Source organism: Bubalus kerabau, chromosome 6 (genome assembly GCF_029407905.1).
Source record: "Bubalus kerabau isolate K-KA32 ecotype Philippines breed swamp buffalo chromosome 6, PCC_UOA_SB_1v2, whole genome shotgun sequence".
NCBI lineage: Eukaryota > Metazoa > Chordata > Mammalia > Artiodactyla > Bovidae > Bubalus > Bubalus kerabau.
Window position 1 is genome coordinate 119,511,755 of NC_073629.1, and position 112,910 is coordinate 119,624,664.

At 49.0% G+C, this 112,910-nt stretch overlaps 3 protein-coding genes, 1 long non-coding RNA gene and 1 pseudogene across 6 annotated transcripts; 2 read left to right on the top strand and 3 right to left on the bottom strand.

Moving 5' to 3' along the window:
- Positions 1-12,392: 12,392 nt before the first annotated feature.
- Positions 12,393-53,218, bottom strand: NDUFA10 (NADH:ubiquinone oxidoreductase subunit A10). Of its 2 annotated transcripts, XM_055586615.1 has the most exons (10): positions 53,038-53,214; positions 47,131-47,299; positions 46,207-46,422; positions 45,604-45,690; positions 43,887-44,008; positions 41,949-42,028; positions 40,075-40,129; positions 37,796-37,881; positions 32,679-32,787; positions 12,393-12,772 (listed from the first exon to the last, which is right to left on the bottom strand). In XM_055586615.1, exons 1-10 carry the CDS (start codon positions 53,110-53,112, stop codon positions 12,704-12,706), a joined length of 1,068 nt encoding a protein of 355 aa, XP_055442590.1. In that variant the 5' UTR covers positions 53,113-53,214; the 3' UTR covers positions 12,393-12,703. The 2 variants fall into 2 exon arrangements, with proteins under 2 accessions (XP_055442590.1, XP_055442591.1); XM_055586616.1 differs by lacking the exon at positions 32,679-32,787 and having other exon boundaries at positions 53,038-53,218.
- A 9-nt stretch (positions 53,219-53,227) lies between these two features.
- On the top strand, positions 53,228-53,956 carry LOC129655775 (uncharacterized). 2 transcript variants are annotated; one of them, XR_008716120.1, is made up of 3 exons: positions 53,228-53,354; positions 53,582-53,773; positions 53,913-53,956. It is a non-coding gene; the product is annotated as an uncharacterized LOC129655775 (long non-coding RNA). The 2 variants fall into 2 exon arrangements; XR_008716119.1 differs by having other exon boundaries at positions 53,288-53,773.
- A 3,867-nt stretch (positions 53,957-57,823) lies between these two features.
- Positions 57,824-58,840, bottom strand: LOC129655774 (olfactory receptor 6B2). Its single transcript, XM_055586617.1, has one exon. The coding sequence runs from the start codon at positions 58,742-58,744 to the stop codon at positions 57,824-57,826; it is 921 nt and encodes a 306-aa protein (XP_055442592.1). The 5' UTR covers positions 58,745-58,840.
- An 11,208-nt stretch (positions 58,841-70,048) lies between these two features.
- On the bottom strand, positions 70,049-70,987 carry LOC129656347 (olfactory receptor 6B2-like). The gene has a single exon (XM_055587043.1). It carries the CDS (start codon positions 70,985-70,987, stop codon positions 70,049-70,051), a length of 939 nt encoding a protein of 312 aa, XP_055443018.1.
- Positions 70,988-110,710: 39,723 nt separating this feature from the next.
- LOC129656348 (olfactory receptor 12-like) lies at positions 110,711-112,029 on the top strand (annotated as a pseudogene).
- Positions 112,030-112,910: the final 881 nt, after the last annotated feature.

Consider the following 112,910-nt stretch of genomic DNA (forward strand, 5'->3'; position numbering starts at 1 on the left):
CTCCACTCAGCTGACATTGACAAAGGCCTCGGTAATATGCAGACTGGAACCCATTAACTTGATCTTTTTCCACTTTGTTTTTTTTTAACAGCTTTATAGAGGCATAACTCACATACCATAAAATTCACCTATTTTAAGAATGCAACTTAATGACTTTTCACCAGTTGACAGAGTCATGCAGCAATCCAATGCTAGAACATTCCCCCTACCCCAAGGGACCCCTCCTGCCCTCTGGCCATCACCCCACCCCCACCACCCACTCAGCCCCTGGCAACCACTAACTGCCTTCTGCCTCTCTGGCTTTGAAACTGAATGTTTCAAATAAAGGCGTCCCTGCAAAGCATGCTCTTTCTCCGAGTGGCTTTGTCCATGCAGCGTCACGTTTCAAGCCTCACCCGTGCCGTGTCGAGTTATCAGGGCGTCAGGGACTCCAGGGAGCCCCCCTTTGGCTGCTTGAACACCTCTGTACAGGGGTTTGTGTGCATATGTGTTTCCATTTCACTCGAGTGTAAACCTAGGGGTAGAACTCCCGGGCCATGGGTGACTCGCTGTCTACGGAACAGCTGCCCGTTTCCATTGCCATCATCTGCACACCAGGAGTCCAGCTTCTCCACATCCATGCCAACACTTGTTACTGTCTGAGTCTGTTTTCAACCACTCCAGTGGGAGCCCACTAACCTTCATTGTAGCAGATTGTGACATGCCTCACAGCTGCTCCCAGCACCCCGATTCAGCACACTGTCACCATGGGGTCCCCGGCTCACAGTCCCTGCCCTGGAGAGCAGCGTCTAGCTCCCAGCCTTCTCACGCCAGGTCCCCAGTACCTGTTCACGTTGTTGGGACGTTTGTGTTGCTGCTGCTGAAACACACCTGACCAGGCCGGCCACCCAAGATCTTCAGCTGTCAGCCATGCTGGCAGATAATGACCCAGTGCCCAGACCTAGTATCACTGCCAAAGAGTTCACGGGGCACAAGCTGTCATGTGTGTCCTGTGGCTCATCTAACGGGGGGCTCGCTCCCCATTTGGCCAGAGGCTGTACAGGTAGTGCAGGAAGGGACCTCATGTCTGTACGGAGGACACATCCCCTCCCTGCCCCCTGGGCTCCAGGCAGTTGCTGCCTTGGGTCCCGCCAAGCTGCAGGGCCATGCTGCTAGACAGGGACACAGGGGCATTGGCCAGGTCAAGTTCCAGCTTGCAAGTCCTGCGAGGTTGTACCCCTAGACTGGGGTGGCCAGGGGACATGGCTGCCTGGGGCTTCTGGGCAGGGGTGCAGGAGTGTCCACTGGCAAGCTTGTGCCCATAAACACCCGATGGTGATGCAGGCCAGCAGGGCCTCCCGTCCACCATCTGGTTCCCGTTCAGTCATAAAGCTGGGAGAAACATCACTCGGTGGAGGGACCGTCACACAGGCGGCCCTGAGCATCCAGACAGGGCAGGACTGGGGCCTGCGTCCAGCCAGGGTCCCGGCAGATGGCACCCATCCTTCCTGGGGGTCGCCGAGGAGGGAGTGAGGCCATGCCTCAGGGTCCACAGGGCCTCAGCTGGGCAGGCCCCACCCTCCCGGCACCTTCCAACAATTCTCCCAGGATTAGACTTGGGCAGCCCTCCTCCCTGCACAGAGCGGCTGCTGAAATGACTGTGGGTTTGGGGGGAGCAGGCGGGCAGGGCTCCGTGGAAGGAGAGAGGCAGAAACACCCGTCAGCGAAGCTCACATGTCCAGGAAGTGATGCTGCCAAACCCAGAGTGGCTGCCCAGCGTTCGCTCATCCCAAGGCTTCTGTTGTTGCACAAAGCAATTCTGTGCTTGCCACACTCTTGTGTGTACCTTTAAGAAAATTCTCATTCGGGGGGTAAAGATTATGCAGGTTCATTAAAAAGGGTTCCAGACCTGCAGAAACACTTAAGAAATAGCAGGAGGTATTTGTAATGTGCACAATTGCTAGAATAGAAAAGGATTTTCTCTACATCAGCAAGAAAGGGGCAGCTTTGCCAGCCAGAAAGGGACTGAGAACACAGTGGGCAACTCGGGAGAAATCCGAGGTCAGTGTGAAGCAGAGTCCTGAAGGAGAAGCCCATTGGAAACTGGCCTCAAGAGCAGGGCTCTGCAGGGAGCAGCGGTCAGGGAGGGGATGGGCCCAACTCGTAGGGTGAGCTGCACTGGGGAGCAGCCCAGATCGCCACAGGCAGACCGAGCAGGCAGATCCAAGCGGCTGCCTGGCAGAGGGCTGGATCCCAGACAGGCCGCGAGCTTGGGTGGCAAGTGGGTCTGCTTCATGTGATGGATGCTCCCCCACCCCAGACGGGTGAGCAAGACTCCTGTCTGCTGTAAAGATCCATCACTGCCTGGCAGAAGTGCCAGGCTGCGTTCCAATAAAGCTTTATTTACAAACACAGGTGGCGAGTCATCCCGCGGGCCACAGTCAGCTGACCCCTGATCTAGAGCATCACCCATCCCCAGGACCAGGGAAGCCATTCTCTCAGCAGGGGGGCCCTTCTGCCTTGGAGACGCTGTGTCTCCTCTTCTCCCGGCCCGGTGGGGTTGGGTGCCCAGCGGAGGGGTGCCTCTGCCGTGAGGCACAGGAGGGTGGGGAGAGCAGACCTTGGTGATGTTGGCATCGACCAGCGATGCCTGGCCCGTCAGCCAGCTCTTCCTCTGACATGCTTCCCACAGAGCTTCACACAGCTTCATGAGGAGACAGGCCCCCTCTGGGGACAAGAGGACCTGCAGAAAGAAAGTCAGGTCAGGTCTCCCCTGGGAGACATAGAAAATGGAACACACTGGAGACTTTATTCTACTCACTCTAAGAATCAGACTGGTTCAAAGAGAACCCAGGGAACTGACGCTGATGGACCCGGGTTGATGGGCTGAGGACGCTGTGCGTGGAGGCGGCAGTGAGCGGTCCTGAGCAGCCATGGATGGCAGGGAGCGGGACGTGCCTGGAAAACAGCCCAAAGCTGTGGCAGGCGAGAATCAGGGGACCTGGGCCGTGTTCTCCGGACAACATACCCTTGAGTATTGAAGCGGGAACACCCTGCTCAGCTGCGGGCTGTCCTCGCAGCCGTGCCTGAGTGTCCATCCCCACAGAAGGAATGGCACCACCGGTTCCCCCAGGGCAGGTGCACACAGCGAGGACGGATCTTAAATACACAGCGGGGGTGAAACATCCAGGAAGCAGAAGAGGCCAAGGATCCCGTAGCCACGTGTGTGCATCAAAATGCACGGACACAACACACACAGCACAGACGTGCACACGACACACGCAGCACAGATGTGCTCAGCACAGGAGCGTGGCCCCTTCTGCTGGGGTGACTCAGGACATAAAAACATCAGCAAACGACTGAGGAGGGCTGTGGTACAGCCATGAGTGCAGGCCCGGAATGAGAGCCTGGTCACCTCGATCCCTGGTGTCAGACGTCCCTCCACACCATCCACACCACAGAACCACGTGGGGAAGAAGGGAAACCGGCCAAGTTCTTCTCTTCAGCAAGACCGCCATTCACATAAGTGAGCCTGAAACGCTGAAGTGTGTACCAATAGGAGGGCAGCTGCAGTCTTGTAAAATGGAATCTTACTATGGATGCTCTCAGCACTTTAAAATATATTTCATTTCACTTAACATCAGTTTTAACATAACAAGCAGAACTACTGCATTTTCTAAACCTGAAATACTTCTGTATCACAACAGTCTGTCCCTTTTTACTGATTCATGTATGTATTTATGGCTGTGCCAGCCCTTTGTTGCTGTGTGCGGGCTTTCTCTAGCTGCAACGAGCAGGGGCCGCTCTAGTTGTGAGCAGGCTCTAGGGTGTGCAGGCTCAGTTGTTGTGGAACGCACTCTTAGTTGCCCTGGGGCACGTGCCCATCTACCAGACCAGGCATCGAACACGTGTCCCCTGCTTTGGCAGGCTGTCTCCCAACCACTGTACTACCAGGGAAGTCTGGCAGTCTGTACTTCTGATTTAAAGAAAAAATCCCTTGAAATGGGAAAAAAACCCTAAACTGGCTTTGTATTTTGAAAGATCACATCATGTATGCGCACACACACACATACACCCTGTATGTGTACACACATGCATGCAGATGTACACACATGCATACAGGTGCATGCATGTATACTCACACGTGTACACCCCACAAGTGTACACACAGCCACGACTCATGTGCACACGCATGCATGTACACGCACCCCCCACAGGTACACTTTTTCTGCTCTATTTGCTGGGTGCATTACTTCAAGAGCACCAGTTATCCTTATGTTGGGTTGTCTTGTTTATTCTTAATGTGATTTAGGTTTACAAAACTCGTAATAAACAGCTCGTTTTACTTCATTTACTGGGTCATCTGAAACCTTTCTGAGGCCAGTGGCTCCCACACAGTGGCCTCGGCGTCACCTTGAAGGCCTGTCGGTCCACAGGCTGCTGGCCCCGCCCTTCTGAGAATCTGAGTTTGTGACAGGATGCTGACACCGTGGGCCCAGGGACCATGCTCTGAGAACACAGCTCTGTGTCAATGGCTCGATTTCCACCTGTCCCTTTTGCTCTTTGCTGTCTGTAATTCATTTGCTGGTTCTTTATTGACACTGTTTGGTTTCAGTTTGTTTTCTGACGTCTGGAGTCCAATTTTCATTTCTTAGCCTTTTGTATATTTTTGATATTTATCTCCCGAGTCCCTGTTCTTATCAAACCCCTCGGGCAGAGGGTGGGAGGAGACTTGGTTCTGTTCGCTGGCTGTTTATCCCAAGTCGGCCTTGTAGTCATCTTGCTATGACCCTATCCTGTGCACTGAGTCACTTATTTTCCTGTGGCTATTTGCACACCCCTGGCCTCCCCACCCCTTCCCATCTTGTTCAAGCCTGAGCGACTGTCCACGTGTCCATGTGTTTGTAACCTGGCAATGGTTTGCTTTCCCATCGGAGGCACGAATACTTGTGTTCTGGATGCCATGGGAAGCTCGGGGAGGGGGGTGCTGGTGGCAGAAGGGAGGTCTAGGAGGAGGGGTGTTGTTAGAAGCAGCCTAGCCTTGCTTCCTCCTGCAATCCGTGAGATGTCCTGGACTCACAGGGGGAGGGCGGTGTGTACAGTCCTGGATCCTGGGCCCACGGCTGGTGTGCCTGGAGCCACCATGCCTCCTGGGAGGGTCAGCCCACAGCCGCCCCATTTCTGCTGTTCCACGACTTCCCAGGGTCAGTATGTGCAGATGAATCAGGGCTCCTGGCCCCCAGTCACTGGCTGGCATGGCTCTGGGGCAGGGGGCGGCCCAGGGACCATGCGGTCTGCGCCTCTGATACGCAGGGGAGCTGTCCCCTTCTTGCTCAGCACCCAGTGTCTGAAGCTCGTGTTCTTGCTTGTTTTTTGCTGGGATTCTTCTCGATTTTTCCTAGTTATTTCCTTTCTATTCATCCTGGGGGCAGGAGATTCTGCCTCACCACTGTCTCTGACATTCTCTTGGAATATCCACAAGCAGGGACGACTCTTGGTCCCATAAGAACATACCTGACTTGGGGGACGCTAGGAACGTCCATGAGAAGGAGCACCTTGGTGCTTTCGGAGCCAGAGCGCCTGAAATCCAGGTCAGAAAAACAGGAACATCAAGACCAAGAAGGGAGACGTCCCCCTGGCAGGTTCCGGGTCTGCCAGCGCCCTTCCGGGCGGGACACACACTCTGTGGCAAGCAAGGTGCTTCTCGGGTGCCCTCTGGCTCTCGAAGCCCAGGCGGGTGGGCTAAATGACGATGCTAGCGGAACCTGGAACACCCCGGGCACATAGCTGCCCCGGCACAGCCCTCACCTGCCCGTCCTCCTCCACGCCCGTCCCTTCGGACCTCACACCCGCTCTGCAGCCGCACCGACCTTCCAAACACACCACGGGTCCGGTCCTTCCTGGGAACGGGCTCCTGGGCGCCCAGCACGTCCGCCCTCCCTGCCGTGGACCCCTTCCTGGATGCCAGCCCATCTGGGGGCCACCCACGCCCCACGTTGTTGCTTCAGCTTCTCACGAGTGACAGCTGGGTTCCTGTGCATCCTCCAGTCGGGCCCTGGGGCCTCGGGCCTCTGTGGGACAGGGAGCCGCCAGCCTGTGGTGGCCCTTCCTCCCCGTCACCTCTCTGTGACACCTTCCTGCCTCCTCTGCTCCTCGCTTCAGGGCTGGGGTCCCTACTCGCCTTCCCAGGGATGGACCTTGGCACACGGGTGCTTGGGGCTGGAAGCTGAGGGCGCCTGGCAACCACAGCCAGGCGACCTCGGGCTCCAGGTCCCGGCTCCTTCCTTCCCGTGAGTCACAGGCCCCCCAGCAGCCTGAGGGTGCAAGGTGGCCTTGGCTGGTCCTCCCAAGGATGCAGGGCACAGATCTAGACCCAGGCTGCTGGCAGGCTGGCCACTCCCTGCCCGGGCACCGTGGCCCTCCTCCTGGGTATCCTGAGGCCAGGCATGAAGGGACCCACAGACGCTGAAGCCTTTCCCATCAAGGACGTAACAGGAAAGCAGCCCACGGGGTAGGGGGGGCCTCTGCAGTCCCTCAGGGGTGCCCTGAGCCCTGAGGCCCAGGCTGGAGACTTGCTGTCAAGGAGCCCACAGAGTCGCACAGAGTTGGACACGACTGAAGCGACTTAGCAGCCCACGGGGTAGGGGGGGCCTCTGCAGTCCCTCAGGGGTGCCCTGAGCCCTGAGGCCCAGGCTGGAGACTTGCTGTCAAGGAGCCCACAGAGTCGCACAGAGTTGGACACGACTGAAGCGACTTAGCAGCAGCAGCAGCGGCAGCAGCCCACAGAGCTGGGGCTTCTCTCCTACAGTAGTTCAGCCCGGGCCTGGACCAGCCAGGGAAGCGGGGCGCTCCCACCACACCAGCCTGGGAGTGTTTTTCTTCACCAGGACTGGCAGCCTGCAATCAGACGGAAGCCAGGGCTTCCCAAGAAATGGGATCAAACTCGGGGAACACGGCTCCACCGCCCCCTGGCGGCCCTGGGGCCGCTGTCCACTCGAAGTGGAGTCCTGGGTCTGGGCCCTGACCAGGCCCGAGGGCCGCACTGGCCGTGGAGGGAAACGCGCTTCCCCCATCCACGGTGCGGTGCAGTGGTGTCAGGGGGCGGGGGAGGAAGGTGGTAAACAGAGCGTACGCTGACGCTCCAGGTGGGCTGCGGCAAGTCCCCATGCCCGGCCCTGCCCTCGGCGCTCTGCCTGGCTGTCACCCGGGGAAGCAGCGGGTGTGGGGAGGGCGTGCCCCTGCAGCCCGCGGGCAGTGCCGGGCGGGCCCTGCCCAGCTGGGGGTTGCGGTGCTGCCAGCACTCAGGCGGGGGCTCCGGGGCCCGGCGCGCCCCACCGAGCCTCCACTCAGGCCCGCGGTCCTCACGGGGTCTGCACACGGGGCACCCCGCGGGCCTGGCCCACGCCGTCACGCCATGTGGCCCGAGGCTGTCAGAGGAGCTGGTCTGCAGGTGGACAGGGGTATGGGCCCTGGGACAGACAGGCTGCAGGCGGAGCGGGCGGGGGAGCACAGAGTGGGGGCCCCCGAGGGGACAGGGCTCTGGCCTCGGCGACACCGGGTTCTTTTTCTGGCTTTTCTTCAACTTCCATGCTGAGTTGAGGCATCACTGCCTCCTGGAGGACCCCTGCCCCCTGAGCAGCCTCCGCACCAGGCGAGCCCCTGGAGACCCTCCTTCAAGTCACAGGGTGACTGCTCAGACTCGCCCCCAAGGATATGAGCTGCACAGGGGCAGCTGGCCTGGGTCAGGGCAGGGTCCCGGGGAGGGGAGGGCAGGGAGCCCCGGGAGGGGACACTGGGGAGGGGAGGAGCCCCGGGGAGGGGGGGGGCGCAGGTCGGGCCCAGCAGCAGCATCCCCAAGCCGCCCGCTGTCCTTAGACAGCCTTCCTGTTGTTGCATAGTGGGGCTTGTGCAGGAGTGTCGGGCTCCAGACGGCCACATCCTGCCCCTGGAACCCGTGGCCGTGACAGCACGTGGTGGGTGGGGTGAGGGCCCTGCAGGTGTGACCGTGGGCCTGGAGTTGGCCACTCCGCATTTTCTGGAGCCGCGTTCTCACGGGGCCCTTGGACAGAGGCTCTGGAGGGCCAGGCTCATGGAAGGAGGCCAGGGACCCACGGAGCGGCTGTGAGCCCTGGGACCTGGGCGGTGTCCCGAAGCTGGAAACGTCAGGGAAACGGATCCCCTGTGGACAGCTGGCCCGAGGCCTCCTGTGAGAGGACACGGGCATGGTTCAAGCCACTGAGTCCCAGTCACTTGTGACGGCACCACAGGCCACTGCAGGCTCAGTGGTGGCCCCATCGAGACCAGGCAGGATCACCCCCGGGGGGCTGGGTCCTGGCAAAGACACGCTGCTGAGCACCCCACCCTGAGGCCCTCGCCGTGACCTCATCGGGGCTGCAGCTCTGGACACTGCCCTTCTCGGGGCGTCAGCTCACCACCCCTTCCACAGGCTGGAGGCCGCTGGAGGCTGCTGCAGGCCGCGTGGACAACCTCCAGGCAGGGCTGGGGTGTGCCCAGACCCCGGGGAAGGCTCTGTCTTCGTGGTCACAGACTGCAGTCACACGCCCGCCTCCTGACACTTCCAGGAAGATCTCATGGAGGACACGCTGCCTCCCCAGGGATCCCGGGCCTGGGCCTGCGGTGTCCCCACGGCACCCGCAGTGGCGTCCTCTGGGGGCCATCTCAGCCCTGAGGGGCTCCTGCCAGCCAGCTTGAGGAGCAGAGGGCGCCGAGAAGCGAAAGCGGCTTTTAAGGAGGGTGTGGTGACTGAGCACAGGCCGGCCCTGCACCTTCCAGGGAAGCGGCAGAGACAGGCCTGGGCTCACCAGACAAGCAAACCTGATGACACTTGCCGGAGTGGAGACGGGGGCTGTTTCATTCTAAAGCCAAGAAAAAAGCCTGGAGTCTTTCCAGTCACTTCTGACCAGGTAAAAAATTTATTGTTACATTTTTTTTTTTGTACTCTCAAATGTAAATTGGTTAACTGTCAGAAAAGGCCAGAGCCAGACCAGAGATGATGCTTTTGAACTGTGGGGCTGGAGAAGATTCTTGAGAGTCCCTTGGCCTGCGAGGAGATCCAACCAGTCCATCCTAAAGGAGATCAGTCCTGGGTGTTCACTGGAAGGACTGATGCTGATGCTGAAGCTCCAATACTTTGGCCACTTCACACGACGAGTTGACTCATTGGAAAACACCCTGACGCTGGGAGGGATTGGGGGCAGGAGGAGAAGGGGACGACAAAGGATAAGATGGTTGGATGGCATCACCGACTCGATGGAGATGAGTTTGAGTAAAGTCCAGGGGATGGTGAAAGACAGGGAGGCCTGGCGTGCCGCAGCCCACGGGATCAGAAATAACTGGACATGACCGAGTAACTGAACAGGAGACTGGAGATGCCCAAGTGCACAGCATGCTGGCAGGCAGTGAGTCACAGACGGGAAACCAGGGTCCTGAGTCCAGGGCGTCACGCCACCAGCGCCTCCCAGCCACAGACGGCCACGCGCTGCAGCTAAGTGGCTCCCTTGCTGGCTTCATGCAGTGGGGACCTCTAGCCACCGGAGTTCCTTCTTCATCTACATCACATTCTCTCAGCAAGATTTTCCCTCTTTACAGAAGGGATCCATTTTCATTTTGGCTCGGCTGGTGCGTTGCAGAGTCTTCTTGCTTTTTATTTCAACAGAAATGAGTTTATTAAATTCATCTCTTGCGAAAGCAAGCTTCATGTTAAGTACGCAAATACTATAGACCTAAGTATGTGGAAAACTGCACTGGGAGCAGGGCCGCTCGGCAACCGCAGTGTTCGCGGGGCTGGGGGAGCAAGGCCCTCTGAGAGCGTGGAGGGGCCAGAGCAGGGTGGAGGGCATCGCTGTGCGAGGTCCAAGCCAGTGGAGACGTGCAGGCCTCCGACGGCAGAGGCCTTACGACAGCGGGACTGCGACACGGAACCCGGTGCTGGGCGCCAGCCCTCCTGGTGTGGGTCCAGCCCGCAAGGTGGACTCTGAGGGGCTGCACTGGGACTGCCTGGCCAGCTCCAGGCCCACTGCCTCCTCTGAAGCAGCACAGCGCTGCGTCTGTGCTGGGATGCCCCGGGGCCTGCCTGGACCTCCACTTGCCCCTCTTCTCCCCACGAGGGACCCCGCATCTGCAGCTGCAGCCGGGGTCTGTGTCCTTTCTGCTCCCTGTCCAGGGCTGCAAACGGCGGCTGGGACCCAGGAGGCTAAACACACACACACACACACACACACATATTGAAGAGCCCGCCGCCGACCAACACATGCTCCCTGCTTGCTTCTTGGTGTTGACATGTGCACCACTAAAAACGACCAGCCCAGAAAGGGTCACTGGTAAGGGAACAGGACACAGAGACCCTGGGCCAAACTGGTGGCCGACGGGCTTTTGACAAACAAAATGGGCTTCAGTGGGCAAGGCAAGGGCACATCTCCTTCTTGTTGTATCACAGATCCCGGCCCGAGCCGAGACGAGGACAGGTAAGCAGCGTCCTTGGGTCACCTGCCCCACGTTGGGCCACACGCCTGGTCAGCGCTGGGCTGAGGGCTGCAGGGACAGTGAGGCCCGCAGGGACAGTGAGGCCCAGTGACCCGCCAGTTGGGGTGGACGTAAGGACCTGTCTGCCACCCCCTCTAAGCAGCTGGGGGCCTCACCCACCTGGTGACAAAACCTGATAGAAAAGGTGCGTTAGGGAAAACTGACGTCTTCTTGGAGCCTCCCTCCTGGGGACACGCATACACGCGCGGTTGTGACAACAGGCTTCCTCCCCAAGCCTGGGGCAGGAGGGGCTGGCAGCGCGCTGGGACCTCCCCCTGGGGTTTCTTGCAGCTGTGGGCCTTCCTGTGAGACGCAGCTGCGGTAGCTCCTTGGGCCTTCCGTGCGTGCAGAGGCTCGGACACGCGCTCTTCTGCCCAACCTCCCAGGAAAAGAAACCCCGAGCATGACGTGATCCCCTCCTCAGCCCACAGATCACACCTGCGGCCTGGAGGGAGCAGGGTCACCGGGTTAGCACTGGCCGTCCTGCCCGAGGCCCGTCACCGCCTGCCCGCTGACCTCAGGCCCGCGGCTGTGACAGTGAGCGCTGGCTCCTTATGGAGCAGGGTCACCAGGTCAGCACTGACCGTCCTGCCCGAAGCCCGTCACCGGCCTGCCCGCTGACCTCAGGCCCGCGGCTGTGACAGTGAGCGCTGGCTCCTTATGGAGCAGGGTCACCAGGTCAGCACTGGCCGTCCTGCCCGAGGCCCGTCACCGCCTGCCCGCTGACCTCAGGCCCGCGGCTGTGACAGTGAGCGCTGGCTCCTTATGGAGCAGGGTCACCAGGTCAGCACTGGCCGTCCTGCCCGAGGCCCGTCACCGCCTGCCCGCTGACCTCAGGCCCGCGGCCTTGACAGTAGGCGCAGTGAGCGCTGGCTCTTTAGGCCAAGATGCTGGCAGATAATCAGACGAGTTTCCTTCCCTTCCTCTCCTCCCCTTGCCTTCCTCTCCTCCAAGGGGTCTGTGAGGGGCTCCAGGACTGGACCCCTGCCTGGCGCGCTCACTTTTAATGACAAAAGCAGTTTTGAGAAATGCCTCTGGATTCCAACCCAGAAACTGCTGGGAAACTTTTTAACCCTTAAAACCTGACCAGAGCGAGGCCAGCGAGGGCGGGAGGGCGGGGAGAGAGGGGAAGGAGGGGGCGGGTGGGCGGGCGGGCAGGCGGTGGGGCTCCTGCAGCAACCCCTGTCCAGGACTGGAGCCACCGGCCACACGGCGAGGAAGCACCTGAACTGAGCCCGACACTGACGGGATCTCACCTCACTTACGTTTCAGCAGTCACCTGTGGCTTGGAGCTGTGTGCTGAACACGCGGAGCCCTGGGGCAGAAAACCTGACTGAGCGGTTCTGCAGCTTAAGAGCTCAACTCCTGAGGAGCACAATGGGGACAATTAGTCTGCAGGAAATCTCGCTTCTGTTTTTCAAGTTTCAATGGAAGTGAATAAAGAAGCGTGACTTGCTCTCGCGTGACTCGTTTCTGACAACTGGACTTTCAGGTGATGAAGGCGTAGGTACACTGATTTACTTTTGCGGTTTACCCCACCGCCATCCTCTGCGTGAACCTCCCCTGAAAGGAAGGAGTCACGAGGTTGGCTGACCACGGTCCTCGCGGGAGACTTCCAGAGCTCTGCTACAAGTGCCCAGCTCCATATATCGGGGGAATTTCTCCCTCCTCTGGCTATTTCCTCCGTCCTTTTCCTCTAATGCGGCAGCTATGTTCTAAAACACACAGAATAAGCGCTTCAGGACCACCTTCAGTCCTGACACAGGTCTTAACCAAACCAAACCACACCCAAGCAAACTGTGAGCTAATGGTGTGCACACACACACATATGTGTCACGTATGTGGGTGTGCAGATGCATCACGGAGAGAGGTGCCACAGAAACAGTTTTATTTCTTGAAGTCTGAAGACACAGGCGCAGACTGGGCCCGACACAGCCGGGCTGTGGGGAAGGAGACGCTCCAGGCGGTGCCTGCTCTCTCACAGCGGACGCTGCTTGCCCGGGGACAAGAGCTGTAGAAGGAAGCTGGGCCCCCTAACTGGGGGGCTTCTGTCCGCTCCCGTGACTACCCTGCGCCCACTGTGTGATGTTCGCACCCCTGCCACCCAGCGTGAGGCTAGCGGAGTACAGGAGCTGGGGGCCTGGGCATGTCTTCGTCCCTGCGAGGTGGCCTCCGGGAGGTGTCACTTCAGCCAGATCCACTTGTCCCCCACGTCCTCGTTGTACCCGGCGCGGTACTTGCGGCCTGGCAGCTGTGGAACGGAGAGTGTGGTTACCAGCAGTTTACAGCAGACACATGTCCCCTGCTCACCGACAGCCTCCCTGCTCCATCCCTCGTGCCCCAGGGCAGGGGGGCCTGCCCCTGGGGCTTCAAGGTTGCTGCAAGGGTGAGGGGCTCCTCGGGAATAAAGCACGACAGGACCCCGCCCCTGGGAGCGTCCACCCTGGTGGGGCACTATAAACGCAAATACTATCAACACCAACCCAAGCACTGCCTTGCTGTCACGAGGGGGCCGTGGAGCCACGGGCAGAAACGGTTCTGGCCCAGGGGAGCCGCAGCCACGCGGGAAGGGTGGCGGCAGGGGACGTGTCAGCCCTTCCCCCAACCCTCCCGTCTCCTGCCTGCGCCTCCCGTAGGGACCGCACGGCCGGTTAGGGGCAGGGGCCCAAGGGCACAGGGTGGGAACCAGGAGCGGCCACGAAGCAGGAGCTGCAGGCGCGTCTCCCCTCCGCCACTCTCGTCCACGAGGGGCTCCCAGCCAACTGCCGCAAACACACAGCGGCTGTAGCAAGAACAATCTAAGACGTTATCATGCCTTCAAGTTTATCACGTCAGAAAGTAACGTTTTATCTGAATGACGAACTGCAGCCTCACGTCCAGAGAACAGAGTTCGGATCTCAGGGACGCTCTGAGAGGCTCTCCAGCCTCCCTAACAGCAGCAGACCCCGCCAGGCCAGCCGCCAGCACTGCGGGACGGCCCAGGAGGGCTCTGCCGTCTTCCCTGTGAATCGGATATTAAACCACAGAGCAGAGAATAAACACGAGCAGAGTCTGGAGCCGCAGAGCCCGCCAGCCTCTAGTAACTGCGCCACAGTCTGCCCTCTGGCCCTCTCTGGGCAGCCCTGATTGGCCGTGGGAACCGAGTGGGGTCCCCAGATCCCAGTGGCCCTCTCAGTGGAGAGAAGCCCGCAGAGAACCCCAGGAGGTTTCCGTCTGCAGTGTTTCACAGTGAGACCCAAAACTAGCTTCTTCCTTTTTCTCACTCCATATCCCCTTTCCACCAACCTGCGCCTCCACCACCAATCCAGTTCCTCACTTGTACACCCCCTCCGTGGAGCCGTGAAGGCAGAGGTCACAGGGCCGCCCAGCACGTCCCTCAGGAGGTGCCTGACAAGCCAGCAGGAGCACAGCCCCTGGGCCTGGCTGGAGCTCAGCGCTCTGGCCCACATGGGTCTGCCCTGCGTCGGGGGGAGCCAGCAGGGACGGTGGGTGTGAGCTCTGAGTGGGGGTCCAGAGGGAGCGGAAACCAACTGATGCACTGAGTCTGACCACGAGGCATCTGAGGCCCTGGTGAGCCCTGACGTCAGGAAAGGCACCCAGTTCCACCTGCTCCAGCCTGGACAGCAAGAGTGCCGGAAGCGGCTCGAGAGGTCCGAGGCCACAGAGGCTACTCCGGGTGCTTAGAGATGCCGGCACAGAATTAGCCAGCTGCTCAGACACCAGCCAATTGAGAAAAGAAACACATATTCACTCATTCTCCTGGAGGAAACAGATCCTTCCACCTCTGACGCACTGTGTCCTAGCTGCTTTGAGAGACATGAACGCCAGTCCTATGTTTTCTAAGCTTGTAAAATACACAGAACACATGACCCAGTCGGGAAGTGGGACAGCAGCAGGTGGAAAGCGCTGGAGGGTCTGAGTGCCCCCTGCCCTACCGGACATGGGAGAAGGGGACGCAGTGCATGACAGGCGGAGCGCCCACTGCAAATACACCCACGCTAGAGGCTCATCTTCATGCCGCAGGGTCGCAGTATCATACAGGTAAACGTCTTAATTCCACTCAACTCACATTAGCTGAAAAGGAAGCTCCTAACTCAATACCTGTTCAAACACCTGAGAATAGGACGTTCCTAAAAATCCTAAAACAGAAGTGACAACTGAACACGAGCAAAGTGTGGGCGCCCCGGCCGGCCAGGCTGTGGGCGAAAAGCTGCCCGTCTCTTCAGAGCCGCAGGCCCCCGGGAAACCCGCACCTCTGCACAAACCGGTGCGCCTGGCAGGACATCTACCTTTGACGCTGACTCTCCTCTCCGAGGGACACACATTATTTCCTACACACAGCAATGCAAATAAGGGGACAGGCAGACTAACGCTGAACTGCAACAGCAGCTTTCCGCGGGGCCCGAGGCGCGGCGCGGGGAGAGAGGCAGGTCTTAGAGCCTCTTCCAGCCACAGCTAACGAAGGGCAGACTGAAAGCATCAGACATCTACTCAAGTCAAACAGCCTCTAACCAAGAACGGGCATTTCAGCACAAAAAACAGATGCCGAATTGTCCTAACTAAGGTCTGAATGTCGAGAGGACGAAACAGCCACGTCTGTACCTGTCTTCTTCAGCAGATTTAGATAAACTGATCCTAAGGCTTTTCTGTGTATTGCAAGTTTGTCCTTAGTAAAGTGAACTTTGTAAAGGCAAGAACATACAACATTAACATATTAAAGTTATTGAACAACTCTATTTTTAAAACTGGTAAAGGAGAACTTGACACTGAAAATGAAGATAGCGAGCTGAGGTGGTAAGGAAATGCAAACAACAGGAGAGAAAGCCGAAGACCCTGCTATCCCAGCCACTGTCTTGGACGCGATCTGACTCATGGAGGGAACACAGTATCTTAATAGCATCTGGCCTCCTTAAATTGGAAAGGGACAGAATCAGTAAAGTGGAAACCAATTCCCGGTTTGTCTACCCCAAGGAAGGGCTGTGCAGAAATAAAAAGTGACCTGATGCAGCATTTGAAAATGGCTTAAAAAAATTAGTAGGCACTCATGCACACATTCAGAATTTATATGAATTTGTTTACAGGGTCACTTCCAACTTCAGAGCTGGGGGCAGTGTGTGCATGGAAAACGTGCTGATAAATGGCTCTCACGTCCCTCTGAGACTCCAGGCAGTCCCTGGAGACTGCATGGAGGCGAAGGCCAGCGGGAGCCCGGCCAGGGCTGCCACAGGTCTGCAAACAAGCGCCCAGGCCACAGTTCAGCGAAACCAAACCAAACCATTCATTCTTAGCACGTGAAACTCCGAGACCCTTTTTCTCTTAAAAAGCTCACCACTAGTCAAGGCCCCTGTGTCACGGCAGGTGAAGTGGCAGAGCCCACACAAGGACTGACAAGCGAGGCACCAGCCCAGTCTCGGGAGGTCGCCCTGCTAGAGCCTTGGGGGGCCTCCCTGGGGCCGCACTCTCACTGATAGAGCCCTCCTCTCCTGCACGCTGCCTACCCCTCTCCCCTCCGCACAGACGCTTCCATTCCTGGAATGAGCCGAGCCTGCCTCTACCTCCCAGGACTACTGCCCCCCGCCCCAAGTGCAGCGGGGACACCAACATCCACGCGGGCAGGCACCCAAGACCCCACCCGAGTCCCTCAGCACTCAGAGGCCCGGCTACGCACTCCCCGCTAATTCATCCCTCCACGGCCCCAGCGCTAAGAACAGCAAACAGCGCTGGAAACAGGAAACACGTGATAGACGCCAGGGGCGTGCCTCGGAGCAGGGGCTGGGGGAGCGCGGCCCCCACCATTCAGCGCCCTCGAGATGCCGCAGCTCTCTGGAGCATCACAGCGCAAGGCTTCCCTCACGCGCCCTGAACTGGGGCTCAACGGTTCTCTGTCCACTGCGCAAAGGGAGACCCAGCTCCCCGCTCGGACCCTCTGCGGAGGGGACACGGAAGACCCAGCTCCAAATCAGCTTTCAGATCACAAACAAAAACAGAGAAGCCTTCCGCTTCCAGCAAAACAACAGCCCAGTACCCTGAAAAACCTCCAGAAACGCGTTTAGCTGCACTGCTGAGCAATGTGAGATCTCACCTGGGGCTGAAACGGAGAGGGAGCGGGAAAGCAGCGTTGAGTGGAAGGCTCCACCTCCGGGGCTTCGGCAAGTGGTGGTGGCGATGCTGGGGGGCGGGGAGAGGGGAAGGGAGGGAGGCCGGTGGAGAATGCACAAGGAGGTCTCAACGGGACCTTAAGAATTCACTGCCTCAGCCGGTCCTCACACAAGCGTGGGCTCCTGATCCTCACCATCCGGGCCTGGGATCCCACAAGCAGCAAAGGAAGCTTCAACCCTAGCACTTCCTGAACCCCTGGGCCTGGAGCCAGCACAGTCCATCTAGGAACAGGGCCGTCAGCGTCAGCGGACAACACAGGATGTCCTGTGAATGAAATACCCCGGCAGGAGTACACCCAGCTACGAACCAAGGTAACTGATTTCCAGACAGTCTGGGTTCACCTGAATTCAAAACTTCCTGAACCATCCTGTCCTGAGGAGGGCCAGGGATAAACACCCACAAAGCATGAACTCAGGGTCCAAGGTCTCCAAGAGGCAGCAGGAAGTAAGCCACCACGGGTAGGAATCAGAGAAAACGGTAAATGACGGAGTCAGGCTCCAGCCCCGATACCACACACGGAATACAGAGACTACGTTCACGATGTTTAGAGTAAGAGAAGAAACTGAAGATGGAAGCAAGGAGGAAGACCCTACCAACGAATCAGAAGGTGTCAGCTGAACAAAAAAGAAATGTCTTTTTCCAAGAATTGGAAGCACTACCCAGGAATCTCCAACCACAGAGCGTCAACAAGCTCAGCCTCCCCGCAGGACCTAAGTCCCGCGTCTCCACTACCATCACACGAGGCAACCAGTGTGTCTTGAGAACACCACCCCCTCCTACTTGCCAGGCCCCCACAAGTGCAAGGCCAGAGCTTCTCAGGCTTCTGAGGAGACCATGATGCAGGTTTCGGTTTATTACCTTTATTATGTTAATCAGGATGATACAGCTGACCCTTGAACAACGCGGCGGAACCACAGACCGTGGAAATGGAGGGGGGCCACCTGTAAGATCTTGCCCCCACATTGTAAAGGGCCAACTGGACAAACTGCTCCTATTCAGACTGGCTAAGACACTCATTTTTAAATGCTGTTTTCCTGGACAGTGGGAAACCAGGGTAACTCACTTCAGCAGACCATCGCCATAGAAAGCCCCGCCGACTCTCGCTTATTCCAGGAAGTAAATGGCCGCAAAACACTCTCTGCTCTAGTACTGAATCAATTCGGCTGGGAAAGAAGCAATCCCTTAAAATGTCCCCACGCCGCTCGCTCACCCCCGCACAGAGCCACCCTTGTCTCGGGGTCTCAGAGGACAGCGGCCTCGCTGGCTGCTAGCTCGGCCATTTTAGAACTATGTTCATAGCCGGGCCAGGGAACCTTCAGGGAGAGAGAAATCTTTCTGGATACAGACCACTGGAGGAGAAATTCACAGACGGGTTTTATTCGTTCATCTTTAATTCCCCACAACGCCCTTTCCACAGCGAAATTTGGCAATAACTCTTGCTCACGTCTTTAAGGTCCAAACAAAATTCTGTGAATGAAGAGATACACTCACTATTATTTACATTCTAATTTCAACTTACCATTTTTTAAAAATTCAGACTTAAATTGAAGAAAGTAGGGAAAACCACTAGACCATTCAGGTATGACCTAAATCAAACGCCTTACGATTATACAGTGGAAGTGACAAACAGATGCAAGGGATCAGATCTGATGGAGAGAGCGCCTGAACTATGGGCGGAGGCTCGTGACACTGTACACGAGGCGGTGATCAAGACCATCCCCAAGAAAAGAAATGCAAAAAGGCAAATTGGGTTGTCTGAGGAGGCCTTACAAATAGCTGAGAAAAGAAGAGATGTGAAAGGCAAAAGGGAAAAGGAAAGATATACCCATTTGAATGCAGAGTTCAAAGAATAGCAAGGAGAGATAAGAAAGCCTTCCTTAGTGATCAATGCAAAGAAACAGAAGAAAACAATAGAATGGGAAAGACTAGAAATCTCTTCAAGAAAATTAGAGATACCAAGGGAACATTTCATGCAAAGATGGGCAAAATAAAGGACAGAAATGGCATGGACCTAACAGAAGCAGAAAGTCTTAAGAAGAGGTGGCAAGAATACACAGAACTATACAAAAAAGATCTTCATGACCCGGCTAACCATGATGGTGTGATCACTCACCTAGAGCCAGACATCCTACAGTGCAAAATCAAGGGGGCCTCAGGAAGCATCACTACGAACAAAGCTAGTAGAGGTGACGGAATTCCAACTGAGCTATTTCAAATCCTAAAAGATGATGCTATGAAAGTGCTGCACTCAATATGCCAGCAAATTAGGAAAACTCAGCAGTGGCCATAGGACTGGAAAAGGTCAGTTTTCATTCCAATCCCAAAGGAAAGCAATGCCAAAGAAATGTTCAAACTACCGCATAATTGCACTCATATCACACGCTAGTGAAGTAATGCTCAAAATTCCCCACGCCAGGCTTCAACAGTATATGAACCAAGAACTTCCAGATGTTCAAGCTGGAATTAGAAAAGACAGAGGAACCAGAGATCAAATTGCCAAAATCAGCGAACTGAAATGGACTGGAATGGGTGAATTTAACTCAGGTGACCAGTATATCTACTACTGTGGGCAAGAATCCCTCAGAAGAAATGGAGTAGCCATCATGGTCAACAAAAGAGTCCGAAATGCAGTACTTGGATGCAATCTCAAAAACGACAGAATGATCTCTGTTCGTTTCCAAGGCAAACCATTCAATATCACAGTAATCCAAGTCTATGCCCCAACCAGTAACACTGAAGAAGCTGAAGTTGAACGGTTCTCTGAAGACCTACAAGATGTTTTAGAACTAACACCCAGAAAAGATGTCCTTTTCATTATAGGGGACTGGAATGCAAAAGTAGGAAGTCAAGAAACACCTGAAGTAACAAGCAAATTTGGCCTTGGAATACGGAATGAAGCAGGGCAAAGACTAATAGAGTTTTGCCAAGAAAATGCACTGGTCATAACAAACACCCTCTTCCAACAACACAAGAGAAGGCTCTATACATGGACATCACAAGATGGTCAACACCAAAATCAGATTGATTATATTCTTTGCAGCCAAAAAGATGGAGAAGCTCTATACAGTCAGCAAAAACAAGACCAGGAGCTGACTGTGGCTCAGACCATGAACTCCTTATTGCCAAATTCAGACTTAAATTGAAGAAAGTAGGGAAAACCACTAGACCATTCAGGTATGACCTAAATCAAATCCCTTATGATTATACAGTGGAAGTGAGAAATAGATTTAAGGGTCTAGATCTCATAGATAGAGTGCCTGATGAGCTATGGAATGAGGCTCGTGACATTGTACAGGAGACACGGATCAAGACCATCCCCATGGAAAAGAAATGCAAAAAAGCAAAATGGCTGTCTGGGGAGGCCTTACAAATAGCTGTGAAAAGAAGACAAGCGAAAAGCAAAGGAGAAAAGGAAAGATATAAACATCTGAATGCAGAGATCCAAAGAATAGCAAGAAGAGATAAAGCCTTCTTCAGCGATCAATACAAAGAAATAGAGGAAAACAACAGAATGGGAAAGACTAGACATCTCTTCAAGAAAATCAGAGATACCAAAGGAACATTTCATGCAAAGATGGGCTCGATAAAGGACAAAAATGGTATGGACCTAACAGAAGCAGAAGATATTAAGAAGAGGTGGCAAGAATACACAGAAGAACTGTACAAAAAAGATCTTCACGACCCAGATAATCACGATGGTATGATCACTGACCTAGAGCCAGACATCCTGGAATGTGAAGTCAAGTGGGCCTTAGATCACTATGAACAAAGCTAGTGGAGGTGATGGAATTCCAGTTGAGCTATTCCAAATCCCGAAAGATGATGCTGTGAAAGTGCTGCACTCAATATGCCAGCAAATTAGGAAAACTCAGCAGTGGCCACAGGACTGGAAAAGGTCAGTTTTCATTCCAATCCCAAAGAAAGGCAATGCCAAAGAATGCTCAAACTACCGCACAATTGCACTCATCTCACACGCTAGTAAAGTAAGGCTTAAAATTCTCCAAGCCGGGCTTCAGCAATATGTGAACCGTGAACTTCCTGATGTTCAAGCTGGTTTTAGAAAAGGCAGAGTAATCAGAGATCAAATTGCCAACATCCGCTGGATCATGGAAAAAGCAAGAGAGTTCCAGAAAAACATCTATTTCTGCTTTATTGACTATGCCAAAGCCTTGACTGTGTGGATCACAATAAACTGTGGAAAATTCTGAAAGAGATGGGAATACCAGACCACCTGATCTGCCTCTTGAGAAATTTGTATGCAGGTCAGGAAACAACAGTTAGAACTGGACGTGAAACAACAGACTGTTTCCAAATAGGAAAAGGAGTACGTCAAGGCTGTACATTGTCACCCTGTTTACTTATATGCAGAGTACATCATGAGAAACGCTGGACTGGAAGAAGCACAAGCTGGAATTAAGATTGCTAGGAGAAATATCAATAACCTCAGATATGCAGATGACACCACCCTTATGGCAGAAAGTGAATAGGAACTAAAAAGCCTCTTGATGAAAGTGAAAGTGGAGAGTGAAAAAGTTGGCTTAAAGCTCAACATTCAGAAAACAAAGATCATGGCATGTGGTCCCATCACTTCATGGGAAATAGATGGGGAAACAGTGGAAACAGTGTCAGACTTTATTTTTCTGGGCTCCAAAATCACTGCAGATGGTGACTGCAGCCATGAAATTAAAAGACACTTACTCCTTGGAAGGAAAGTTATGACCAACCTAGACAGCATTTTAAAAAGCAGAGACATTACTTTGCCAACAAAGGTTCGTTTAGTCAAGGCTATGGTTTTTCCTGTGGTCATGTATGGATGTGAGAGTTGGACTGTGAAGAAGGCTGAGCGCCGAAGAATTGATGCTTTTGAACTGTGGTGTTGGAGAAGACTCTTGAGAGTTCCTTGGACTGCAAGGAGATCCATCCAGTCCATTCTAAAGGAGATCAGCCCTGGGATTTCTTTGGAAGGAATGATACTAAAGCTGAAACTCTAGTACTTTGGCCACCTCATGCAAAGAGTTGACTCATTGGAAAAGACTCTGATGCTGGGAGGGAGTGGGGGCAAGAGGAGAAGGGGACGACAGAGGAGGAGATGGCTGGATGGCATCACTGACTCGATGGATGTGAGTCTGAGTGAACTCCGGGTGTTGGTAATGGACAGGGAGGACTGGCGTTCTGCAATTCATGGGGTCACAAAGAGTCGGACACGACTGAGCGACTGATCTGATCTGACTGGATCATAGAAAAGCAAGACAATTCTGGAAAAATATCTGCTTCAGTGACTATGCTAAAGCCTTCGACTGTGTGGATCACAACGAACTGTGGAAAATTCTTCAAGAGATGGGAATACCAGACCACCTGACCTGCCTCCTGAGAAATCTGTATACAGGTCAAGAAACCAAACTGGACAGGGAACAATGGACTGGTTCCAAATTGGGAAAGGAGTACACCAAGTGTGTATACTGTCACCTTGCTTATATGCAGAGCACATTATGCTAAATGCCAGACTGGATGAAGTGCAAGCTGGAATCAAGATTGCTGGGAGAAATATCAATAACCTCAGATATGCAGATGACACCACCCTTATGGCTGAAAGCAAAGAGGAACTAAAGAGCCTCTTGATGAAACTGAAAAAGGGGAGTGAAAAAGCTGGCTTAAAACTCAACATTCAAAAAACTAAGATCATTGCATCTGGTCCCATCACTTCATGGCAAATAGATGGGAAAACAATGGAAACAGTGACAGACTTTATTTCCTTGGGTTCCAAAATCACTGCAGATAGTGACTGCAGCCATGAAATTAAAAGATGCCTGCTCCTTGGAAGAAAAGCTATGACAAACCTAAACAGCATATTAAAAAGCAGAGACATCACTTTAATGACAAAGGTCCAGCTAAGTCAAAGCTATGGTTTTTCCAGTGGTCATGTATGGATATGAGAGTTGGACCATAAAGAAGGCTGAGCGCTGAAGAATTGATGCTTTTGAGTTGTGGTGTTGGAGAAGACTCTTGAGAGTCCCTTGGACTGCAAGAAGATCCAACCAGTCAATCATAAAGGAACTCAGTCCTGAATATTCATTCATTGGAAGGACTGATGCTGAAGCTCCAATACTTTGGCCACCTGATGTGAAGAGCCGACTCATTAGAAAAGACCCTGATGCTGGGAAAGATTGAGGGCAGGAGGAGAAGGAGACAACAGAGGATGAGATGGTTGATGGCATCACTGACTCAACAGACATGAATTTGAACAAGCTCCAGGAGTTGGTGATGGCAGGGAAGCCTGGCGTGCTGCAGTCCGTGAGGTCGTGAAGAGTTGGGCATGACTGAGCAAATGAACTGGAAATATCAAGTAACTGAATTTCATTTTTTAAAAAAAGCCTCCAAATTATGACACAAGTTTTACCCCACAAAATAAACACAAAGGCTCTGACGGCCTGCTGAGCACCTGGAGGGGAGGGCGTCCAGAGGATCTGACAGATGCCTCGGCTGGGCCACCATCAGCACCAGTAGCGACGGCACACGCATGGGGCTTCCACTCTGCTCCCCCAGACACACATCCCCCAGACACACGTCCAAGCCGATCACGATCCCCCACACATCCCCCAGACACACAGCCAAGCCGATCACGATCCCCCAGACACACAGCCAAGCCGATCACGAGTCCCCCAGACACACATCCAGGCCGATCACGATCCCCCAGACACACGTCCAGGCCGATCACGATCCCCCAGACACACAGCCAAGCCGATCACGAGTCCCCCAGACACACATCCAGGCCGATCACGATCCCCCAGACACACGTCCAGGCCGATCACGATCCCCCAGACACACAGCCAAGCCGATCACGAGTCCCCCAGACACACGTCCAGGCCGATCACGAGTCCCCCAGACACACGTCCAGGCCGATCACGAGTCCCCCAGACACACGTCCAGGCCGATCACGAGTCCCCCAGACACACGTCCAGGCCGATCACGAGTCCCCCAGACACACGTCCAGGCCGATCACGAGTCCCCCAGACACACGTCCAGGCCGATCACGATTCCCCCAGACACACGTCCAGGCCGATCACGAGTCCCCCAGACACACGTCCAGGCCGATCACGAGTCCCCCAGACACACGTCCAGGCCGATCACGAGTCCCCCAGACACACGTCCAGGCCGATCACGAGTCCCCCAGACACACGTCCAGGCCGATCACGAGTCCCCCAGACACACGTCCAGGCCGATCACGAGTCCCCCAGACACACGTCCAGGCCGATCACGACTCCCCCAGACACACGTCCAGGCCGATCACGAGTCCCCCAGACACACGTCCAGGCCGATCACGATTCCCCCAGACACACGTCCAAGCCGATCACTAGACGAGCACCAGGCAAGCTGCAAGTGACGGGCACTCCATAGAACACCTGGCCAGTGCTCCGCAAAACTGCTACAATCACTCAGACAAGGAAAGTCTGAGAAGTGGTCACAGTCAGGAGGGGCTTATGGAGAGAGGACAACCAAAAGCCACAAGCTGCCTTGCATTATATCCTGGGTCAGAAAAAGGCTATCAAGGGAAAACTACGGAAATCTAAATAAGGTATGGTCTCTCGTGAGTAGTAACATATCAACAGTGTTCAGTATTGGTAACAGATACACCACACGCATATAGACATCAACATGGGGAACCGGATGCGTAAGAACTCAGTCACTGATTTAAAAGACGCTTGCTCTTTGGAAGAATAGCTATGACAAATTTAGACAGTGTATTAAAAGGCAGAAACTAAGGCTTTTCCAGTAGTCATGCATGGATGTGAGAGCTGGACCACAGAGAAGGCTGAGCACCCAAGAATTAATCATTTCAAACTCTGGTGCTGGAGAAGATTCTTGAGAGTCCCTTGGATAGCAAGAGATCAAACCAGTCAATCCTAAAGGAAATCAACTCTAAATATTCATTGGAAGGACTGATGCTGAAACTGAAGCTCTGATACTTTGGCCACCTGATGCCAACAGCCGACTCACTGGAAAAGGCCCTGATGCTGGGAAAGATTGAGGGCAGGAGGAGAAGGGGACGACAGAGGATGAGATGGTTGACTGGCATCACTAACACAATGGACATGAGTTTGAGCAAGCTCAGGGAGGCAGTGAAGGACAGGGAGGCCTGGCGTGCTGCAGTCCACGGGGTTGCAAGGAGTTGGTCGCAACTGAACAGCAACAACAAGAAGCCTCTGTGTGCGCACGCTCGGTCGTGTCTGGCTCTTTGCCACCCCGTGGACTGTAACCCTCCAGACTGCTCTGTCCATGGGATTTCCCAGGCAAGAATACTGGAATGCGCTGACCTTTCCTACTCCAGGGGATCTTCCTGACTCAGGATCAGCTCACATCTCTCATGTCCCTGCATTGGCGGGCGGAGTCTTTACCACTGCGCCACCTGGGAAGCCCTCTCTAATATCATCCTAATTTTTCATGAGTGTAAAATTATTCTTAAAAAATGAAGTTATTTTTTAAAAACTTAAGAATTTTAAGAACTAGACTTCCCCAATCATTTAAATATTGACTAAAAATCCCAACATTTCTAACCACTACAATCCTAAGTCCAATAAAGCAGCCTCCCTTTAATGGTCACAGATTAAAAATGAGAAAACACAACAATGATGAAGAGCTGCTGCACAGCCTCACTGAGTTGCTCGGCGAAATGATGAATATGTCCAGCTTCTGGTGGACGAGCACAGGCCCAGTCCACCCCGAGCCACCAGGAAAAATGGACAACATTTGAAAAACAACGTGTGCCAAGACATCAAAGGCAGGGAAGTTCCAAGGCCCCAGAAGAGGATAGCAAAGGCAGGGCTGACTGCATCCAGGGGCCCCACCTGCACTTACTGGCAGGAGTCAGAAGCCCAGTGGGCCCCCAGCAGGGGTCAAGCGCCGCCCCCCCAGAGAAGCAGTCCAGCACAAGGGCTCCATCAGGAAGCGCACACGGGAGACACGCCGGGAGACACACCGGGCCTCTCAAACCCCAGAGCGCGCCCGCCGGCAGGGCCTCTGACGGACACGGGGGCGCCGACTGACATACTGCCGGACAACAGACAGTGCAGCGCCGCAGCTTCACACCATCTTAACTGTTCCTCCAAAATAACGACTGCATTTAAAAAAATACCAGTATACCAAAACATAAGATTAGATGTCCCCAAACGAAAAGACCAGAGGGAGAATGAGTTTAAACAGATCTAACAGAGGTCCAAATATTACAGTTACCAGATACCTTTTTGACTGATACGCAAGAGAAATTAGATAACAAAATAATTTCAACAGATGACTTGAAATTATTTAGGAAAAAAAGAATGAAATTCTAAAATCAAAAACAAGTACGATGAAAGTTAAAATCTCAAATATAGAAAATACAGGCCTAAGAGCAGATCCAGAAGAGCTGAAGAGACAGTGATTAGGACAGAGTGAAGGGCACATCTGGGCTGAAGGTCACAGAGCGAACGGCAAGAAGACAGGAAGGAGCACACAGAACGTGGCAGAAAGGGCCCAGCGTGCGGCGCCAAGCAGAGGAGAGAAACGGGGGCAAGCCAGACTGCTCCAAACCCGGCAACACGCATCAGCCAAAGAATGCCGTGAACTCTAAGCAGAGCAGACACGAAGGTACAGACGCACACCCCCCCGAGACAGCACAGATGCTCAGAACCAAGTCAGAAACACTGCCCCCAAACACAGCAAGACCCTGCCAGAGGCATGCGGAAAAGCCTTTCAAAAGAGGTCAGCAGCTCCAGGGGTCGGGAGCGGGCACTGAGGGGCGGCACCAGGCTCCACCGCGGGCTGTGCAATAGGGCAGAGGCAGCAGGGGAGGGAGCGTGATGACGCCCGAGGGCGCGGCCGGGAAGGAAACGATGAACCGAGGGGGCCAGGTGTCTGGCTGCCTGAGCAGGATGGGGAACGGGGACAGTGAGGAGGAGCCTGGAATTAAAGGTGCTGGTGCGCACTCGCGGCTGTCAGTACACTGAGACAAGTGAATACAGACGCACGGGTATAAAATAGGAATCTCGGGAATCCAGTGATACCAATGTATAAATAAATAAGCAGAGAGAGGAGAGACCATCTCTTCACAGCAGAATAGTAACTAATGATGTAGAAGGAATGATGGAATCTGGATAATTACACTTTGATAGCTGTCACATTAACCATTAATTCAGCCAAGAAAATGCTCAGATGCCAACTACAGGGTCAGAGTCTGATGAGGAAATGGACATTTACATGGTTTCAAGGAACTTCCACTGTAAATATTTATTAATTACAAAGAGTAAAACAGTTAACTTTACAGTGAGACCACCACCTCAGTCAGGTGACCAGAGTTAACAGAGCCCGTGACAGGACAAACAGGAGTCACATGCTGCCCGACAGAGCAAAGGCATCTAAGCCAAGATAATGGATTGCATTTAGTTTTCTTGTCTCTTTAGAACCTATGAATATGATCAGTTCTTCAGACTTTCCTTGATATTCAAGACGTTGGCACTTCTGAAGATCACAGGATGGTTATTTTTTAATATCCCTCCATTTGGTTTGGTTTGGATGTTTTCCCATGATCAGACTTAGGTTTTGTGTGGTTTTTGTAGGGATGTTAGGGAACTTACTGCATCTTATCAGGCAGCACGTGAACCTTCTTGGGACAGCTGATGAGCTCTGAACAAGGTCTGTGGATCAGAGGCAGTAATGCATGAATGTTAATTTCCTAACCTTGACAGCTGTACCGTGGTTATGTGGGAGAATGTCCTTGTTTGTAAGAATTACACATTAAAGCCACGGTTCTCAAACCTTAGTGTGTACCAGAACTGGCTGGAGGACTCCCTAAAACAGGTTCCAGGCCCCATCACCAGGGACTGCTCCAGGGCTGGGGCCTGAGAACTGGCATTCCTCATGGGCGCCCAGGTGCCCTGACACGCGACCACACTCTGAGAATCCATGTGTCAGGGCGACTGAAGATCACGGGCGTGATGCTCATCACTGACAGAGGTTTGGAAGTTAGTTTTCTGTTCCTGTTCTTTTGTAAATTTGAAAAATTCCAAGATGAAAATCAGAACAACTTAAAGAACATCTTAACCAATAAGGGTGAGACTCTGCTGTCAGCAAAACTTCCTCAAACAGAAGGACCACGACCTACAGGAAGGTGTGCAGACCAGGGAGGCTTCAGCAGCAGGGCAGCCAGGGGTCAGTGTGTGTGAACTGACCGCATGAACAATAACCACAGTCTCCCGAAGGTCTACATAGACAGTGACAGAAACAGCACACAGGAGCCGGGTAAAGGGAAGCAGTACTCCAGGGGCCGGTACTGTGGGACTAGAGGACCACCAATGCACATGACAAGTCAGCAAATCAAGGCTGAGCACTGTAATTACCAGGTCGGCCACTAAGAAACTATGGAAGAAATCATAAGTAGTAAGCGAACAGTAGGGGAAATGGAATAAAAATGTTAAAAAAAAAAATTAAAAAAAAAACTTTAATCCACAAGCAGGCAAGACAAAAAAAATAAATACAAAGAAGAGGTAAGAGAAATATAAAATATATAGTTAACATAAACTATTTAAACACAAATGTGTCAGCAATTGCACTAAATGTGAACAGATAAACATCCCCCATGGTTAGACTGGGCAAAAACTGAAGACAAAGCTGTTCTCAGGTTAGAAGGTGTCCACCGGAAATACAAAGATACAGAAAGAATGAAATTAAAAGATGTGGAAAAAGCACTACCATGCAAATATTAACCAAAGGAGGGCTGTGGATGTTATGGAAGTGACCAGTGAAGTACCCTGAAGGTAAGAACCAGCACCAACGATGCAAGGAGAATTTAATCACACAGAGAAGGACTGATGCTGAAGCTCCAAAACTCTGGCCGCCTGATGTGAAGAGCCAACTCACTGGATAAGACCCTGATACTGGGAAAGATTGAGGGCAGGAGAAGAAGGGGGAGATAGAAGATGAGAGGTTGCATGGCATCACTGACTCAATGGACGTGAGTCTGAGCAAGCTCCGGCAGACAGTGGAGGGCAGAGGAGCCTGGTGTGCTGCAGTCCATGGCGTCGCAAAGAGTCGGACATGATTTAGCTATTGAACAACAAAAGGGTAACCCTATTAGGAAAGTGCAGCAATTCTAATCGCGTGTAAGTCTAATAATGCAACCTCAAGATATATACAAAGCAAAACCTGCCAGAACTAAAGGAGGAACAGACCCACAGACAGTGGCAGCCTCCCCAGACCTCTCACGGCAAACTGACAGAGGAAGCAAAAAGAGTCAGCGAGGAGAGAGACCGTCTGAGTACCGTGACTAACAGACTTCCCTTCAAGGGTGCTGCAAGAGCCCGGCCATGATGGGCGGAATGGCCTTCTCCTCCAGGACCATGAACCGCCGCCAAGGTGATCAATGCTGAGCCGAAAAGTCAGTCTCAGCCGCTTTCCAAGGACTGAAGTCACAAGGCTATTTGTGACTAGAGGAGTTAAGCCAGAAACCAGCAACAAAAAGACCATTAGAAACACTCCGCCTGTTTCTAAATTATCTAATATAATTCAAATTAGCACAATAGCCAAAAAAGAAATCAGACTAAAATTAGAAAATATTTTGAATTGAATGATAATGAAAACACAACATCAAAAACTACGAGATCTAGTTAATTAAGCCAAATTTAGAGGGCAATGTGACCAGCTTTACATGCATATATTCAAAGGCACGACAGGCAGAAAATCAATGATCCACCCACTCATACTAAGAAGTTAGAAAAACAGCAAATGAAAGGGGAAAAATAAGGAGTAGTCATCAGTGATGGAACATACAACAGTACAAGCAAGAAGCTGGCTCCCTGAATGACGAGCTTCTTTCAAGAGTCTGAAATAGAAGGAGGGAAAACACCAGGACTGGTAACAGGATGGAGAAGCGGACAGGGTCACCATCAATGTGATCGAACTAAAAACGCTAAAAAGGACATTTTGAACAACTTAATGCCAAGAAATTAGAAAATATGAAACGGAGGCAAATTCTTCAACAAACACAACTTTGAAAACCCAAGAAGAATCCTGAATATTCCGCATCTATGAAAGTGAGTTATGATGAAAAGCATTTCCACGTGGCTCCCCCAGTCAAGCCTTCTCAACACTGTAGCAAGGAGTCATGACGACCGTGAGCAAACCCTTCCAGAGAGCTGAAATGAGGACCGCCTCTCAACTTAGTGCTTGCTGTCAGCATGATCTTGCTGACAAATCTGACTAGGATACTATAAGAAGCTCACAGTAGGACTTCTCCGGGAAACCAAGGTTGGCCTTGAACTAGAAAATCAACCAATGTAATTTTATGACCACAGTAACAGAAAGAAGAGAAAATCACCCATGACAAAAAGTGCAATAACGCTCAACATCCATACTCAACAGCAGCTCCTTGGAAACTCCTACTAAAACGGAACTTCCCTGATCTTGGAAAGAGGATCTATGACTAACCTGGCTACTCAACGCTTTGGTGAATTACTGAGAACTCTCTCCATGAGATCAGAGACAAGAGAAGGATGAACACTGTCATGATGTCTATCCAGCCATGAACCAGAGATGCACCCCATACAGTAATGTTAAGAAAAAGTCTGAAGATTAGAAAGACACTGTCCTCCCTTGCTGGCACGCTCTCCCCTTCTCCCATGGGGACTGTCAATGCCCGCTTGGCCGCAGCTTTAATTCCTGAGAGCCCCAGTGCCTCCCGCAGCCACCACGATGCTGGCGTGGCTGCTGCACACGTCTCCCACATCTGCCAGTGCAGAATTCAGCGGCGTGGCTGCGCTGTGCTAGTCTTCCTGCTGTTTATGAGGAGTGGCAGTGGCTTTTCACTTGCATTATTGACATAAAGTTTCCTTTTAAAATAAATTTGTGGGAAAAAAAAGGTACCACATTTTTTTAATGTGAACAGCAGGGCACCTGACCTGCAGCTGTGACCTGATGGGCAAGGTGCCCTTGGGGCACTTGAGTGGGCACCTCTGCTCACTCGGGTTCTGCAGGCGCCAGCGCCTTCATGCATTTACTCCGTTTGTTTGTTAGTTCAATGATTTATTCTGCTAAATATTCACTGAGTGCGTACCAGGCGCCAGAGCTGTCCCAGGCCCTGGGAACAACGCTGTGCGTGACACAGACAAGAATCCCTGACCTCAGACAGGCACTGACATCAGAGTGGGAGGAAACAGAAAATAAACAGAAGGTAAGACAGAGAACCTTAAATGACGATGGCAACTGCTGGGGAGAAAACTGAATTCCCAGAAGAGGGTAGGGCAGAGCCGCTGTGAGCTGGGGGAGCTGAAGTTCAGGTCTTGGTCATGGTCCAGGAGGACCTTGCCAAGAAGGTGACAGGTGAGCAGAAGCCCGCAGGGGTGAGGGGGGTGGATAGGATGCTGGGGGAGAATCGTACAGGTCCACACAGGGATGCAGAGTGCAGCTCAGTGCTCCTGGGACATTCACGAGGTAGGAAGGAGGCCCCTGCGGCTGGACCAGAGGGAGGGAGGTCTCCGGTTGTCGAGAGGGCTCTGGCTTGTCCTCTGCAGGATATAGGGAGGTAAAAAGATGGGTGTGATGTACTTGGTGGGAACGTCCTGGTCTCTGGTTAAAAAACAAGCTGTACAGGGAGCGGGCAGAAGCAGGGCAGTCAGCTAGGAGGCATGCCAGTGTGGACCAGGGCGGTCACTGAGGATGTTCTGAACGGTGCTCAGACTGCGGACAGAACCAAGAGTATTGAACTTTTATATTCTGTCCAGTCTGTACTGGAAAGTGAGAAAGAGGTCGGCTGACTTCTGGGTTTCTGGCCTCAGGAGCTGGAACTCCGGAGCTGGGCGTGGCAGGATGAGCTCAAGCAGGAAGGCCGCGGCCACCACGTGGGGCAGCCCTGATGCCAGGCTTGTCGAGGCCGCTGGGTCACCACGTGAGGGGCAGGGACAGCACTCGGGGGCAAGGCCCCCGGCCCGGCAGAGCAGCGTGGGGGCAGCAGCTGTGGTGACGGGCCACTCAGCCCCCTAACCCACGCCCGCCAGCTCCTCTCAGAGGATGTGAAACACAGACGCGCATCAGGAAGAGAGAAACACGAACCGCAGGGACCTCGAGCGACAGCTTTACACTTTCATGGTCCTCCCCAAATATCTATGCTGAAAGTCACTTCGAAAGCCACCGAAGAACTTACTTAAAAGCAAATGCCAAGTATCTCATGTAAGAAGGAAAGCAGTGATGTCCTCGGGCACCAGTCAGTGCTGTGCCAGCAATGTGCAGACACAACTCAGAGAACTACAGTCACACAACAATGCTGAACTCAGATGCCAACTCGTCCATGCGCTGACCGCCCTTGCCCAGAGAATCCCATGGACAGAGGAGCCTGGTGGGCTACAGCCCATGGGATTGCGAAGAGTCGGACATGACTGAGCAAGTAACACACGTGAGCACTGACCGCCCAGCTTGAAGTTCTGATTTAAATACAGTTATTCTGCGCTTCTGCCGATAACCAATCACAGCCACCGCGGACATTCTCACTACCCCACTGGAGCTGTGACTCAGGAGTGATCACTGCTGGCCAGGTTCCAGCATAGAGCTTCCAGAGCCCTCCAAGTTTACCCAGTCCTGCCCCGACAACTCTCCACGCCACTCTGAACGAAGCCTGTGGACCTGCCCAGCTCTCACGCCTGCGCTTGTCCTCCCCGAGGGCGCCCGTGCACCCTAGGCCTCTGCAGAAGCGCACACCTCCCCTCCTCGAGGATGGCACACCGTGACACCAGGCCTGAGAGCTGACGGGGAAGGACAGAAACTGAGGAGCAACGACAGGCTGGCCCAGATGGTTTCCCAGGAGAGCAGCGCCCTGCGTGTGGCCCTGCTGCTGGAGGAGCTGCACAGCAGACATGAAGGCAGGCAGGAGAATCATTTCAGCGAAAATGGAGCTTGCTCACGGAAACAGACCCACAGAGAGCACGCTCCTGAACTGACTTTTCACAGGCTGTCTGACACCCACTGCTCAAGGGCCTTACCTCTGTGAACTCCTGGAAGACCTGGTCACTCTGGTGGGCACCGATGGTGACCTCTGGGAGGAAGACAGGGATGGATGTGTAATTCAGCACCTCCAACTTATCCTGAACCCTGGAAAGTCAGACAGGTGTCAGACAGACTGAACATCAAAATCAATATAGTAACATCAATAATCAATACAATAAACTCTGGAAAGTCGGACAGATGTCGGATAGACCAAACATCAAAATCAATACAGTAACATCAATCATCAATACAATAAATCCAGGAAAGTCAGACAGATGTCATACAGACCGAACATCAAAATCAATACAGTAACATCAATAATCAATATGGCACACTAAACACCAAAGTCAATACAATAAAGTAAGCCATTAGGCTGATTGTTTAAAACATCCACCCCCTTCACCTCAGAAGCCAAACTTGCCCCAAAGAGCCTGTGGGGCTGTGGGAGCCACCGTCCCAACACCACTCTCAGGACAGACCGTCTTTTAGGAGTCCCACGGCCACAGGCGACTCCCTTTGGGGAAAGGACACAGATGTGAAAACATGAAGCAGGACCTGTGTGTGCTCTGAATACAGACACAGCAGGGATACAAAGGTGAGAGCCAGCACCACCTGTCACAGGGCTGCTCGCGTGGCCAGCGCCCACGAAAAGCCTGCACGACTGATGATGCCTGAGGGCCCGAGCGGACAGCCACTGTCATGGCCGGAACGCCGCCGCCAGCTCAGCACTCGCCTGGGGGCCCGCCGTGTGGGGACCGATGCCGGGAGCAGAGGCTGAGCAGGGCGCGCAGAGGAGGCTGGGGCGGGGACAGCCCCGCGGGATGCCTGCTGCACCCCTGCTTTTCTCAGCGCCGAGACACACCATCAGAGGACTCACTCCCTGTCTTGCCATTTTATTCTGAATGCTAAAATGTTTATGCTTTGTTATAATTTGCTTACTTTAAATTTACTCTGACTATAACTACTAGAAGATGAAAAGCATTTTGAGTGCTTTTAGGAAGAAACGTTAAGTCTCCTTTCTTCAGGGCTCAAAACCAAGAAAATGATTATTTTAAAAGGCCCTTTTCCCATTAATGACTTATAATGGCAGAAGATGCCTCTGCTGAAATGGCCCAGATGGAAGCTAAGTGGATCTGGCTCTCGGCCACGCTGTGAGGACCCTGGGTGGGCCCGGCCCCTCCTCCCCGGGGACCACAGGGCACTGAGAACCTGCGACAGGCTGCATGCGAGTGACCGGAGGCGGAAGCCTGCCCCAGCGTCACTCGCAGGACCGACAACGCTGTAACCAGATGCCATCCCCAGGGCACGCTGCTGGGACGACTGCTTCCCTAAGTGTGCTCATGTGGGTGTCACTGGTCATGCACACAGCTATCACATATACTCAATATGAACATTTTCTCTTCCTTTTAACTGTAAACTGGTTTACAGAATATCTTTCATAAGCCTGTGTCAATAAAGTACATGTCTTCACTTTTAACACAAATGGAATTATTCTATACTTATTATATGCTGATGTGCTCAGTCGTGGCTGATTCTTTGTGACCCCACAGACTGTAGCCTGCCAGGCTCCTCTGTCCACGGAATTTTCCAGGCAAGAACACTGGAGTGGGTTGCCATTTCCTTCTCCAATACTTATTATATAGTAAGGATATTTTTTAAGGTGATCTCACTGTAAACAATTTCAAATAAAAATGAATCTTGTGTTTTTAAATATTAATAAATATCAAACTGGGGTATGATTTGGTTTTGTCTATAGTTTAGAAAACCTAAAAACATACTGAAGAATTGAAAAGAACAAACTGACCTAGGAACGCGTGTGACAGAGACCAACAGCGCCATCTACATTCAATCTGGAAGAACTACAGTTCACACACCCCCTTACAGAAAACGTGGTGTTTAGTCACTAAGTCCTGTCCGGCTCTTTTTCCAACACCACGGACTGTAGCCCACCAGGCTCCTCTGTTGCTCTGCCTATGGGATCTGCCAGGCAAGAATACTGAAGTGAGTTGCCATTTCCTTCTCCAGGGGATCTTCCTGACCCAGGGATTGAACCAACCTCTCCTGCGCTGGTAGGCAGATTCTTTACCACTGAGCCACCTGAGGCGCTCTCAAAGAGGGTGTATCTTTGAACAAATATCTTCAAACCACTTTTGAAGATTAAAAAAATAATCTATAGAGACTGTTCTACCACATATTCAGCCTTGTGTAAACTGCTCATTCACCCTGAGCTTCCGCGATGACTAAGCAGAGCCCTTGGAGCCTCTCTCCCGTAAACCCAACTCTGGGCCTCCAGAAACTAGACACATTCCAGACTGAAGATAAGCAGGGGACGGACACAACAGGACGCATTTCATGACTCAGGAAGCTAAAGCGGTGAAAGGAAACATTCTGTTTACAGAGCATTCAGTCTAATTAAGGAGAGTCAAACACTGACAGAACGTCCCCTTCACATCCCAGCCCAAAGTGTCCCCATGAGAAGACAGCGCGTCCCCGAGGCTGATTCACAGAACGAGGTGCTCTGCCACGTAATTTCAAAACAACAGTGAGGCAAGAAGGGAAAGAAAAACAGTAAATTATGACTTACGACTCAACTGTTTCCCAATTAACGGAATGCTTACACTTTCTCCTAAATCATGTCCAAAGCTATCTTTTAGCTTCTCCTGAGTGGCAAAGTTCTGCATGAAACCATACAATTCTGATACCAAACGCCTACCCTCCAGTTTCGTCACACTGGAATTCTCTTGGAAAGACAGCCTCCAGTAGTCGTAGAAAACACACGTCCCCGTGATGAGGCAGCAGGGGCAAGAAAGGAGCCCCAGCTCTGGAGGAGGTGGGCCCGCAGCCCTGCATGGAGAAGGCCCGACTGGGAACGCGTCTCCAGCACAAAAATGAAGCAAGCAGGGCAGCAGCGGTCAGTTACGGATTACGGATGTGAACACAAAACACTATCAAGGTTGAATAGGTACTCACACATACATGATTACACACCAACACACATTCTGAGATGTACAAAAGTGCTCTAAACCAATAATCTGGTCAGGTTCTGAACAAAATGAGTATAGCTGGTAAATGGCAGGTTTACTGTAATTATCTTAGAAAATAGTCATAATTTTGCTTGAGTCTCCCACATTAAGAAATAGCACTTAAGTGAAAATAAGCAGAATTACCGTTGTAAATTGTTATGAATTATCCTTGGGAGGCAGAGGAGAAAAAACTGGGATGGGGAAAAAGCAATCCTGTTGATGAAGAAGTGATAAGTCACCCACATGGCTCAGTCCCCGCAAATGTCAGGGGCCGGGACAGCACCATTTTATGTTTTTCTAGTACTCTGCCCAGCAGGAGCTGGTATGACAAGAATCATGCATATGCCCACGTCAAATCAAAGTCTGGAAAAGTCAGAGGGGCGCAGGAGAAAAGGAGGCTCACAGGGCGAGCCTAGGAAAATGCTCAGGCCCTGAGGGGGTTACTGGGCAGGTGGGGACGCGACAGGCTCAGGACACCCTGCATCCTGACGGCAGAGGCAGGGCAGACGATGAGGACTCTGAACTAATTCTGGGAAATGGAACCTGGATTCACGCCTCGACAGGCACGCCACAGAAAGGTTCTGAGTAAAGGGAACACAGGGTCACTGTGGCACTCGTGAAGATCAGCTGCGGGCAGGCACACAGGGATGGGTGGGGTGAAGAACAATGAATCGAGGAGCGAGATCCAGAACCAGGGCCTGCAGCCCCACCCTAGCGGCAGGACCTGGGGAAGGGGCGGGGTCAGGAGGGAAAAGGCGGGCTTAGGCAGATGATCCCCGGGACGGGGCAATGACCCCACCAGGACCCCAAACAAAACCTCCCCAACCATATAAAACACCCTAACAAATGCAAAAGACCTGAAATCACACGAACTGTGTTCTCAGACCACAACAGAATTAAACTAGAGCAACATTTTATAGCATCAAATGCATATATTAGAAAGGAAGAAAGATCTAAAACCAATCACCTAAGCTTCTACCTTAGGAAACTGGAGAAAGAAGGGCAATTGAAGTCTAAAAGAAGCAGATTAAAAAAAAATAACAAAAACTGGAATAGATGTCAAGGAAACTGAAAATAAGGAAACAGAGAAAATAAGGACTTCCAGAATACAGGTTCAAGTGTGCAAGCTGGCACACATTTTCTGGAGAACAATTTCAAAACACACAGTAGCTGTAAAATGCGTTCACATAATCTGACCCATAACTCCACTTTCATACTTTAGGAAAGTAACCTGAAATGGAATAAAAAGAAGTACAATATGCTCATTACTGTTATTATAAATATGAAGAAGTGAAAATAACCCAAAAGACTGATACTAAAGAAATGAAAAGGACTATGCCTATATTTCAGAGATCAACTTTTTCTGTAAAGGGCCTATGTATGGCTTCAAAAATGTACCTTCTTTTCCTTATAATCCTTTAAAAATGTGAGGACCATTATTGGCAGCTGAGGCCTGGATGGGCCCCCAGGCCATGGTCCCCCACCGCTAACTTGCCTCATTCAGAAGATTTATGAGGCATGAGTAGCCATTAAAAAACTGATTTTAAATATTTAACAAAATAGGGACACACTCTTATTAAAAGTTACCGTACAAAGACATATGCAGGATAATTTTTATTTAGAAATACAGGAACACACAAACACTTTAAGAAAGACGGGAAGAACCCGCATTAAACTCTGACACCTCCCGTGATGTGGGTCTGGCCTGGACTTGGGTTTCACGGCTCTGACCTCCCCGGCTTGAGCCCACAGTGCTCCTCCCCGTTAAACTCATCGCACACTCGCACCCGGCCTCCTGCCCTTGCCCACTCACGGCCCCTCCAGAGCTCGGCCTCCCCGCGACAGTCCTCTCCCCACCCCTGGGCAGCACCCCGGACCCACTCCTCCCTCAAGCCTCCAACACTGCCTCCCGCCCTCGCGGCCACTCTGGACTGATGACCTGTCTCTCACCTCACTATGAAGACAGGAGCCACCTGCGGAGAGCTCTGAGAGCCCAGGTTCTGGCCCCCCAGCCCGCCCCTCCCCTCCCTGCCCCGCCCCCGCCCCGCCCCTGCCCCGGTGGCTCCCCACCCTGCCCCACCAGAACTCACAGCATCCTCAGTTTGTGCAACTTGCGGTCGTTCTGATCCAGCCACGGGCCTTTGTCATACTTCAGGTACTCAATATCCTCGACCACCTGCGCACAGGGATTTAACAGAGGACTTAACAGAGAACATTAAGCACATGACAAACCACAGACCCCCGGCAGGATCATGCCCTAAGGGTCAGAAAGAAAGGTCTGATGGTCAGCCTTCAGTGAAGTGGGGGGTTGAGGGGTGAGCCCCATGCGGGCGCTGGGCCGGCTGACCCCCGGTGGTGTGGCAATTCCCCACAGGCTGGGAGGACGGGGCAGGCCCGGGGCGTGGGCAGACTGGAGACGGCAGGGGCTGGGGCGCAGAGGGGAGCCAGGCCTCCTCCAGACTCATTTCCTCCCACAACTTGACTCCAGGAGGCAAGTCTTATCCACTAAAGCAACAGCAGGACAAGAGAATACACACAATCCCTAGAGCTCCAAGAACCCACACTCCTTAGCCTGCAGTCTGGACAGCCTGACCTCCCAGTGGGCTGGCCTTTTCAAACACATTCTCCCCCAAAACACGCCAAACTCAGGGACTTCTTTAGGTTCCAAGAATGTGAGCACATTCAGTTATGAACTCCAGTGATAACACAGTCTCGGGGAACACGCACGATTCTTCTGCTCAGACCCATGCCATGTAAAGCCTCTGCCAGAGGGACAGAAATAACCTGAACACAAGGAAACGGACATCACAGACAGAGCAGCCTGGAAGGAAACGAAGTGCAGCCTCGTTTCCAGGCAGAAAGAAGCAAGCCTAAGAGAACCCCCAGAGCTGGGCCAGAGCCTGCCTGGACCGTGGGCCCCCCAGCCTGCTGCTGTGGAGAAGGGCCGGCTCTCTCCCCGCGCGGGGGAGGCGCCGAGGCTCTGCTGCCCTTAAAGCAGCCGCCTCTGCAAAGCTGTCTGCTGTCACCATCTACTCCTCAACTCCAGACCAAAAGCCTGTATCTTCTTTTAAAATTTTTAAACTTTTTAAAATAAGTAATTGGCTTCCCTGGTACCTCAGCTGATAGAGAATCTGCCTGCAATGCAGGAGACCCCACTTCAATTCCTGGGTCGGGAAGATCCCCTGGCAAAGGGAAAGGCTTCCCATTCCAGTATTCTGGCCTGGAGAATGTGTATAGTCCCTGGGGTCATAAAGAGACAGACATGACTGAGTGATTTCACTTTCACTTTTCAATTGATACTTAATATAAAATATGGGATTTTTTTTTAACCAAATGATGGTCATTTGCCTCAATACCCTTTAAGAGATAATCCAGTTTCTTCTATTTTTATCATCGTTTAAAGCACTGACTTTTCTAACCGTGGGCACACGCGCACCTGTTTCTGGACTCCGCTCTGTTAAAGCGCCTATTATTTCTTTTATTAATAGCGCAGTGCCTTCATTACCGTAAATCTGTAATATATTTTTACCCTTGGGAAGGAAAATGTTATTCTTTTTCAAAAACTGTTTTTAAGCTGGAGGATAACTGTCTTACGATGCCGTGCTGGTTTCTGAAGCGCAACACGGAGACTCATCTGTAACCCTGTAAACCCCTCCCAAGCCTCTCCCTCCTCCCTCCCCGCTCCCGCATCCCACCCTCCAGGTCATCACAGAGACAGGCTGGGCTCCCTGTGTCATATGCCACCTTCCCACCAGCTGCCTATCCAAATGTTTTGATTACTCAAGCTCTCCTGAAAATGGCAGAGGGTGACCTGCACCCACTACTTTGGGGAAAGCTGGTATCTTTATGTGGTCGACCCCAAACAACACGATCCAGAGTCGAAACCCAAGCATGACCTGGAGACGGGCTTCCTTGTGTGTGGACAGTGGTTCCTCCACATCCTTGATGCCATGAGGCGTCGCTGTGTTTCCTACTGAGGACCGCACGCTGTGCGGCAGTGTGGGGTTTACTACTGAGAAAATCCACGTAAGAGCGGAACCTCGCAGTTCAAACCCCTGTCGTTCAAGGGTCAACAGTCTCAATAAATCTTACCTATTAACTAATCCAATGCTCAATTTTAACATAACCCCAAATTCCTTGCATCTCCACCCTTTGATAATTTTAAGATCCTAGAAAGTGAATAACTTAAAGGAAAATCAAAACGTCATGCTCAGAGAAATGTGATGGGAGGGGCGAGGCACTTATATCAGATCACAAAACACAGATGCTTCTAACATCAGGAGGAGCCGAACTCATCACTTGATTTGCAAAACCCCTATACAGGAGTTAAATTTAAGAAAAATTATAAAATGTTCAGCCGTTTTCTTACCTTTTCTGCATCCTGAGCTTCCCATGCATTGTACTGCAGAACCTCGCATTTCTCACTGTAAGAGGAAACGAGATGCTTTCCTGTAAGTCTTCCCAGCGGACGTCACTGCACAGACGAATACCTGACGCCAGTCGCCCACTCTAAACAGAAACGCCTGCATTCTCTGAACTGGCTCTCAGGGCATGGCCGGCCAAGAAGGGCAAACCCGAGGCAGGGCTGTGCCCAAGGCTGGATGGTAGTAGCGGCAGGCCTGTTTTCTCACCTGACTGGACTGCCCCCACCGCACAGGCAGGAGGCTGGTGTTTACGGGCAGGGACACGGATCGGCTCCGCGGGCACGCAAACCTCCACCAGCGGCAGCACGCATTGCAGGAAGGCGCAGGGAGCCCAGGGCCGCGCTGGGCCACACGGACAGCAGCCGGTGGGGCTCAGGAGGGTAGGGCAGACGGGGTGGCGGGAGGGACACGTTACTTGAGCTGCTGTAATTTTGGAGAGCCCAGCGTCTGACCATCTGCCCTGCTGGGCGAGGATGTGAACTTTCTTGGCTCCACAGGAGATTCACCAGCCACCAGAGAGCAAGTGCGGGGCTGGGTTCACCTCCTAGGAGGAGGCTGTCTGACCTCCAGCAGGACGCAAAGCAGCCCCTCGGGAGCCCAGGCCCATGTAGGGGTATGAGCTGACTCCCTACTCAGCTCGTGTACAGAGCGTGCAGGAGCACTGGACGAAGCAATGGACTCTCAGAACCTCTGCTGGACACTTCACCAACAGGAGGCCCTGGGTGAGTTCTTGAAAATTAAATGCCAGGTGCAAGAAAACCCTTATTTCATCTGTAAGCCGAATCTAAGACTTCCTTTCCTGACAGCACAGCTCAATGTCCTATTTGGGACTGGCTGGGAAGCCTTTGCTCAGCAGTGACTTTGCAGCTACAAGATCTCCACAAGGAATCTTTGGAACTGAGAGTCTAGGGCCGGCCACTTCTCCCTGACACCTCTCCATGCCCGCCCCGGCAAAATTCACAAGACTTTCTTTCTGCGCTTCTGGCCTTGAAAATAGAGCAGCGGTCTGTTTCTACTACCCATGAGAGAAAAGCTGATCACAAGCAAGCACTGGCTTACAGCTAAAAAAACTACATTCTAATTCAAAACTTTTCTTCCAAAACTGCTAGACAATACTCTGTTCACAGTTTCAGTTACTTTGAAATTTTAAATAACAAGAGCAAAACATTTTCAGGTATCAAAAAAGGCTTACGCTTTCTAAAAGTCTGAGAAATTCTACTAGAAACCTTAACAGCGTTACTGAAACATCCTAATTGTAGCTGGACGTGAGTGACGGCAGGAAGTGACTGCCGTGTGCCTGACACACAAGGACCACAGGACGACCGCGCGGGTGCTCCGTGCCGTCAGAGGCGGGGAGAAGCGAAGCTGGAAAGGGGCCCGGTGGTGTTTCCACTGAACCCAAAGGCCCCTTAAGCAACAGCTTGCAAAAGGACCGACAGGCGCTGCTGAGCCTTCCCAATCACAACCACCGAGTCCCTCCAGACAACCTTTCTAGGTAAAAGGGCCACTCAGTTGCCACCGAGAGTGAAAACATGAGTTCTCTAACGTTAAAACCTGTCACGAACATAACTTCATCTCACTTCTACTATCAGAATAGCCTAAAGATACGACAAAATAAATATTGGCTAAATTAATAAAACCAACCAACTCCCAGCCGACCAAATCAAACTGAAATGTCTGCTGTCGTTCTTGCTTATAAACGTCAGATTAAGGCTCCCCAGACGAGATGGAGTGAAATGAACTAGAAGCACTCCTGGGGCTGGGGGCCATGTGTGCAGAGCTCCCATCTGGCACATACACCCACTGCACCCCGGCTCACCTCATCTCAGGCAGGAAGGTCCCCTTATAGGCATTCTCGATGTCCTGAAGGTAGGCGGAGGTGATCTTCATCTCGTGTGGCTAAACAAAAGCAGAAAGCAGACGTGGGAAACGTCCGTGCTTATGTAAATGCGAGACAAGCAGGCAACACGGCGCTCCCAGGACGGCCGTGTGGGGCGCTGCGGGGACGGGGGGCAGGAAAGGGCTGCAGTGCCAGTCCTAACAGTCCGCTCCTGCCGCCCCGAGCGCGGGAGTCCGCCCAGGGAGGCCTGGGCTGCGGCCTTCTCTTCCCAGACTCTAAGGTGTGGACTGCGTGCGGCCACGGCGCCTCCCGTTCTGGGAATGAGAGGTGGCAGGCCGCAGCAGGGGAGGGCCCGCCTCTCCCCCATCCTCACATCCCCCTGTCACCAGCTGTCTCCCCACCCCTCCCACCTCCTCAAGCTCACTTCCCTTTCACATGAAGCTTGCCAAGCACAGAAATGTAAACTTTCAATCGCGAGTGCAACTCTCCACACTGAGAACCTTAGTTCAGCTGTGCTAAGGCTTAGATTATCTTTCCCCATGTTCAAGTTTCTTCGTGGCGTTTGCATGTTCTATTTCCCTGTTTACTATTATTATCCACCATAGGAATACATGTCTAAAAATGACATAATGTTTCTTTGATAAAATGTCTCCTTTTCTTAGACACAGTGGTAGTTTTAGCTGGTGACGGTATTCATCGAGTACTGGAAAAACAACAATGTTAATAGATCTAATGTGTTCCTTGAAACTGTCTCTTAAATATTGCTATCCAGATAACAAGAGTTATCTAGAGAACTGTAAATATTAATATATAACTTCCTATTTCTCAATAAATGTCACTTTAATAAGCAAAAGTGTTCCCTAGAGTGATGATTATATACTCTGACTTGTAGTTCCCATCTTTGGCCACCAGATGGAACGTTCTCCAAAGCACAAACCACACGGCACACTCGGGAGTAAAGGCTCCAAGGTGCAGCCAGGCCACCAGCAGAGACACAGGTATCCTGAGCACGCGCAAACTGATCGGGGGAGCAGGAAGAGTGACCACAGGCTCCTTAAGCCGCATCGAGAGTGCCTGAGCATCTCTGCTGCCCTGGAGAGGACCAGCCCTGAGAAGCACTCGCTGAGCACCCACGTGAGCCCCAGCGCCCAGGACGGACCCTGGGACAACAGATACACAGGCAAGTCCACATTGATATCACAGTGTCAAAAAGACAGTGTTTCCTCCCATGAAAAAACACCCTCAGCAGGACTGATCTTTCCAACAAGGACTAGCTGTAAGGGCAACGACGGGCCTGGCCACCGTGCACCTCGCTGGTAGGACCAATTTCAAATCGCAGGGCTTCCAAGACCGACTGCCTCAGCAGCACTAAGGCAGTGAATGGCCATGTGTGGAGATCCCTCTCTGGGGTCACAGAGTCACTGAGCAGGAGAAAGAGGACAAGGGGCCCAAACCCGTTAGGTGTGAGAGGTAAACTCAAAGGGTGTTAGAGACGACTCTCAACCTGCAGGAAGCGACAGAGCACGGCCATCAAGAGCAGAAAGGGAGGCCCCGTCGGGGCACGCCCGCCCTCACGGCGCCACGTGTGCAGACGACACAGGCACAGGGGGTGAGGGCAGGGCGCACCAGGGCCAGGGGGCCCCGGGGAGCAGGGGCAAGCAGGGGGCAGCAGGGCTGCCCGCAGCCCACCATGCCGGCACCTGGGGGATGGCGCGTGCACACCCAGGTCCCGGGGGAGGAGGCAAGCAGGGGGCAGCAGGGCCGCCCGCAGCCCCCCACGCCGGCACCCGGGGGATGGCGCGTGCACGCTCAGGTCCCGTGGGCCCTTCAGTGAGTTGGTCCCCACCACATGTAAACACCACCCCCATGAATGCCGACACCCAGAGAGGCGGGTCTAGGACAGGAAGGCTGAGTTACGTTTCCCTTCTTCTGGATCCGGCTCTGGACCTCGGGGACCGGCACGTCCACGTAGACGACCACGTGGGGGGGCAGGTACTCACAGATGGTGACCTTCTTCACCTGGTTGTAGTGGTCCACACCTGGGGGGAGAGAAACGCCTCCTGTCAGCCAGCGGTCCAGAGAGCCTTCAGGCACACGTCCCTCTCAGATCAAGGGACAAAGGGGCCGGCAGCTCTCAGAGCTGTGTGTCAACCAGCAGCCGCATGACAGTCATGACCGTGACCGCCGGCTGCACGCACGGCGTGCTGGCTCACAGTGCCCGCAGCCCCCCCCACACAGCAGGGCTCCCCCCATCACCACAGCCCACAAGGATCAGGCCACAGAGACCAGCTGACTACCCCACAGTCAGGGGCTTTCCTGGTGGCTCAGTGGTCAAGAACCCGCCGGCCAATGGAGGACATGCCGGTTTGATCCCTGGGTTGGGAAGATCCCCAGAGGAGAAATGGCAACCCACTCCAGGATTCTTGCTGGAGAATTCCATGGACAGAGGAGCCTGGCGGGCTACAGTCCATGGGGGTCTCAAAGTGTCAGATGTGACTGAGTGACTAAATAACAACAATCCAAAGTCAGACACTGGGATTTAAACCCAGCCTAGTAACACTTTCACTTCACTTCAAGAGTTCTCTGCAGCCCAGATCTGCACACGCCTTGGCTGCATACAAGGTACAATGGGTAGCCCCATCGGCCCCGTGGTTAGCCCCATCGGCAGGGTGGGTCCACTCTATTCTCCCACAGGCTCGCCACGTGCGCACCCTGGGTGCCTCAGGCCCAGCTGGCCCCGCAGGTGCTCCACTGCCTGCTGCGGGTCTTGCTCTTGTGATGCCCCGTCCAACCCCAACTTCCTACCGAGGGTCTCCTTCTTAACCTCCCTTCCCTGAACACATCCTTCAGACAAACGATCTCAAACGGAACCACACATCTCCCTTGCCTAACCCCCGAGGGGCTCCCCTGTGCGTGCCTACCCCCAGCCCCCGGCCCCTCTCTGAGCCTCGCCAGTGCCCGCAGCGCATGCCGCTCCCTTGAGGGCAGCACCGTGGCCTAACCAGGGCTCCCTGCTCAGGGGCGCTGCCCCTAACACCCCACCTCCACGCAGTCAGTCGTTCCCCAGGCTCCCTCCCTCCTCGTGGCCAGGCTAACTGCAGCCAGGAGCCTTTTTCCTTGTCTACTGGCCACTTGTCAGACCTTCAGCACCGCCCACCCGGTGCTACTGGCACTGAAAGCCCCAGAACAGCACGCGGGCGCGAAGGCGGCCTTCCCAGGGCCAGGAAGGGGCCGCGGTGGCTGCAGGCAGGAGGCTCCAGGACAGGCCGCTCAGGGAGACCGTGTGCTGGGGCTCTCACGGGGAGAGATGACTTTAGGAGGGACGGGGTGGGCAGGGACTGGCTTTCCCTGAGGAAAGGCGGCCTTCCCAGGGCCAGGAAGGGGCCGCGGTGGCTGCAGGCAGGAGGCTCCAGGACAGGCTGCTCAGGGAGACCGTGTGCTGGGGCTCTCACGGGGAGAGATGACTTTACGAGGGACGGGGTGGGCAGGGACTGGCTTTCCCTGAGGAACGGCATCATTCGTCTACTTATTAACAACAGACGCTTACAGAACATGTACCAGCTGCAGGGTGGGTCTAGCAGGACCTTTACAAAGCCACCCCCATGCCCACAAGGCCAGCCTGCCGCCGACTCACACTGCTTCCGGATGAAGCCTTGTCGGTACATTGCCTCCAAGAAGACAAAGTCACTGTAGATGGAGCGCTCCAACACCACACCCTGTCCTGTTTAAAAACATGGAAACAAAAATCAGAATCAGAGAATAACTGCAGCAGTGAAAACCAGTCTGTTCACTTTAGAAATGGAAAAAAATTATTTACAACTCCATTTCCATACCAAATATTTTCAAAAGAACACATATCATATATGCACTTCTAAGCAGAAAATCATTTTCTAAAACTAGAATACTCATCCACTTCAGAAATACAATGTTCTGCTTTGCTCTTTTGCAGATCCAACAGAAACATCAGCTAACAGAGAAAAGGCACTGGTTTTTGAACTGTAGACTCCCCGCCCCCACCCCCATCCTACCCCCATCCCAACCGCTCAGTGAGACCCTGGGGTCAGCCCCTACCACACCATCGTGGATCTCAAGTATGATCTAATTGGAAAGCCAGAACTTGCCTCATCAAATACCCCTTAAAAGCAGCTCTACAGAGAGGCAATCTAGGACTGAATTCCAGAAGGAGCCCGAGTGCAGCCTACGCCCAGCAGCCGCCCGTCGGCGCAGGGACACGCACCTGTACTCAGCAGGTGCTCCAGGGCATCCGCGTACTGCAGCAGGCGGCTGGCGTACAGCCAGGCCTGCAGGCGGTAGCTGTTGCCGTCGTTGCTTTTCGGGTCGTCGTAAAACTTCTCCAAACTGCAGTTGCCACTGAACTGCACAGGCAGGGGCTTTCCGTCCCCTGTGGTGCTGTCCGCATAGTGGATCCCCGCCTCGGGAAAGTGCTTCAGGCCTGAGGAGACAAGCCCCCAGACGAAACGTGACGTGGAAACGTCACAGCCCACAGGGAGCAGCGGGGACCCAGCTGAGCACCGTCCCTGCGGCCGGTCAGCTGAGACCAGGGAAAGGTGCCCTGATGCCTGAGTTCCTGGTGCACAGGAGGGAGCGCGCGAGACCCTGGAGACGCGTGTGCAGGGGCGGCATGAAGCCCAGGGCTGATGACAGCAGGTTCCCCGCAGCCTTGTGTGAGCTCCTCCCGAGAGGGAGAGCCGCCCCTACGTGAGGGCATCCGCTGCCTGCATGTGGGCACTGGCCTGTCAGATACCAGAGAAGGGGCTCGGACAACACCGGCCCACAGTCAGACCCGGGGCGACACCTGGCTCTGCACCAGGGAGCTGCGTGCCACCACTTCCTATGAGGGCACATGTCCGTGAGTGAGGGGACCATCGGCCCTGCTGCAGGGGCTGCTGCACAAGTGAGACTGCTCATGTTAATGTGCTCAGCTTACATCATCAACATAAAATCCCAAACTCACAACCAGCTTGGACTTCAAAGAATTGCCCTTATCTGGAAGATTCAAAACAGCTTTTTCAATAAGTGTTTCAAAAATGTAAAACACCTACCTTAGGCCCAATTCTATCTACTCAAAGTAAAATCACACCCAGACAAGGAACTGTTTATCTGAGAAGACGCTGTTATTCTGCATAATACAAGTTCATACCTAGTTTCTCTGCTACTTCTTTCGCAAGTTTGCTTTTTCCAGAACGTATATTGCCATCTACAGTTATCAGTTTGCTCTTTTCTGTCATCTTTTTGGTTGCTCTTTCACCAAGTATGTACGCCAACGGGCCATACTGCAGCTTGCACTGGACACTTGTATGAATTCCTCCCTGAAAAACACACACCAAACATCACCACCATGGGAGCATCGTGGTTATTGCAGGCATTAGCAACTTTTAGATATAAATGCCAAGAAGACCCTCGAGAAAAAAACCAACATCAACATCTTTATAGCCTATTTGTTTAATTACCATCTCCTAGTCCCACCCCCAGCATAAGCTCATAAAGCCAGGATACTGTTTTGACTATGCTAAATCCTCAGGGCCTGGAACAGGACACATCTACCTTGTTCATTAAAAATTGTATGTATGTGTGGTGTGTGTGTGGTGTGTGTGTGTGGTGTGTGTGTATGTGTGTGGTGTGTGTGTGGTGTATGTGGTGTGTGTCTGTGTGTGTGTGGTGTGGTGTGTGTGTGTGGGGTGTGTGTGTGTGTGGTGTGGTGTGTGTGTGTGTGCATGTGGATGTGTGTATGTGTGTGTCTCTGTATGTGGTGTGTGTGTGTGTCTCTGTGTATGTGTGGTGTGTGTGGTGTGGTGTGTGTGTGTGGTGTGTGTCTGTGTGTGTGTGGTGTGTGTCTCTGTGTGTGTGTGTGGTGTGTGTGTGTATGTGTGTGTGGTTTGTGTGTGTGTGTGTGTATGTGTGGTGTGGTGTGTGTGGATGAATGAAAGAAAGGCAGGATGGAGGGGAGGTGGGAGGAAGGGGACAGAGAACATTTCTCTGGTTCAGGCCTCAGTCTCTGGAACGGGTTATCTCATGTTTTTAAACAGCTCCCGATGTCCTCAAAGTACTTGAAAGCTAACAGACCTAAAACTGAAATTCAGCATCCACACCTGACCCCCATCTCCTCCCCTCACAAGCTCCCCTCCACCACCCACCAAGCAGAACAAAGGCAAGAGTCACCTGTGACCCGCTCCTCCTTCCTCCGGCTCCATCACCACACACACAACCCCACTGACCCCAACCCTTAAGTCTCTCTGGCCAGCAGCCCCTCCCTCCCCTCGGCACACTGACGGCGGCCATCTCACATCCCTTGTCTGTAACGCAAAAGCCTGCTTCTCCTGTCTCCAGCATGCAGATCTATTCTCCACACTGAAACTCAAACACCAAGCCTTGCCACTGTCCCCACTCCCAACCAAAAAACCCCACAGATCAGCACAGGGAGGAGCTGGAATGCCCTGTGCAGTCCTGGGCTAGAGCTAGAGACATTGGTGTGAACTCATGTCCAGTTCACTAGACACAGGGGGTCACACAGGGAAACACTCACGGACACAGGTATTCAGAGGTGCATACAACGGACTCCCCTGCTCTGTCTCCAAGAGGGCCTAGAGCAACACCACCCCAGGATCAATTACGCCGAGCACCTAGATCTTGGTTTCTAATGCTGTTCTCCACTCAAAGGAGCGAGGGCTCCCGGGAGAAATGGCTGATTCTATGGCTACTCTCTTGCCAGGCCAGGTAGTAAGGAAGTGTTCACACACACACCAGGAGGGGCAGGCTGCAGGGATACAGGAGCCACCTGAACGAGTGCCCAATGGCCACAGCTGGAACAGCCTGAGCAACAGAGTACAGCTGCACCGAGTTTTAGCCCGAAATACAAAACAAATATACACAGTCCATACTGGTATAAATATATAAATGTGGAAGAGAGACAAGCCTCCCACACAATAGAATTCCAGATAATTCATGAGGCTACTCTGCCCTGGGGACAGAGAATAATCCCCACTCCCTGGGTGTGGGCTGCACACAGTGACTTCCCTCCAAAGAGGACTCGACGGAAAGCGGGGCGGAAAGAGCAACTTCACAGCAGAGACACTGCCACTACCCCAGTCAGCTGACTAAGGTCGACAGTGACAAGTCACATTCATGGTGTACCTTGCACAGTACGTGAGGACGGCACTTGATCTCTGTGCTCTTCCTCCCAGAACACACAACCCCAGTCTAGTCATGAGAAAATATCAGACGAGTCCCATTGAGGGAGAAACTACCTGCCCAGGACTGCCCCAGACTGCTGCAGTCCTCAGACACAGGAGAACCTAAGAAACCCTTGCGACCACAGGAAGCCAACGGGCAGAACGATAGGTATCACAATGCTCCAGAGGTAACGCCTGAAAAGACAAACCACCCAAAGGCCCATCGACAGGAGACCAGCTTAGTAAACGGCAGGGCAGTCTCCGTGTTCCCAAGGTCTCAAATCCCAACAACCAAGAACCTAATTCACTTAGCAGCAGCCATGTGCCAGTCAGTCAGTCATTGATTCATTCAGCAACTATTTCTTGATTCCCATACCATCCTGTCCTTTTCCTAGACAGGATATGGGGATACGGCAGTGACTCAAAAAGATCCCACAGGATAACAAAGCAAAAAGAAATTATAGAGTGAGTGGTGCAGAGGGAGCACAGTGCATGGGATGGGATGTAAGTTAAAACGGATGGTCACAGAACCCTTAGAGATTGATGTCTGAAGAAAGACTGGAAGACAGTAAGGGAACTGGCCACATGGACATCTGGGCAGAGGAACAGTGAGCGCCAATGCCCTGAGGCTACAGCACTGCAAGGGTCAGCAAGGCCAGTAGCTGGTGCCAAGGGGACTGGATGGGGAAAGAGCAGCAGAGGAGACGAGTGAGGGGGTTAATCACATTGGTACCTTGCATCCTGGAAATCAACCACTCTTGCCCCTGGAGAAGGGAAAGGCTGTCGACTCCAGTATTCTGGCCTGGAGAATGCCATGGACTGTATAGTCCATGGGGTCACAAAGAGTCGGACACAACTGAGACTCACTCACTCACTCCTCCAGACTACCTCTGAGCCATGTGCAAACTGTTACTTCTCCGTGTCCCCAACCTGAAGACACCACAAGCTGTGGCCCGGAGCGGGTGCACAGCAACATCGTAGACAGCTATCAGTCACTCTGACTCCAAAATCTTTCCAACGTGCTTTTTTACATTTATGATAGTCTTTCTGTAATTTCCTATCCTCAGTCTCATTTTTCTGCTCTGTGGAATCACATGGAATAATGATCTTTCATAACACATTTCCAATGTCTTCAATTATTCCTCAATTATTAGGTGGATGAAAAAGTAAGTGCGGTTTTGGACAGTGAATTTTTTTAAACGATTATAACTAGGCTCAAACACATCTTTGTTAATCAAAATAGGAACCATTACAATCAACATGTTTCTGCCAACAATAAATAAGTTTGTTTATTCCTATAGGTTAAAAAATCCATGTTTTGGGATTCAGTGAACTCTTGGAAAGCATTTTCTGCCTCTTGCTGGTTGGGGAAGTGTTTTCCCTGCAAAAAGTCATCAAGGTGCTTGAAGAAGCGGTAGTTGGTTGGCGAGAGGTCAGGTGTATATGGTGGATGAGGCAAAACTTCATAGCCCAATTCGTTCAACTTCTAAAGTGTTGGTTGTGCAACGTGCAGCCAGGCGTTGTCGTGAAGAACTGAGCCCACTCTGCTCCCCAGTGCTGGATGCGGGTGCTGCAGTCCACTGTGCATCTCATCCATTTGCTGAGCATACTTCTCAGATGTGATGGTTTCGCCAGGATTCAGAAATCTGTAGTGGATCAGACGGGCAGCAGACCGCCAAACAGCGACCATGACGTTTTTTTGGTGAAAGCTTGGCTTTGGGAAGTGCTTTGGAGCTTCTTTTCAGTACAACCACTGAGCTGGTCATTGCAGATTGTTATAAAAAATCTACTTTTTGTCACACGTCACAATTAGTTAGGGAAATGGTTCATTGTTATTGCACAGAATAAAAGATGACACTTCAAAACAACAATTTTTTTTGATTTTCAGTCAGCTCATAAGGCACCCACTTTCTGACCTTTTTCCCCTTTCCAATTGGCTTCAAATGTCAAACCACCACAGAATGTTCGATGCTGAGTTCTTCAGCAACTTCTCGTGTAGTTGTGAGAGGATCAGCTTTGATGATCCTCTCAATTGGTCACTGTCAATTGCAGCCATGAAATTAAAAGACGCTTACTCCTTAGAAGGAAAGTTATGACCAACCTAGATAGCATATTGAAAAGCAGAGATATTACTTTGCCAACAAAGGTCCATCTAGTCAAGGCTATGGTTTTACCAGTGGTCATGTATGGATGTCAGAGTTGGACTGTGAAGAAAGCTGAGCACTGAAGAATTGATGCTTTTGAACTGTGGTGTTGGAGAAGGCTCTTGAGAGTCCCTTGGACTGCAAGGACATCTAACCAGTCCATCCTAAAGGAGATCAGTCCTGGGTGTTCATTGGAAGGACTGATGCTGAAGCTGAAACTCCAATACTCTGGCCACCTGATGCGAAGAGTTGACTCACTGGAAAAGACCCTGATGCTGGGAGGGACTGGGGGCAGGAGGAGAAGGGGACGACAGAGGATAAGACGGCTGGATGGCATCACTGACTCGATGGACGTGAGTCTAAGTGAATTCTGGGAGTTGGTGATGGACAGGGAGGCCTGGCGTGCTGCGATTCAAGGGGTCGCAAAGAGTCAGACACGACTGAGTGACTGAACTGAACTTCCGATGGCTAGCCACTGAGCTCGTCTTCAAGGCTCTTGTCTCCTTTGCAACTTCTTGAACCATCACTGCACTGTACGTTCATTAGCAGTTCCTGGGCCAAATGCGTTGATGTTGCAAGTTGTCTCCACTGCTTTATGACCCATTTTGAACTCCAAAAAAAAAAAAAAAAAATCACTCAAATTTTCTTTTTGTCTAACATCATTTCCCTAGTCTAAAATAAATGTAAAATACACAAGAAGTAATGTTATTAGCAAAAAAACATAAAGTGAGAAATGTGCATTAAAATGATGTATAACATAACCACATTTAAGAATGTATTTCAATAATGTGAAATGAAATTACTTTTGCACCAACCTAATAACAAGCTGCATACCCTTTGCATCCTATTCATTTTTCTCTGGACCTACTGAAGTCCATCTATATTCCCTGCAGGGAGTGATGTTCAGGATGGACAGAGTCACAGATGGGTCCATCTAGTGAGCACCCCGCAGCAGAGTAGTACCCCCTCTATCCTGGGGCTCTCACTTCCACTAATGCAGGGAAGTATACTGGGTGTTAAACACAATTATCTCTCTCTTTTTCTTCTCTTTTGCAGCCCGAATTATCTCCTAAAGACATTCATATGACTTTTTAATAAGACCACTGCACTGTTCTGTTCAATAACCTTTGCTCATCAAAATCCTAAGCACAGAGGTCAAGTCTCTACAATTTGCCACCAACGTTCCTCCAGTCACTAGGAGCCACAGAAGCTAAGATACAGTCACTGTCATAAAATGGTTTTCCTGACACAACTCCTTTTGCTTGTCTTGCTGGCTCTGCGAACAGTGTCATTCCATAAGGTCTCCTAATGCTTCCAGATCTGACCTGAACGCCTTCTGCCATTTCTGCTCTCCGTCACTCACCCCTTACCGGCCATTGACAGCGCCGCCTCAGGAGTTAACGAGTGAATGAGCGCGCGCGCCCCCGGCCCCGGCTCAACACACCTGTTCACTTGCCCACCCCACAACCACTGTATCCTGGCTTCCCCCTGCCGGGCGGCCAGGCAGCCCATTCACCTCCGAGCCCCACGTTCTACTTGGAGCTGAGAGAAAATGGCCTGAAAAAGCTGGCGGCTCTTTCAAGCTCTGCCCTCACAATGCACGACCAGACACTTCAGAGGACAGTGGGATCCACCGTCAGGAAGGGCCCTGGGAAGCCCGGGGAGGTGAGGAAGGGGCGGCGCCAGGAGGACAAAACAGGTTCCCCCCCGTCCCCCGCCCCGCCGCCGGCTCACCACGCGCGGGGCGACCGCCGCGAGGCCCCGCGAAGCCACGGACGCGGGGACAAGTCTCAGCAGCCTCAAGGCCATGGCTCCGCTGTCTGCACCGGATCAAGGACCCGAGGGGACGCGGTCGCGACAGGGTCCTCTCCCCCTGCCGGCGCGCCGCCGTGACGTCACGGCTGGGGTGTCCGCGCCGCGCCTGACGGGAATGTTCCGGCGGAGTGCGCAGGCGCACAGCGCGCAGTCCCGGGCTGGTCCGCCAGGGGTGTCCCTTTGCGTCCGCCTCGTCCCGGCGTCTTAGGGCCTCCCCGCAGCCCGAGTTCTGAGGGGTGAGTTCTGAGGGGTTGTCTTCCTGTCGCCCAGGTTCCCAGGGGAGGCTTGACCGCCGCCTGGATTCTGAGGGACGGTCCTCTCGCCGCCTGGATCTTAAAGGGAGGCCCGCCCGCCGCGGGTTTTGTGGTGGCGCAGTGTGGGGAGTTGGAGCCGCCCCGGGCCGGGTAGTGACTACCGCGCCTCATCCGCGTCTTGGGCGCACCCCACCCTCCCGACTCCCCAGGGCTGCAGGGCGGACTTCAGAGTCATCTTGGAAGTGTCTCCGCAGCTCACAAACCACCGGAGGCCAGGAGGGCGGTCGGGGGGTGAAAGGAGGGCCGGTGTGAGAGCGGACGCCGGACAAGCGTGATCCTCAGAGAGGCTCTCAACGAGGGATCGGAAACAGGATCGCCCTTCCCGGCCCACGGCGCTTGAGGTGATTTCTTTCCTACTACACTTGCCGCCATTTGAAAAGGTCTCACAAGCCTCACCCTCCTCCACCTCCTCCTCCTCAGGCGTATTGTTTTTAATACCCTAAGTGTTGTTTAACAGTCATTCGGTTTTCAACTTTTCAGAATGGTCATGGAGTTGTCACAACAAATGTCCTTTCAATGGATGTGTCTCCAGTAAGAGAACTGCTTGTCCAAAATCCAGATCCCCAGAGCCTGGTGGGCTGCCGTCTATGGGGTCACACAGAGTCGGACACGACTGAAGTGACTTAGCAGCAGCAGCAGCAGCAGCCCCCAATGCCGGAGGGTCTGATTTAGAAGATCTGGGATGGGCTCTAAAATCTGTTTAGTAAGCTTCCAGCTAGTTCTGATGTGAATGACCCACATTCAGAGAAACACGGCTCTATACGTTGTCCGGGAGCAACGGCCGTGTCCAGATCCTGCACCACTGTGCCCTCAGCCCCAAGCAGACTCCTCACACAGCACAGGTGTGCCTCAAACACAGTTAGATGACCAGGTGTGACCAGGTAGCCCCAAGCCATCTGGCCCGGTGGAGTCAGCGCTTACTACCCAGGTGCTGGCTCCACATTGTGGTGTCTAGAAAGCCCCATGTCCTTGCCAGTATGTCTGAGAAGTTGGGGGTGCGGGGGGGTGGGGGGTGGGGATGCCTCCCTGTCAGGTTCTGTGGCCTTGTGCCACTAGCCAATTTGCATAGTCGCTCCAGCACTTGGTTGTCTTTCCTGCTTCACCCAAGCAAGCACACATCCTTCTTATCACTTCCCAAGACCAAGTTCTGTGTTTATAAACTTTGTTCTGATGGCATAGTGAAAAAGACAGCGAGATCTCAGTGGAAAGCAAAATAACCTTACGTTAAATATCACTCTCCTGAGGTATCACTGTACTAAGTTTTCTCAAACAGCACGTGTGTGTGTGCGCACGCGCGCATGTTTGCACACACGTGCATGCAAACACAGACACAATCATGTCCGACTCTTTGCTAAACCATGCACTGTAGCCTGCCAGGCTCCTCTGTCCAAGGGATTTTCCAGGCAAGCATACTAGAGCTGTTTGCCATTTCCAGCTCCAGGAGATCTTCCTGACCCAGGCATTGAACCCTCATCTCCTGCATTAGCAGGCAGATTCTTTACCACTGGGGCCAGCTGGAAACAACTCCCCCAAATGGAATCACATGGTCAGTCTCCTTGGCCCCACACCCACCACTCTGTTTTGGGAACTGCTTTTCTGTCAAGGGTCTTTCCAGGCCTGGTCTCCTCTTCTCCCTGGTTCCTGCGTCCAACTATGTATCGTGAGTAGGAGATGGTGTCCACAGGGGCAGACCTCCTCACGGCTCTTAACCCTAATGTTTATGATGAATATTGTAGTAAGCATGGTTTGTTATATATAATGTTTCCCCAACTACTTTTTTAAAACCAAACCTTACTCAGTTACACAGAAATACTCTTGTGTCTAGAGTAAGTTGAGCTGTTGATGCACAGAAATAAATGATATGTTCGATGTCCCTAATAGTAAAGTGGTTCACGTGAATATTTGTTCTGGGATCTGGACAGCCAGCCACGACCAGGAGCTGCCATTCGGTATCCAGAAACAAGGAGAGGAAGCAGTGTGCTTGGGGATGTCCCTTCCAAAGGAGCTCCATTTATGAGTCTCTAGCCTATCTGTCCAGCTTCAGTTGGAGCAATTGTATAATCACTTAACTACAGCAGTGAAACCAAATGAGCAGGAGTTCAATATTAGCTTACGAGAGAGAAAGTTGGATTTTCTGGATCAGTGTGAGGTACTTTGAAAACAACAATACATTAAGGCCTCTGCACTTGAATGAGTTCTGTTCTGAGTCCTAAGACATTTCTAGATCCAACCAGGGGAGCCTAGATACCCAACTAACACAATTGACTAATACTGTATTGTAATAGCTTTATAATACTTTTCACAATATATAAAAAACAAGCAAACAAAAAGCATGTCTAACCTTACAGCACACACAGTGCCTTGAAAAGTGCGGTAGTACATACCAGCAGCTGGCACACAAGGGCTGGCATGGATTCAACAGGCTAGAAGAGTTACTGACTGGAGGAGAGAGAGGAGGCGGGAGACGGTAGAACTGGAGGATCGTCAGCAACAGGAGATGGAGGGTGAGCTGCTGCTTCACTCACACGTGACACGGATGACACAGGTTATGGTTCCTTCCTGGATTCAGTTCTATCCAGCCTCTTGGAAAAAAATGATCCAATGATGTCTGGATAGTACCTCTTTTTTTCTCTTCATAGATGACATGGTAACATTGGATTGCATTCTGAATAGCTGCTGCAACCTTTGTGTACAGTTCTACTTGTGTGATTGGACACACAAATCGTTGAGAGTTTGCAACTTGAATGTTTGTATGTAGGGGACTTATTGTAACAAAAATATTATAGCTGCATTATTCTGAAATCACATAAGGTGCAACAATTTACTAATTACTTGATAAAAAATATCTATAAAAACCTATAGCAAACATACTTGATAGTGAAAGACTGATGCTTTCCTTCTAATCTTTCTAAAATAAGAAACAGACTACAATATCTGCAGGCTTCCTTGGCGGCTCAGTGTTAATCCACCTGCCAATGCAGGAGACATAGGATCGATCCTTGGGTCGGAAAGATTCCCTGGAGGAGGAAATGGCAAACCACTCCAGTATTCTTGCCTGAAGAATCACATGCACGACAGAGGAGCCTGGTGGATTACAGTCCATGGGGTCCCAAAGAGTCGAACACAGTTGAATGACTAACACTTTCACTTTCAAGGCATAAAGATTGGAAAGGAAGAAGCAAGACTATCTGTATACATAGGTAACATGTATTGTTTATGTAGAAAACTCAAAGCAACCTACAAAAAACTCCTACAAAAAAATCATAAGTGAATTCAGCAAGATTTCAGGTTACAAAATCAACATGAAAATTAACTGCATTTCTATATACTAACAGAAAAACAAGGGGAAACAAAAAGAATGCAATGCCACTTATGATTGCTCTAAAAATGTAATACTTAGGTATAAATCTAGCAAAGACATATAAATCTAGCAAAACATACAGGATATGTATGCTGAAAGCTACACAACATGAGAAGACTCAACAGAGAAACAATGAGAATTCTCCCCCAACTGATCTGTAAGTTTAACGCAAGTCCTGTCAAAATATCAACAACGTTTTTATTGATGTAGACGAGCTTGTAATAAAATTCACTTGTCCAAGCCCTAGAAGAGCAACAGCCATTTGGAAAAGGAAGAGTGAAGTGGGAGGGATCATTCCTCCACTGTTGAGGATTTACTCTGCATCTATGTTAATCAAGACCACGTGGTCCCGACAGGACTGACAGAGATCGGAAATAAATCTGCACCAGTGTTGTCAACTGGTGCTTTCCAAAGATGCAGTGCAGCTCAGCAAAGGAATGACAGCTTTTGAGCAAATGGCATCACAGCAGCTAGACGTCCATGGACAACAAACCTTAGTATGCCCGTCACACCTTATACAAAACTGACTCACAGTGGATCATGGCCCTTCATTGTAGGGGCAAAGCTATGAAGCCCTTAGAAAAAAAGTCATAGGATAAAACCTTCAGGACTTCGGATTAGGGAAAGAATTCTTGGGCTTGACATCAAGAGCATAATACACATGAATAGACAAACAGACCATGGGACAAAATGAGTCCAAAAAGAGATGAGAATAGATAGATATTTGGTTTATGGAAAGGGTGATTTTGCAGAGGGCAAAGTGTTGTCTTTTCAACAAAGAGTGGGTTCTGGTCAATTTCATATGCATATAGAAAAGAATTAATGCTAACCCAGATCTCGTACTGTAAATAAAAATCATTTTCTGATGGACTATAAATCGAGACAAAGATGAAACAGCAAAGCTTCTGGAGTTACACAGGAGAATATCTTCATGATGTTGGAATAGGCAAACAATTCTCAAGTGGAAGATAAGATGTTATTACCATCATAAATTAGATTATAGAAAAACTGTGCTGCTTTGAAACCTGGCCTAAGACCAGAGCCTTTTCAAGGCACCCTTGAACTCTTTGTTCCTCAGACAGTAGATCAAGGGGTTGATGATTGGGGTGAGGACAGTGTAAACAGCAGAGATGAGCTTGTTGGAGCTCCGGGAATCAATGGCCTGGGGCCGGACGTACATGAAGATCATGGCCGTGTAGAAGAAGGTGACCACGGTGAGGTGAGAAGCGCAGGTGGAGAAGGCTCTCCAGCGGCCCGAGGCCGAGGGGATGCGCAGGACGGCCAGGGTGATGTGCCCGTAGGACAGCACAGTGGCCACGAGTGGGAACACCAGGATGAGGAAGGCCAGGACGAAGTCAACCAGCTCTGCGGTCGAGTAGTCCGTGCAGGCCAGTTTGAGGATGGGGGAGATGTCACAGAAGAAGTGGTTCAGGATGTTGGAACCACAGAACGTGGCGCTGGAGATAAAGTAGACCTTGATCACGGAGATGGTGAAGCCACTCATGAAGGAGAAGGCCACCAACTGGACACACAGCCCCGTGGTCATGATGGCTTGGTAGCGCAGGGGGTGGCAGATGGCCACGTAGCGGTCGTAGGCCATGGAGGCCAGGAGCACACACTCAGTGCACACCAGGGAGCTGAAGAAGTAGAGCTGGGTCATGCAGCCTACGAAGGAGATGCGCCTCCTCTGCAGGAGGAAGCCATCCAGCATCTTGGGGATGATGTCAGACTCATACCACATCTCCAAGAAAGACATGGAGCCCAGAAAGTAGTACATGGGCCTGTGGAGGGAGGGGCTGCCCCAGATGGTGAGGATGATGGCCAGGTTCTCCACCAGCATGAAGAGGTAGGTGAGCAGGAAGAGGAGGAAGAGCAGGTACTGCAGCCAGGGGGCCGTGGGGAAGCCCACCAGGATGAAGGTGCTGACCTGGGTCACATTCTTGCCCCTCATCCTCTTGTGCGGGGCACCCAGGGCCACAAACAACCTTCAGGCCAGATGAGGGCCAAGGACGGCTGGGGAAAGAAAGCAGAGGTCAGCCTGGGGGTGGGTTTTGATCCAAGGAGGTGGTGCCTGGTTCCTCAGACAGCAGGGGAGCAATGATACAGTATTTCCATGTTTTGCATTAGAAAAGCCCTGCATACATTTAGAGGTAAATTCAGAGGACATCTAGGGAGAGTGGACATGCAAGGAGTAGTTGTTTAGGACTTAAGAGAGGAGACCCTTTGCACGGCCCTTCGGGATGTGTGTCTGGGACCCAGGATGGGTGTATCGGCCCCGTCTTTGGCTGCGGGGCATGTTTTACAAGAGAACATGAGCCTGGATTCCTCAGCCACCACTAGCATCCACTGCCTCCACCACCTGCATCAGGACCAACCATGACGAAAGCTTATTGAACTTCATTTTTCCCAAGTTTTATGCATGGCAGCTGCTCTTCCACTTCTGTGGTGCCCTGCCCTGGTGCAGAAAGGTGCACAGGGAAGGCAAGTTGGGTGTGACTGTGGTCATGCCCGCCCCTCCCCAGAGGGAAGTGCTGTCAAGGCCTGAGAAGCTGCTGCAGGTGAGCGAGGGTCTCCAGGTCTCTGGTGGTGTGACCTGCCGCTCCCACCCTCAACCCATGCCCCCACCCATGGTCATACCCACACACTCACACATGCATGCATCACACATACACTCACATTCTCACACCCATACATACACACACACACAGATACACACTGACACGTTCATCCAGTACACCTACACTCAGTCTCACACCCATACATACACACACACCAGTACACACTGATACATTCATACAACACACCTCCACCCAGAGTCTCAAACTGTACATACACACAAATATGCGGTCACACATTCATACAGCACACCTAAACTCAGATTGTCACACCCATACATACACAGACACACACTGATGCATTCATACAACACACCTACACTCACAATCTCACAGCCATGTACACACAGAGATACACACTGACTTGTGCATACAACACATCTACAGTCTCACAGCCATGTGTACAGACATATAGATACACACTGACATGTTCATACAACACACCTACAACCACAGTCTCAAACCACACATACACAAATATGCAGTCACACATTCATACAACACACCTACATTCACAGTCTCACCCCCATACATACACACACACAGATATACACTGACACATTCCTACAACACACCTACACTCACAGTCTCACATCCATACATACACATACACACAAAGACACACACTGACATGTTCATAGAGCATGCCTACACTCACAGTCTCACACCCAAACACACACAGACATACACACAGATACACAGTGACACATTCATGCAACACACCTACAGCCTCACACCCATATGTACACACACACACAATACACACTGATGCATTCATACAGCACACCTACACTCACAGTCTCACACCCATACATATACATACACACAAAGATACACACTGACATGTTCATAGAGCATGCCTATAATCACAGTCTCACACCTGTATGTACACAGATACAAAGTGACACATTCATACACCTATACTCACAGTCTGACACCTGTATGTACACACTCACACACAGATACACACTGAAATGTTCATACAACACACCTACAACCACAGTCTCAAGCCACACACACACACACAAATACACAGTCACACATTCATACAACACACCTACATTCACAGTCTCACACCCATACATACACATACACACAAAGACACACACTGACATGTTCATAGAGCATGCCTACACTCACAGTCTCGCACCCAAACACACACACACACACAGATACACAGTGACACATTCATACAACACACCTACAGTCTCACACCCATATGTACACACACACACAATACACTCATGGTCTCACACCCATACATACTCACAGACACACAGATGCACACTGATACATTAATACAACACACCTATATTCACAGTCTCATACCCTATGTACACACTCACACACAGATACACACTAAAACGTTCATACAACACACCTACATTCACAGCCTCACCCTATATGCATACACACACAGATGCACACTGACACATTCATACGCACACCTACAGTCTCACACTCATATATTCACATACATGTACAGATACACACTGACACATTCATACAACTTTCTTACACTCAGTCTCACACCCATACAGACACACAGGTACACACTGACACGCTCATATAGCACACCTACACTCAGAGTCTCACATCCATACATACACACACACACAAATACACACTGACATATTCATACAACACCTACACTCAGTCTCAACCCATATACATACACCCACAGATACACTGTCACATTTGTACACACATCTACAGTCTCACACCCATATTTTCACACACAGATACACATTGACACATTCATACAGCACAACTACACTCACAGTCTCACACCCATACACACACACACACACACACACACACAGGAAGTCTTGGCTGCCTTTCCTGGCCAGTGCAGACTGTGGGCATGGGGGAGTGAGGGGTTGGGGCAGTGGGTGGGAAGTTGGGGTCAGGAGGGGTGTGGCCAGCACTGGTCTCTTCCCAGATGGGAAGGAGGGAGCAATCGTCAGGCCTGGAAGCTTCCTTCAGATCTGTTCCATTGATGCTGAGCAGGAAGAAAGGGACCTGTAGGAAGTCAGGGCCACCAGCCAAAAGGGAAGAACCCCAACTGAGCTTGTAGGGCTGGGGGAGGGTGGAGAAGGTTCCAGGAAAGGACTGCAGGCTTCAGGAGATCACAGGATGGGTAGGGGCTGAGGGCCTGGCAGCCGCTGGCCCCCGGGCTGTCTCCCCAGGTCATCTAGGCAGGACATGAAGGGCAGACTGTCCCAGGGGAGGCAGGCAGGGGGTGCCTATGGTAAGGAGGCAGATGTATGGGAGGGCAGAGCCAGTGGCATGTGGAGGGGAGCTAAGGAGACCACTTCTGACAAACACCCAAGACGAAGACTGGCCTGAGGGCAGAGGGTCTTCTCACGGAGCCGGACTCACCTGGTGGCACCACAGGAAAGGAGGCTCTGAGCTGCAAGACCACTGCCTTCCTGCCCCCCTGAGTGTGGACCCCTGGTTCCCACCACCCTCCCATCCGTCCTGCTCCTTGCTCATCTGCTGAGCTCCCCTCTGCCTCATGAGGTGCCCCTTCTCCTCTCTGCTCCAGCAGAGCAGCCTCGGGCCCTGTCTGAACCTGTTACCCACTTGCCTTCCCTGGACGGCACCTGGGGCTCTTGCCCAACCTCAGGCCCCCGAGTCTTTGACTCAGAAACACAGCGGTGTGTCCACCTCCCTGCCATGCTGTAGGAGGTGATGGATGTGCAGCACCTGGACACCCAGCAGGTGTGGGTTTTTATTCTGCCTGGATGCTCCACCACCCCGCAACCATGCTGGGTGCAGGGGACCCAGGCAGAGGGTATGTGGTGAAGAACAATTCCAGGCATACATCACGGAAAAGCCCCTGATGCTGGGAAAAATTGAGGGCAAGAGGAGAAGGGAGCAACAGAGGATGAGATGGTTAGATAGCAACACCAACTCAATGGACATGAGTTTGAGCAAACTCCAGGAGATTATGAAGGGCAGGGAAGCCAGCTGCGCTGCAATCGATGGGGTCTCTAACAGTCGGACGTGACTTAATGACTGAACAACAATAACATCTCGATTTGCACATAATGACTTCCTAATATGAGAACCGATGTGCCCAAAGGACACAGTGAGCCTGTGAGAAGACACAGCGTCGCTGGGGAAGCACTAACATGGGAGCCCCGGACTCACCAGGCTTTCCTGGCCTCTGTCTCCATCTTGGAAGAGGCCTCTGTCTCACCAGGTTGGCTCTCATGAGGTCAGATCCCACACGTTTCTTTCCTCCTCCTTGCTATCCTATTTTCCTTTTCTTTGAGACATCTTTCTTGAACACATGCTGGGGGCAGGGCCGTAGAGGCAACTGTCCTGTTCCTGATGGCGTTTGTGTTCCAGATGAGGAGGCAGAGTACCCAGAGACGTGCAAAGGTGGCAATAAAACCGAGGAAACCACGCTACATACATGGGTTGAGTGTGCACAGCCCAGAACACGGCTCCCTGGTACAATGACTATTCGAAGTGGAAGGAGTTTGAGAAGTGGCAGAGAGAGGAGGGTCATCCTGAACCACCCCACCACCATCTCCCCTGGATCAGGTCATAAGACACTCCCATGAGAGGAGCTCTTCCTGCACCCAGAGGAGAGGAGCATCCTCACTTCTGAGGACAATCAGATGCTGAGAAGGAGCCAGACAGGCCTGGCTGAGGCTCAGCACTTTCCCTGAGTAGTCCCTGAGCCTCGTGGTCCATGACTGTCCACATCACACAGCATCAGACTCTAGGCGGGGCCATTTCTTCAGATTCCCTTCCCTTGTAAAGGCTCCTGTGTTTCACCAAACTGCTATTACACACATACTTTTCTCCCTCACTTTGTCTATATCAGTTTGACTTTAGACCCAGTCAGGTACCTAAGACAACATATTAAAAAGCAGAGACATCATTTGTCAACAAAAGTCCATGTGGTCAGACCTATGGTTATTGCAGTCATCATGTACCGATGTGAGGGATGGACCATAAAAAAGCCTGAGCACTGAAGAATTGATGCTTTTGAACTGAGGAGTTGGAGAATACGCTTGAGTCCCTTGGACAGCAAGATGAAACCAGTCAATTGTAAAGGAAATTAAGCCTAAATATTCATTGAAAGAACTGATGCTGAAGCTAAGGTCCAATACTTTGGCGACCTTGTGGGAAGTGCTGACTCATTGGAAAGACTCTGATGCAGGGAAAGATAGAGGGGTGAAGGGGATGACAAAGGATGCAATGCTTGGATGGCATCACTGACTCAATAGACATGAGTTAGAACAAACTTTGGGAGATGGTGAAGGACAGGGAAGCCTGGCATGCTGAAGTCTATGGGGTCACAAAGAGTCGGACATGACTTAGCCACTGAACAACTGATCACCAGTGCGTTGGATAATTCATACTAGATTGTCTGGTTCAGTGAAAAACTGTGTTTACTTAGAAATTCAGGACAACTGGAGCTCATCCTCCTTTCCCTGCACTTAGCACAATGGCTGTGTTTTCTTTTGCAGCAAACTTTTGTTTGGGAAAATTTTAGACAAGCTGCAAAGATGGTGCAGAGGGATCCCACAGTGACGTCCCCGCCGCTCTGAGGGCACATCTCACAGCACTGGAGCTCCTCTGCTCTCTGGCTTAACCCCAGTGCCCTGCCGCCAACCAGACCCCAGCCCTGCTGGGATTTGGTCTTGTGTCCCTCTCATGGCCCTATTCCATTCCAGGGTCACACATGGTTTTCAGACAGCCTGCATTTTTGGCGTGATTGCCCCCCCACCCCTGCCTGGTCCCTGCTTGAAGTCCAAGAGCAGTAGGGAGCCTGGGGTTCTCTGCTCCGAAACAAGTTCTCCAGCAGCTGCAGAAAGAAGGCTCTCACCAGGCCAGCAAATGCAAACTCTTTTGGGTCCTTTGGGAAAACCTGAGAGGGGCAAAGGAAGATTCCCTTCCCAGGAAGGATGGATTTATGTGCCTGTGGGGGGTCTTAGAGACTTGGTCTTAGAGCAGGGTCTCCCTGACTCCACCGGCACTGGCAGCCTGCAGCCGCTTCCCCCACACCTGGGAACACCTGGACGGCACCTGAGCCAGCGTGGGGACAAGTGCCCTTGGTCTGCCCAGTCCATGTGAGGCTGCTGGTGAGGCTGGGGGTGATGTCAGAAATGGGCTCAGCACAGGGCCCACAGGTATGTAGTCGGCACAGGGCCTACAGGTGTGAGGGCCATTTCTGGAGCAGATGGGACTGCAGAGGGGAGTCCTGCACAGCCCCTGCCACAGATTGGCTGTTGTGAGGGGGCAGGCATGGCTGGTGGAGTCTCTCTCTCTCTCTCTCACACACACACAGAAAATTGCTAGCCAGGATGCAGTGTACACACCATGCTCTAGAATCACAGTAAAACAACAGACATCAACATGGAAGGTGCTGGATCCCACCTGGGGTACTCTGGTCTTCTCTGTGAGTGGCTTCTCCTGGTGTGCAATGACTCGCAGGCAAGCCAGGGGGACCAGTGTGACTGGGACTCGCTCTGGTGAGGAGCACTGCCTGGGTGGCTGGGAGGCACAGTAGTCTTGGCTTTTTCAGTTGGAGCTCAAGGACTCCAGGGCCCAATTACCCTGCCAGGCAGGCAACACTGCCCACAGGCCAATTAGTGGGTCCTCATGCCTCTGGGACCAGCTGAGGGCAGGTCTGCGTGTCCACCTTGTGGCCCCCGTTTCACTCCATACAGCTTGGTGGCCGCGTCCTGGGCCAGCCTGAGGAGCCGCTGTCCCTGAGTTGGGCCTTGGTCCCACACCTCCGTCCACAGGAGGGTGGTGGGGAGGGACAGCAGGCTGCTGTGAGGAGGGGTGCAGGCCAAAGCCAGAGGCTCAGCTGGCCATGTGCTGACCGCACAGAGTCACAGGACCGATGGGACAGGGTCAGTCCCTGGTCCTCCCAGCTCAGAACCTTCTCAGTGTCCAGTCCCAAAGGCGGGGCCTGGTAGGGAGGCTGGGCCACCACTGGGAGCCTGTGTCTCCTCTCTGGTCTCACCCAGACCCTCCTTTTCCCTCTGCTCTAACTCCACTGCCCTGGCCCCTCCCCTTTCCCCCAGCTCATGCTCTTCAGATGGCCCTGCCCCTCCTCCTGCCTCGAACTTGGGACTCCTGCTGCCTCTGGACTGTCCTTCCTGAAGTACTTTTTCCCCACACCCACCCAGGACGGTCTTGTTGTCCTCCCTGTGGGATTAGTGTCCTGGGTCCGCAGAAACAAAGTACCACAAGCTAGGAGGCTTAATACAACAGAAAATGATTCTGAAAGTCCCACATCAGGGGTGGGAGTTCCAGGCTCCTCCCACAGGCCCCAGAGGGGGGTCCTTTCTGCCTCTCCATCCTCGGCGGCTCCAGGCTCCCTGGTCCGTGGCCGCATCCCTCCCATCTCTGCCTCTGTGGTCACAAGGAGTCCTCTTCTGCTGTCTGTGTCTCCCCCTGGACAGCCCACAGGGACCTCTTCATCTCTACATCCTTCCCTGATTCCATCCTGAAGTATTCAGGTTACAATCACAGGCTCTGGGGCGCAGATAACCTTGGGGGCTGTCTCCTGGCCCCTGGGCCTGCTGGGCTTTCCCTCCTTAGCGTGAGCCCCTGAGCACCCCTCTGAGCACCCTACTTGTGTGTGTTGTGTGTTTCCCGACCCATCACAGAAGGCAAGCTGCATGGGGCTGGGTTCTTGTCTGTTTGTTCATCATCAAACGCCGGTTGTCTGACTCCTGTCTGGCACGTAGGCAGTGTTTGGGCTACACATGCGTGAATGAGTAAATGGTTGAGTCAGTTAGTTGTGACCAGAGAAGGCCATGCACTGAGGGGTTCCCAGGAGATGGAAACAGTTTCTGTCTCAGCTGCCAATGAGGGAGATAGGCTCTCAGGACTCTGTGCATGGCCTGCAGTCACCTCGGCTGAGCCGGAGCTGTGCTCTGGCTGGTGCAGCAGAAGGACGAGGGGTGGTCCAGGAGGTGCCCTACCCCCTCTGCTAAATCACATGGGGCCAAGGGGTCTGACCGAGCAGGCCAAGGGTGGACCGGACACAGACGAGCTGCTTCACACGGCGGAGGGAGATCCGGGGCTGTAACTGACCTCTGCTCCTAGGGCCGCCCTCCTCCTGCCCCTGGGATCTCCCTCCACTGACATCAGGTGCCCGCAGCTCAGTGTCTCCAGGACACACACTTCCTGCCCTTGGGACAGCTGATGGGGGATCCCTCGAGCCTCTCCCCTCTGACCTCCCACCTGCACCCAGGTGGTCCCACTGGGTCTGTTCCCTGCTCAGGCTCTGAGGGGACACTGCACACCCCACACCTGGCCGGGGTTTCACGGTCCACTCAGGCCCTGTCTCCCTCACTAGACCCTGAGGGCTGCCATGGCTGGCTGAGTCTCCCTCACCTGTTTATCTGGCATGGACTTTGGACCTGGCACAGAGGGATGACCAGAAAGGGAACCAAATGGTAGCAAATGCACGTGGCTGAAGGGACAAGTGCAGAGCAGAGATGGGCCGGGGGTCCAGGCAGCACCAGGCACCGGCTTTGAAAGCCACTCACTTGGCATCCCCGCATGCTGGTGTGAATCTGATGACTTTTTACGTGACTCCTAATGAGAGAGTGAATGACAAAGGGCCTGTCCATGTCTCTATGCGTGCAGGACCCAGGAGGGTTAAGGGGTAGAGACCTCAGGACACAGAGGCAAGGAGGAAGCCAGATCTCTGGGGCCTCCACAGAGAGGGGTGGTCCATACCGAGCAGTTGAAAAGCCCTGAGGTCGTTCGTGGTCTCCATGGCCCATCCCCTTTGCCTCCTGTTTCCACACCTGGCCCTGGTCATGTGGGTGCTCCTCAGATTATCTCTTATTGATCCCAACTGCATGACTGACCAGGGTTTGAACTCTGCAGCCGATCAGAGCCATGTGGAAAGCTGTCTGATGTTTTGAGAGCTCTGACCTCCCTTGGGCCCACATCCCAAGATTCTGACTCTGCGGTCCCCAGGTGGCAACTTGGTGACCTTGCCCCTGAAGGATGCTGCTTCTAAGATGCCGGCTCCTCTTCAGGACACCTGGTGGGCTCCCTGGAGCATGAGGCTGGGGGGTTAGGGCTCCTGGTTCCTCCCTGCAGATGGCTAGAACCTCTTGTTTGTACCTTGGAGAATTCCTTCAATAAATATTGGTGGGTTGCCCACCAGGCACCATGCAGGGCTGCCAGGGTCTCTGCACATGGCTCTCCAGTGGCCTGGGCACCTGGGTGTGTTACAGGTCAACCAGGATCACCTCGTGCGGTCAGAGAACTCATTCTCTCAGCAGTGATAGGTGAGGGTGGGGCTTATATACAGAAGAAAGAGGGGTGGAGTCTAGCTGGGACCTGAGTGGAACAGGACCTTAACATTTAAACCACAATCTACAGGCCCTGATGATTCCCAGACACACTTTGCTCTGTGGACATTGGTGCTCAGTTCACTGCCTAGTTCAAGAGCTCCATTCCCTAAAACACTGCACTTTGTTTAGGATGTGAAAACCTCAGATGACCTGATATATTTTGCTGTTTCCTGAAAGGTGCAGAGTAATTTCAAAGATGAGGAAGTCTTCCTTTGCCTAGCCATAAAATAAGGAAAAGCTAAAGGCAAAGGAGAAAAGGAAAACTATACCCATTTAAATGAAGAGTTCCAAAGAATGGCAAGGAGAGATAAGAAATCTTTCCTCAGTGATCAATGCAAAGAAATAGAGGAAAATAACAGAATGGGAAAAACTAGAGATCTCTTCAAGAAAATTAGAGATATCAAGGAAAATTTTCATGCAAAGGTGGGCAAAATAAAGGACAGAAATGGCATGGACCTAAACGAAGCAGAAGATATTAAAAAGAGGTGGCAAGAATACACAGAAGAACTATACAAAAAAGATCTTCATGACCCAGATAACCATGATGGTGTCATCACTGACCTAGAGCCAGACATCCTGAAATGGGAAGTAAAATGGGCCTAGGAAGCATCACTATGAACAAAGTTAGTGGAGGTGATGGAATTCCAGTTGAGCTATTTCAAATCCTAAAAGCTAATGCTGTGAAAGTGCTGCACTCAATATGCCAGCAAATTTGGAAAACTCAGCAGTGGCCACAGGACTGGAAAAAGTCAGTTTTCATTCCAATCCCAAAGAAGGGCAATGCCAAAGAATGTTCAAACTACTGTACACCTGCACTCATCTCACACACTAGCAAAGTAATTCTCAAAATTCTCCAAGCCAGGCCTCAACAATATGTGAACCGTGATCTTCTAGATGCTCAAGCTGAAGTTAGAAAAGGCAGAGGAACCAGAGATCAAACTGCCAAAATCTGCTGGATCATAGAAAATGCAGAGAATTTCAGAAAAAACATCTACTTCTGCTTTATTGATTACGTCAAGGCCTTTGAGTATGTAGATCACAACAAGCTGTGGAAAATTCTTCAAGAGATGGGAGTACCAGACCACCTTACCTGCCTCCTGAGTAATCTGTATGCAGGTCAAGAAGAAACAGTTAGAACTGGACATGAAACAACAGACTTGTTCCAAATCGGGAAAGGAGTATAGACATCAAGGCTGTATATTGTCACCTGCTTATTTAACTTCTGTACAGAGTACATCATGTGAAATTCCAGGCTGGATGAATCACAAGCTGGAATCAAGATTGCCGGGAGAAATATCAATATCCTCAGATATGCAGATGCCACCACCATTTTGGCACAAGGTGAAGAGGAACTAAAGAGCCTTTTGATGAAAATGAAAGAGTAGAGTGACAAAGTTGGCGTAAAGCTCAACATTAAAAAAACGAAGATCATGGCATCCAGTCCCATCACTTCATGGCAAGTTGATATGGAAACAGTGACAGACTTTACTTTCTTGAGCTCCAAAATCACTGTGGATGGGGACTGCAGCTGTGAAATTCAAAGACACTTGCTCCTTGGAAGAAATGCTATGATCAACCTACACAGTATATTAAAATGCAGAGACCTAACTTTGTCAACAAATGTCCATTTAGTCAAAGCTATGGTTTATCCAGTAGTCATGTATGGATGTGAGTGTTGGACTGTAAAGAAAGCTGAGTGCCAAAGAATTGATGCTTTTGAACCATGATGCTTGAAAAGACTCTTGAGAGTCCCTTGGACTGCAAGAAGATCCAACCAGTCCATCCTAAAGGAAATCAGTCCTGAATATTCCTTGGAAGGACTGATGCCGAAGTCATTCAGCCACCTGATGTGAAGAGCTGGCTCATTGGAAAAGATTGTGATGCTGGGAAAAATTGAAGGCAGGAGGAGAAGGTGCAACAGAGGATGAGATGGTTGGATGGCATCACTGACTCAATGGACATGAGTTTGAGCAAGCTCTGGGAGTTAGTGATGGACAGGGAAGGCTGGCGTGCTGCAGTTCATGAGTTTGCAAAGAGCTGGATGTGACTAAGAAACTGAATTGAACTGAAAATGCAGAAAATAATGGCATTATCATCCCCACAGCTATTGTATCAGCATCCATGAGCTGAAGGAGAAAAACTAATGTGAAAGTAAATTTTAAAATAAATGAAGCACTGCAATGATGCAGTGCATTTCCATGATTACTAATAAATGTCCTCAAAGAGAAGAGGTGTATTTTCAGATTCTGTTTCAGATGAACAGAATGAAAGCCCACAGCATGTCTGCTACAGTGAAGCTCGACCAAAGCCCAGGGCCATTTTCAAGGCGCCCTTGAACTCTTTGTTCCTCAGACAGTAGATCAAGGGGTTGATGATTGGGGTGAGGACAGTGTAAACAGCAGAGATGAGCTTGTTGGAGCTCCGGGAATCAATGGCCTGGGGCCGGACGTACATGAAAAGCAAGGCTGTGTAGAAGATGGTTACCACGGTGAGGTGAGAAGCGCAGGTGGAGAAGGCTCTCCAGCGGCCCGAGGCCGAGGGGATGCGCAGGACGGCCAGGGTGATGTGCCCGTAGGACAGCACAGTGGCCACGAGTGGGAACACCAGGATGAGGAAGGCCAGGACGAAGTCAACCAGCTCTGCGGTCGAGTAGTCCGTGCAAGCCAGTTTGAGGATGGGGGAGATGTCACAGAAGAAGTGGTTCAGGATGTTGGAACCACAGAACGTGGCGCTGGAGATAAAGTAGACCTTGATCACGGAGATGGTGAAGCCACTCATGAAGGAGAAGGCCACCAACTGGACACACAGCCCCGTGATCATGATGGCTTGGTAGCGCAGGGGGTGGCAGATGGCCACGTAGCGGTCGTAGGCCATGGAGGCCAGGAGCACACACTCGGTGCACACCAGGGAGCTGAAGAAGTAGAGCTGGGTCATGCAGCCCATGAAGGAGATGCGCCTCCTCTGCAGGAGGAAGCCATCCAGCATCTTGGGGATGATGTCACACACGTACCAGATCTCCAGGGAAGACATGATGCCCAGAAAGTAGTACATGGGCCTGTGGAGGGAGGGGCTGCCCCAGACGGTGAGGATGATGGCCAGGTTCTCCACCAGCACGAAGAAGTAGGTGAGCAGAAAGAGGAGGAAGAGCAGGTACTGCAGCCGGGGGGCCGTGGGGAAGCCCACCAGGATGAAGGCGCTGACATGGGTCACATTCTTCCCCGTCATCCTCCTGTGTGGGGCATCCAGGGCCACAAACAACCTTCAGGCCAGATGAGGGCCAATGGCAGCTGGGGAGAGAAAACGGAGGTCAGCCTGGGGGTGGGTTTGACCCAAGGAGTGGGCGCCTGTCTCCTCGGACAGCAGGGGAACAGAAACTGTCTCTAATTTAAGCCTGAAGCATTCACTGTGCGGGGGTCTAGGTCTCCTGTGGACTGGACACCCTGAGAGTAGGTGGGGCTCTGGAATAGCCTGCCTGTTTCCTCCCCTGGTTGATCTTCAAATCATCTGATTGCTTTTATAACCTGGACTTTCCCGAAGGAGTCTAATAACCATAAGGGATGTCCACAGTCCTTGGCTACATTGGAAGATGGTTGTCCTTCGCCTGGTTTCAGAGATGCTTTTGTAAGACGAAGGGATACCAGAGGCTGGTAAGGTTTATGGGTCTCTCTGACCAGCCAGACCCCAGACCCATGGCATCTCTTCACAGATCTGGGGGTGTGAAGAGCAGGAGGAGCCTCCCAGTTCAACAGGAGAGAGTTGTCACCTCAAGGCCCCCTTGAGATCTGGCAAAGGATGAAAAGATAAAGCCCCACAACATCAGAAACTCCCAGGGGGAGTACCAGCAAGGGGAGGTGTCAATGGGGTTCCGGAGGAGAGCAAACAGAAGGCAGAGGGGCTGGGGCAGCAGAGTGGGGGAGTCCAGAACATTCTTGAGGGGCCTGTCACCGCTGAGGGAGGAGCCACCTGCCCAGTGAGCCCATGACCAGGGTTAAGGGGGTGTGTGTGACAGGGGCATGAAGACAGAGCTCTACATGCAGTGTCTGCAGAACAGTCCAGGGGCTGCCCCGGCACACTTTATCCACCCTGCAGGTGGGTCCCCCAGAGCCAGCCTGTAGCCCACTAGGCTCCTCTGTCCATGGGATCCTCCAGGCCAGGATACTGGAGTGGGTTGCCATTTCCTTCTCCAGGGGATCTTCCCGACCCTAGCCCTTATCACATGTCAGATGTAACTCACATAAATTCCCTCTTGTAACCCTCACCATGGCCATGGGGAAACAAGGCTCACATTTGTCAGGTGAAAATCTGAGGCTCACAGTGAAAAGTTCAGGGACTCACCAAGACACACGAGTCCTCAGACGCTGAGGTCACGACTCTTCCCACGGGCGTCAACAAGAGGAACAGTGAGCCCATTTGGGCGGGCTAGAGATTCGGAATTATTAAGAAGGACTGTTAGAGCTTCGGGTTGCACTCTGACACTATTCTAACAGGCTATAAAACAGAAAGTCACAAAATAAATAGTATCATCAGAAGAAAAGGCAGGGGTTTATGCCATGGTTTTCTTATAGCTTGATTTCACAGATGAAAATGATGTGCCAAGAGCTTAGACAATTCCTAAAGGCACTCACGGGATGACCAACGTTAGAGTCTCAAGGCCTCCCCTTTCTGAGAAAGCTGACAAGACAGAAGGCCCCATGTCCCCACGATATAAACACAAGAACTGTTAGAGATGCTTCAGAGACAGCCATGGCCTCAGATGCTGTACCAGAACGAATCTCCCTCTTCTCTCAGGAGCAGAGCTTTCTCGTGGCTTATAAACTGTCACAGGGTGTGGGGATTTCCCAATTCATTTCACAAAGTGGCAAATTCCTTTCCACGAAAGGAGAACTGTGTGCCAATGACCGTGTGTGTGTGTGTGTGTGTGTGTGTGTGTGTGTGTGTGTGTTTAGTGTAGTTACAAAACTCAAACGAAAAGCAGGAGGTAGCACCCAGAAGCACATGCAGACAGCGAATGCCGCAGACAAGGAGGCGTGCCCGCGCTCAGAGCGCAAGCGGCTGCCGGGCGATCAAACGCATCAGAGTGATGACGGGAGTCCCGCTCACGCAGAAAGGCTTTGACCAAAAACGATCCAAACTTTGTATACATTTGCCATCCCCAAATAAGTGATTTATTTGCATATTAATATATAAATAATCTCTGATTCAACATAGAAAATAACCTTATGGTTACCAAAGGGGCAAGTGGGGGGTATTTTAGGAGTTTGGGATTAACAGATACATACACACTACTATATGTAACATAGAGAACCAACAAAGTCCTTCTCTGTAGCAAAGGGAACTACACTGAACATCTTGTGATAACCTATAACCAAAAAGAATCTATGGGTGACTTGCCTTCGGGCTTCCCTGGTGGCTCAGAGGGTAAAGCGTCTGCCTGCAATGCAGGAAACCCAGGTTCAATTCCTGGGTTGGGAAGATCCCCTGGACAAGGAAATAGCAACCCACTCCAGTATTCTTGCCTGGAAAGTCCCATGGATGGAGAAGCCTGGTGGGCTACAGTCCATGGGGTCGCAAAGAGTTGGACATGACTGAGCGACTTCACTCACTCTTCACTCACACCTGAAACTAACATACCATTATAAATCAACTGAACTCCAATAAAAATGTAAAAGCAAGTCAAAAATGTCAATACCTATTGCGATAGATTCTCTTAGCAATGACTTCCAATAAATCATGACTTCAGGTAAGAAAAAACATCTCTCGCTCAGCCAACAGCCTGTGACATCCCTGTGGTTAGTACCAGAATCACTCACATTGTGCTGAGACTAGGATGAAGATGGGTATTCTTTAAAACCACCAAGAAGTAAGAAAGCCGCCCTCTACTACCTACTACAAAAATGGATAAAGAAGTAGACAAAACTGTTATTATTTCCAGATAATGTGTCTTTAACCTAGAAAACCCAGATTATAATTGATTGTTGGTGTTGTTCAGTCACCCAGTTGGGTCTGACTCTTTGCGACCCCAGGGACTGTAGCACGCCAGGCCTCTGTGTCCCTCACCACCTCCTGATGTTTGCCCAAGTTCATGCATAATTGACTAAGAGATTTCCAAATGATATTAAAGCTGTAGTCATCCTATATGCTTCCCAGGTGGCACTGGTGGTACAGAACCTACCTGCCGATGAGGGAGACGCAAGAGACACAGGTTCAATCCCTGGGCTACCAGCCATTAATCATGAATATGTCCCTTGAAGATATATTGTAAAGCTGTCAATATTTCCAAGTGGATTTTAAAATTTGACTTGACTATAGTTGTGCATGCATGTGCTAAGTTGCTTCAGTTGTGTCTGACTCTGTCCGACCCCATGGACCATAGGCCCCCAGACTCCTCTGTCTATGGGATTCTCCAGGCAAGAATACTGGAGTGGGTTGCCATGCCCTTCTCCAGGGGATCTTCCCCAACCAGGGATTGAGCCCCCGTCTCTTACGTCTCCTGCATCGGCAGATGGGTTCTTTACTACTAGCACTACCAGGGCAGCTTTGATCACAGTTGAAATCTCACCAAATTTTATTTTCCTTAAAACAGAATGAAATAATCCTTAAAATCATCTTCAAGTAGGAACAGATGGGAATATCAAAGAAGGTTCAGGAAAAAGAAAGGCGAGGATGAGTGAAGAAGACTTGCTATTTTGGAGATGAGAAGATACACTGAAGTGAAAGTAACGAGAAAGGCAGTGCCAAAGATGCTCAGACCAGCGCACAGTGGCACGTACCCCACACGCAGCAAAGTGCTGCTCAGAATCCTCCAAGCCAGGCCTCAGCAGTGCGTGAACCGTGAGCTTCCAGTGTTCAAGCTGGCTTTAGAAAAGGCAGAGGAGCCAGACATCAAACTGCCAACATCCACTGGATCATCAAAAAAGGAAGAGAGTTCCAGAAAAACATCTATTTCTGCTTTATTGACTATGCCAAAGCCTTTGACTATGTGGATCACAATAAACTGTGGAAAATTCTGAAAGAGATGGGAATACCAGACCACCTGACCTGCCTCTTGAGAAACCTATATGCAGGTCAGGAAGCAACAGTTAGAACTAGACACGGAACAACAGACTGGTTCCAAATAGGAAAAGGAGTCAATCAAGGCTGTATATTGTCACCCTGCTTATTTAACTTATATGCAGAGTACATCATGAGAAATGCTGGGCTGGATGAAGCACAACTGGAATCAAGATTGCTGGGAGAAATATCAATAACCTCAGATATGCAGATGAAACCACCCTTAGGGCAGAAAGTGAAGAGGAACTCAAAAGCCTCTTGATGAAAGTGAAAGAGGAGAGTGAAAAAGTTGGCTTAAAGCTCAGCATTCAGAAAACGAAGATCATGGCATCTGGTCCCATCACTTCATGGGAAATAGATGGGGAAACAGTGCCAGATTTTATTTTGGGGGCTCCAAAATCACTGCACATGGTAATTGCAGCCATGAAATTAAAAGACACTTACTCCTTGGAAGCAAAGTTATGACCAACCTAGATAGCATATTAAAAAGCAGAGACATTACTTTGCCAACAAAGGTCCATCTAGTCAAAGCTATGGTTTTTCCAGTGGTCATGTATGGATGGGAGAGTTGGACTGTGAAGAAAGCTGAACTCCGAAGAATTGATGCTTCTGAACTGTGGTGTTGTAGAAGACTCATGAGAGTCCCTTGGACTGCAAGGAGATCCAACCAGTCCATTCTGAAGGAGATCAGTCCTGGGTGTTCATTGGAAGGACTGATGCTAAAGCTGAAACTCCAATACTTTGGCCACCTCATGCGAAGAGCTGACTCATTGGAAAAGACTCTGATGCTTGGAGGGATTGGGAGCAGGAGGAGAAGGGGATGACAGAGGATGAGATGGCTGGATGGCATCACTGACTTGATGGACGTGAGTTTGAGTGAACTCCGGGAGCTGGTGATGGACAGGGAGGCCTGGCGTGCTGCAATTCATGGGGTTGCAAAGATTCGGACACGACTGAGCAACTGAACTGAACTGAATGGTTTAATAAAAGAAATGTAAAAAATAATGAGTGCTGCCACTTAGTCAATGGGACAGTGTGAAAACAGTATGTTGTTATTCAGTTGCTCAGTCGTGTCCGACTCTGTCACCCCATGGGCTGCAGCACGCCAGGCTTCACTGTCCTTCACCATCTCCTAGAGTTTGTTCAAACTCATGTCCATTGAATTGATGATGCCATTCAACCATCTCATCCTCTGTCATCCCCTTCTCCTGCCCTCAATCTTTCCTAGCATCAGGGTCTTTTCCAAGGAGTCCCCTCTTCAACTATCTCTATCTCTAGCTCTTAGATAGAAAGTTCTAAATCAAATCTCATGGGGTATAATTAGGAAGAAAAGGGAAGATTGCTTAATGAATGATTCCAAGGTCATCTGTTAAATATTTGTTAAAAAACTAAATGAGTCTTTTCTTTATATGTAATACCAGAAAGCAGAGTTCTGATGGATAAAACATCAGTACTCAAAGGTCCACCAGCCCTGTGCTTGTCCATGGACACCGTGGAGTGGAGAGCGTGGCCCACATGTGTGGAGGCAGAAGCCACTCTTTGGACTTTGGTCGTTAATGAATAAGTCAAAGATTAAGAGTGACATTTTAAAATATCTGAGAGGTCAGATTTTGTGGTGAGGCAGAGGGAGAGCTTAACTGAAGCTGAGCGAGTCTGAGGGCCCCTCCCAGACACCGGCATGTTATCACACCCACATCTGAAAATTCTTTACACCCTCACTTTGGCCATTGTTTTGGACAATCAGAACATTGCACGGAGAAGCACAGATTTCTGGTTTCTCTTGAAAAATTAAAAGGTCTGGGGTGGGGACAGCATGGTCGGAGTTCCTGCATGCCAACACAGGCCAGACCCTCAGACAGGCTGGACCCTAGGATGGTGTGAGAACCACTCCTGCTCCCCAGGCTGCCCTCAAATTGTTCACACCCATGCCCCCTCTGTTACCTGGCTCCAGCTGTGGGTGCTGGGCTCCCACAGAGCTGAGCCACCCCCACCACTCAGTGTGTGCCCTGTCCAGTCTCCTCCTGCTTCTTCTCTCCTTTGCCGTGGACTCTGCTGAGCGGTTAGACATCTCCCTGACTCGGCATCCCTGCTGTACCACCCTCTGTCTCATCTCAACTGCTCATCTGCGCCATGGTCTTAGCCCCCATGCCCACAGGCTTCTGTCCCCACACCAGCAGTCCCACAGGTGCCTGTGACCAGCCCATCCTAATTTCCGGGCCACGATCCAGTTCTTTCTCCACCCGCCTCTCCTCCATGTGTGCTGCCTTGGTCCCAGCCATCTTCTCTCACCGTCCATGCTCAGCAAGGCCACCCACTCCCAAGTCTCTACCTGGTGAGGCCCACACCCCCATCTCTCTACCGATCCAGCCCATGTGTCCAGCCAACGACGAGAGGCCTCCACTGGCCCTGGAGTCCACACCCTCCTCCTTGTGTTCGTCATCAGGCAGCGGCACCATCATGCACCCAGCTGCCCCTGGCAGATGCCCAGCTTCAGTTCTTCTCCTCGGCGTGGCTCAGCCAAGGCTGGTCCTAGTCCTCCCACATCCTCAGCGTCTCTAGAACTGGCTCCCTTGTCTCCACTCTCTTGGGCTTCCGTCCAGCTACCCTGCATTCAGGTTTCATCACCATGCCAGAATGACAGTCCCTGAACTCTAACTGATCCTCACTCACCTTCCTGACTCCATCTGGTCCACCCTCCACAGGGGGGAGAACGGCATGTGGATCTTTCAGCCACATCCATGCAACATTCCTGGTACGAACTCTGCTTTCCCAACAGACCTGTCTTTTCCCCCCTCACCTCCTCCCCCTCCAACAACAGGAGTCCTGCCCAAGGAGCCACTTTCAGTCCCTGAGAGCCCCTTGCTGACCTCAGGTGCCCCTGCTGCCACGCTGCGGCCAGAACTCAGGCATCCATCAGGTCTCGGATGTCTTCTTCCCCGAGGGCTGGCTGGGCCCCTAGTGCTGCTCCGAGACACCCTGAAGGGGAGGCTTCAGGATCTGGGTGCAGAGGGGAGAAAGCATGCTTGCGAGACAGGGGAAGAAAAAGCTGGGTTTGGGCTGTGCTGAATCTGAGGGGCCCCCGTGTCCAGACCCCGAGAGTAGGGCCCTGATGTCCAGACCTCACGGGGTGGGGGGAAGGCAGGGGAGGGGCCAGTCCCTATCCGTCTGACACTGAGCACCCACTACTGGGAAGTTAGGATTGCAAGGCACTTGGGCTCAATCAGGAGAGAAAACAGTCTACAACTTCCGCCTTCATGAAATGCAAGTTCTAGGAGAGGCATAGAAGCAGAAAGAAAGGGACCCACGCTTGTAACTTGCAGATCAGTTGCTGAGGACGTTCCCAGGTGATGAGAAGACATAGGGCAGGTCAGGGCGTGTGGGGCTGGCGGTGCTGGGTGTGGGAGTGGGCGTTGGTGAGGAGCTGATGCGGTGAGGACTGGCTGGGCAGCTGTGTGGGGAGGACCCTACGGTGCATCTGAGAGCGGGGACGGCAGTGAGGAGACAAGCCCATTGGAGCAGAGTGGGACAGTGCAGCTGCCGGGGGCTCCACCACCGAGGTGGGGGGGTCACCCCGTGGAGGACGAGAGGGCAGGAGCAGAGGATGCCAGGGTAGCCCTCCCCCAAAATCAGGGATCCCTTCCACTGAGACTCAGGTCTCCCCTGATGGGGGCGGTGGGCAAAGCGGAAGTCTCCCACTGCACCTGCTGTGACTGCAGAAGACAGAGCAGATGCAGAGCAGCGTCCCTGTCTGATAACGTCCCTCCCTGTCCATCCCTGTAAGGACGGGAGGGGAAAAAAGCAGGGCAGGGAGGCAGGGCCCAGCGGGGGCAGGGGAGACAAAGGGCAGCCTCGAGCAGCCTGGGGTGCCAGCAGAGACAGCTGACCTCCAGTGGAGGTGTCCCCCACATTTCTAGAGCAGGGGGACATCTCCTGCGGGACAGAGTGGACGATAGGAGGAGAGCCTGGGACCCTCCATGGATACCTTCAGAGCTCAGGAGGAGGATGCTGGAGATGTGGCTGGGTGGTGGTGGGGGGAGCGTGGGAGGGAGGAAGCCCCCGTCGTGAGATCAGGGAGGGGGCCACGGGTGGCAAGGGGCCTCTCAGTCCTGGCCCTGCTCCACACACTCCCAAGACACTGGGTCCAGTGGCTGCCAGACAGGCCCCTCGACCGAGAGGAAGGGCCCCCAGGAACCTACCTAAGAGCCACAGACACTGCTGGCTTCCCCCAGCCCAGCACAGGCTGCTGTCGCCCCCTCTGCCCACGGACCCCCGAGCAGACAGTGCCCGTGTGGTCTGGCCTGTCCTGAGAGGCAGCTGGCCAGCTCTGGGGCTCTGCTGGTTTAAAGGAGGCGCCGGGAAGAAGGCTGTTGGCTTCCTCCCCATCCCTCCCTGATGCGGGGCTCCAGGGTCTAATTACCCTGCCACGGAGACGTAACTGCCCCCACACCACCAATTAGCACGGAATCTCCCAGCCTGCACCTCTGGGCCCTGCTGGTGGCATCTGCTGAGGACACAGCCCTGCTGGGCTTCAATGCTGACCCGCCCTCACCCTGTCCGGGCGTCCAGGCCTTTGACGGAGCTTTTGCCCCTGTCCACTCAGTTTCCCACCACAGAGTGCTGTCTTCACCCCAACCTCTGACACCCCTTCCTGTCACGACTGTGAAGGTGTATGACTCCTGTTTGGGGCCAGGGGGTGCTCCAGGGACAATGACCATGATCTGCTCCAGGGAGATGGACTCAATGGGGACCCTGTGCTATCTCAGGGTTCATGGATGTTATTATTCATAAAGGGGCAGGGAAATTTGAGTTTTTGGCACAAGAGAAGAACCTTTTCCCCACATACATAATCAACACACACACACCATTGTATCATTTCAGTTCAGTTGCTCAGTCGTGTCCAGCTCTTTGCAACCCCATGGACTGTATGCAGCATGCCAGACCTCCCTGTTCATCACCAGCTCCCGGAGTTTACTCAAACTCATGCCCATTGAGTCGGTGATGCCATCCAGCCATCTCATCCTCTGTTGTCCCCTTTTCCTCCTGCCCCCAATCTTTCCCAGCATCAGGGTCTTTTCAAATGAGTCAGCTCTCCACATCAGGTGGCCAAAGTATTGGAGTTTCAGCTTTAGCATCAGTCCTTCCAATGAACACCCAGGACTGATCGGACCGGTTGGATGTCCTTGCAGTCCAAGGGACTCTCAAGCGTCTTCTCCAACACCACAGTTTAAAAGCATCAATTCTTCGGTGCTCAGCTTTCTTTATAGTCCAACTCTCACATCCACACATGACTACTGGAAAAACCATAGCCTTGACTAGACAGACCTTTGTTGGCAAAGTAATGTCTCTGCTTTTTAATATGCTGTCTAGGTGGGTTATAACTTTCCTTTGAAGGAGAAAGCATCTTTTAATTTCATGGCTGCAATCACCATCTGCAGTGACTTTGGAGCCCCCAAAAATAAAATCTGCCACTGTTTCCACTGTTTTCCCATCTATCTGCCATGAAGTGATGGGACCGGATGCCATGATCTCAGTTTTCTGAATGTTGAGCTTTAAGCCAACTTTTTCACTCTCCTCTTTCACTTTCATCAAGAGGCTTTTGAGTTCTTTACTTTCTGCTGTAAGAGTGGTGTCATCTGCATATCTGAGGTTATTTATATTTCTCCCAGCAATCTTGATTCCAGCTTGTGCTTCTTCCAGCCTAGCGTTTCCCATGATGTACTCTGCATATAAGTTAAATAAGCAGGGTGACAATATAAAGCCTTGACGTACTCCTTTTCCTATTTGGAACCAGTCTGTTGTTCCATGTCCAGTTGTAACTGTTGCTTCCTGACCTGCATACAGGTTTCTCAAGAGGCAGGTCAGGCGGTCTGGTATTCCCATCTCTTTCAAAATTTTCCACAGTATATTGTGATCCACACAGTTAAAGGCTTTGGCATAGTCAATAAAGCAGAAATAGATGTTGTTTTTTCTGGAACTCTCTTGCTTTCTCGATGATCCAGCAGATGTTGGCAATTTGATCTCTGGTTCCTCTGCCTTTTCTAAAACCAGCTTGAACATCTGGAAGTTCACGGTTCACATATTGCTAAAGCCTGGCTTGGAGAATTTTGAGCATTACTTTACTAGCATGTGAGATGAGTGCAATTGTGTGGTAGTTTGAGCATGCTTTGGCATTACCTTTCTTTGGGATTGGAATGAAAACTGACCTTTTCCAGTCCTGTGGCCACTGCTGAGTTTTCCAAATTTGCTGGCATATTGAGTGCAGCACTTTCACAGCATCATCTTTTAGAATTTGAAAGAGCTCAACTGGAATTCCATCGCCTCCACTAGCTTTGTAGTGATGCTTCCTAAGGCCCACCTGACTTCACATTCCAGGATGTCTGGCTCTAGGTGAATGGGAGTGATCACACCTTCGTGATTATCTGGGTCATGAAGATCTTTTTTGTACAGTTCTTCTGTGTGTTCTTGCCACCTCTTCTTAATAGCTTCTGCTTCTCTTAGGTCCATACCATTTCTGTCCTTTATTGAGCTGATCTTTGCATGAAATGTTCCCTTGATATCTTTAATTTTCTTGAAGTGATCTCTAGTCTTTCCCATTCTATTGTTTTCCTCTATTTCTTTGCATTGATTGCTGAGGAAGGCTTTCTTATCTCTCCTTGCTATTTTTTGGAACTCTGCATTCAGATGGGTATATCTTTCCTTTTCTCCTTTGCTTTTCACTTCTCTTCTTTTCACAGCTATTTGTAAGGCCTTGCCAGACAGCCATTTTGCTAACTCCTGGGAGAGGGTTAATTAGTCTAAGCCCGCGTGCTTAGCATGGTTATCGCATCCATTTGCCCATCACAGCGAGAACAGCAGCACGCCGTTCAGCATTCTGCATTGGCCGGCTCTTCTGCGCTTCAACCAGGGCTTGCCCATCAGGTGGTCATCGGATGGCAGGATTCCGAACAGGATGCTGCCTGTCCACCTGCAGCTGCCCTTCCTAAACCAGGACGCTTGCAGTTGGTCGTCAAGAGCCACTCGTAGGGCGTTGTCCATGTGGCAGCGGGGTCTCGCTGCTCGGCAGACGGCCTTAAAGCCAGCCCTGGAGGAAGAGGCACCCAGCTCATGACACCAGGCTCCTGAACGGCCATTTCCGTGTTATCATGGAACTCCCCCGCCCCCCCCCCCCCATTATCGCAGTGTTTCTCTGACATCACCCAAGACTTTATGGGTGTCTTGGCTTCAGGATCATTTCACATCATCAGTCCTGGGGACACATGCACCCAATGCTCAACAGTAGCTAGTGACTGTCCCTCAGATGGTATGTTTCATCCTCCCTGGGTCTAGAAGCGCCGTGCTCCAAAATCCCGCTGTTTGCCGCTAGGTGGCACTCACAGGCTTTAGCCGTGCGCTCCAGTCTGCAAGAGTGTGACTTACAGATTCTTCCTAAGCCATGTCTGAGACCCTATTCTCTTCAGGGCCAAGGGCACACTAGAGACTCCGATATAAGCCGCTGTTGTTCAGCTCCCCTTCAAACATGGCTTCTGTCAGGTGTGGGTAGGAGCCAGCAGTCTTCAAATGTGGCACTTTGCATCCTCTGAACAACCCAACCGTGCATGGCGTTTCTCCTTAGTTCCACGGAGAGGCAAGGACTGCAGTCTGTTTTCAGATGCCGGTGGGATGTCAAGGGTGGCTTCTCCCGTGTCGTTCCTAAGAATTTCTCTGTCTGCTGGGCCCTTCTGTCTTTGCTGGACTTACCTACGGCTTCTGTTAGTCACGTGCACCAGCATTGTACGTAAGTCACTCCCAGCTTGCTCGCCAGTGTCTGACATTACTGTGACATGAGTTTAGTGTTTATTGCAGTCAGGCCCTGCATCGAGTACAAATGTCCTCCTACCAAATTATGAAAGTAAGTTGGCAAATTCAGGAAACCCTGTGACTAGACGGTAAATGTAAAATGGGGTGCTTTCCACATGGAGACACAGTGTGGTTGACTTCTGTAAGAGACTGAGATAAGAAAAAGGCCATCTGCAAGACCCATCCCGGAGTACACATCTCCTTTAGCTTGCTAGTTTTTTATTTTTTTGCACTATTGAAACCATAGGAAGAACTTCTGATGCTATTGGTGGTATGTGTATGCTCTGTCCTTGGGATTTCCCAGGCAAGAATACTGGAGTGGGTTGCTATTTCCTCCTCCAGAGGATCTTTCTGACCAGGGATTGAACCCGCGTCTCCCATGGATCCTACCCTGGCAGGCAGGTTCTTTACCACTGAGCCACTTGGGAAGCCCCGTTATTGGTGGTATTTGAGCCTTAATAGTCTATGTGGTGGAGAAGGCAATGGCACCCCACTCCAGTACTCTTGCCTGGAAAATCCCATGGACGGAGGAGCCTGGTAGGCTGCAGTCCATGGGGTCCCTGAGAGTCGGACATGACTGAGCGACTTCACTTTCACTTTTCACTTTCATGCATTGGAGAAGGAAATGGCAACCCACTCCAGTATTGTTGCCTGGAGAATCCCAGGGGCAGGGGAGCCTGGTGGGCTGCTGTCTATGGGGTCGCACAGAGCCGGACACGACTGAAGTGACTTAGCAGCAGCAGCAGCAGTATATGTGGGTCTCCACTAGCAGTCTGATTCTCTCACAGGTTGCACAGGGCTATTACACAGAAATTTGTTTACAAGCATCCCAGTTTCTAACATGTTATTAACTAAAGTGGTTATCTCTTCTTGTCTACTATACATTCATTTATAATTCTGTACTATTTCAAATTAACAACCTGTATGGGCTCAGGCAATTCTTTGGGCGCCCATGTGGTATACTGAATTAACACTGACTGAAGGGCGAGCTTACACATTTCCCATATTACAAAACTAGGCAGGGGAAGCATTCCCAAGTCAGACACAGTATCTATCTCAATAATATAGTCAGGTAAAGGTGATGCAGCCACTTCAATGAAGTCCATTAAGTATTCCAGTTTTCATCCAAACTTCCACCTTAATCCCATCACCGCCCAGTCTAGCTCTATTTCCTCCCAATCTACCTGTATCTTCCAGGTAGGACTTTACCTGGAAGGTTTACCAACAGGTTCTGGAACCAATTTGGGCTCCTATGTCAAGGTTTCCAAGACAAATATTTTCTCCACCCTCTGGTCATTTTTCCAACAACTATGCATATGTGCTAAGGCGCTTCAATCATGTCCAACTCTGCAACCCCATGGACTGTAGCCCACCAGGCTCCTCTGTCCATGGGATTCTCCAGGCAAGAACATTGGGGTGGATTGCCATGCACTCCTCCAGGGGATCTTCCCGACCCAGGGATCGAACCCAGATCTCCTACATTGGCAAGTGGATTCTTTACCATCTGAACAACCAGGGAAGCCCAGATTTCTCCCTTACTCCTGCTTCTGTCTTTTCTCTCTCCCTATATTTATGATGTCTCTTGTAAAAAGTATATAGGTTTTATACAGGTTTTTTTATTTAGCCAATCTGATAATAAAATATTTATTACATTAAAGCTTAGTGTAAATGGTGTATAATTTTGTTAACATGTGTTGCTTGTTTTCATTTGGCCCATTTATATTTTTTATCTACATGCAATTGAATGGATTTTTTTTTAGATTTTTGCTTTCCTCTTATTATTACATTACTGCACACTTAATACTATTATTTTCTTGCTATCTTATGAAAGACAACATGCATTATTCTCTCAGTATAGTCAAAGGAGAACTATTATCTTGTAACTGCTATGATAATGCTAGAGCTTTAAAAGTTCAAATTCACTTACTCTCTCCCAACTTTTGCAAATTTCCACATAAATCTTAGTCCACATATCATTTGTCTTATTTTTATACAACCAAAAAATTAATATTTATCCATTTATTTATGCTTAAATTACTCTTCATTGAGGTTTACATTATTCTATTTCCATCTGGGATCATTTAAGGGAATTTGAAAAGCGTGAAAGTGAAAGTGTTAGTTGCTTAGTCGTGTCAGGCTCTGAGACCCTGTGGACTGCAACCCGCAGGTCCTCTGTCCATGGGATTCTCCAGGCAAGAGCACTGAAATGGGTTGCCACTTCCTTCTCCAGGGGATCCTCCTGATCCAGGAATCGAACTCAGGACTCCTACATTGCAGGCAGATTAAGGGAATTTAGTGTTTGTATTAGAAAAGTATGGACATAATACATTTCTCTATTAGGTCTACTTTAATTTTCCTTTACAAGGTTCTGCAATTTATAGTGCAGACCTCGTGTATGCCTACTATTAAATTTATTCCTTATTTTTCTACTATCATAAATAGCTTTCACATTAAAATTTTTCCCCTGTTATTTGTTGCTAGTATATCGAAAAGCAGTTCATGTTCTATGGCTTAATTAAGTTCATTATTAGGCTGAATATTTGGGTTGTAAATTCCCAAGTACTTTATACAATGAAAATCATATTATTTGTAAATAAATAGCATCTTAAATTTTTGGTCAAAATTGCTACGTCTCATGTCTCTTCTTTGTCTTCTTGCCCTTGTTGAAGTCTCCAGCACAAAGTTAAATGAGGGTAGGGGGAGCAGACAGCCATGCTTCACTCCCAATCTTAGGGGAAACATTCCAATTTTCACCGTCATGTGTGATGTTAGCTGTAAGTTTAGAGATGCCCTTTTTGGCCAGATGACATTTTCTTTGGTTATTCTATTCCTACTTTCTCAGATATTTTGAAATGAGCATTGAATTTTGTCAAAGGTTTTTTTTTTTTTTTTTTTCCCATGCATTTATTGAGATCATCATGTTTTTTTCTCTTCTGTTAACTTGGTAAATTACCATAAAAAATTTTGAACATCCTCCAGCCTGGAATGGACCCTGCTTGGTCATGCCATGACACCCTTCCTGTATTTTTGGGTTCTTTGCTCCCACTTTGAGAGACTTCTGTGACTATGCTAAAGAGCAAATGATCTGTTGTCTTCTGCTCTTGTAACATCTGTGTTTTGGAAGCAGGCTTTTACTAGCTTCAACCACAGATTTTCTGGCAGTGTCTGTGGGGTGGTATTATTTTTCATTACCTTTTTATAGAGATTTCTGTGAAATCATATGGACCTAGAATTTTCTTTGTTGGAAGATTTTGTTTGCAAGTTCCATATGTTATAACTGAAATCTGTCTATGAATGCTTTCTACTGTGCCTGAAGTCATATTTGATACGGTGAATTTCTAAAGTATGTAGATTTCTCATCCAAGTTGTCAAATGTGTTGGTGCTTCCCAAGTGACTCAGTGGTAAAGAATCTGCCTGCCAATGCAGGAGATGCAAGGGATGTGGGTTTGATCCCAGGATCAGTAAGGTCCTCTGGAGTAGAACATGGCAACCCACTCTAGTGTTCTCGCCTGGAGAATCCCACGGACAGAGGAGCCTAGTGGGCTGCCGTCCGTGGGGTCACAAAGAGTCGGACACAACCTAGTGCCGGAACAACAGCAGCAATGAGAATCTACTGTACTCCACGGGGAACTCGACTCAGCACTGTGGTGACCTAATCGGGAAGGAAACCCGGAAGAGAGGGGATCTGCGTGCACACGTGGCTGATGCACCTTGCTGCACAGCAGACACTAAGCAGCCATGTAAAGCGCCTACACTCCAGTAAAAACTAGTTTAAATGTGTTGTTAGGCTCCTGGGACTTAGAAGAGGGGATCTTCTTAGAGCTTCCGTTCAAAGCAATGTTGTACTAACACTAACCACATAGGTCACATTAGGTTTGACTATGAGTTTTGGAGCTAACTGTAGGATGAAAATTGGTTTTGACTGTCCAATTTGTGTTGGGCTGACAATTTTACAGTCAGAAATTTTTGGAGAAAGCTTCTGCTTTCCTTGGCCTACATTCCCCCTTCTTCCTGGGAAAGGGAGAGTGGTAATTTATTCTTCAGCCTTTTCAGTGCATATTTGTTTGAGAAGAAAAATGATTGTTTCTATTTTTCAGAGCTTAGCAAGCCACTAAGGAAAGGAGACAGGCCTCTCGGAATTCTTGGATAAGCACAGGGAATCTGTGCCAACAGCACTTTCAAAAAATATCTGCCTTTTTAAAGCAAGGTTACTGATTTTAAAGTTTAACAGCTTAAAAAAAATAAAGGCAAGAAGCTGCTGTATTACACAGGGAGCCCAGCCTGGTGCTCTGTGAAGACCTAGAAGGGTGGGAGTCCAGAAGGGACTGGTGGGCTACAGTCCGTGAGGTTGCAAGAGTCAGACACAACCGACTGACTGAGCACACACACATAACCAATATCTTACTAAAAGTGGCTTAAATAAAAATGTCCTTATTACCGTGCCAAGGGTACAGCCCAAGAGTAGTTGGACTGAAAGTGCTCCAAGTGCTCAAAAATGCAGGCTCCTTCCTCCTTTGGCCACATTCCTCAGAGTACTGAGTATAATACTCAGGGTTTCAATGTGAGGATTGCAACTCCAAACATCACATCCACCCTCAAACCAGAGAGAGAGAGAAAGGGACCCTGGAGGAAAGTGTGTACTATTTAGGATTTGTGAGTGATAGGAAACCCCCAAAACAGTGGCTTAAATAAGAAAAAAAGTTCACTTATTTCTTGTTAGCCCTTCCGGGTAGATAGTGCAAGGCTGCTGTGGAGCTCCATGTAGCAAGAACTCACATTTCTCCTTCCTTTTTGCTCCACCCATGTGAATATGAATTCATGGTCCAAGCTGGTAAGATCTGTTATAAATGGAAGGCCAGAGGAAGAGACAAAAGAGCAGAGAGTATACGTGTGCCCTCTCTTTAGAAAGGTCCTGGGAAATTGTTCGGTTCAGTTCAGTCACTCACTCATTTCTGATTCTTTGTGACCCCATGGACTGCAGCACGCCAGGCCTCCCTGTCCATCACCAACTCCTGGAGCTTACCCAAATTCATGTCCATAGAGTCAGTGATGCCATCCAACCATCTCATCCTCTGTCGTCCCCTTCTCCTCCTGCCCTCAGTCTTTCCCAGCATCAGGGTCTTTCCCAATGAGTCAGCTCTTCACATCAAGTGACCAAAGTATTGGAGTTTCAGCTTCAACATCAGTCTTTCCAATGAATACCCAGGACTGATTTCCTTTAGGATGGACTGGTTGGATCCCCTCACAGTCCAAGAGACTCTTAAGAGTCTTTTCCAACACCACAGTTCAAAAGCATCAATTCTTCGGTGCTCAGCTTTCTGTATAGTCCAACTCTCACATCCATGCCTGACTACTGGAAAAACCATAGCTCTCACTAGATGGACCTTTGGTGGCAAAGTAATATCTCCGCTTTTTAATATGCTGTCCAGGTTGGTCATAACTTTTCATCCACGGAGAAAGCATCTTTCAATTTCATGGCTGCAATCACCATCTGCAGTGATTTTGGAGCCCAAGAAAGTAAAGTCTCTCACTGTTTCCCCATCTATTTGCCATGAAGTGATGGGAGCAGATGTCATGATCTTAGTTTTCTGAATGTTGAGTTTTAAACCAACTTTTTCACTCTCCTCTTTCACTTTCATCAAGAGGCTCTTTAGTTCTTCTTCACTTTCTGCCATAAGAGTGGTGTCATCTGCATATCTGAGGTTATTGATGTTTCTCCTGGCAAACTTGGTTCCAGCTTGTGCTTCATCCAGCCCAGCATTTCTCATGATGTACTCTGCATAGAAGTTAAATAAGCAGGGTGACAATATACAGCCTTGAAGTACTCCCTTCCCGTTTTGGAAAATAAAGTCAAGAAACTGCTACATTATACAGGGAGCCCAGCCTGGTGCTCTGTGAAGACCTAGAAGCGGGGGAGGGAGGTTCAAGAGGAATAGTATATATTTCCACCTGCCAATGCCAGAGACACAGAGACGCAGCCTTGATTCCAGTCCTCTGGAGTAGAAAATGGCAATCCACTCAAGTATGCTTGCCTGGAAAATTCCATGGACAGAGGAGCGTGGTGGGCTACAGTCTATGGGGTCGCAAGAGTCAGACACAACTGAGTGAGTGAGCTCACACACACACAACACAAATATCTTACTAAAAGTGGGAAATTGCTATATCACATTAATTGGAACTCAGCTACATCGCCACACCCATTGCCAAAGAGAATGAAAATTGCTGTCTTTCTTCTGGGTGATCATGTGAACAGCTAATAATAGGGATGTTTTAGAATATAATAAAAGGAAATGGATACTGATGGGAATTATTAGTCTTTTCTGCAGAGGGTATCTTGGCCTCCTCTCCCTTTTGAGCATGAGTAAACTGTTTGCCAGATCATTCCATTTGATATCTCCTTGGTCACAACTGCACCAACATAAGTACCCCAGCTATAAGGTGGTAAAGAAAGCTGGGGCCTGGCATTTCTAATCTCTGCCATGGATGGTGGCTATGCTAATGAGCAGATAACAAGGAAAAGGCCGCTTAAGCAACAGTGAAAGAAAGTGAAAGTGAAATCGCTCAGTCGTGTCTGACTCTTTGCAACCCCATGGTCTGTAACCTATCAGGCTCCTCTGTCCATGGGATTTTCCAGGCAAGAGTACTGGAGTGGATTGCCATTTCTTTCTCCAGGGGATCTTCCCAACCCAGGGATCGAACCCAGATCTCCTGCGTTGTAGACAGATGCTTTACCGTCTGAGCCACCAGGGAAGCCCAGTACAAGATAAGCAACAGTACAAGATAGCATTGCCTTTATAATACATGTGAATATCCACTGGGGGAAAAAATCTCTCCTCATTGTTCTTTTTCAAAGTTTCCAGTTATTTTCAGTTTGTGATTGACATCTGAGTTTGTACAACCTGTTGTATCCCCATTTGTCTAGGTCCCATTTTCTTTTGCCATCAAATGATAGGATTTGGCTATACGAACTTCTGGATATTTCCGAGTTTTCCAGTTCTGGTCCCACAAGACAGTGAGCTGTTCAGAAGCCAGTGTTTGACGGCTTAGACCGAGGAGGAGCATCTGTGTTTGGGTGGGTGCATGTCAGAACTATGGAGTGTGAGGCTCAGCTTTGCAGCTGTTGGTCTGTCAGCATGGTGGTTCACCAAGGTGGTGCCCTGGCAGCTGGGGTGGAGACCTCGTGCTCATTACCACACGCACTTTGATCCAGCGTGCTCATTGGAAGCTGTTTGTGCGCCAACCTTGCTCATTAGAACCCCCAAAGCTTCAAGGCTGAGTTCTCCAGGGGTTCAAATCTCAACCCTCCTTGTCTCAGAAGCCGCATCCTCCGAGGACCTTTCCTTGGCTGCACTCTATCCATGTTTGATTACCTCATTAGAAACTCTTTAATGAGGCAAGAGTTTCAGGATGGTTAGCAGCAGAGTTAGCTTAAAGACAGAGCCCAAGGGAGTATATTATCTCATGGTTGGGGAAAAACAGGCTCTGGTATTATTGGTAAACAGTCCGAGGCCATAGTTAACTCATTTCTGATAAGGCGAGGTTAGAAGGCAATAGAAAAGAGCAGCTTTTGTGCGGAATCAATGCTAAGCTTGTCCCTGAGTCCCAGTTCAATCGCTAGGAGTAGGCTCTCTGAAAAGAGCCAATTATCAGGTACTGTTACTACTCGATTCACAGTGGTGTTAGAATATATTTAAATAAGCATGTTAATGCATTTTAGCTGTATAGCATAGTATAGAATAGGTTGATTAAGATTATTATTTTGAAAGATGTATTTGAATATAGCATCTAATCACTTAAGTACTAGCGTGTCATTTAAATACACTCAAATATGTATCAGGCTCCCCTGGTGGCTCAGATGGTAAAGAATCTGCCTGCAATGCAGGTGACCCGGGTTCAGTCCTTGAGTTGGGAAGATTCCCCTGGAGAATGAAATGGCTACCCACGCCAGTATTCTTCCCTGGAGAATTTCATGGATAGATCTATTAAAGTGATATGTTAGTACTCGTGTGCTTAGAAATTTTAAAATGCATTTTAACCCTCTGAATCTTTTTTAATCTCATTAATTAATTTGGAAGTTAGTAAAAATTCAGATTAAAAATCCAAATAATAGGTGTCACTTATTGTATTGTTATGCAAATTGAAACTGTATTGGACAAATGGCTGAATAAACACGTTTGGTTTTTGTGTCCACTCCAGATTTCATTAAATGACAGAAAAGATCATTTCTGAAATGTAAAACTGCATTAATAATTAGGAAAGTCAGAAATAATGTCATCAGTTAGCAGATTTTTTATAGATTACTTCAGAAAGGAAAAGACCTGTGACGTTATGGAGACAGTGCAGATGAAACCCCCAAATACGCAGGGAAGATGTCTATGAAGATAAGCATGATCGGTGTTCTATTAACAGATGCAAGAGGCAGAAACCACTCCAGGGTTTTGCCAGGTGATTAACTGGGGAGCTACTTGAACAAGTCTGTATGAACCAGTTCTTCCCCAGTTTTCTTAGGGTGCATTTGTTCACAGTTCAACTATTTGTTGAAATTAGAGCCAGAGAAGTGTGGTCCTATATAGGTAACCACAGATCCAAAAAGGTAAGATTCTGGTACATCATGTTTACCAAGTAAAGGAGATAATTGTATGTGATACACTCCAGTAAAATAAATGGTTCAAAAATGAGAGAGACAGGGGATAAAAGAAGTCAGGGTGAAAAACAAAAATGTAAAACATATTTTTAAGCCCATGACTTTTTATATAGAATGTAATACAGTGTTTTTTTTTTTTTTTTTTTTAAATAGAATCTGGTTCTAAAGTGCTAAATAATGTTAATTTTAGAGTAGTTGGTTTGGGGGAAGAGCATGCTAATGTTCTAGGTTTCTTGAAGCAGATTCTGAGTCAATACAAAATATGTTTAACATGTGTTAAAAATGCAAGAGAAACTATAAAAGAATATCTATAAATGTGAAATTTCCAAAATACTGAGTAAAAAGTGGAAGAAAAATCAATTATACAATTCATTGATAAAAGGTAAGGAAAATGACCAGATTTTAAATACCAAATAACATAATAAATACATGAGTTACAAATCAAAATATATCAAAAATTTCAATGAAGAAAAATGTAATAAATTAAACTTTTCAGGGAGAATTGCTCTTCAGTTCAGTTCAATTGCTCAGTCGTGTCCGACTCTTTGCCACCTCATGAACTGCAGCACGCCAGGCCTCCCTGTCCATCACCAACTCCTGGAGCTTACCCAAACCCATGTCCATTGAGTCGGTGATGCCATCCAACCATCTCATCCTCTGTCGTCCCCTTCTCCTCCCTCAATCTTTCCCAGCATTAGGGTCTTTTCAAATGAGTCAGCTCTTCACATCAGGTGGCCAAAGTACTGGAGTTTCAGCTTCTTCATCAGTCGTTCCAATGAACACCCAGGACTGATATCCTTTAGGATGGACTGGTTGGATCTTCTTGCAGTCCAAGGGACTCTCAAGAGTCTTCTCCAACACCACAGTTCAAAAGCATCAATTCTTCAGTGCTCAGCTTTCCTCACAGTCCAACTCTCACATCCATACATGACTACTGGAAAAACCATAGCCTTGACTAGACAGACCTTTGTTGACAAAGTAATTGCTCTTAGTAAGATTAAAAAAAAAAAACTACATTTTTTGATACTTTATCTATAAACTACATCTAAAACAAAATGGCATGGAAGGGTCAAAGAAGAAATACTGAATGGAAGAAAATATTTGCAAATGATGTGACTGACAAGGGGTTAATATCTAGGGTAAATAAACAGCTCACACAACTCAACATCAAAAAAATAAAGAAACAATCCTATTTAAAAATGGGCAGAAGACCTGAAAAGACATTTTTCCAAAGAGGAAATCTAGATGGCCAACAGGCTGTGAAAGGATGTTTCACATCACTAACTATCAGGGAAAAGCAAATCAAAACCGCAATAAGATATCACCCCATACTTGTCAGAATGGCTATCATCAAAATGAACACAAGCAACAAATGTTGGTAAGAGTGTGGAGAAAAGGGAACCCTTGTACGCTATTGGTAGAAATGCATATTGGTACAGCCACTGTGGAAAACAGTATAGATGGTTCTCAAAAAACTGAAAATAGAACCACCACATGACCCAGGAAAACGTCTATTCCTGCTTTATTGACTATGCCAAAGCCTTTGATTGTGTGGATCACAATAAACTGGAAAATTCTGAAAGAGATGGGAATACCAGACCACCTGACCTGCCTCTTGAGTAACCTGTATGCAGGTCAGGAAACAACAGTTAGAACTGGACATGGAACAACAGATTGGTTCCAAATTGGGAAAGGAGTGTGTCAAGGCTGTATATTGTCACCCTGCTTATTTAACTTATATGCAGAGTACATCATGAGAAATGCTGGGCTGGAGGAAGCACAAGCTGGAATCAAGATTGCCAGGAGAAATATCAATAACCTCAGATATGCATATGACACCACCCTTATGGCAGAAAGTGAAGAAGAACTAAAGAGTCTCTTGATGAAAGTGAAAGAGGAGAGTAAAAAAGTTGGCTTAAAGCTCAACATTTAGAAAACTAAGATTCTGGTATCCGGTCCCATCACTTCATGGCAAATAGTTGGGGAAACAGTGGGAACAGTGGCTGACTTTATTTTTCTGGGCTCCAAAATCACTGCAGATGGTGATTGCAGCTATGAAATTGAAAGACACTTACTTTTTGGAAGGAAAGTTATGATGAACCTAGATAGCATATTAAAAAGTAGAGACATTACTTTGCCAACAAAGGTCCGTCTAGTCAAGTCTATAGTTTTTCCAGCAGTCATGTATGGATGTGACAGTTGGACTATAAAGAAAGCTGAACACTGAAGAATTGATGCTTTTAAACTGTGGTGTTGGAGAAGACTCTTGAGAGTCCCCTGGACTGCAAGGACATCCAACCAGTCTATCCTAAAGGAGTTCAGTCCTGGGTGTTCATTGGAAGGACTGATGTTGAAGCTGAAACTCCAGTACTTTGGCCACCTGATGTGAAGAGCTGACTCCTTGAAAAAGACCCTGATGCTGGGAAAGATATAGGGCAGGAGGAGAAGGGGACGACAGAGGATGAGATGGTTGGATGGCATCACCGACTCAATGGACATGGTTTTGGGTGGACTCCGGGATTTGATGATGGACAGGGAGGCCTGGCGTGCTGTGATTCATAGGGTCGCAAAGAGCTGGACATGACTGAGCGACTGAACTGAACTGAATATACTAAAAAGGAAAAAAAGAAAAAAAAAGATACTAATTTGAAAAGATATGTGAATCCCAATGTTCATAGCAATCTACAAATGTCAGTAAAGGAAGCAAATTAAGTGTTCATCAACAGGTGAATGACTTAAGAAATGTGCTATTTGTATATATATAGTCGATTTTCAGTCACTAAGTTGTGTCCAACTCTTTGTGACCCCACGGACTGCAGCACATCAGGCTTCTCTGTCCTCTACTATCTCCCGGAGTTTGCTCAAATTCATGTTTATTGGGTCACTGATGCTATCCAACCATCTCATCCTCTGCTGCTCCCTTCTCCTTTTGCCCTCAATCTTTCCCAGCATCAGGGTCTGTTCCAATGGGTTGGCTCTTCACCTCAGGTGGCCAAAGTATTGGGTCTTCAGTTTTAGCCTCAGTTTTTCCAATGAATATTCAGGACTGATTTCCTTTAGGATTGTCTGGTTGATCCCCTTGCAGTCCAAGGGACTCTCTAGAGTCTTCTCCAGCACCACAGTTCTAAAGCATCAATTCTGACACTCAGCCTTATTTATGGTCTAGATCGTAGTCCACAAGAAGAATAAAATAAAAAGAATGAAATTTTGCCATATGCAAAACATGGTTGAATTTGGAGGACATTATGCTAAGTAAAATAAATCAGACAAAGACAAATACTGTATTATTATCACTTATATGTGGAATCTATAAAACTCTGCAAATTAGTGAATATAAGAAAAAAGAAACAGACTCACAGATATAGAGAACAAACTACTGGTTACCAGTGGGGAGAGGGAAGGGAGTAGGGGTTATATAGGGGAAGGGGTTAGGAGGTATAAATTATTACCTATATAATCCACAGGAATGTATTGCACAGCATAGGGAATATAGCCAATATTTTATTCTAAACATAAATTAAGTAAAACATTTAGAAATTGTGAATCACTATATTGTACATCTATAACATAATTGCACACTGAATATATTTCAGTTTAAAAAGCATATATTGGGTTTATTTTGTTTGTTTATTTATAGAATATTCCAAAATTACATCTTTGCTTTGACATAGATTGAAATCTTCATAAGTTTAAGTGGCTAATTCATGCTGATGTACAGCAGAAATCAAACCAATATTGTAAAGTGAAAGTGAAAGTCGCTCAGTCATGTCCAACTCTTTGCTACCCCATGGACTATACAGTCCATGGAATTCTCCAGGCCAGAATACTGAAGTGGGTAGCCTTTCCCTTCTCTTCCCAACCCAGGGATTGAACCCAGGTCTCCCACATTGCAGGCTGATTCTTTACCAGCTGAGCCATCAGGGAAGCCCATATTGTAAGCCAATCATCAATCAATTAAAAATAAATAAATATTTTAAAAAATTCATTTGGTCATATACAATAAAATTTAAAATATTTATTCAAAGGGGGAAAATCTTAACTTTTGGAGACTTAGAAACATGTTTCTAAATGTGCCTTGAGTGAAAGGGAAAATAAAAAGGGAAATCATAAATTAATTGAAAAGTAATAAAGTAAGAAATTCTTCTACTAGCTTTGAGCTTGTTTTTTTTGTTTGTTTGTTTTTTTTTTTTTGCTTTTGCTAGTTCCTTGAATTCTATGGTTATGTTGTTTGAGCTCTTTCCTATTTCTGAATGTAGGTATATATTAACTTCCTTCTTAGAATTGTTTTTACTGCATCTCACAAGTTTTGATATGCTGTATTTTCACTTGTCTCAGATTTTTTTATTTCTCTCTTGATTTCATCTTTGATATGTTGGTTTTTCAGTGGTACAATGTTTAAGCCCCATATAACTGTGAACTATCTAGTTTTCTTCTTGTATTTAATTTCTAGATTCATACATTTGTGGTAAGAATAAATACTTAACCTGATTTCAGTCTCCTTAAATGTATTAAAACATTTTTTTGTGACCTAACATTTGGTCTGTCCTGGAGAATACTTCATGTGTGACTGAGAAGAGTGTGTGTTCTGTTGCTGTGGGATGGAATGTTTGGTAAATGTTAAGTCCATCTGCTCTAGTGTTAAAGTCTGATGTCTCCTTCTTGATTTTCTGTCTGGATAATTTACACATTGCTATAAGGGGGCCACTGAAATTTGCTACTATTGTATTGTCTGTTTCTTCCTTCATGCCTGTTAATTCTTACTTTATATATTTAGGTGCACCTACGTTGGGTGTATATAGGCTTCCCTGGTGGCCCAGACAGTAAAGAGTCTTCCTGCAGTGCAGGAGATCTGGGTTCGATCCCTGGGTTGGGAAGATCCCCTGGAGGAGGGCAAGGCAACCCACTCCAGGTGGCTGCAGTCCACAGGGTTGCAAAGAGTCAGACGTGACTGGAGTGACTAAGAACACATGCATACATTGCTTTTAGGGCTTCCCTGGTAGCTCAGGTGGTAAAGAACCTGCCTGCAATGCAGGAGACCCTGGTTTGATTCCCTGGTCAGCAAGATCCCCTGGAGGAGTGATAGGCTGCCCACTCCAGTATTCTTGGCCTTCCCTGTTGGTTCAGCTGGTCAAGAATAGCCTAATTAAATGTATTTAAGTAGATGTCAATAAGAAATAAAATTTAAATATTGGGAACTTTAAGACACATTCTTTTAAGTAACTCTCAAGTCAAAGAAGAGATAGTGAAAAGGTAAGTAGGTAAAACTAAATGATACTGAAAACTCTGCATATCAAAACTTAGGTGATCCAGCTAAAGTAGTATTTATATGAAACTTCATGGCAATGTTTTCACTTGATAAAATGTATCTATTAGAATCATACAGTAGACAGTAGTAAAACGTTAATGTGTTTTTCTCCAAAGATATAATATTTTTTTTGTGCTGCCCAGCTAGCTCAGTCAGTAGAGCATGAGACTTAAAGATTTAACATTGAAAAAAAAATACAGCATGAGTTTATCCTCTTACAGTTCTGGAAGGCAGAAGCCCAAGTCAGTTTCAATGGGTCAAAATGAAATTGTCTCCTGAACTGTGTTCCTCCTGCAAGCTCTAGAGGAAAATCAGTTTCCTTGCCTTTTCCAGCTCCTAGAGCCTGCTTCCATTCCTTGGCTTGTAGCCCATTCCTCCACCTTCAAAGTCATTCCAAGCACTGTTTAAAGATTTAATATTCTTAAAATGCCCATACTACCTAAAATGATCTACAGATTAAACACAATTTCTATCAAAATCTCAATGACACTTTTTAAAGAAATAGAAAATTTTTTTCTGGATTCATATGGAATCACAAAGGACTATGAATATGCAAATCATTCTTAAGAAAGAAGAACAAAGTTGAAAGTATTACATGTCCTAGTTCTAAAATATATTACAAAATTACAATATTCAAAAGAGCAGGATACTGGCATACAGACAGATTTACAGATCAGTGGAACAGGACAGACAACCCAGAAAGAAATCAATGCATATATGATCAACGGATCTTTGACATGGGTGCCAAAAATACATAAGTGGGAAAGCATAGTTTCTTCAACAAATAGTGTTAGGAAAATTGTATATCAAATGCAAAAGAATGAAATTGGATCCTTATCTTACACCACACACAAACATTAACTTGAAATAGATTAAAGGCTTAAACATGAAAACTGAAATGGTAAAACTCATAGATGAAAATATAAGAGAAAATCTTCAAGATATTCATCTTGGTACAGACAACATAAAGAAAACTAAACAAGTGGAACTATCAAATCACCAATGATATTTACAACTAAAACAAAAATTTTTATAATTTGTATGGAAACACAAAAGACTAAATAGCCAAAGCAATCTCGAGGAAGAAAAGCAGAGCTAGAGTAATCAAGCTCCCTGACTTCAGACTATACTACAAACTAAAAAACAGTATGGGCTTCCCTGTTAACTCAGCTAGTAATGAATCCACCTGCAATGAAGGGGACCTGGGTTCAATACCTGGGTCAGGAAGGTCCCCCGGAGGAGGGCATGGCAACCCACCTCAGTATTCTTGGGCTTCCCTGGTGGCTCAGATGGTAAAGAATCACCTGCAATGCAGGAGACCTGGGTTCGATACCTGGGTCAGGAAGATTCCCTGGAGGAGGAAATGGCAACCCACTCCAGTATTCTGGCCTGGAGAATCCCCATGAACAGAGGTGCCTGGTGGGCTACAGTCCATGGGGTTGCAAAGAGTTGGACACAACGAGTGACTAAGCACAGCACAGCATGGTACTGGCACAAAAATGGAAATATAAACCACAGGATAGAAAACCCAGAGATAAACCCATGCACATATTATCACTTAATCTATGAAACAGGAAGCAAGAAGATACAATGAAGAAAAGACAGGTTCTTCAATCAGCGGTGCTGGAAAAACTAGACAGCTACTTATAACACAATGAAATTAGAACACTCACTAAAGCCATACACAAAAATAAACTCAAAATGGATTAAAGACCTTAATGTAAGGTCAGACACTATAAAACTCTTAGAAGAAAACATAGGCAGAGCATTCTGACATACATTGTAGTATCTCTTTTTCTACCTACCTCCTAGAGCAATGAAAATATAAGTGAAAATTAGCAAATGGGACCTAATTAAACTTAAAAGCTTCTGCATAACAAAGGAACCTATAAACAAGATGAAAAGACAACCCTCAGAATGGGAGGAAACATTTGTAAATGAAGCAAGTGACAAGTTAATCTCCAAAATATGCAAACAGCTCATGCAGCTCAATATCAAAAAACAAACAATCCAATAAAAAGATGGGTGGAAGACTTAAATAGACATTTTTCCAAAGAAGATATACAGATGATCAACAAACACATGGGAAAATGCTAAATATCATTAACTATTAGAGAAATGCAAATCAAAGCTATAATGAGGTATCATCTCACACCTGTCAGAATGGCCATTAATAAAAAATCTACAAACAATAAATGCTAGAGAGGGTGTGGGAAAAAAGGAACACTCTTGCACTGGTGGCAAGAATGTGAATTGATACAGTCGCTATGGAGAACTGTTCCTTAAAAAATTAAACATAGAATTACCACATGACCCAGCAATCCACTACTGGGCATATACCGAGGATAAACCATAATTCAGAAAGACACATGCACCCCACTGTTCATTGCAGCATGATTGCAGCATAGCCAGGATGTGGAATCAACCTAAATGTCCATCAACCGAGTAATGGATAAAGGCAATGTGGTACATACATGTGATAGAATATTAATCAGTCATTAAAAAGAACAAAACCATGCCATTTGCAGAAACGTGAATTGACGTGATTATCATACTAAGTGAAGAAAATCGACAGAGAAAAACAAATATTGTATATTAACACATGCTTGTGGAATCTAGAAAAACTGTATAGATAATCTTATTTGCAAAACAGAAATAGAGACAAATGTAGAGAACAAATATATGGGCACCAAGTAGGGGAAGGGGGGTGGGGGGGTGAACTGGGAGATGGGGGTTGACATACATACACTACTGATACTGTGTATAGATCAAATAACAAATGAACAACTATTGTGTAACTCTACCCCATGTTCTGTGGTGACCTAAATGGGAAGGAAATCCAAAAAAGAGGAGCCGTATGTAGCTATAAGAGGAGCTATATGTGTACGTAGACCTGATTATCTTTGCTTTACAGTATATGTATACAGGATACGTAAGTAAATCAGCTATACCTATACATACAGCTCCTCTTTTTTGGATTTCCTTCCCATTTAGGTCACCACAGAACATGGAGTAGCGTTATACAATAGGTTCTCATTTGTTATCTATTCTATCAGTTCAGTTCAGTTCAGTCGCTCAGTCATGTCTCTTTGCGACCCCATGAATTGCAGCATGCCAGGCCTCCCTGTCCATCACCAACTCCTGGAGTTCACTGAGACTCACGTCCATCGAGTCAGTGATGCCATCCAGCCATCTCATCCTCTGTCGTCCCCTTCTCCTCCTGCCCCCAATCCCTCCCAGCATCAGAGTCTTTTCCAATGCGTCAACTCTTCAAATGAGGTGGCCAAAGTACTGGAGTTTCAGCTTTAGCATCATTCCTTCCAAAGAAATCCCAGGGCTGATCTCCTTCAGAATGGACTGGTTGGATCTCCTTGCAGTCCAAGGGACTCTCAAGAGTCTTCTCCAACATCACAGTTCAAAAACATCAATTCTTTGGCACTCAGCCTTCTTCACAGTCCAACTCTCACATCCATACATGACCACAGGAAAAACCATAGCCTTGGCTAGACAGACCTTTGTTGGCAAAGTAATGTCTCTGCGTTTGAATATGCTATCTAGATTGGTCATAACTTTCCTTCCAAGGAGTAAGCATCTTTTAATTTCATGGCTGCAATCACCATCTGCAGTGATTTTGGAGCCCAAAAAACTAAAGTCTGACACTGTTTCCACTGTTTCCCCATTTATTTCCCATGAAGTCATGGGACCAGATGCCATGATCTTCGTTTACACAGTATCAATAGTGTATGTATGTCAATCCCTATCTCCAAATTCACCCCACCCACAATATACTCCAGTAAAAATTAATTTATAAATAAAACAGATGAATAGGATTATATCAAACTAAAAAGCTGCACAACAAAGGAAACACTCAACAAAGTAAAATGGATATGAGAGAAAATATTTCAAACTATCTGATAGGGCATCTCTGCTGGCTCAGATGGTAAAGAATCTGCCTGCAGTGCAGGAGACCTAGGTTCAATCCCTGGGTCAGGAAGAGCCCCTGGAAGAGGGCATGGCAGCCCACTCCAGTATCCTTGCCTGGAGAATCCCATGGACAAAGGAGCCTTGCAGGTTACAGTTCATGGGGTCACAAAGAGGGACATGGCTGAGCAAAAGCACAGCACGTATATCTGATAGGAGGTTAATCTCCAAATACTTAAGGAATTCCTACAGTTCAAACAAGCTGAATTTAGAAAAGGCAGAGGAACCAGAGGTCAAATTGCCAACATTTGCTGAATCAGAGAAAAAGCAAGGGAAATCCAGAAAAGCATCTACTTCTGTTTCATTGACTACAGTAAAGACTTTGACTGTGTGGGTCATAACAAATTGTGGAAAGTTCTTAAAGAGATGGGAATACCAGACTATCTTACCTGTCTCCAGAGAAACTTGTTTGCAGGTCAAGAAGTAACAGTTATAACTAGACATGGAACAACAGGCTGGTTCAAATTGGGAAAGGAATATGTCAAGGCTGTATATTAACCCTGCTTAACTTAACTTATATGCAGAGTACATCATGTGAAATACAAGGCTGGATGAATCACAAGCTGGAATCAAGATTTCCAGGAGAAATATCAACAACCTTACATAGGCAGATGATTCCACTCTAATGGTAGAAACTGAAGAGGAACTAAAGAACCTCTTGATGTGGGAGAAAGAGGGAGTGAAAAAGCTGGCTTAAATATCAGCATTCAGAAAACTAAGATCAGAGCATCCACTCCTACCACTTCATGGCAAACAGATGGGGGAAAAGTGGAAACAGTGTTGGATTTCATTTTCTTGGGCTCCAGAATCACTGCAGATGGTGACTGCAGCCATGAAATTAAAAGACACTTGCTCCTTGGAAGAAAGTTCAGTTCAGTTGAGTCATGTCCAATTCTTTGTGACCCCATGGACTGCAGCATGCCAGGCTTCCCTGTCCCTCACCAACTCCAAGAGTTTACTCAAACTCATGTCCATTGCGGCAGTGATGGATCCAACCATCTCATCCTCTGTCATCCCCTTCTACTCCCGCCTTCAATCTTTCCCAGCATCAGGATCTTTTTCAGTGAATCAGTTCTTTGAATCTGGTGGCCAAAGTATTGGTGTTTCAGCTTCAGCATCAATCCTTCCAATGAATATTCAGGACTGATCTCCTTTAGGATGGACTGGTTAGATCTCCTTGCTGTCCAAGGGACTCTCAAGAGTCTTCTCCAACACCACATTTCAAAAGCATCAATTCTTCGGAACTCAGCTTTCTTTATAGCCCAACTCTCACATCCATACCTGACTACTGGAAAAATCATAACCTTAACTAGATGGACCTTTGTTGGCAAAGTAATTTCTCTACTTTTTAATATGCTGTCTAGGTTGGTCATAGCTTTTCTTCCAAGGAGCAAGCGTCTTTGAGTTTCATGGCTGCAAGTCACCATCTGCAGTGATTTTGGAGCCCCCCAAAATAAAGTCTGTTCCACTGTTTCCCCATCTCTTTGCCATGAAGTGATGGGACCAGATGCCATGATCTTAGTTTTTCAAATGTTGAGTTTTAAACCAGCTTTTTCACTCTCCTCTTTCACATCTTCAAGAGGCTCTTTAGTTTTTCTTCTCTTTCTGCCATAAGGGTGGAAGAAAAACTTGGAAGAAAAGCTATGACAAATTTAGACAGTGTATTAAAAATCAGAAACATCGCTTTCCTGACAAAGGTCTGTATAGTCAAAGCTATAGTTTTTCCAGTAGTCATGTATAGATGTGAGAGTTGGACCATAAAGAAGGCTGAGTGCTGGAGAATTTATGCTTTCGAACTGTGTTGTTGGAGAAGACTCTTGAAAGTCTCTTAGACTGCAAGGAGATCAAACCAGTCAGTCCTAAAGAAAATCAACCCTGAATATTCATTGGAAGGATTGATGCTAAAGCTGAAGCTCAGATACTTTGGCCACCTGATGTGAAGAGCTGACTCATTGGAAAAGATCCTGATGCTGGGAAAGATTGAGGGCGAGAGGAGAAGGGGACACAGAGGATGAGATGGTTGGATGGCATCACCATCTCAATGGACATGAATTTGAGCAAACTCTGAGGGATAGTGAAGGACAGGGAAGCCTGGCGTGCTGCAAGTTCATGCCGTCTCAAAAAGTCGGATACAACATAGGGACAAAAACATAAATAGGCTAAAGACTTAAGTAGACAGTTCTCCGAAGAAGACATATTCAACAGACACACTGAAAAATGCTCAACATCACTAATTGTCAGGGAAATTCAAATCAAAAGCAAAGTGAAATATCATCTAATACTTGTCAGGATGGCTATTTTCAAAACTGAAAATACAAGGCGATGGATTTTGGCAAGGATGTGGAGAAATTGTACAGTGTGGATGAGAACGCAGAGTGATGCACGTCTATGTGAAAAGTATAAACGTTTCTCAAAAAATGAAAACTGGAACTACACATGAACGAGCAGTCCCTTTCCTGAGTATTTTTCCAGAAGAGTTGAAATCAGCATCTGGAAGAGATTTAGCTCCTGTGCTCACTGCGGCAGCGCTCACAGCTGCCGAGGCGTGGAAACCATCCAGCTGTCCATCACAAGTGAGCCAGCAGAGAAACTGTTGTCCCTACGCACAATGGAACACTATCTACCCTTTCAGAAAAGGGAAGCTTTGCTCACAAACTTTTACGCTAGTGTCCATTGTTTGCTTTGCACACCTTATTCAAGAGTCCACGTTGTTTTTAGTTGCATTGAGCAGCTTCAGCACATGCAACAAATTCTGACAGGTTCTCTTTTCATTTTTATTGTTACAAATGTCTTCAAATTTTCCTTGTTATGGCATCTTAGACATACCCATCATTTAAAAGACACACCCATCATTTAAAAGTGGACATTTAATTTCCAAAAATAGGGTTTTTAAATAAATCTTTGAGATCAATTTATCATTTTGATATTAATTACTCATTTAAATACTTCCTTCTCTACAATCACCCTCTGTGCTTTTCCATTCTTTTAATTTTATCAAGGTTTTCAATGGCTAACTCAAAGAGCTCTCTTGGAAAACATCACATTGCAATTGAAAATATGTGGGCTATTTTCAAATATTTTTGATATTTACTTCTAACATAATTCCACAGTAATAAGAGAGCAGCCTCTGTAGGATTTCAATGCCTTTACACCATGAAATTTCTGCACCTTGTTTTATGTCCCTGGATTTTTCCAGTGTCTCCTCGTTTATAGTCTATGGGAACTTGAATAGAATTTGTATCCTGCTGTTGTGTGAAAATTGTATAAATCTTAACTATATTGATTTGGTATATAGTGCTTTTCAGGTCTACTATATCCTTCTACTTTTTGTCTATTTATTCTATTAATTTTTGAGAAAATAATTAATAATTAATTTTTTCTATTAATATTGAAACTCCAACTAAAAATCTTATCTACTTAAAAATAATTATAATATATAGTGGAACTATATGTAACCTGCTCTGTGTTTTCCAAGTCTCCTGTAAATGTGTTCTCATACTTCCATAACTTAAAAAATCAAACATTTTTTACAAAGGGAAATTTTGCACTGTGCAAAAACATGGGTAAACCTGGAGTTTATTATGCTAAGTAAAATAAGCCAATCACAAAATTGTATTATTCCACCCATTTGAGGCATTTGAGGTACCTAAAATACTCAAATTCATAGATTCAAATAGTAAGCAGGTGGTTGCAGTGCAACTGGGCAGAGCTATTATTTAGGAGGCATAAATTTTCATCCAAACAAGATGAATAAGCTCTAGAGTTCTGCTGTACAATATTGTACCCACAGCCAACACTTTAAATTTTGTTAGGCAGTAGATCTCTAAGTGTTCTTTACATAACAACAACAACAAAAAAAATAATGTGATATCCTAAATATTCATTTTCGTGGAGTTCAGTCAACAAACTGTGACCTTCCCATACATTGGAGACATTGAAAGCCTGGCTTAGAAGGACAAAGATTACAGTGTTTGGTTAAAAAATCACAGGCCTGATGTGTAGTGTGACCATATTTTTGTAAGGAAAAATCAAATTCTACAAAATGCACATGCCCGCTGATGCCACCTCCTCCCCTCATGGTTTCAGAAGTGAAGACATCAAACTGCTGGCCAAGGTTAGGTCAGCGATTGGCAAAGACACAGGGGCATCCTCACAGCTGGCTCCAAACACCTTCTATTTGCCTGACTTTGTCAGACACTTTTATGGTTTTGAGAATCAAGATTGTTCAATTATCATGCTTCAATTTCCTCCATCCTCTCCCGGAAAAGAAATATATTTAGGGTGGTCTTCTCTCTCTCATGGGGAGTGACTTGCACAAGGTCAGGATCCACTGGCGGGAGGAGCCCAGAGGGGTCCAGAGGAGGATTTTGTTCTTCACCAGTCATTTAAGACACAGAGAACAGCACACTTTGGGTGGAGGTGGGGAGTGGCGATGGAACAGCTTTGGACCCAGGGGTCCACCCCTGCCACCCCAGGGGGACATGTCCACTGAGGGTCACAAGGCTGGTTCTTTGAATCTGGGCTTGTCTCCTGTTTGCCCCTCTGGAAGCTGAGGGACTTCTGGGCTTTGCTCACTGGACCTTGAGGTGAAGCAGGATGAGACAAGGGCAGGTGACTGGGGACCCAGGAGCACACAGAGTCCCAGTTCACTGCAGAGGCTGGGACGCAAAGCAGCTCACCTAATTAGCCACTGGAGGCAGCAAGTTTCACCATGCCAGGTAGAGAGATCTCCCCAGCAGTGACCCCAGGGTAGGGGCCTGACCTGCTGCCTGGGTGATGCAACAGGATCTGGGTGGGCAGGTGAGCTGATAGACTCCCCTGCTTCCAACAACACCCAGGGCCTTCCCACTCCAGAACCCGGAGCGCAGGCCTGATGCTCGCTGACACCCCAGCATCCTCCCCTACCCACTCCCCATTGGCGCTTCACGGCATGGGAAGCCAGAGGTGAATGGGGAGGCGTGGGGGTCCTTGATGCCACCTCAGACGCAGCACAGATCTGGGTCAGGAGCTCAGGAGACCTGGGCGAGCAGATTCTATGTGGGTGGGACAGGGTAAGGTCAGGGCAGCCACCCGGCGGGGCTGCAGGAGTGGGAGGAGACCATGTGTGTAAGGGGCAGCAGGGCCGTGTATACAGTAAGCACTCAGGTCTGCTCTCGGCAGGGGAAGTGGGGGCACCCTCCCGCCTGACCAGCCCTGCCTGTGGGATGCAGGGCCATTTAGACTAAAGGGACGGTTTTCATTATAAACAGAGAGCACCACTGTCTACTTCACTTTCAATGCATTGCTCAGGGTCAGATCAGTACCACCAGAGCCTGAGCACACGCTGCTAAGGTACACACCCCATGCTGGGGGTGCAAAATAACAGACCTAGGCCAGCCTCGGACCACAGACATGGAATCAAATACCTGCAGTGTGACATGACCAGCACAGCAAGAGGGGGCATGGTCAGGCTGCTGACAGCACACAGGACGAACAGTCACGGCAGAGCGGGCCATGGAGGGTCCCTGGCGAGACGAGAGAGCTAGCGACACCCGCACGGTGGACAGGGCAGACATTTCAGACAGAGTGAGACAATGGGGAAGTCTGTCCCGCCTCCTGAGAAACCTGTATGCACGTCAGGAAGCAACAGTTAGAACTGGACATGGGACAATAGACTGGATCCAAATTGGGAAGGGAGTACGTCAAGGCTGTATATTGTCACCCTGCTTATTTAACTTACACGCAGAGTACATCATGAGAAACGCTGGGCTGGAAGAAGCACAAGCTGGAATCAAGATTGCCGAGAGAAATATCAGTAACCTCAGATATGCATATGACACCACCCTTATGGCAGAAAAGGAAGAAGAACTAAAGAGCCTCTTGATGAAAGTGAAAGAGGAGAGTGACAAAGTTGCCTTAAAACTCAACATTCAGAAAACTGAGATCATGGCATCCAGTTCCATCTCTTTGTGGCAAAGAGATGGGGAACCAGTGGAAACAGTGAAAGACTTTACTTTTTTGGGCTCCACAATCACCGCAGATGGTGACTGCAGCCATGATATTAAAAGACGCTTACTCCTTGGAAGGAAAGTTATGGCCAACCTAGACAGCATATTAAAAAGCAGAGAAATTATTTTGCCAACAAAGGTCCATCTAGTAAAAGCTATGGTTTTTCCAGTGGTCATGTATGTGAGAGTTGGACTATAAAGAAAGGTGAGTGCTGAAGAATTGATGCTTTTGAACTGTGGTGTTGGAGAAGACTCTTGAAAGTCCCTTGGACAGCAAGGAGAGCCAACCAGTCCATCCTAAAGGAGATCAGTCCTGAATATTCATTGGAGGGACTGATGCTGAAACTCCAATACTTAAGCCACCTGATACGAAGACCTGACTCATTGGAAAAGACCCTGATGCTGGGAAACATTGAAGGCAGGAGGAGAAGGGGACGACAGACGATGAGATGGTTGGATGGCATCACCGACTCAATGGACATGAGTTTGGGTAAACTCCGGGAGTTGGTGATGGACAGGGAGGCCTGGTGAGCTGCAGTCCATGGGGTCACAAAGAGTCGGACATGACTGAGCAACTGAACCACACTGAACTGAAAGAAATGAAGGAAGTGGTCAGAGAACCTGGGTGGGGACAAGCAAAGACTGGGGTCACCAAGCCTGAAAGGAAAAAGTCTAGAGAGGGAGGAAGCAGAGGGCAAAAAACTGCTTGTTCATCTCACGTGACTTGAGGCAAGGTTACTTCTAACTCATCCTGGTGTCTGTCTGATCCGTAAGGAAGTGGCATCTGTGCAGTAAATTAAGTGCTGTATGTGTTCCCTTTCAGTCTGGCTTGAGCTCCTTCAAAGGAGGTGGTGGCGGCTGCTTCCCAGGTCAGCAAGGGCAGGTCTCCTGTGGACCCCTCTCCAGTGCCATGGCTTCAGGACGCGGACAAGTGCTCCAGCCTTCCACCTTCACTACAACACATGCAGAGGTGTGCACAGAGTCACACTCGGTGTCCAGGCATGATAGCAAAGCAGACCCCCTCCCAGGAAGCATGCAGGCCAAGACACGCTCTACCCCTAGTCTCAGCTCAGCAGTTCACGTGCCCTGTGTGCCCTGGCTGTTCAGGAGCCCCAGCTTCCATTGATCCCTGGTAACGTAGGCACCATCCTGACATTTAAGGTAATCATGGTGTTTCTTTTCAAACTTTAACTTTTTATTTTATGTTGGAATATACTTGATCAACAATGTTGTGATAACTTCAAGTGTACAGCAGAGTTATTTGGCTAATGCACATGTATTCACTCCTTTTCAAATTCTTTTCCCGCTTACTTTGTCACATAGCATTGAGCAGAGTCCCTGTGCTATACAGTAGGTCCTTGTTGGCGATCCATTTTAAATATTGCTGTGTGTGCATGTGCATCCCAAACTCCCTAGCTATCCCTTCCCCCAGTCTTCCTCCCCGGTGACCATAAGTTTGTTCCCTAAGTCTGTGAGTCCGTTTCTATTTTGTAAATACTTTTGTCATTTCTTTCTAGATTGGGCATATATGCAATATCATGCAATATTTCTCTTTGCCTGACGTCATTCAGTATGACAATCTCTAGGTCCACCCATGTTGCTGCAAATGGCATTTTTCATTCTTTTTAATGGCTGAGCCCCAGGTGGGTACTAGTGAAGAACCCACATGCCAATGCAGGAGATGCCAGATTGATCCCTGGGTCAGGAAGATTCCCTGGAGAAGGAAATGGAAACCCCCTCCAGTATTCTTGCCCAGACAATTCCTTGGACAGAGGAGTCTGGTGGGCTACAGTGCATGTAGTTGCAGAGTCAGACGCGACTGAGCAGCTGAGCACACACACGCACAATACTCCCATAACGTATTTCCGTGTCTTCCTTACCCCCTCCTCCGCTGATGGGCATTCAGGTTGCTTCCATGTCCTGGCTGCTGTGAACAGTGCTGCAGTGAACATCGGGGAGCAGGCATCCTTTCAGACCATGGTTTTCTCCAGATACGCGCCTAGGAGGGGGATCGCTGAATCACATGGTAGCTGTAGTTTTAGTTTTTCGAGGAACCTGCCTCCCGTTCTCCACAGGGGCTGCACCAATGTACATTTCTACCAACAGTGTAGCTTGCCTGCGTTCTTTATTTCCTTCCATTCCTTTGCATTCACTGAAAACTGTTATTATTCCATTCCTTCTTTATATTACTGTGGATGTTTCACATTCCTTCACTTTTTCTCTCAGTTGTTACAAAAAAATTAAACTTGTATTTTTGAATTAATACAACTCACAGTAGCATTTTTATTTACTTTCTGAACAAGGCAAAAAGCCTTAGACTATTTGTACCCTAATTACCCCCTCCTGAATTGCATACATTTGGTGTTTTCTATTTTAATCTCTCTCTGTTTTAACCTTCAAGCATTTTATAAAATCCATATTTATTTAGATATCTCAGTATTTTTGCCCTTTTCCTTGATTTCATTGTTTTGGCCATCTCTGAGTTTCCATCTGGGATCAATTTCCTTTTACCTGAAGATCATCTTTCAGTATTTCCCATAGTTTGTGTCTGTTAGTGACAAACTCTCTGTTTTATCTTGCTGGTAAATCTTTTTATATCACCCTCCTCCTTTCGTTTTTGTTTAAATTGAGAAACAATTCTTATATGACAAAAACTTACAATTTCACAGTTTTAAAGAGTATAAGCAGGTGTGTCTTCCTTTTCGTTTTAGTACATCCACGGTGCTCTTCTGCCATCAACACTAGCTAGTGTCGGAATACTCTCCACCCTCCTGCTCTCCCAGCCCCTGGCTACTGCTAATGTACTTTTTGTCTCTGAGTTTGCCTTTTCTGGACATTTCCACGGAATCATAAAATTTGTGCCCTTTCATATCTGGTTTTGTTTACTTAGCATTGTTTTCAAGGCTTCTCCATATTGTGTCTTGTATTAGAACTTTATTCCCTTTATGGCTAAATATTATTCCATTCTACAGCTATATCAAATTTTGTCTATTTCTCATTTGATGGACATTTGGCTCACATCCACTTTCTGGCTATTATGAATACTGCTATTATAAATATTTGTGTACAAGCTTTTAAGTGACTTTATGTTTTCAATTCTCTTGGGTTACATGCCTAAGAGGGGGTTGTTACTGTTTTCTGAGGCAGCTGCACCACTTTTACATCTATATTAATGTTGCATGGTGGTTCCAGTTCCTCCGCATCCTCACTGACAGGTGCTCTTCTCTGTTTTTTCACTATGGACATTCTAGTGGGTTGAGTGGATCTCATACTGGGCTTCAGCCCTGATTCCTCTAACGACTAATGATGTTGAACATCTTCTCCTGTACTTAATGGCCATTTGTGTATCTTCTTTGGAGAAATGCTTATTCAAGTCCTTTGCCCATTTAAAAAATTGATTGTCTTTTTGTTGCTGAGTTGTAAGAGTTCTTTATGGTTTATGGAGATGAGGTCCTTATAAGATATATAATCTGCAGACATTTTATCTCATGGTTTTTATTTTCATTTTCTTGATAATGTCCTTTGAGACATAAAGTATTTTAATTTCAATGAAATCCAATCATTTTCTTACTATTGTTGCTTGTGTTTTTTGAGTTATATTTAGGAAAATGCCGACTAATCCCAGGTCATGACAATTTACACTGACCTTTTCTTCTATTCTAATAGTTTCAGTGCTTACTTTTAAGGCTTTTCCTGTTTTGAGTCAATTTTTGTAAGTAGTGTGAGGTAGACCTTTTAATTCCTTGTTTTGCATGTGGATTTCCAGTTGTTCCATCACTGTTTGTTGAAGATTTTATTCTTCTCCTATTAATTGCTCTTGGCAGCCTGTTGAAAATCAGCTGGCTTCAAATGGATGGAAACCAACTGAAGTCTTACTCCTGCAGGAGATTCTTTGAAGGGACAGTCTGTTTGTCCTCAGGCTGCATTTATGACTTCTCCCTCTGTTTCAGTTTTAAATATTTTTACTCTGATATACATGAATGTGCTGTTCTTTGCATTAACTCTGCTTTAATTTAATAGGCCTCGTGAATCTGCAGACTAATATTTTCCATTGGTTTGATAAAACACTTGGCCATCATCTCTTCCAATTCAGATTCAGCCTGTCTCTCTGTCTCATTTTTTAGTAACTTACTTCTGTGGATGCATCCTTGGTGGTTCCGAGTATCATATACATGTTTTGCAATTTTTTTTTTTTCTATTGTCACCAGTAGTTCCACAAAACAAGCAACAGAGCAAAACGTCACTGCCCGGGCACTGGGCCTCTTGGACTTTCTTTTCAAAACTGGTTTATGTCTCCAGGGCAAAGAACTCTCAGCATTGGAATCCCCGGTCCTCTGTGTTTATCTTGAACTTCGTTAGAAATTCTTCACTAAGTCATTAACTAACTCTCCTAGATGTTCCATCAAATTTCATTTTTATTGCTGATCTTTTCTAATAGTCTTCAGCAGGAGTTTAGTTTGGGTTAGCTAGTTCACCATCACTGGAGGTGTAATTCTCCTGGTCTGAGGACTGAGGTCATGTCACCCCATGGAAATGGAAACCTCTCAGTGATGACTTTTCAGGAGTTCTTGCTGGAGGGATTTGAGGGTGGTCTTCAGACCCAGGCCCTGCTCTTTGCTCTGTTCCTGGCCCTGTACGTGGTGGCCGTCCTGGGGAACCTCATCATGATCGTGGTCATCACCCTGGATGCCCGTCTGCACTCCCCGATGTACTTCTTCCTCAAGAACCTCTCCTTCCTGGACCTGTGCTACTCATCTGCCATCGCCCCCAAGGCCCTGGTCAACTTCCTGTCCTCCTCCAAGGTCATCCCTTTTGCTGGCTGTGCCACTCAACTGTTCTTCTTCTCCCTGATGTGCACCACCCAGGGGTTCCTCTTGGCTGTGATGGCCTATGACCGCTTCGTGGCTATCGGCAGCCCCCTGAGCTACCCCATCACTATGTGCCCCTCAGTGTGTGCCCGCCTGGTGCTGGGCTGCTACTGTGGGGGCTGCCTCAACTCCATCCTGCAGACCAGCTTCACATTCACTCTCCCGTTCTGCAGCTCCAACCACATCGACCACTTCTGTGATGTGCCCCCCTGCTCCGGGTGGCCTGCGGCGACACAGCCCTCAATGAGATGCTCTTGTTTGGCATCTGTGGGGTCATCATTGTGGGGGTGACAATTGTGGTCTTCATCTCCTATGGCTACACATAGTGGCCATCCTGAGGATGCGCTCAGCAGCTGGGCGCCACAAAATCTTCCCCACCTGCGGCTCCCACAGGACTGCAGTGACTGTCCTTATTGGGACTGTCTTTGTCATGTATGCCCAGCCGGGAGCTGTGGAGTCCACGGAGCAGGGCAAGGCGGTCTCTGTCTTCTATACCCTGGTTATCCCAATGCTGAACCCTCTCATCTACAGTCTGAGAAACAAGGATGTGAAGGATGCCCTGTGGAGCCTGGGCCAGAAACACACAGCCACGTGAAGGAGGGTGGCCAGAGAGGAGGCATGGGTTTGATCCTTGGTCAAGGAACTAATATCCTAAAACTCTGTTCTCTTGAATTTTTGTGTACTTAAAAAAGTAGGCAAAATTAATTTTAATAGAATAAAATTGTTGAAGGACTTAAACAACTGGATTTCAGGATTTACTATAAAAACCAGAGAAATCACAACAGTGTAATTTGGGCATACTGAAACAGAATCAAGAATACAGACTAAATTTATGTATATAAGGTCAATTTATTTTTGATATAACTGGCAGGCTAATTCAATGGAGAAAGAGTGTTTTCAACAAGTTGTTCTGAAACAATTGAACATCCATATGCAAAAAGACACACATCAACCCTAATACTGATTAACTCAAAATAGACAAGATTCCTAAGTATAAAAATTTAAAACCTGTGGAAGAAAATGCAGGAGACCATATTTAAAACTTTGGGTTAAGCAAGCATTTCTTTGATAGGACACAAGCTGTGTAAGCTACAGAGGGAAACATTTGATAATTAGAACTTTATAGAAGTTAAAAATATTTAGTTTACAGAGACACATTGAAACAGTAAAAGAAACAGACATGAAAAAATATTTGCAAAACATGTATTTGATAAAAGACATACTTAGAGTATATTAAGAACTCTTAAAACTCCATAATAAGATATCTGAATTAAAAAGATACCTGAATTATAAAAAAGGCCAAAGGGGACCTCTGATTCCCAGTTCCATGTGTAAAACTCTTAAAAATTGCCACTCCATCCTGATAACAAGTAAAAAGCTAAACAGACTGACAAAATTACAACCATATTCTTGGATAACTTACATTTGTATAGCATAGTTTATAAATATAATTTTTTTCAAAATGATTGTGCAACC

Coding starts and splice junctions, on each gene's coding strand:
- NDUFA10 (XM_055586615.1), bottom strand. CDS start 53,112: ATGGCCTTGAGGCTGCTGAGACTTGTCCCCGCGTCCGTGGCTTCGCGG. Junction 46,423..47,130: donor AGAAGTAGCAGAGAAACTAG/GTATGAACTTGT, acceptor TTGTCTCCTCAG/GCCTGAAGCACTTTCCCGAG. Junction 12,773..32,678: donor TCTTCCAGGAGTTCACAGAG/GTAAGGCCCTTG, acceptor TCCGTTCCACAG/CTGCCAGGCCGCAAGTACCG.
- LOC129655774 (XM_055586617.1), bottom strand. CDS start 58,744: ATGAGGGGCAAGAATGTGACCCAGGTCAGCACCTTCATCCTGGTGGGC.
- LOC129656347 (XM_055587043.1), bottom strand. CDS start 70,987: ATGACGGGGAAGAATGTGACCCATGTCAGCGCCTTCATCCTGGTGGGC.